The sequence below is a fragment of the Phyllostomus discolor genome, chromosome 11 (genome assembly GCF_004126475.2).
Source record: "Phyllostomus discolor isolate MPI-MPIP mPhyDis1 chromosome 11, mPhyDis1.pri.v3, whole genome shotgun sequence".
Lineage (NCBI taxonomy): Eukaryota > Metazoa > Chordata > Mammalia > Chiroptera > Phyllostomidae > Phyllostomus > Phyllostomus discolor.
Genome location: NC_040913.2, coordinates 61854513 through 61998691, shown reverse-complemented (window position 1 = coordinate 61998691; position 144179 = coordinate 61854513). Strand labels below are relative to the sequence as shown.

Here is a 144179-nt window from a genome sequence, read left to right as displayed (position 1 = left end):
ATGTCTACAACTTGCATTTGAAAAATCAATTATAAACTGCAAAAAAAGACCTAAGAAGTTGAATAAATAAAATGTAATGATTTGCTTCCTCCTGGGGATAATGTGAGGCAGAATGAGAAAACACGCATGAAGTGCTCCCTGAAAATGTCTTATGAATGCATGATATTAACAGCCATCATTTTCCTACATTTCCTGCCTCATTAATTTCTATCTAGATTTCAAAAGATTTATAAATCATTTCTAATTTGAAAAAATACATGAAATAATTATTTTACAATAGACTAGATATAAATTCATAAAGAAAAAATAAATTCAAAAAGAAAAACTTTCTGGTATGTAAAATGATTTTTAAAATTGGTATCTTGTTGAAATCTTTCTAGAAATGTTATATCAAAATGCACCAGAGGAGGGCAGTGAAACTTCATATTTTAACATTTTGCTATTTCTTAGATTGGACAGGAATAGTCCTTTTGATTTTTCATTGCAAATCAAGGCATAATTATAAGCTAATGTCCTATTCTGCCACCAGCCTCAAAGGTCATTGGAGTATGTTCTATAAATGAAAAGAAATTGTTAGTTCTAATTACATGTAAAATTAGTATTGTATGCTCTGAAAGTGCTTGTTTCTTCTCCGTTTTACTCTTCATCTTTAAAGTAATGAGATATTGTAGGAGAGACAAAGAGTAGCTACTGATATCCTTCATGGATTAAACTCTACTCATTGTAGCTTAATTTAAATATCTGATTTATTAGCCTCATAATTTAAATTACTTTGAATTAAATTACTGTGTTTTGTGTACCTTCTGAATTTCTCACCAAAGACACTTACATGTACTTTAATAAAGTAAAACAACAAAACAACTTTAGGATTATTTTTTTAAACCAAATACTTTTCTTATAGTTTTATATATCTAAGAAAGCTAAAAATAGGCTGGGATGAGAGTTAAAGGCAGAAAACTGTACTTGAACAATTAAAATTTAAAAATAAAGTTAATGAGTTTTTTAAAAAAAGCTAAACATAGTGGATTTGGTGCAGGTTCTTACCAGCTGAGTGGGTACATGTGATCACATGTGTATTTTAACGATGCCTTTCTGAGTCTTGGAAATGGACTGCAGGTGATTTGAACATAAGATGTATAAAGAGAAGGAGCACTAGAGGTAGAAGAAATTACATTCTTACAGATCCCGAGGAGCAGTGGAGCCCAACACAAAATTCTTGAGGACAATGACTTTGGGGAACTCTTACTAATGTTGTTCTGTATAGTTATATAAAATGCTTACAGCTGATAAAGTACCCTTTCCTTATTTATCAAATGAAAGAAAAATATTACCCACATTACAAGAATAGTTTCTAAATTACATAAGATTTTAACCCTTTAATTCAAGTCAAACTTAGCATAACCAAAAACAATGGATGGAAACTGCAATTAGATAGATTTCAGATCAAGTCAGATAGAACCACTGACTGGAATAACAGTTTCTATGAGGAATGCAATTCATGGGAGCTTCCCACAGGGAACAGACAATTAGTGATTAAAAACTGATGTAGTAATGACGTTTCATCAAGTGGTCTTTAAAATGAGTTTGCAAATCCAGAAGGACATAGAGTTAATGCTTTTGAGCAACACGGTATATACATTGCTGCCTCTGTGGACTCCTAGTGCCTTCATTATGCCCCAGATTCTAATTTGGTTCCATACTAGAGCTAATGTTTGAAGGGATAATCAATGGGCTTCTGCCTTTCCTTTCAAACCTTAACTGTCCCATAGTTCTGAGCACTCTGCTCATTTCTAAATTTCAGAAATAAGTACAAGCTATAACAAAGGAAAGTGTAGACTAATTACTCTTTGTTTCATTTTCTCAGGTGACTTCAGGGCAGTCAGTGTCACAGAAGTTGAATAAAAATGCTAAACAGAAAATTTAAGTTTCCCTGTATAGCACTCCATCTACATGTCCAACCAATTTTCTTTCTTTCTTTCTTTTTTTACAAGAACCATTTAAGTAGTAATTCCCTTTTTTTTAATAGCAGCAAATGTTTATTTACTGGCATTTTTTAAATTGCATTTTTTCCATTACCATTTAGTCCCCTTATACCTCCCCACCCCACCCTCCAATTACCACACATGAATCTTTTTTCCTTAATCCCCTATACTCTCACCATTTTTAGCTGTCAGCCTGCTCTCTATCTATAAGTCTGTCTCTATTTTGCTTGTTAGTTCAGTTTGTTCATTACATTCCACATATGGGTGAAATCATATGGTATTTTTCTTTCTCTGATTGGCTTATTTCACTTAGCACAATGTTCTCCAGGTCCATTCATACTGTCACAAAGGGTAAAATTTTATCTTTTTTATGGCCAAGTAGTATTCCATTGTGTAAATGCCCCATAGTTGTTTCATCTAGTCATCCACTGATGAACACTTGGGCTGCTTCCATATGTTGGCAATTGTACATAATAATGCAATGAACATAGAGGTGCTTATGTTCTTTTGAATTAGTGTTTTGGTTTTTCTTGGATATATTCCCAGAAGTGGGCCCACTGGGACAAAAGGCAGGTCCATTTTTAATTTTTTGAGGTATCTCCATACTGCTTTCCACAGTGACTTCACCAGTCTGCATTCCCACTGACAGAGCAAAAAGGTTACCATTTCTCCACATCCTTGCCAGAACTTGTTGTTTGTTGATTTATTGATGATGGCCATTCTGACTGGTGTGAGATGATATCTTATTATATTTTAACTTGCATTTCTCTGATGATTAATGATGTTGAACATCTTTTCATATGTCAATTGGCCATCTGGGGCATGTCCCCTTTGGAGAAGTATCTATTCCAGTCCTTTGCTCCCTTTTTAATTGGGTTGTTTTTGTTGGTGTTGAGTTTTGTAAGTTTTTTACAAATTTTGGATATTAACCCCTTACAGATATATTGGTGAATATTTTCCCCTTTTTCTGTGGATTGTCTTTTTATTTTGTTGATGTTTTCTTTCACTGTGCAAAACCCATTTTCAAATATCCTACAGTTTCCCTATATAGTTTCCCTTTCCCTGAAATGTGCACATCTACTTTTTCATGACATACAAGTTCTTCAATGTGAGCAAGAAATGCCAGATTTGTCTACTGCCACTGTGTCTTGTTTTGGGCACAGGAGTGGGACCTCTCTTCTGCTCCATTTGATTCTGTACTCAGGGTTGGTTTCTAAAGTTACTTCTTGTAGTCCATCAGTGCCTATTGGGTTTCCTACCTCAAAATCCTACTGTCTTTGAGGGCCTTTAATAGCTTTATTTAAGTCTGTGTGTCCATCATTTTGAGTCACAGGCCATACTGAAATTGCTCTCCAAATGGCCTTTAGACATCCTCCTAGCAGATATTTGGCAGCCACTACATATTAAGCATCTGGTATGCACCAGGTCTCTAGGTAAACAAAGCTTTAAATCAGTTATTTCATTTAATAGTCATGACAACTCTCTGAAATTAAGTTTGATAATTAATTAGTGATAAATAGGGGGAAGCCTAACCAATAAAGCTGACCTGGGAACACAGCTTGCCACATCCCACACCATTTTGGTTAAACTGCTCGTGGAAAACAGATATTGTCCATATCAGCCAAAATGTTTAGTAGCTAGTAGATCAGCCTACATTTATTTTGCTTAATTTACTAAAACTGGTAAAGGAAACCTAAAAAGTTATCAAAAACCGAACTTGACTCAAACCAATATTGCAATTGATTCCAGTCTCCCAATTTAGTTCAAAATGTAGAGACAAATTTTTTTCTCACTACTCTTACTACTGTTGTTCTGTATAGTTATATAAAATGCCCTTTTCTTATTTATAAAATTTAATAAAAATATTGCCTACATTATAAGAATAGTTTCTAAATTATATAAGATTATCATAGCACTAGCACATAACAAATGTTCAGTAAATGTTATTTTTAGGATTTTCAATTCACCAAAATGTAATTGCAAAGAACAGGCAAGTGTGTCTCTCTTGTTCATTCTTGTGTCTTTGGATCCTAAACAGTTCCTGTAATAGCATATTTGAGGGAGGACCCAAAAACACAGAGTTTATTTGTAAAAATCGTGTATTTATTCTTACATGTTTAAACTTCAGTCATCTTCAAAGTACTCTCCATTTGATGCAATACACATATCGAGACATTTTTTCTACCGCTCAAAACAATTTTTCAACTCATAGATTTTGATGCCTTTTAGTGCTTCTGAGATTTTTTGTTTTACCTTTTCCACATCAGCAAAACGTTTCTCTTTGAGGACCTTTTTTCATCTAGGGAAATAAAATAGTTGCTCTGGGCAAGATCAGATGAATAAAGAGGGAGGGTGGGTCATGGGAGTCATGCCATTTTTGGTCAAAAACTGCTGAACACTCAGTGCAGTGTGGACATCTCCCACCATGAAACAGGCACAAATGTTGAAAGTCTTCAAAAAAAATTAACTGGAGCCAAAAGCAGCCTCTCACAATAATGCCACCTGGTGCACTGATACAGATAGGTTTCTAGAACACTCACCCAGGGGAAGGGGAGCCTGTATTATTCGAGGCCCACCCTCCGGAAGATAATTCCATTTGGGGGGCATTCATATACTCCATAAATAGCTCTTGAATGATATCTGGTATAATGAGAGTATGGGCTATGGCATCACACTGTTCCAATAGACCTGAGATAGTATTTAGTCTCCCTTTACCTTTGTTGCTTCATTTGCAAATGAAGACAATTACAGTACTAGTCTGATAGAGTTATTGTGAAGAGTCAGTGGGTGCTTATAAAATGTTTAGAAAAGCCCATGGCATATAGTAAGTTGTAAATAATTATTAATTGCAAGTATTATCTCTGTACTGTGACAAAATAAAAATTTTGGGATACAATATTTCTATACGTTCAGATTTACCTTGTTATCACTGTAGGAACTGTTACAAATGAGAAAATCAAGTCTCAAAGAGCTATGTCAGTTTTCCCAGGTAAACATAAAGCTCTGTAAATAACAATACTAGCTTTCAAAACAAGGTGTGTCTGATACTACTGATCACATTCTTTAGCACTGGGCCACATTATGCTTGGTCCTACTTAGGCTGTTTAAAAATAAATATAATTCTCTTACAAAATTGGTTTATGATTTAAATGGTAGTCAGCATGAATTACTGTGAAAATATGCAACATACATACATTTACACTAACCTATTTTAACAGGAAGGCCAAGCAACCAACCTGCTGGTTTGAGGCATACTTAGACCAGTCACATATTTGAGCAGACATCAAGATCTATTTGGAAATGTAAGTGGTAGGCAGCATAGAAAGAAGATGAAACCAAGCTAGAACCCCACTGTGTGTTTAACATGAGAAATATTTCAAGGAGAAAGGGCAACTTTGAAATTTAGAGAAAGAGAGGGAGAGGAAGAGGCACAGGGAGAGGGAGAGGGTGGGGTACAGGGAGAGAAATTGGTATCTAGGGCTCTAACTGAAGCAGTGTGGAAATTCAATAACTTCATAAGGGGTTGTTCTAGTCAGGCTAGGTCAACATGGTCATTTTTTTCCTAGTATGTCATCCAGTCCTATGTTTTAGATCATACCTTTTCTTTATTATAGCAGTTGCCCTGCTGTATTCTCCTGAGTGTAGATAAAATGTCATTAACTATCTCTCTCCAATCCATGTTCCTGCAGTTTGGGTATACAGTAGCTTGACTGGAAGCCTACCCTTCTGGCCTGACTAAGAATTTAAGATTTGAGCAATTTTCATAGTATTAAGAGGTATAACAAGAGGTCCTTGACATGACTTTTCCTGTTTTCACTGTACTGTGTATCTTTGAGGGCTTCCTATCTCTTTTACAGCAAGGATGCAGGATGCAAGAGCATGTTGATTCACTTAGGGGAATGATGGTTAACCTGATATTTTAAAAGACCATCTATCTAAGGTCTTTTAAAATCCACAATGAGTAAAATAATTGTTTAAACTATTAACATGAGCTATTTTTCCTCTTGAATATCAGGGGTCAATGTTGGTGGTGGCAAAGCAAGTAGATAATGGTTACCTAGGCCCAACCTCCAAAGCATTCCACTGTATCATATAGTGAATTGATTTTTCTTGTACCTGGGGTTGTGCATGTATGGGTATGAAAGAGTCATCTGTGCATGTATGGGTATGAAAGAATGGAAGTTCATAGTATGGCCACAACAACATATTGTTGCTAGAATTGCCTGGTTAATGCTTAATTTTGTAAAGAGCAAAAAGAAAGAAGGTTTTCTTATTAACCAAGAGTAAGCAAATTCATATATACTTTGAAGTATTAATAGTTACTGATATTAAGGAACATTTATTGCTTGACAACTATGCAATATATTTTTTCTGATCTTTTAAATACAATATTAACCAGCATTTAGAATTTAGTTCCAAATGAAGATTTAAAAGGACAGTTTCTCAGAGAACATATTGGATGTTTTTTGTCTACCACTGACTCATTATGTACATTTTGGAAATTCCCCCACCATTTCCACCTCCACCTCAACATATAAGAATTCCAGGTTCTTTAATTCTTAAATGAGAGTTAAATTTTACAACATAAGAAAGTGAATGTAAAATCTTTTATTTATAAAAGTTAAATGGGAGTGTATATGGTCTTACTGGGAATGCTTACAGTCTTGTCAATAAAATTTGAAATGTCATTTTGTTTATCCCCCTGAACACTTCTAAATTTTCTAGTTAATTGCTTAATGTACTATTAAAATCTATAGTTATTTCACAAAGGCTTTCTCTAAACAGAATGACTGCATTGAATTGTTTTAGTTCTTACAAGCCTTTTCTGTCTCACATATTCCTTTGTCAAACTTTCATCCACAGTGTAGTGGAGTTAAGGCTTTCGGTAACTAACATTTATTTATGTTCTTTGCCAGACACTCTGTTGAGTATTTGTGTTTGCTAATTCTCATAGAGTCCCATGAAGGAGGAACTATTGTTATCTCCACTATAAAGGTTTGACACAAAGATATGAAACAGCTGATAAAATGGCAGGTGTGAGAATTTCAGCCCAGAGCCTTCACCTCTGAAGTTTCACTAAGTGTTTTACCTGTGTACTAGTAATGCATAAATATATTTCTTGCTGTATAGAAAAAACTAGATTACATATAAACCAAGAAAAATATAATATAGTTAGTCTCAAAATACTATTAGCTACTAAGTGTTATGAGAGGCAAGAAGGGAGGGTTTCATTTACATTAAGTACCTATTGTATGTCATTCATCATCTGGGCACTTTTAACATATTATCTCATTTAAAATTGAAAATTTCAGGCAACTATTATCTCATCTAGAAATGCAGTAGAACAATCAGCTTCAGGAGCAGTGGCAGGGGATGGCCAGGAAATAGATTTCTGGTCAGTGAAATATGAGCTTAATTGATACTTAGCACTTCAGGCCTAGCCCTCACAAGCTTTGGTCTGCTCTTTCTCCCCTCTCTCCGCTGCCAGTTGGAAGCAGAGTACCTATATGGTGAACTCTAAGCCACAGGCCGTGTGGAGCCACCATACAGACCAAGCCCCTCGTCTCTGCTCAATGGCAGGGGGAAAAAATAAGCCAGCATCGTGCTAAACCCCTGAGGGTAGCAAATTGTTACAACAATGAGTTTACCCTAAGTACACTGGGTGTGGGCTTGGCTTTAGAGAGGAAGGCAGTATGTGTTTCAAACACGACTGAGGTGTTTACTCTTTGGCATGAACTGACACTTGTGAAACATTATGAGGTGAAATCATGAAAGTTCTGATGTTCTTCCAATTTAAGTAGCAATACTAGTTTATGCTACTTGGGGACTACTTGCCAATTCTTGTTGAAATTCTTATTGTGCCAATTTCTAACTGGCCCAATAAAAACCTATGAATAGACCATTTAGAGCCATGAGTAGTCCTGTAGAACACCAGCTGTCACATTTAGTGTATATGGAATAATTGCCTGAGAAAATTCAGATTTTAATTCACAAGGTTTGAAAATTGATATTTTCTTTCTTTTTTATTTTAAATTGCCCCCCCCCCCCTTATCCTTCTCCCTGCTCCGCTCCCTCTGGTTACTGTCAGATTGTTCTTAATCTCAATGTCTCTGGTTATATTTTGCTTGCTTGTTTGTTTTGTTGATTAGGCTCCACTTATGGGTAAGATCATATGGTATTTGTCTTTCACTGGCTGGCTTATTTCACTTAGCATAAAGCTCTCTAGTTCCACCCATGCTGTCACAAAGGGTAGGAGCTCCTTCTTTCTTCCTGCTGCATAGTATTCCATTGTGTAAATTTACTATGGTTTTTCACTCCACTCATTTACTAATGGGTACTTAGTTTGTCTCCAGCACTTGGCTATTGTAAATTGTGCTGTTATGAGCATTAGGGTGCATAAGTTATTTTGTATTGGTGTTTCAGGATTCTTAGGATATAACCCCTGTAGTGGAATTGCTGGGTCAAAAGGCAGTTCCATTTTCATTTTTTGGAGGAAATTCCAGTGTTTTCCACAATGGCTGCACGTGCCTGCATTCCCACCAATAGTGCACTAGGGTTCTCTGTTCTCCAAAACCTTGTTTTGATGATTCTGGCTTTGTAAAAAGAGTTTGGGAGTCTTCCCTCTTCTTGAATATTTTGGAATGGTCTCAGAAGGATAGGATTTAGTTCTTCCTTAAATATTTTATAAAATTCTCCTGTGAAACCATCCAATCCAGGGCTTTTGTGTGCCAGGAGTTTTTTGTTTACTGCTGTGATTTCATCAGCTGTTATTGGTCTGTTCAGACTTTCTCCTTCTTCATTCAATTCTGGGAGGTTATATTTTTCTAGAAATGTATCCATTTCACCATGGCTTTCAAATTTCCTGGCATATAGTTGTTCATAATAATTTCTTACAATCTTTTGTTAATCTGTGGTATTAGTTGTAATCTCTTCAGATTCAGATTCTCTTTCATTTCAGATTTTATTTATTTGTGTAATCTTTCTTTTTTTCTTGATGAGTCTGTTTAAATGCTTGTTAGTTTTGTTTATCTTTTGAAAGAACCATGTCCTGGATTCATTGATCCTTTGGATTGGTCTTTTAATCTCTATGTTGTTTAATTCTGCTCTGACCTTTGTTATTTCCTTCCTTCTCCTCTCTCTGGGCTTTGTTTGTTGTTGTTCCTCCAGTTCTTGAAGATGTAGGGATAGGCTGTTCATGTGAAATGTTTCTATCTCTTTTAAGTAGGCCTGTATCACTATGAACTTCCCTCTCAGGACTGTCTTTGCTGTGTTCCATAAGTTTTGGACTATTGTGTGTTCATTTCATTTGTTTCCAGAAACTTTTTGATATCTTCCTTGATCTCATTATTAACTTATTCATTGTTTAATGCTATTTAACCTCCATGAGTTTGAATGTTTTTGAGTTTTTTTCCTTGAGGTCCATTTCTAGTTTCAGGACCTTGTGGTCTGATAAAATGCTTGATATGATTTTAAGTTTCTTGAATTTGTTGAGGTTTGTTTTGTGTCCTGTTATGTGCTCTGTATTTGAAAATGTTCTATGAGCATTTGAAAAGAACATGTATTTTTATTCTTTGGGGTGAAAGGTTGTGTGTATGTATTTGTTAAGTCCATTTGATCTAGGGTGTTGTTCAATGCCTCAATATCCTTGTTTATATTTTGTTTGGAATATCAACCTATTTTTGACAGTGGGGTGTTAAAATTTCCTAGTATAAGTGTGTTGCTGTCTATATCTTTCTTGAAGTCCTCCAAGATTTCCTTATGTATTTGGGTGCTCCTCTGTTGGGTACATATATGTTTATAATGTTTGCATCTTCTTGATGGATTCTTCCCCTGAGTATTACGGACACTTCCCTTGATGGGCACTTCCCTGGAAAAGTGTCTTTTGGTGTCCCTTTATCTATTGTTGTTGTTGTTGTTGTTGTATTTTTTTGCTTTGAAGTCTATTTTCTCCAATATAAATATTGCTAACCTGAGCTTTATTTTTCCTGTCCATTTGCTTGTAATATTTTTCTCCAACTCTTCTCTTTCAGTCTGTGTAGGTCTTTTGTTCTGAGGTGGGCCTCTTGTAAGCAACATATGTGTGGGTCATGTTTTCTTATCCATTTAGCTATCCATGCAGATCTTTTAAGCTATTTTTTACTCTTTTTTTATGCAGCTGCTCTACCTGGGCATTTCTTTCTGCCTTGTCTTCCAGCTCACTAATTTGGTCATTTGATTCACCCACACTGCTTGTAATTCCTTCTAGTATGTTTTCTTTTTTATTTCAGAAATTGTATTCATCATTTCCTCCTGGTTCTTGTTTGTAGTTTCTATTTCCCTTTTCATACTGTTGTAATTCACTCAGTTCCTTGTAATTCTCTGCGAGTTCCTGGAGCATCCTCATAACCATTCTTTGAATTCTATACCTGATAGTTTGCCTGCCTGCATTTCATTTAGCTCTTTTTGTGGGGAGTCTTTCATTTCTTTCAATTGCAGGTTCTTTCATTTCTCCTCATTTTAGGTGAGTCTTTTTGTTTGTTTCTGTGATTCCAGATGCTCTGCTTTGCTAGCTGTCTTTGTAGGATGAACTTCTGTGGTAGGAGTTCTGTGGGACTCAGGCCAGTGGTCTCTTTGATCTCCTTGTCTAGATGCTCTAGGGTTGCCCTTTCTCCCATTTGTGTGGGCTCTCTTGTTGTACTTGGTTTTTACCTGTTGGTAGCTCCTTTGTTGGTGGGTTCTTTCCTCCAGTGGGATTACTGGTATTCACAACTCCCACCTTATGATTTACATGATCAGGGACAGAGTGAAGACCAAATGGATTTAGACAGCAGGAAAGTATTTTATGGGATTTAAAGTACCAATGAGTATAAGTAGAAAACAGATAGGAGAACCTTTGGAGAAGTACAGCAATAACCATGATATTTTACCCAACTAGCAACTTTTTATAAAGATGAAAACGAGATAAAACTCTTATTAGAGGGGAAAAAGAATGTGAACTGAGTCCAGAAAGCAGAGCACTTATGTGAAGTTAAATGGTGAGATATAGTGAGAATAAGGGATAGAAATGTGGTGTAGTGTGCAAGAGAATAAAGTTAACCACAACCGTAATAAAGCTCTGGAAGATAGTGAAGTGGACCAAGACCAGGGAAAGGTGCTGTGTGGGAATTGAAACAATAATATAACAAGAATTATATGATCTGAATAAAAAGTATAAAAAGTAAAAGACCAAGAGTAGTGTGTTATTGGACTATAAGTGAAATGAAGGAAGAGAAATTAAAATGCAATATGAAAGGGAGAACAAAGAAAACCAGTCAAACAATGAAATCAAACAAAACTAATTAAATGGAAGAGAAATAAAAAATAAAAAATAAAAATTAAATTAAAAAATAAAATGAAAGTTCCGTAGGATAACAAAGGGAATTTTGTCTCAGTTGTTGGTGTTAGCCTTCTGATCCCTCTCCCTAGATCTATTTTTGGTTCTTTCACAGTTCCAGGTCTTATTATCTTTCACTTGGAAGAAAAAAAAAGGCTCCTGCTGACTTTAAACTCACCAAGTGGATTCCACTGATCTTTCTGGATACCACAAGCAGAGGGGGACTGGGTTCCATTTTTTTCCCTTTCCTGTGGTTCTGCTTGGAGGCTTGGTCTGGGCTACAATATTCACAAGTGTATGGCCTCCAGCCCAAGCCCTCAGGAGTGCTGCATGGCACCCACTCTCCATATATGCCTAGCTGGCATCCTTAATCCACCTTGGAGTGCCACCCTTTGATTGTAGGTGCACATAGCAGTAGCAACTTACATCCCTCCTTCCTCTTTGCTGGCATGGGTGCTGCACATGTGCAAGGTTCCTTCAGGGCAGTTTAGTTCCCCTATTAAATTAAGTATTTCTGGGGACTGCTACCCCTCTGAGCCCCTGCTGCCCTACTTTGATCAGTCTGTGAGGTGCCCTGATATGAAGCAAATTACACCTCTCTTCCTCCCTCTTCCCTTGTCCAGTGGCTGAGAGCCTTTTTAAACATATGTGTGTGTGTGTGTGTGTGTGTGTAATTGATTATGCTATTATAGTTGTCCCATTGTCCCCGCTTTATTCCCCTCTGCCTGCATATCCCCTCCCACCTACATCCTCCCCACACAAATGTCCATGTTTATGGGTTGAGCATACAAGTTCTTTGGTTTCTGCATTTCCTATGCTATTATTAACCTCCCCTTGTCTATTTTTTACCTACTATTTATGCTACTTATTCCCTGTACCTTTATCCCCATTCCCCCTCACCCTTCCCCACTGATAACCCTCCAGGTGATCTCCATTTCTGTGATTCTATTCCTGTTCTAGTTACTTGCTTAGTTCACTTTTGGTTGTAGTATTTTTAGGTTCGGTTGTTGATAGTTGTGAGTTTGTTGTCATTTTTCTATTCATATTTTTTATCTTCTTTTTCTTAGATAAGTTCCTTTAACATTTCATATAATAAGGGTTTGGTGATGATGAACTCCTTGAACTTGACCATATGTGGGAAGCACTTTATCTGTCCTTCCATTCTAAATGATAGCTTTCCTGGATAGAGTAATCTTGGATGTAGGTCCTTGCCTTTCATGATTTCAAATACTTCTTTCCAGACCCTTCTTGCCTGTAAGGCTTCTTTTGAAAAATCAGCTTATAGTCTTATGGGAACTCCTTTGTAGGTAACTGTCACCTTTTCTCTTGCTGCTTTTAAGATTCCTTCTCTTTAATCTTGGGCAATATAATTATTATGTGCCTTGGTGTGTGCTTGCTTGGGTCAAACTTCTTTGGGACTCTCTGAGCTTGTTGGACTTCCTGAAAGTCTGTTTTCTTTGCCAGACTGGGAAAGTTGCCCTTCATTATGTTTTCAAATAATTTTTCAATTCCTTGCTCTTCCTTTTATCCTGCTGGCACCCCCATGATTTGAATGTTGGCACGTTTAAGGTGGTCCCAGAGTTTCCTAAGCCTCTCCTTATTTCTTTTTTTTTTTTTTTTTGAATTCTTGTTTCTTCATTCTGTTTTGGTTGAATGTTTATCTCTTCCTTCTGCTCCAAATCATTGATTTGAATCCTGATTTCCTTCCCTTCACTGTTGGTTCCCTTTATTTCACTTTCCATAGCCTTCACTTTTTCCTTTATTTTTGACAATACTCAACCAGTTCTGTGAGCATCCTGATTACCAGTGTTTAGAACTGTGCATCTGATAGGTTGGCTATGTCTTTTTTGCTTAGTTGTATCTTTCTCTGGAGCTTTGATCTCTTCTTTCATTTAGTACCAGGGGCACCAAATGCATTTTACCTGGGGCCACAACAGCCTCACAGTTGCCTTCAAAGGGCTGAATGTAATTTTAGAACTGTATAAATGTAACTACTCCTTAACTGTTAAGGAGTTGAAATTACATTCCGCTCTTTGAAGGCAACTGTGGGGCTGATGTGGCTCCCAGTAAAAATGAGTTTGACATCCCTGATTTAGGCCTTTTTTTTTGTCTCAGTGGGCCTGTTATGTAATAAGCAGCAGAGCCTTAGGTATTCACCAGGGCAGGTCAACCCACTGGGCTGTTCTGTGGTGCTGTACATGGGGGACACATCCAAGAGGGAACAGTGAGGCTGTTCAGCTCTCTGCCGACTTCCGGTTGTCTCCACAGCTACCCACAAGCAAATCGGGACCTTCTGGTGCTGATTCCTGGGTAGGTTTCTGTATGTTCTAGGACCCTGTGGGTCTCTCCAAATGAACTCTCCTGTGAGGTGTTTCTCCTGCTGTCTCAACCCCCAAAGGATTTTTGAGTTAGAGGTTTTAAGGCTTTATTTCCCTGCACTGGAACCTTGGGATGCATGGACTTTCTTACTCCCCAGTTGTTCCTCCTGGTTTACCTGCACACAAATGTGGGACCACCCCCTTGGCCAGATGCCACCTCACCCAGTCTGCCAGCCACTGCCTTGCCACATGTCCTCTCCACCCCAGCTGCCTGTCTCCACCCTGACCTACTGGTCTGGATGAATATTTCTTCTTTAACTCCTTGGTGTTCAGACCTCCATACGGTTCAATTCTCTGGCAGTTCTGGTTGTTTTTTGTTTTTAAATGTGTTGTCATCCTTCTTTTGGTTGTGTGCAAAGGCACAGTGTATCCACCTACATCTCCATCTTGGCCAGACTGAGAGACTTTTTTGAGTGAATTCCCCTTGGTTGTGGCTGGCCCTTCTTAACAAGTACCTAGCTATTCACACAGTCCAACTCTCTGACCAGTCTGAGACTATCTGGGTCAGTGTCAGTCTCGGCCCATCTTCTTTCCCATCTCCAGGTGTCACCCAGCTCCCCAATTTCTCTCATACTGTCCTAGTCAGTGACCACAGTCCCAGCCAGGGAACACCACCTTTGCTTGTCTCCCACTGTGTCTTTATACACCAGAGGCTTCAAGCATCCAGGTCTCCCCCAGGGCAGGACTGGCTTTCCTGCTCTGGGTGGGGAGGGAGCTACAAAGTTATAATTGCTGATCCCGCTGTCCTCCAAAGTTCCTGCAGCATCTCAGGTCACTGGCTTCAGGCCAGAGACCTTTCCATCAGTCTACAATCTCTTTACTTTCTGTTCTTAAATGTCCTCTGCAATCTTTGGCTTCCAAACTTCATATAAGTTAGGATTCCATTGGCTGTTCACCCTATTCTTCAGAAGATCTGCTAGATGTCCCATTTAGGTGCACAAACATGTGGGTTCAGCTCCCACCTATCGTGCCACCAATTTCAAAGTCCCAACATTTTTGCCTTCTAATAAGCATCCAATTGACTCTGACACAGACAGTTGAAGGTGGACCCCATTTTGAGAAAAGCTACCCAAGTTTGAATCCACTGAAGAAGCCCAGACTTTTGAGACTAAATATGAAATATAAATTGTTTCCACTCAACATACTCTATAATATACTAAACAGAATCTGTGGAAATGTCATAATACAGTGCTAAAAGGATTTTACCTCAGTGGGATGTTGCAAACTCATGCCTCACTCACCTTTGTTTACCCAGCAGAGTTTCTCTGTTTGCCTTCTGGCAGTATGGCTGCCCAAGTAAACAGAAAGTTCAGCACATAGAACTCGATACTTCTCCAGTCCATATATCCCTCATTATCTATTGTATGGATCAATCAGATATAATTTAAATGATGCTGCGCATATAGTGCATATTAGAATTTATTTCTGAAATCAAGATTCCTTATGAAAGGCCAAAGTCATTTTTTTCTTTATTTTTTAAATTTGAGTTAGACTTTATTATTTATGCTATTATGGTTGTCCCAATTTCCCACCATTCTCCCCTCTACCCAATCTCCCAACTCCTTCAGGCAATTCCCACACTGTTGTCCATGTCCATGGGTCATGCATATATATGTTCTTTGACATATATATGTTCTACTACATTTCCTATGCTTTACATTCTCATGATCATTCTGTAACAACCAATTGGTACTCCTAATCCCTTTACCTTTAATAAGTATGAATTACTTTTGGAAGTTTGTCACTGCAAACTGGCACCAGGAAACTTGAAATATTAATTTACGTATGTGCTTCTTGATCCTTTATAAACTTATTCAAAATAAGATGATGATGGTATTTTCTTCCTGACAAGCTCACCATTGTGCATTCCTCTCTCTCTCTCCCTTGTAAGGTGACAGGATGGAGCAGGTTCCATTACATTCCATCTCAGCTTAATCCCTTGCTGTTACAAGAAGTGGAAAATGCAATTAAATGCACTTCTGAAACCTTTCCCCAGAGTGCTGTTTACAATATTGCCTGCATTAAACAGGCTGAGCACAAGGGATGCGGCCACTCTGCTTTGCATCTGGTGGCTTTAACGAAGCTAGGGAACCCGTTTGTAAATTAAAAGCGTTCAATCAGCAGCTCTAAAAATAAATCCCAGTTTGTTATAAAAGAATATCATTTAAGTAAACACTCCTTGTGAGTTTTATTTGGTACAAGCTTTCAGAGTAAGAGGGCTAGCAGGGATTCCATGGGACTGAAGTTAAGCTCCATTTTGTTCAAAAAATGTCGATGGAATTTCAGCATTAACAGACCTTAAAATTGGATTCTAAGCCAAGCAGGACTTTTTCTTTCTAACTCAAATGCTAACCTCTTACTTAGATAATTATGAAAGGTGCCTATTTGTTTAACTGAAAGATACATTTTTGTCTGATCATATGTCTTATTTGCTTCTCTCATAAGAATGACTGTTAAGTAACAAGTGATCAGGAATCACAGTAAGATGAAACTTGTTCTTGGATCCACCTAGAACTTGGTGGGTGGCTGTAATTGGCATCTAGCTTTTCCTAGTGATGCCATTTGCCTATCTAAATAGATGTCATTGGCTTGAAGAGGTCAGCACATTTTCCTACACATTAAGCAAACATTTCTTCAGCACATTTCTTCAAATGATGGTCAATCTCCATATATCCATGCTACCACTTCTTCTGAATATACCCCCCCCCTTAAAAAAGCTGTTTTCCATTTTCATGAATCAATTCTCATATTCTAGGAATCCACCATTGATGGACATAGTCTGTTCTGAGGGTCGCTGAATTAAATAGTTTCTAACCTTGGATGATCTTTTACTGCCTTCTTCCCATGCCCTTTATTCTCCTTCTTTCTTTCAGTTTCACTGTTAATCATGTCTGCCTTTGAATGCAGAATAATGAAGAGCTGCTCACCCTAATTTAAGCAGTTTTAAAGGACTGACCTTTCACTTCCATCTGTATCTGTTGCTTTCTCTCCAATTTTCCTCTGCCTCCCTGGCCTCCACGCCATTGCTCTTCTGTGAGTGCATTAAGTAAACATAAAATGAATTGTGATTCTCTTCAGTAGCAGCAACAATGTGTTGAAAGGTTGATATAAGTCAAATACCATGATAAGTGCTCAGGATCAAAAGTGGCATCATGAAAGGACGTCAGTTCCTGTCTTCCTCAGATTCTCTTATCTGTGGGCATTATCAGCTCTAAAAAATAGATTTAGCCCCCACTGATTCACAAGCTGCAACTGACCAAGGCAACCTGTGTGTCAGTCTTCTCAGATCCAGAAGTCCATATGGCTTGCAGTTTCACAAGGATTAGAAACCCATTCACTCACAAAATGGTTCCACATCTGTACTGCACTGGAGCAGTCTTTGTAAATAGACTTTGTTTCAGTTCAGCCTTATTTTTCTTTGTTGAGATTCAGGTCTTATATGACCCAATCTCATGGAGCTAGTGGTCTACTATCATACCTATGATAGCTCTATTTTCTATTCTTGAACTTGAACTACTTCCTGAAGTAAGGTGTCCTGTGTCCCACCAAACCTCTATATTCTGCACCAGCTATGGGTGTGATCTCAACCCAAATTAAAGCCAAGTGTGTCCAAGCACTTGCCAACAGGAAACTAGAGTGAAACTTCTGGTCATCCTCCTCAAGGGCATGTTAGCTTGGCTCTTCCCCATCCTCAGTTCTTTTAGGCCTGGTTTCTTTCTCCATATCCCACCAATGCTTGGTGGTCCTAGGTTCTGACATGTCCCACAACTCAAACTACCTCAATCCTAACAATTGAGCTCCTACCTAGAAAATAAACAGGCTTATAAATCACTAGAAAGGCATATAGCATATTTGGCAAAATATAAATAACAATAAGAATCATATATTTATAGTATTGCTACAAACAATAAATCTCACAAGAGAGGGGTAGAGAACATGAGAAAGTACAAAAAAAACTCATAAAAGATTCATAGAAGAAAAGATTTTGAGATGGTTTACTAAAAATACAAAATAGAGAAAGGAGGTAGTATTCAGGAACAAAGACTAAAATTGAAATGCAGATATGGAAAGTAGAAATAATTTTTGGAACTAAAGTTCATCTAAGACTATAATGGGGGATCTTTAAGAGACTTTACTGAGGTCAGACAGCAGTGTATAAAGGGCTAAATGGTAAAATAAAAGAAAAGTTTGTATAACAGCCAAATACACTTGGATTATAATCCCAACTTTGCTGTGAGACCAAGAGATACAATTTTAGATGTTATTTATCCTTTTAATGATATTATTTAATTCATCTGTTAGTTGTTAAGTCATGTGGACTGGTGACCAGTGAAGTTTTTTGTGGTAAGACATTATGTAATAAGGTGAATATGTGTGGACTCTTAAAACTTCTAAAGAAACTGGAGTTAGGAAATTAAAAAGGGTATCATATGGATGAGCAAGAGAGAAATAGTATTAGTGGGGAAATTAGTTGAAAGATCTTTTATATATGACTGTGGACTAGTGAAATGATTGTGAGAAAAGAATAATAGAATTTGAAGTCTTTAAAAAGAAATAAATTTACAGAATGTTCTTGTGATTAGAAATAGAGAAAGGTGAAAGAATCATGATGACATAGAATTTTATAACTGAATTATAGCTAGAACATTAGCACCATCACTCAAAATAAAGAAATCTGAGATGAGGAGTAAGATCTGAGATTGGCAAACTTTTTATGTAAATGACCATATAATAAATATTTTTGTGCCATACTGTCTCTGTCAGAACTACTTAATTCTGCTGTTATAGACTGAATAAAAGTAACCATAAACAATATGGAAACAATAGTCATGGTTGAGTTCCACTAAAACTTCACTTACAAAGATGCAGGCAGCTTGCCAGATTGGTCCATGGACAAGAGTTTGCTGACGCCCTAAGCTAGATGAGTTAACATTTGTGAAGTTGATTTTTGCCTATGGTGTCTATCAATTAACACAAGTGTGTGAATCATTTTAAACATAAATAACAGAGAATGGTTGAGGTCTTCAGAAAAATGAAGAGTGTGTGCTATACATAATGAAACAAATTCAAAATATTTTAAAAATTTAATCAGTTCATTAAAATAAACAGCATACATGAGAAGAGGGCATCCAGGTAGAGATATTCTGAAGTAAATTATCACAAACTCATGTTATGGAGTTTTCTGTACAAATTTGGTGACTGAATCTTTGAGGTTGAACTGTTAAGGGAGAAACCAAAAGGAAAAAGAACAAATATCAGTGTTAAGTCCTGGAACGTGCCCACTTTATAAATAGAAAAATGTGGGGGGTCACAATAGGGGTGACTCAAGAACAAGAATATAATAAAGGAGGAAAATGTTTTCTTAGTTGCTAAAGACAGAGGAGTTGGAAGAAGGAGCAGTAAGGTCAATAGGATGCCATGTCGCTCAGCTATGACAGAGAACAAAAGCTGATTAGGAGACCAATTGGTTTGGAGTTGGAGGGGTTGTTGATGTCCTTGGAAAAGGCTGTTTCAAGGAGGAAATGTGAGTAGAAATTTTAGGATTATATTGTACACTTAAGAAATGTGGGTGAAGAAATGGTAGCAGCACAATACTGTAAACATAAGGTTGGATGTAGCATCTCTTTATTCTGATAATTCCTAACAGCTTAGGTAATCTTTTTATAGTTATTTAATCTCTTTGAGATTCACTTTCTTCACTTGCAAAGTGAGGAAATGAATATCCATCTTAGGGTTGGAATATTAATGGAAATGAGACTGATTTGCCTATATAGTGGTTTGGTACTTGGAATGCATCAGCCTCTTAAACATTCATCTTATGTTTCCTTCACCTCCCAAACCTCTTGGGATATAGATTTCAGTTTTACAAATTATGATGGTAAACACTTTGTTATATCCTGACATAGATCAACAAGTTCTTGTCTGTGTAAAAAATTAAAGGGTCAAGCTGAAGCCATGAAATGATCCATTACCTGATGTAAGGGAATATACCAGCAAACCAGAGTTTACTTACACAAATATTGTGTAATATTGTTTTTTTTCACTCTAGGTGTTATTATGCTAAAGAGAAAGAATGTAGAAAAATTTTGAAATGTTAAATAATTGCATTACTATTGTATGAAGAAAAAGCATTTTTACTTCAAAATCAATAATAGATTTTTTAAAAAAGGATTCTACCCTATGATTAAATCAATAGGAACAGAAGACAATTGCGAACATTTTTTTTCTAATTGTGTAGCACTTAAATTAAAATTTCCATCTTGCAAAATTAATAGTAAAAATTATTTTAATTGTTTTAATATCCTTTTATCATATACACAAAATTTTTAAAGTTTTTTATAAAAATATTTTAGATCCTACATTTTATATAAATTATAATGAAATGAATGAATTTTGTAGTCTCAGTAGAGTTTTAATATTATTAGCCTAATTCAAACAGCACATAACAGCAATTTTGCTTAATACTTTACTAAATATCAACCCCTAAACTTTTAAGATAAACATTATAATATCTATATTTTATATGAGGAGATTGCTTTTATAAAGGTTTATTATGTAACACAAAGTTCTCAACTTTTTTCAACACGCTGTCTTCTGTTTCTCTTTGCTTAGGGAAAGTATCCACTTCTTCAGAAAGCCCTATCAAGGTTTTCAAACTACTGGTTTGCATCTCCTGCTCACTTGAGGCAGATCTAGATCCAAGAATAATTTTCTGTGATCCCTAAAATGAAAGGCTATGATGGTTAGAAAATATGAATAAACCAAGTGAATTAGGGGCAATGGCTAGAATGAGGCCCCAAAATGGTGACCAGCAGTCCAAAGAACAAATTCCAAGTTATGGCACAAAATCAATTTTGGTTGTATTTCACCCTATATGTGAGGAAAAGTGATGTGGCAGATGGGTACCATAGGAGGAACTTAACCATAAGACTCTCTAGGAGACTTAGTACCTTTCCAATGGGAATTAGAGGGAGTTAGTGAGGACGACTCTTCTGAGAAAGCTTCTGTAAAGAGAAGTACATAATGGAAGTAGGGTCCTTATTTGGAGAGGGGTGGAAGGGCTTAATGCACTCTTTTCACTCACTGACATGATAATTTTCATATACTCTGTAGTACACAGGTGGCAAACACAAGGCCTGTGGGCTGAATCCTGACCTCCACCTTATTTTGCCTGGCCCCTTGTTTCTACCTGGAGGCAGCAACCGAGCTCTTTACCCCTAGTTTAAGGAGTAGTTACATGTATATAGTCCTAAAATTACATTCGGCCCTTTAAAGGCAACTGTGAGGCCAGTGTGCCCCAGGTAAAAATGAGTTGACACCCCTGCTGTAATAGATGAATGCTAGGCATGGGAGAGGACAACAAGGAACAAGACACAATCATTCTTCTCCAAGATATTTTTCTCAGACACATGATGTGGTTTGAAGCAGTGAGTGGTTGGGAAGGTGGGCAACAATCCAATCCTGAAGAAAAGGGCTTGGCCAGCTAAACCCAAGTCAGCTGGAATCCAGGGCAGAATTTCATTCTCATGGTACAAGACAGGAAACCAAGACAAACATTCAGACCCAGACTAAACAAACACAGTGGAGTAGAGGGGCAAGATTATAACTTGATAACAGAGTGTGCAGGGGCTCTGCACAGGTTCCAAGAAGGGCAGTCAGAAGGAGAGACTGACTTTAGTCCCCACCCCCTGAGTAGTGGATCTGCAGGCTGAAGAGCATCTGTAACTGGGTGGGACTTAGCGAGCATGAACTGAATTTTAGAGGACAATCATCATATATGGGGTCTCTGAAACAGTCAGTCTTAGTATGTATTTTCAAAAATTAGCTTTATTTCTAAAACTTTCACATTTCCTCTGTCCAAAAAGTAAATTACTATTAATGTTACAAAAGAAGTCCAAGTTAATTATGTCTTTCAACAAAGTAAAAATAATGATTATGTTTTTACTATAGTCACTTCACAGAATAGACATCCTTGGTATTATCCTCTCAGATGTAAAAGAGGAACTAAACTTTAACTGGAGTTTGTAAACTTAAAGTTAGAATTTGACAATGTCTATATGATAATGAAATATATAATCAATCAAGTGCATCAAATGTCCTGGAGATTTAAAGTAAAATCTTTCAAGCTATTATATTTACTGATATGTGAAAAAGCAGTTCATAAATTAAAATTTTTAGGTTGAGCATCAGAATTATACCTTTTTTCTAATTTTCATGCTTTTATAGTATAAATTACTAAAGAAATCCATATTTTTAAGCGACTATATAAAGGTCATTACTTATAGGTGTTATTAGCAAAGGTTATAGCTTTAGTTCTCTTGAACCCTAAGTATCCGAAATTCTGCTGGAAATGTTAGCAGTTGCTATAAAATTACTCGTTTTTTGTAACTTTGAACAAACAATATATTTATCTATTGGATATATTAGGCTTTGTGTTGTGCCCTACCAAAAAAAGCCACCAGGATGGCCATAGGCTATCCTGAAAGACTAATATGGAAGGCATTTATAGTCAGGAAAATATCTATTCTGCCATCATTACTGAAATGTTTGGAATACTTAGGTGGGTAAAGGGCAGGATGTTTTTGAAGTACACATTGAATCCTCAGTGAATCAGGATTGGGTGTTCATTTCTTAAACAAATATTATTGATACCTGCTCCTTGCCATGTATAGTGTAGGCTGGGGATAGGGAGAAGCCCAACTCAAAGGCTCTAACCTCAAGAAACTCCCTTTTTGACCTGGTCAGTGCAGTTCAGTTGGTTGGAGCATGTACTGTGCACCATATGTTTGCGGGTTTGATTCCCAGTCAGGGCACATACCTGGGTTGCATGTTCAATCCTCAGTTCAGGCATTGGTGATTCCTCTCTCTCTCTCCCTCTCCTCCTTCTTCTCTTTCTAAAAAGTAATGACAAATGCCCTTGGAAGAGGAGAGGGAAGGAAGGCAGGAAGGCAGGAAGGCAGGAAGGAAGAGAGGAAGGAAGAGAGGAAGGAAGGAAAAGAAAGAAACAGGTTCTTTCTTCAAGTGTCTGAAATGAGCACTCTCCCTGATCCACATCTATAGCTATATTAGGTGTCCAGTAGCAACCAAATAGCTAGCAAATTAAAGAGTGTTAAAACCCAGCAACACTGTTAGAAATTAATGCTAATAATACTAGCTCCTTCATTTAAAATATTTTTGCAATCATTACGTTCAACTTCATTCATTCATTCATTCATTCACTCCTCATCATCAAACTGCCTTGTGTGAGACATTCTGCTAGGTGCTATGATCACAAAGATTAATTTGAGAAATGTCTGCCTTTGATGAATGAGATATGTAAACAAACATTACTGAATGTACTAAGATACATATATATCACTACAGGAGTTCACAAGAAGGAGTGTTCAAATTTGTTTATAGAATGGAGAAAAGGCTTCTAAAAAGAGGAAGTGTTTTTTAATGGAATTGAGCAGAAGTTTATTGGGCAATGAAGAACTTGAGGAAGTTCTCTCAGGTAAAGAGGCAGCTAGGATAAAGGCATTAATGTTTTGCAAATAGCAAGTAATGTGGCTGAGCAAAGAAATTTTGGCAACAGCCTGTACATGGCCCATGATAGTAAGGAAGAGATATGGGATGAATGGCACACAAAGACAGCCCAGTGTTGGTAGTAAAGGGCTGTCTTTGTGGATTTTGTGGTATTTAATTGGGACAACTGTAATAGAACGATAAAAAAGATTAAATGAGAAATAGCATGTTTCATTTGATAGGACCCTCCAATTTTTTACATGTAATTACTGGAAATCCTATCTCAGTGTTTTCTTACATTTATTCTCATATAATTTCAAGTGTGGATGAAATTACCATGTATATAACCTTAGAAGATAATTATTTATTACCATATTATAATCTGCATACAGTGGTTATTAGCAGTCACTCTTCTCAGCCATAAAAGATAATTAATAAGGTGAAGGATTTAGATGTATAGTGAGCGAAATCTTTTTCAGGGTTTTATTTAAATGATTAAAAATACAACATAAATCATATTTTAGTGAGGATGAACTGTGTGGTGGCAAATATCAGTGTCATACACCATAAAGAAGATTTTGTCAGACATCATGTTTCATTGACTGACACAAAACTATAAACTTCTCAGACACGGTCTCAGCCTGGCTACATAAATTTGGTGTCAATTTTACTGCCACCTGGTTAATGAATTAAATGTATTACAATAAAAAGAAAAATAATCTGTGAAATAAATATTAATACACATGCTTTTGGCCATATAGAAAATAGGGTGGAATTAATGATAACCAGATATTGAGCCCAAATGGGAAAAATAGAGCAAAAGTCTACAAAAGTAATCTAATGGATGATTTCTACTTTCTTTGGTTCAAATATAGTTTTCCTGGGAATCTATGTTAGATAAGTCACTAGGACCTTCTCTGAGACAAGATAGATAGATAGATGATAGATTTTTTAAAAATTTTTTGAGTATGGTGAACCCAAGCTAATACTTTGTTGTGTTATGAAAACACAAAGAAGAGAAGAAAAGGGTCAACAGAGCCCTCCATTCTGAAATGCATCAGGTTGACACTAAGTGACACTCCCTAATGTCAATCAATGCCCCCAGCCAGTTTCAATCAGCAAGCATTTATTTGTGTTCAGATCTGTGTGCCATGCATTGTGCAGGTCAAGTGACTCATCACCAATTGTCTCATTGTATTTTTGTTCAGGAATTCAACATCATTTCTCCTTTTCCCCCAACCTATTCTATACAGAATTACTGATATTAAGAAGGGGACCAATATGGTAGACTCTAGGAGAAAGAGATATGACCTGGGAGAGCCCCAGCCCAGCCAGATTTATGAGTTAACAGGGGATTAGATAAGTATTTCATACTTATCTATAAGATCAGGTAAAGTTCCAGGAATGTGAGAGAAAAAGAAAACATGAGAGACATTTGGGTCAACAGTAGTGCTTTAAACAAGTATTACAGCCAGAACTTCCTAATGATTGGTACAATATGAAATTGAAAATGATATTTTATATAAATCAGATTTTGATGTAAGGAAAACAGAAATATATGTAACCTAGGTAAGTGCATTTGATAGAGGCTAAGGCCTGATTTTCTCTAACTCTGAGTCTATTCTAGCATTGAGTGAATCAGTTCTCAGTTTATTTAACTGTTGCAGAAGAAATGAGATTAGCTCATCAGATTCTGGCCTAGTATTCTTTTATATAAAGGTAGGGAAAATTATGCCTACTAAGAATTCCATTTCAGTTCAATTATTCTCAGCTATAAAGAGCAACTGAAGTGGGAACAATAGAAAGGCATCAGGAGAACTTTAAGAATAAAAAAAAAGGAATTGGTTGTGCTCAGGTGGGTGCACTGAAGTGTTCAGCACTAAGTAGAAAATGCTTTTGCAGTGTAAATGTTTTTTAATAGCAAACAAACCAATGACACTTCCTTATTTTCTTGTATTTCAATCTGTATATCATTTATTTTCTTAACGTTTTTCCCCACTACAAAAAATAGAGTTAAAAGTTTTATTTTGTGAAGATTTATATGTCAGAACAAGACCCAGAAACAACTTTATTTTTTCTCAAACAGCAGTATTTCAGATAACAAATTATCATTGAGAAAAGGCTTACAGCCTAGCAACGGGCTGGCTACCGCCCATCCTCCCACAATACACATAAAGTAGAAGGATCTGTTATTAATGAAACTCTGATCATTGTAGAAACAAAAGAAAACATTTTTAACAATTACCAAAAATTTAATTAAATGACGATAAATATAAAGGACCAGTTAACTTCCTCACATTAAAAAAAACACATTATTTATATATTTAAACCACTTTTCCAGCATAAATTTTGTTTGCCGTAGAAACTAGACCATGCTGAAACAGGTATCAAGACTTTGTATTCAGAACATTCCCAGCTATTTGCTATTTATTATGGAGGTCTCCATATTTTACAACCATTCTGCCTGAGACATTAGACTCTGCATAAATATTTGTAATTCATTTTCTTCCTGTCTTACTGTACGAAGATCAAAAGGTTTCATGATTTATGTTAACTTGGCAAAGAACTAGTCAAATGTGTACCTGCAAGGATGAGCAATAAAGATTTCTTATCTCATTTACTGCACGCTCAGAGCAGTAGAATTCTAAAAGCTCATAATACATACCAAAATGTATATTCTGAGCAAGATTTATTATTAGTGAACATTATTCTGTCTTTGGTCACGTTACAATTTATTTTTTAATAACAAAGCTATAGCCAAAGAATAAAACACACGCTGTTTATTCAAAGAGCCACACCATTATCCCTTATCTATATCTATATTTGTACCTATCATGAATACAGGGCAGATCTCCTTCATGATCGTAATATATGCACTAATTACTGTGAGGCATCTGCTCTCAAGATCAGTCTTCTCTAATTGGAAAGTTATTTTCCCCCTAAATTTGTAGCAACAAAGGAGTAAATTTTATCCTCAATTCTGTTGTGCTTTAAGTGCATTTTATACTCTGCTTTCCTGGAATGGAGCTTTTGTTCTTTTTTATCATCTACACACAGGCACCAAGGGGTCTTTTTGCTGAAGTAGGTTACTAGGCACTGAGGTTTTCATTGTGATAACCTAACCATTCAAGGCTTTGCCCTTTAGATAGCCCCTTCAGACTGTTTAATGAAGTGAAGAGCTGGAAAAGGACTTTGTTCTTTCAATGCCTTTTCCACTGTTTGAAACCACATTGTTTTATAGCACGCTGATAGAACATTTTTATACAATTCACCTACACTAATTGCATTTTAAGAAATTCACATAATGCTTGAGAGAACAAGACCATCAGAGATATAAGGAGAAATATTTCAATCATTGAATTTCAAAAGCAGGACATATGATTCAATATTGCAAAGCCACCTGTCCAATTTCCAAAAGTACCAGATTTTAATATTCACATGAAAAAAAATGCCATGATAGATTTAATAGAAATTCTTCACTTTCAAACAAAGAATGTAGAGAAGAAAATAGTGATCCGATTATGGGTAAAGGATTCTCTTTCAGACACGTAAGCTGAAATTCTAGTTTAGCTGGGTGGTTTTGCAGTCCTGAAGGGTGTATCGGAAAACACAGTGATCCCTGGTGCAGAAAAACTCTAAGTACAAAGTGCTGTTATTATCTTGATGGTTTGAGAGACTCTTAACTACAATAATTTAAAAGAACACTTTCACAACCAAAATATTATAAAATTAATCTTTTAGAGAACTGAATGGCAGTTATACAGTGTTTGAAATGAAGAACAATTTAAGGGAGCTATCAGAAGCTCTACATTTTCACCAGAATGAGGTTGAGGTAAGTTGTGTGTCTAAGGTGAAAACAGAATACTCAATTCCACCATCCTTAAAGCATCCTTTCTGTTTCCCAGGAAGCAGGCAATTCAAAGAATAGAGCCTGTGATTTGCCCTCACCAGGAGCAATAGGACTTCTTTCCATATCAACATGTGCATATCTTACTGCATATGCCATGGGCCTTAACAGAGCAGGTACAGGATAACTACTTTTAGAAGAGAACCAACCCTGTTTAGGAACTGCAGAATTTTTTTAAGAATTAGTTACCAGTAGCAATTAACATATTGAGTAATATACAATTTTACTGCCTGATATGACCAAATTGACAAAGAGGAATAGGAACATTTTATTCATCTTAAGAAGACCTGGATTCATATCATAAGTTTTCCAATACTTAGTTGTGTGCTTTAAGTTAAATTATTGAACATTATTAGGCTGTTTTTCAGCTGTCATATGGAAGATATTGGGCGAGACGATCACTGAAATCAATTCTGAAAACTACAATGTTTAAAAGTTAATATATCTAAGATTTAGCTCCATATGTCTATTATTTCTGGCATACTTTTTAATTTATAAAATCCTATGGATAAGATGCCCACAACAATGGAAATGTGGAAATAATAGGAAGAGTTATTCATATATTTTGGAGAATTCATGACTATGTTAGTATTTTTAAATTCCAACATAAAAATAAAAACATTGGCCCTGGCTGGCATAGCTCAGTGGATTGAGCGCGGGCTGGGAACCAAAGTGTCCCAGGTTCGATTCCCAGCCAGGGTACATTCCTGGGTTGCAGGCCATAACCCCTAGCAACTGCACATTGATGTTTCTCTCTCTCTATCTTCCTCCCTTCCCTCTCTAAAAATAAATAAATAAAATCTTTTAAAAAATAAATAAAAACATTGGCTATATAGACTACACCACAAAAATGTAAATTACTGATGGGCACTTAGGCTGCTTCCAACACTTGGCCATTGTAAACTATGCTTCTATGAACGCTGGGGTGCACAGGTTCTTTTGAATTGATATTTCAGGCTTCTTAAGGTATAATTCCATCAGTAAATGAGTGGATCAAAAAATGTGGTACATTTTTACACAGTGGAATACTACATAGCAGAAAGAAGGATCTCCTACCCTTAATGACAGCTTGGATGAAAGTGGAGAGCATTATGCTAAGTGAAATAAACCAGATGATGAAAGACAAATACCATATAATCTCACCTATGAATGGAACCTAATCAACAAAACAAACAAGCAAACAAGATATAACCAGAGACAATGAAATGAAGAACAAACTGACAGTAACCAGGGAGGGGAGGGGGGAATAATAGAGGAAAGAAGGGGAGGGGTCATCAAGGAACATGTATAAAGGACCCATGGACAAAGTCAAAGGGGGTAGGATGGAGGGTGGGAGGTGGAGGTTGGTGGGCATGAGAATATGGTGGGAAGAAAATGGAGACAACTGTACTTGAACAACAATAAAAAATGTAAATTAAAAAATAAGATGAATATGCCTCTAGTGGTGTCCAGACAATAAGATACATAGTGCCAGGCATTCACCTTGGGCTGGTATGCAATAATAAACTTAACCTAACCTCCATGCATAGTCCAGTTGGAAAGGCATGCACATAAACTTAGTGTGATCAATAATAGGACAGAGATTTCCTCCTAAATATGTCTGTTGAGCTGAAAGGCCATACTATGTGTGGCACAGACACAATGTTTCAAGCTTTAGTAACAGCTTTCTGTTCAAAAACTTAACTTTTTATGTGTTTCGTTGGTTCTCACTTTTAGGCCTGTATCTGGAACATCCTTCCTTGGCCTCAAGGTTTCTCTGCCCACACTCATCTAGCTTAAATCCACACATCCTTCAGGGTGGTTCACAGGTGACTCCCCATTGCAACTGGCCATGGCTTCATCCTGGCACACTCCATTGCCATCACTCCTAAAGTGTAGTTCATTGGGCAGTAAAGTTAAATGGAAATCGTCAGAATGCAAATTATCTGGCCCCACCCCAGACCTACTGAGTCAGCAGCTCTGGCAGTGGAATCCAGCTATTTGGTCAACAGGTAAATCAGGTTCTGTTAACTCTGAAGAACCACTTCTCCATTATCTGTACCTGTAGACTGTAAGCTCTATATGTGCAGAGACCACACCTCAAATCACTTTCCTTTTCTCAGTATCTGGAGCATATTGGTTGGTCAATAAATAATTTTGAATGACTCTGGTTATATTTTGCTTCATTGTTTGTTTTGTTGATTAGGTTCCACTTATAGGTGAAATCATATGGTATTTGTCTTTCACTGCCTGGTCTATTTCACTTAGCAAAATGCTCTCCAGATCCATCCATGTTATTGCAAAGGGTAGGAGGTCCTTCTTTACTTCCGCTGCACAGTATTCCATCATATAATGAAATAAAATGGTGGTCATGAGGACAAGAAAAAAAAAGAAGTACAAATAGGTGGTTACGGAATAGGCAGGGGGATGTTAAGGGCAAGTATGAGAAATGGAGAAGCCAAAAAATTTAAATGCATGACCCATGGACATGAACTAAAGAGGGGATAACTGGAGGGAATGGGTGCTGGGTGGAGGGGGGCAAATGGGGAAAATTGGGACAAATGTAATAGCATAATGAATACAATATATTTAAAAAATTTTTGAATGAATAAAAATTAAAATGTTTCCTAAAATATATTTCTCCTTTCCCTAATCCCTTTTATACCATTCATTTAAAACACTATAAAATATTATATATAAAGGTTGGTTATAAAGTTTAAATAAGAAATCCATCTTGCTATATTGACAGATCAATTTTCCTTAAAGCCCTTATCATGTATTTCCTTTCATAATAATTCCCAAAGGATTCTAGTGACTGATGTAGTTATATCAGTGGTTCGCTCACATTAAAGATGCTTTTGTCCCCCAAGGGATATGTGGTAATGCCTGCACATATTTTTGGTTTTGATGGCTTGGGCAGGGGGTGCTCTGGCATCTGGTGAACAGACACAAGGGATACTGCTAAATATTCTATTGTATTGACCAAATTTTTTTTTCTTGAAAGGTGGCTCTAGTAGTGCTTAGTTGTCTTTAACTTAATTTGAAACAATTTTGTTGGATTGTATTGTGACAGCTGTCATATCAGCATGTATTTAAAAAACTTGTCAAATTGATGAACTTTTGTGTAGTCATTTTAATATTAAAGATGAAAGAAAATACACATTTTCAGCATATTATACTTTGCTATTTCAAGAATGGTAAAACACAACTGAAATGCATAGAAAGATTTGTGCAGTGTATGTGAAGTTGCTGTGACTGACTGAATGTGTCAAAAGTGGTTTGCAAAGTTTTGTGGTGGAGATTTATTGCTAGATGATGCTCCATGATCAGGTAGACCAGTTGAAGTTGGTAACAATCAAATCGAGATATTAATTGAAAAGGATCAACGTTATGCCACATGGGAGTTAGCCAATGTACTCAAAATATCCAAGTCGATAAAGTTATTGTTGAAAATGAAAAACGTGTCTTTTATTTTACAGAAAAAGATATATGGATTTTTGGCTAACCTAATACAATGTCCAGGACAGCCTCCCACTATAAAGAATTATCTGGCCCAAAATGTCAATAGTGCTGAGGTTGAGAAATCCCGGTGTATGTGATTCTAAAATCCTCTGGCATTCAAAGCCCCTCATATTTAACTTCCACACACCACCAGTTTTTCAAAAATTGTCATAATTTCCCCATTACACATTATCTCTTGCCAATGTAATTTTAATAATTTTTAGGACCTGAACTAAACATTATAGCAATTTACTAGACATAATATCTTCTCCTAATATTCCCTTAGACTTAGGTCCAGGCTATTGCTCAAGGTTTTTATAATGACAGAACATCTGAAACGGCAATGCTGGACTTCCAGATCCAGCAGACTTACCTGTAAGGAGTGATGTTTGTATTCTTTATAGTGAAGATGATAATGAAAGTTCAACTGTCCCCAAGGTTAGGATATCAAAGATTCTCTTTTCTTCCCAGGGTGATCTATTGTGGAGAGGTAAATGAGAATATGGATAATTCTTCCCTTTAAATCTCAGTTGTCCCGATTGCAAAGTGAGAGGCTTGGACAATATTAAGAGTGTCTTATATTTGGAAAATATTTCCAGAAGTGCCTTTTACACACATGGCTGACACCATAAATTAACAGGTCACCTTCTACCACTTAGTCTATAGAGAGCTTCAAACTTTTCTTAACACAACATAAAGCATCAACTATTAGGTCAGTAGCTATTATTAATCATTTAGAAATGGCCTGGAAATTGAAACCCATTTGTTATTCCCCAAGAAAATCTTGAAAGTCCTTACTAGTCCTTTAATGCCTCTGAGTCCTTAAATATTCTTTGATCTATATGTTTACATTAAACCAACAAACTACCTAATTCAGAGAGTGTTAACTCCAAAAGAAGCATCAGGAGCACCCAGATGGTACGTTATAAACAGTAGCTTCCTGGAATGGAACAAAACAGCTATTCCTGCCATTGCAGTGCAGGCAACATATTCAGTCATTAATTCTGTAGTCTGCAGGAGTCAAACCATTCAGAGTTATCTCTCACCATGACCTGTGTAAGACATACAACACCAGAGTGCCTTATGGTAGCTGTGATGTCAAAGACGACTTCAGGACACTTATTCAAAGGGTGCATGACTGAGGAGCAAGCCATGTCTTACACTTCCTGGGATCATTGTCCCAGATGCACAATTTCCTCAGCTTTTCATGGAATAGGGCTGCAAAAAAAGACTTATCTGTTTTTGCAATGACAAAAGTTTCTAGAAGATGTGGCAAAACCACAAGTCCTACTCAAAGAAGCATTGTCACACAAATGACATTCAAATCCCAGGTACGTATGCACATTCAAGTTTATTGTTAATCCTGGGTTCCAAAAATTAAATGGTGCAGATATATCACTAGGTGTTGGTAATAGTGGCTTCAGGACAAAAATTTAAGTACATAGTTAAGACAAAGAGGACAGTTATTGGCTGTCTACTAAGTTAAGATTTTACTAGTTGTAAAGTATTTAGTGGGATTGCCATGTGAAAAGGTTTGGTTCTCAGATTACAAGTCTGGAAGGTTGATTTTTACCATATACTTAGAAATTTAGAGGTTTGGAAGGTTAACTTACACTTACAACTAACAATAGATCAATGTATAAACCAGCATTTCATATTACAATATTAAAGCAGAGAGGCACTTTCTGCAGAGATCAAAATACCTGAATGTACTGGGCAGAATTTACAGTTTAACTGTACAGTTTTCAGGGAACCCAAGGATTGGTAGGAATCAGAGCAAGATTTCAATAATCTTAAAATAATTTTCCCAGATAATATAAAAACCTAGTGAGCTCTCCAGGTTTTGAAATTGAGCACACTGCTCCGGTAATTGGATTTCTCTCCTTGAATGCGTACTATAATTTTGTATTTTCTGAATTCTGTTTTTCTGATCTCTCTAAATTTACACCTTTTGGTTGACACTGACCCTTTTTCATATAGTCAATACTCTAATTATATCAGAAAACCCCACTATTAATCATTATAGTATTAGATTTCCATTTCCTGCTTTTCTGAGTTTCACTGAAACTTGATGTCTTCTATCCATCACTGTAAGTTAACATTCAGTAGACTATTTAATACGGATATAATTTATGTGTAAATCTAGGGTCATATTGCTACAAATCAATATTCATTGAACTTAAATATGATGCCATTATTTCTGCTGATTTGTGCTCTGTATAACATCTAGCTTAGTACTAAGCTCTAGGTAACAATAGACAATTGTTAACACATTCAAATAAAAAGTGAATACTGAAGACAAAAACTCATTCTTGGTGTACCCAATGCTAAATGTCAGGTTCACTAATTTTTTCTCATAGAATTACTAGTTTGACTAATTTCCCTAAATTACAGAGACATACATTATTCCTCAAAAATTACTATTTTTGCTTACAAATTAAATAACTATTTAAAATCTTTCTTTAGGAAATTGATTTTTTTGAGTTATCGAGCATTTCCCCTCATACTTGGTGATACGCATGGAGTATAAATGAGAACTTGGAGTATTTCTGAGAACTTGGGGTCAGTCACTGACAGTCATACAGTATCGTTTTACATTTCACTCTTTGAATCCAGCTCTTATTTTCCTCTTGAAAACATTTTTTTCTTCTCCACAACCATATGCTTTAAAAGAAGTCTTCTAAATCAGTAATTTTTCAACTTTTTCACCTCATGATACACAAACTAATTACTAAAATTCTGCAGCACACCAAAAAAACACATTTTTCCTGATCTAACAAAAATAGGTGCAATTTTGATTCATTCACACTGATAGCTATTGTTGTGTTGGTTGTTGTCATTTTTTTATTTGATAACCTAAGGGAAAAGAGGTCAGCATTGTTTACTAAATAGTTGGGTATTGCATGTTTTAAAAATTCTTGCAGTACACCTGTTGAAAAGCACTATTTTTAAAGATATAATCACACAAAGCTAATCCAAAGGAACCACCACCACCAAGTCATTATCTGGTGCCCTCAGCGTTTAGCAACATGTTCAAAGTCAAGTCTCAGAAGGAAAAACAGCAGTTCAAGAATGGTGGTAGGGATTGGGAAACAGGTGCACACAGTTGTTTTCTTTCTGGTTCATAGCTGTTGCCATTAAGCAACTATTTGGGGCTATTTTAATGTTGTTGTTTTTTTCAATTTTATTAGAAATCTCCCACATGTTCCTAAATGAGCTGCCTTTTGGGTGAACAAACACTCTGTAGCATCCAAAGTGCAGCAGGCTAGGTCTATGGTGAAGTTACCACAGCAAAATCATTCTGAGAAGTCCAACACACTCTGCTTACCCTCTCCATATAAAGGTCCATTTCAGGGAAAACCAGAATTTTAAGAAAATTATTTTATTGTTGTTCGATTACAGTTGTCTTCATTCCCCCTCACCACACCCAAACCCACCTCCCTTCCTTGCTTTCACCCTCCCCATTGGTTTTGTCTATGTGTCTTTTAGAGTGGTTCCTGAAAACCCATCCCCACATTATTCCCTCCCTGCTCCCCTGTTTATTGTTACATTGTTCCTAATTTCCATGTCTCTGGTTATATTTTGCTTGCTTTTTTCTTTTGTTGATTATGTTCCATTTAAAGCTGTGAACATATGCTATTTGACCCTCACCACCTGGCTTATTTCACTTAGCATAATGCTCTCCAGTTCCATCCATGCTGTTGCAAAGGGTAGGAGCTCCTTCTTTCTCTCTGCTGTGTAGTATTCCATTGTGTAAATGTACCATAGTCTTTTCATCCACTCATTTACTGATGGGCACTTAGGTTGCTTCCAGCACTTGGCTATGTGAGTTGTGCTGCTATGAATATTGGGGTGCATAAGTTTTTTTGGATTGGTGCTTCAGGGCTCTTAGGGTATAATTCCAGCAGTGGAATTGCTGGGTCAAAAGTTAGTTCCATTTTTAGTTTTATGAGAAAATTCTATGCTGGGAAAACCAGAATTTTGTCTGCTTGCAAAACCTAAGTTATAGTATTGAGGAAAATTGAAGGAGTGCTGATGATTTAGCACAAACCTTTGTTTGAAAGACACACAAACCATAAATCTATTGAAAGTGAATGAATTATATCATTGTCACCAACTAGTGACTGTTACATTGAAAATAGCAGTGGAATAAATAATACATTTCTTAAAAGTGTCTTAATCTTTTGGTTTCAAATCAGGCAAGAGTAGCTAGAATGACCTATTCCAGTTCTGTGATTTCCTGAAAGTTAATACTGGTGGTGATAACTTTAGATAAATAAAACCTTAATTAGTTCTGAGAACTTGGACATTATTTTTTCCTAAGAATAATTCATCCACCACAGCAAATTATATGATTTAGCATCTTCTCCTATCAGGATTTCATCTTCCTTCCTTGACAGCATACTAAGCTTTATACTTAAATATTTTTTGTAATTCTAAAGAATGTAATGGATGTCTTAAAATCTAACCAAAATGGGTAAAAAAATGTATTTGTACTATTTGAATATAAATTATCTGTGAGAAAGACAATATACTGAATATCTGGAAACATTGTTTATAAGCAAAATAAAAGTGACACATTTGATACTAGACACTTAAAATTGCTTCTTTTGATATTCATTCATGAAATTGATTATAACTATATCTTACTTTCATGTTTTTTTAGAAGAAAATAAGTATTTAAGAAATTTGAGTGACATCAGGGCTGACTGGGATACCATGCCAAAAATTTTTGAACAAATAGCCAACAGCAGAGTACTGAGAAATGCAATATTACTTCATCAGTGCAGAAATAAAAATATGTGTCCAATTTTTCATGTTGTTTAACCATACTTTCCTGAGCTCAGTGAATCTAAAATATATAGTTTGACGAAAGTAATTAAACTGTGGACATTTTTGAGTTATCTTGATATTTGAAATGAGAGCTTGTCTACCTTAGCATTTCTCATCCATCAAACTTATTTTTTTAACTTTAAGTGACCTTAAAATTACTTAGACACAGTAACCTTGAAGGCCGGTTCTGAAACTCTGATAAGTAGCCCTTCTGTGAGATTTCCTTAGCAGGTAAAATAAGATTGCAGGTTCATTCATTTTCACTGGAAACTAAGGACATTGAAATAGATCTGGGCTTTGCACAAAAGCAGCTTGTCCTCAAAGGCAGTTCTCCTGTGGGTCATATAGATATATCCAAGCAATTCCCTCACTACTGGTTCCAGAAACAATTCAGGAAACAGGGAGCAAAAGCTACATTGTCCTTGAAATAAAATACATGATCTTACCTCAGGCGGATCTTGATTAGAAGTGTTGTGTCAGGTACTCTCTTGGTATGTCCATGGTGTATTTATAATGTCCTATCTTCTTCCAAGTTGCCATTCTAAAAAGATATTCCAATAGCAGTAACACTACTCAAATTATTTTGATTGCCAAATTATTGAAATAATGTCAAATGTGTGCAAAATACAATGCTAGATCATACAAGGATACATAACATGCTTATAATGGCACAGATACAGATCTTAACTTCCAAATAAAAGCTAGCTTGTATATTAAATAACAGAATTTACTTTCTTCTGCAACAGTAGTTCTCAAATTGTGGTCTTCAGATTATCAGCAGCAGCAGCAGCAAAACCTGGGAACTTGTTAGAAACTCCTATGGTAGGTCCCAGCAATCTGCATTTTAATAACCCAGCAGGAGACTTTGATGCACACCAAATTTTGAGAACCACAGTTCTATTTTTTTAATGGTTACAAAAACCTTATATTTATTTCTCATTGAACCAAAATGGGAAACATAATCCTCTTTCTGAGCTAGATAAAAATGAGAATTATTTAAGATTTTTTGCCTTTTTGTTTTTGTTTTTAAATATATTTCATTGATTATGCTATTACATTTGTCCCATTCCCCCTCCTTTATTCCCCTCCACCCTGTACACCCTCTCCCACCCACATCGTCCCACCCCCTTAGTTCATGTCCATGAGTCATGCATATAAGTTCTTTGGCTTCTATATTTCCTACACCATCCTTAACCTCCCCCTGTCTATTTTCTAAGTAAAATTTATGCTATTTATTCCCTGTACCTTTTCCCCCACCCCCCTTCCTTGCTGATAACCCTCCATGTGTCCTCATTTCTGTGATTCTCTTTCTGTTCTCGTTGTTTGCTTAGTTGTTTTTTGTTTTTTGTTTTTAGGTTTGGTTGTTGATAGTTGTGAGTTTGTTGTCATTTTACTGTTTATAGTTTTGATCTTCTTTTTCTTAGATAAGTCTCTTTAACATTTCATGTAATAGGGTTTGGTGATGATGAACTCCTTGAACTTGACCTTATCTGGGAAGCACTTTATCTGCCCTTTCATTCTAAATGATGGCTTTGCTGGCTAGAGTAATCTTGGATGTAGGTCTTTGGATTTCATGACTTCAAATATTTCTTTCCAGCCCCTTCCTGCCTGTAAGATTTCTTTTGAGAAATCAGCTGATAGTACTATGGGAACTTTTTTATAGGTAACTGTCTCCTTTTCTCTTGCTGCTTTTGAGGTTCTCTCCTTATCTTTAATCTTGGGTAATGTAATTATGATGTGCCTTGGTGTGTGCTTCTTTGGGTCCAACTTCTTTGAGAGTCTCTGAACTTCCTGGATGTCTAGTTCCTTTGCTAGATTGGGGAAGTTCTGCTTCATTGTTTTCAAATAAGTTTTTAATGGCTTGCCCTTTGGCACCCCTATGATTAGGATGTTGGAACATTTAAAGTTGTCTCAGAGGTTCCTAAGTGCCTCCTCATTTTTTTTAAATTCTTTTCTTCATTCTGTTCTGGTTGAATGTTTATTTCTTCCTTCTGCTCCAAACCATTGATCTGAGTCCCAGTTTCCTTCCCATCACTGTTAGTTCCCAGTACATTTTCCTTTATTTCACTTTGCATACCCTTCACTTTTTCCTCTAATTTGTGACCATACCCCACTATATCTGTAAGCATCCTGATTACCAGTGTTTTGAACTGTGCATCTGATAGGTTGGCTATCTCTTCATGCTTATTTGCATTTTTTCTTGCAGCTTTGATCTGTTCTTTCATTTGGGCCATTTTTTTCCCAGTGCACTTGTTACATAGTAAGGGGCAGAGTCTTAGGCATTCACCAGGGTAGGCAACCCACATCACTGCCTCATGGCACTGTATGTGGGGGAGGGATCCGAGAGAGAACAATGCTGCTTGCTCATCTCTCTGTCAGCTATCAGTCACTTTTGCTGCTACCCACAAGCAAATCAGGCCCTTCTGGTGCTGATTCCCAGGTGAGTGGTCTTGTGTACATTCTAGGATCTTGTGGGTCTCTCCAACAAACTCTCCTGTGAGGCTGGGAATTTTTCCTGCCATCTCAACTACCACAGGTTTTCTCAGTCAGAGGTTTTGAGGCTTTATTTCTCTGAACTGGAAACCTGGGTGGTAAGGTCTGTCTCACTACCCTCCTGTTCCTCTAGGTTTATCTGTACTCAGATGTGGGACTGCCCAGGCTGCCAGCCGCCACCATTCACTCCACCAGCCACTGCTTTGACTACCCTGGTCTTCTAGCAGCCGTCTTGCCTCAAGTCCTCTTCAACCCAGTGACTGTCTCTGCCTCTCCTTCTGGTCTGGATGAATGTTTCTTCTTTAACTCCTTGGTTCTCAGACTTCCACACAGTTTGATTTTCTGGTAGTTCTGGTTGTTTTTTGTTTTTAACTTTGTTGTTGTCCTTCTTTTGGTTGTGTGAGGAGGCACAGTAGATATACCTATGCCTCCATCTTGGCCAGAAGTCTAGAACTACTGTTCTATAGAAGTGTTTCTCATAGTTTGGCTGCAGAGCAACTACTCTTAAAATAATACTAAGATGTTACATGCCTTTTATACTATGTTAACATTTGTCCTCTTGATATAAAAGCAAAAAACGGTTGACACTGCCAATCAAGGCAGTGGCATCAAACTATGTTTGTTAGAATCAACATAGTGATAACCAGCGCAGGCATGCAATTTAAAAAAAAAGGTAATTTATTTAAATATGTCCTTGATTACGCAGTAAAATTTTTTAAATTAAAACTTGACCCTTAAGTAGGTACTTTTTATTCTGTGTAATGAAATGAGAAGCATGCATGGAATACTTTCACTGCAAATCAAAATAGCATGATTTCTGAAGGAAAAGTGCTAATGATAGTGAGTTGCAAGCTGAAATATAATAGCTTTTTAAAAATGAAACAACATTTTTACTTGAAAGTACAACTGACAGACAACCTATGGTCATTTAGCTGTGGGTTCATCTCTCTTGCTCTCTCTCTCTCTCTCTCTCTCACACACACACACACACACACACACACACACATACACATTTGACAGGATATGCCCTGGCTCGGGTGGTTAGGGCATTGTCCAGATACATCAAGGTTGCAGGGTCATTTCCCAGTCAGGGCACACACAAGAACGAACCAATGAATGCATAATTAAATGGAACAATAAGTTGCTCTCACTTTGTCTCCCCCTACCCCTCTCTCTAAAATCAATAAATAGGTGTCTTTTAAATTGATAGTATTTATTGCCAAATGTTGAGTTTAGAGCAAAAATTAGAAATTTGGACACTTGGTATTTGCCATAATAATAACAAATGTGACTTTTAAAATAATACATATGAATATGTATTAACTACATAATTTATCAAATTATGTACCAGTAAAATATCAAACGAAAGTGCAAGCTAGACCAATGATTTTTAAAGTAATAGCTCATGGAGAGTGCAATGATATGATTTTAAGTACCATGCTTCACCCAACCTTTCCAAAACAACTTTTGTTGAATTTTGCTGAAGTGCCAGAATTGTCTGAAAATGCTATTATAGTACTCTTCTTTTCTCATACGTGTGAGAAATATGTATATGTGCGAGGCCAGATTTTCTGCCCTATGCTTATGCCAAAACAATAGATCACAATAGCATGAATACAAAAGCAGATATGGGAACCCAGCTGTCTTTCATTAAGTCAGACATTAAAGAGATTTGCAAAACGTCTTTAATGTCACGCTTCTCACATTTTTATGTGTTAGGAAGATGGTTGTTTTTATCTGTATATGTTGTTTATCTTAACATATAATGGTTCCATTATTGTTACTCTTTAAAGAATTAATGTGATTACATTAATAATTTTCCCTTTTAAGGTCTAGTATAATAAATATCCATAGTTATAACCCACATAAACAAATATTCTTTGGTCCCTAGTAAATTTCATCTTCTTCCTTAAAATGCTTCCCTGTCAGAGTGATACCATTGATGATATTGGTCTAATCACACTTCTTAGTTTGCCATCTAGAAAAGTCTCTGATGATTCTCAAGGCCCAGACACCAGGTCATTGTCTCTGGAAAGACTACCTTCTCTTGATTCACCTACCCAGACTGTTCAGATTCTTCTTAAGGCTTCTGCCACAATAAAACAGACATTTATCTGTTTAGGCCATTGTTAATAAATCTAACTGGCTTTGATATTAAAGCCATTCTTTACTAATAGTGAGTCTGTTTTTCTTCCATAAAAGAGGTACAGTATCTGTGGCACAGAGTGGGCAGCTGTACATGATGTAATCAGGATACATCTTTCCTCTTTCTTCTCCCAATAACTCAGTTTTCATATTCAGGATCACAAGGAAACCTTTGAAACTTCCAGGCATCACATAAATATCTCAGGAAGCAGAATGGAGGAGGTAATGGATGTTGTTCTACAAGCTTTACCCTCTTCTTAGGAAAGGGATCCTTCTGCATGGACTTCTGCTTGCCTTTTGCTGGCCAGAACTGGGCCATTTGACTACCCCTGGCTGTGAGGAAGGCTCAAATATTAAGAATTTTACAATCCCAGATATTACAGGAGAGAAAAGTAAAAGGAAAAGAGTTGAAATGGTTTTCAGAAGGCAAATTCATAGTCTGACACATGCATCTATTAGCATACCAAGCATTTTCTCTTACACTTCTTCCACATTGCCCATGCTGCTCTCCATAACAAACAGCTATATAACTTTTCATTTTTATCCCTGTGCCTAGTCTAGTGCCTGGCTACATTATCTTAGGGAGCCCTCCACAAATACCCTATTTTAAAATTATAACAGTATTATTAACACCTTTGTCCCTTTCTACATTCTTTCTTGCTTATTATTTTTTCAATAGTTAACATCTAACATACTCTAAATATGCATCTACATATACAAAGAGAAGAGAGATTTCATTCTCTGCCTACACCCACTATAATATCTGCTCAATGATATAGGATTTTTTCTTTTTAATTTACTGCCATATCCTCAGCACCTACTACAATGTACAACATGCAGTGTGAGCTCCATAAATAAATGAATAAATGGCTATGATTAATGTTTGTGGAAGGCAGGAAACAAATGAAGGGAAGAGAGGCAAGGAAGAAGGTAGTTTCATAGAAACCTGTCACTTTTTTCCAACCCAATATTTTGTAAACAATTATTGACAGAAAACAATTTTATAGGAGATAGGAAGTGTGAATCTACCTTTAACTTATCTTCAACTTGTGAATCACATAATATTTATTTGTATTGCTGCCTTTTGGCATGCAACATTCCACTAACTTTCAAAGGTTTTACAACTAAATGAGGTTATATGACTCACTGTTTGCTCTTCAGAATAAATATTATAGAAGCTCAAGATGTCATCATTATTATTATTATTTTATTTTGCTTACATTGAATCATGTTATGCAGACAACTGACACTTTGTAATGACTCATCACAAAGCAATGTCATCTTTTAAAAGGTAAACAACATGTTTTCTCAAAAATGCACATTTCTGTAAAAAACATTCATAATATGAATATTATATTTCTTTCTTTGGAAAATACCTTTTAAGTTTTTGATAAGTGACAGAGATCTCACACAAGCTTGAATTGTTATATATCATAGAAGAAAACCTGAGAATATGATAGCTGTTCTCACAATGAAGAGTAATTATATAACACTTCATGTTTACAACAGAGAATTGCTGTTTTGTCATTTAGATGCACAACACTGGTGTTGTGCACACTGCAATGTATCAGAAAAGACTTACTAATCATTTCTTAAATAATACTCATTGTGACTGAAAAATAGGCTGTAGGGTGTTGCTATTGAAAACAATCACAGAATTGATAGTTTCAATTCTACATTCTCTTAAATCAATGAAATACATAAGACTGCTCAATAGTTAAAGTGGACCTTATGCAAAAAACTACAAATGCCAAGTAAATGTTCTTTAATTAATCATTATAACCAGGTGGCAGGCAGATAATCTTATTTTACTATTCAAGATGGGGAAAAAAAAAGACAAAGACCTTCAAATATGGAACCAATAATAGACAAGTAATGGTGTCACCTGGTGCTTGCATGTCAACTTTCATTCTGAAGTCCCTTTACACAGTTTAATTAGAACAGTTCTGCCTTTTCAAATCATTACTATCAATATTTGTCTTTACAAACTTCCAAAGTAGTAATCATCCCATCCCTCTCAAGATTTGTCTCCGAAATACTCAAAAAAATTTTGGAATCAGACTAGGAAACAGAAGCTAACTTGCCTTTAGTTTTATGATTCTGTGAAATCTTACAAATAAAATTCCACACTAATAGTTTATATCACATTTAAGAAAATAGAATATTAATTTATCTTTTCCCCCATTTCTATTATCATTTGGTAAAATGTGAGGCAATAGGTAGTCACAGTGATTTCTCTAGGACATTGGGATTTAATTATATGTATTGTATCAATTGACAAACAAATGGTGGAGTCAGGTGACAACACTTATGTGAGAAGTTAAGTCTTTTAAGACAGTTTCCAAGACTGACTTTGGAATAAATATTTATGAATAAATCAGTATCAATAATATTTTTGAAGAGAAGAAGTTCATTTTTTATAGGAGTAAAAGCTGGGAAAGAGATTGGGCCAAAAAAATGACTTATTTGAATGGTTGCCCAAGTTTCTACATCAAAGTCAACAGGAGGATTTTGTTACAACACCAGAAAGGCAACAGCCTCACATGAGATGGCTGCTGTAATCACGTGAGATGGTAAGGGCAGCAAGAAACTACTTGTTTCCATGCATAATTTATTTAACTCATAGGCTGACACAGACCTATGGAAGCCCTAATGATCTGCTCTTCAAAATAGAGGGATGAAAGAGAGACGTGCTAGTGCCAAGGTTTCCTTTAAGGCTTTGAAAGCTGGAATGAGGCAATCTCCTGTGGAGACCCTCTGATCTCTTATATCCTGGAACATGTGTGGGTCCTGGTTTTCAACCATGCCTGGCTTTCACTGAATGTTGAACTCAGGCCAGTGTGGCTGTTGGGTGTCCAAATGGTGTGAGCAGGTTACATATTCCTTGATTTCATCTGTAACACAGGGACAAGAGGGCTGGGTCCCACAGGCACTAGGACCTCTTGTTCTACCTGAATCCTAGTGCAAACAGAAGAGGGAAGATGCCTCAGTGTGGACCCTGGTGACTTCTACTGTTCATTGTTAAATGGGTAAAGAAAGCTTTATGAATGTTTCACAATAATACCTGCACTCCAAGAGAGAGGGCCTGTAACTATAGTCTAATGTATCATCTCAGCTGGCATCTCATTTCCAGCACTGCTAAGTATTTCTTGCATATGAATGAGAATAGGGGCATATGCTATTAAAAGTCAGCTTCCCTTAATTAGAAATTTTTATACTCAAGTCTCCCAGTTTATGAACTCTTGTGATGGATGTAAGTTCCTTTAGATAATTGCTTGGAATGAGTGAATACCCCAATATTTATTTAGCAAGGATGTTGATGGATTATGAATGGAAGCAGATAGTTCCATTGGACAAGCACTGTAATTAATAAAGCCAGCTCCCCACAGCTTCTTGTATGCAAGAGCAGTACCAGGGATTTGTGGCAATGTAACTGATGCACAGAACAGATGTAACTGGTATTCCTAGAAAAAGAACAAGGCATGGGAGCAACTCTGGAGCAACCATTTTATTCTCTGAAAGCCTGTTCTCCCCTTCCCATCATGAAGACCTGGATCATAGCAATACATTTACACAAGACAGCCTTTCCTCCAAGATTTGATAGTTTAATCTCTAACATTCATTACAATGGTTTAACAGACTATCTCTCCTGGGAATTCTCTTGGGAGGTTCATATTCTTAAATTACAAACAAAATCAGTCTATAGCTAGTATGCATTTTGTGCATACCAATTGATAAAATATGCAAACATCTCCCTACTTGTTGGTAAATAGCAACTATTCATAAACCCTAGGCCCTACCATTAGATCATGGAACCTCATCACTATCCAGTAACTGAAAGTTAATGTCTGGGCCCACGGAGAGTCTTTAGGTCCAACTCCAGATATCAGACTGGCCTGTGTTCTTATTAGAAATTTCTTGTGCCTTACTGGTTATTAAATATTTGATATCTGACTCCTAGGTGCCCATTCTACACCCAAAACTTAAATGCTTAAATTTTACCCATGATAATATAGACTGTAATGCTATTTATGGGCTGCAGAAATGTTGTGGCACCTTCTCATCTCCATGTAAGCATCCATCTCCCTGGGCAGTTCTGAGAGGGAGAGTTGAAGGCAGGGCACCATTGTGGCCTTGAACTATATTTAGTTTTGGTGCAGCAGGAATATGAACCAATATTAAGTCCCTCAATAGGTTCAGTTTTTTTTATAAGTCATACTAAGCATAACCATGTTGCTAGGTGCTTTGATAAGTACATGCTTTATGTCACCTAATCCTCAAAACACTCACATAAGTTAAGGCATTACAGTGTCCATTTCACAGATGAGTATAATAATTTTACCTCTTAAATATAACATAGGATGTCAGCCTCTTCTAAGATGGCCCCAAGCTTCTCACCCCTTTGTGTACATACCATATGCATTCTGATTCCTTTGAACATAGGCAAGATCTGTGAATATGATGGAATATCACTCTAATGTTATTAGAGGACATTTTATTGTAAAAGTGAAGATATTTGCAGATGTCATTAAGGTCTCTAATATGTTGATTTTAAATTAATTGAAAGAAAGGTGATTGTGAATGTGGCTGACTTAATCAGGTAAGCACTTTAAATGACACTCTAGAGGTGAGAGACTGAATACATTACACAGTCTCAAAGCAGCAGCCAACAGTCTTCTACTGGTCTTGAATAAGGAAGCTGCCATAATGTGGTGAGGGCCACGTGGTAGAGAATGGCAGGCAGCCCCTAGGAGCTGAGGAACACAGTCCTATAACCACAGAGAACCAAATTCTGCCAACCAGTGAAATTGAGCAAGGACCTGAAGCCTCAGATGACATCACAGGCTAATGATCCATACTTCACAGAAAATATGTGTTAAGTGATAAATTGTGGTCATTTGTTATACCCCAGTAGGTGGGTAATTAGACTTCTGGACATCTCAGAGATTTCCACATGAAGATAACGTATACAAGATGGTGCCCTCAAAAACTGGAATTTATTTATAAAAAATGTGCATTTATTTTTACATGTTTAAACTTCAGTCATCTTCACAATACTCTTGATTTGATGCAACACACCTATGGAGACATGTTTTCCACTGCTCAAAAGAGTTTTTGAATTTAATTTTGATGGCTTTCAGTGCTTCTGCCATTTTTGTTTCACCTCTTCCACATTGGCAAAACGTTCCTCTTTGGGGGATTTTTCATCTGGAGAAACAAAAAAAGTCACTCAGGGTGAGATGGGGTGAATAAGGAAGGTTGGGTTACAGGGGTCCTACCATTTTTGGTCAAAAACTGCTGAACACTCAGTGCAGTGTGGGCAGGTACACTCATAAATCACCCATCATGGAATGGGCAAATGTGTTGAAAGGGTCTTCAAAAAAAATTCCCTGAAGCTAAACCCAGCCTCTCACAACAATGCTGGCTGGTACACTGATACAGGTGGGTCCCTAGAACACTCACCTAGTGGGGGCAGCCTGCACTACAAGGGGCCTGGCCACCAAAAAACAATTCTGTTTTTGGGGGGGCCCCACTGTACATACTAAACATCAGTTTATAGCAAATACCTGAGGTAATCATTAACCCACCTAATGGTAGAAAATATATATTAACCCAGTATTCAATACATTTCAGATGTTGGCTAGTTAATAGACTAATGAATACCAGCATTTAACTTAAATGTCAATCAACAGAAGCTCAGACTTAACTCCTATCTGGCAAATATTTGATGTCTACTACATGTAAATCGCCGATATCCTCAACCCCAACTCACAGTGCTTGCCCTACATTCATTGTATTCTCCATCCCACAGAGTCTTCTCATTCTCAGCAGGTGAACTTTCCTCCCACTAACAGGAATATAGAGTCCACCTGGAATTCACCCTCTGTTTCCATTCTTTCTATTAAAATTTTTAAAAAATCAGAATGAAACCCTTTATCTTTCTTTCTGGTCAGGAAAGAAAGTACCCATTCTCTTCTATTCATTTTTCCAATAAATATCTGTTCATTTTTTTCACTGTCCTGGGCACTGTAAATACAAATCACCTCTGCACCAAGCGAACTGACAGCACTTTGGAAAAGACAAATTGGAAAAAAAAGATACAATGCAGAGATATAAGCCCTGTGATGGATTTAAATGCACAATACAATGGAAGCATTTCTTTCTTACACATAAAATATAATTTTAAATTAAGTGACCTAAATCCTTTCATCTCTTGTGTCTTCTGAGCCACTCCATCAGTTATGTCCATTTTCTCCTTTATTCATTTTATTTTATGATTTTACTTCATTATTCCTTCATTAAAAACTCAATAGATACTTATGATTTTTAGAATGTGTAAATAACAAAAATATCCCAACTTCATAGGTTAACCCATGTGTTTTACATTTTGGTGTATATCCTACCAGTCTGCCTCTAGGGAGTAGATAAATATTTTTAATTGAATCATACAACACACACAGTCTTAAAGCCATTTTCTTTTGCCTAATACCATTTCTTTTATGTATTACATAAACTTCCCTCACACATTGTACATGCATGTTAAATTATTTAATCTTATTATTATATAATTATTTTTTCAGATTTTGCTAATGAAAACAGCAGTGATACATATCTATTCTTGCATGCAAATCTTCACATCTCTGATTATTTCCTTTGGAACTTCTGGATTCATATGTACAGTTATAATTATAACACAAATGGCTAAATATTCATGCACAATTTCTTACCATTTTTTTCTCTCACAAGCAGTTTTAAGGCTCTTCTCTTTGAATTGAAGGGAACTATTCAGCTTATTAAGTACTAGGGAAGGGGTGAGAGTATTATAAAGATACCCAGGAAAGGAAACAAAGCCTAGAGAAAACAAAATCATTAGAGAACAGAAAGACAAAGAACATAAAGAGACCATTTTCAATGACCCTAAAAATTGAAATCAGAAGTTTGTATGTGTTCCTGGATTTTCATCATACTTCTCCACCAAGGCAATGATTCTATTATTCTCTGCATGCTCTTTTTAAAGAAAAGGGTGTCTGCAGTGTAAGAAAAAGAGGCTGTGTGTGAAATGAAGTGGAAGATGGCCACGTGGCAGATCCTAGCTGATAGGACTATGGATGAAAATGAGAAAACCAAGATTTTATTACCTATTCACTTGTTCCCTGTATGCCTCCACCCTAGAATATTGGCTTTGTGAGGGCAAAAGAGCATTCCCCAGTCTGGTGTCATGTAATGTTCTATAAATATTTGTTGACTTGCTGACTGAATGAACGATGTTGGACACGGCAGGATTTCAAGAGTTCTCTTTCAATGTTTTAAAGATGAGATGCCTATTAGAAATTCAATTGATTTCCTTTGCTATGCAAAAACATTTTAGTTTGATATAGTCTAATTTGTTTATTTTTCTTTTGTTTCCTTCCCTTGCCTGAGGAGATATATCAGCAAAAATATTGCTGCAATCAGTGTCTGAGATTTTACTACCTATGTTTTCTTCTAAAATTTTTATGATTTTCAGTCTAACATTTAAGTCTTTAATCCATTTGAGTTTATTTTTTTGTGTGTGGTGTAAGAAGGTGGTCTAGTTTCATTTTTCTGCATGTACCTGTCCAATTTTTCCAACACCATTAATTGAATAAATTAACTTTAGCCCATTGTAAGTGCTTCCTCTGTCAAATATTAATTGATTAGAGAGGTGTGGGTTTATTTCTGGGCTCTCTATTCTGTTCCATTGATTTATGAGTCTGTTTTTATGCCAGTACCATGCTGTTTTGATTATTATGGCCTTATAGTATAGTTTCATATTAGGTAGAAGGATTCCTTCAACTTTGTTCTCCTTTCTCAGGATTGCTGTTGCTATGCCAGGCTTTCCATATTGTGGTTCCATTCAAATTTTTGAAATATATGTTCTAGTTCTGAAAAATATGGTATTGGGGTGTTCATAGGAATTATATTAAATTTTTAGATTGCTTTGGGTAGCATGGACATTTTAATAAAATAAAGACAATCTAAGGGAAGGAATAACATATTCACAGATACACCTAAGTGGTTAATATCCAAAATGTATAAAGAACTTATAAAACTCAATAGCATAAAAAAACAAACAATCCAATTAAAACGCAGGCAAAGGACGTGAACAGATACTTCTTCAAAGAGGACATAGAGATGGCCAATACATGAAAGGGTGTTCAAGGCCATTAATTATCAGAGAAATGCAAACTAAAACCACAATGAGATATCACCTCACACCTGTCAGAATGGCTATCATCAATAAACCAACAAATAGCAAGTGCTGGTGAGGATGTGGAGAATGGGGAGCCCTTTTGCACATGGGAGTGTAGGTTGGTGTACCCAGTATGGAAAGTAGTATGAGTTACCTCAAAAAATTAAAAATGGATCTGCCTTTTGACTCAGCACCTTCTCTTCTGGGAATATATCCAAAGAAACCCAAAATACCAATTTGAAAGAATGTAAGCACCCCTATGTTCATTGCAGCATTATTTACAATCACCAATATATGGAAGCAGCCCAAGTGTTCATCAGTGGATGAATGAATAAAACAACTACAGATGTTTGCACAATGGAATACTACTCAAGTGTAAAAAAGAAGAAAAACTTTACCCTTTGTAACTGTATGAATGGACCTGGAGAACATTAAGTGAAATAAGCCACTCAGAGAAAGACAAATACCATATGATTTCACTCACACGTGGAATCTACTGAACAAACTGAACTAACAAGTAAAATAGAGACAGACTCACAGATAGAGGGATGACAGTTATGGGAAGATTAGGGTGTGGAGGGATTGAGCAAAAAGGACAAAGGACTCATGGACATGGACCACAGTATGGTGATTGAAAGAGCAGGTATAAGGGGGTGGATAAATGGTTATGAAAAAATTCAATAAAAAATTTAATGGAGATAATAAGATCTAAAATGTACTGAGTATAGCAGGTCATTGAATACTATCTTTTCATTCAATATAATTTTACTATAATTTAGATGAGATACCTTAGGAATTTAACTTTTGTTTATATCAATTAGTCTATAGTAACATTGGTTTTATTATATGTCATTTAACTTAAGGTCACAGAACCTATCAATGACATTAAGTGAGGAATTATTTTATTTACTATGGAGCAAGTATGTTTTAAGCATTTTATATATATTAACTAATTTAATCTCCCTACCACATCAGAGATAGATATTATTATAATCCCAATTAACAAGTAGGAAGCTGAGAGTCACTTCTGCAGTAGCAAATAGCATTGTGGCGGGGAGTTCAGATAATCCTAGTTGTTCTCTGATGCTGTCAGTTCTTGGATGACTGTGCAGCCAGCTGGGTATACAAGCCTAGAACTCAGGATTAAGATTGGACCTGGAGATGTTAACATAGAAGTCATCAACACAGGGATGCTGGTCAAACCAAGGGGTCCAATTTGTCAGCCAGTGTAGAAAAGGAGCCCCCAACTCCACCATTTTCATTAGGGAAATACCTTACACACATCTCACTTAATTCTCAAGCAATCTGATGCGATAGTGGCTTTATCCATGCTCTATCCATGAAAAAAAAAAAACAACTGAGGTTCAGAAAGCTTAAATAACCTGACCAAAGCCAGATGATTAGAGAATTCAAACCTTGGGCTGTCTTATGCCTAGCAGATCTGAACAAAACCAAAATGGTTTATTATTCAGTGGAAGTTAGAGACATGAGAAAAATATTTTCCCCTAAGAATCCTAGCCTGCACTGAGAATGTGAGTGTCCCAGATTTTCTTGCCCTAAAAATAACAGGGTATCAGTCCCCCAGGAAAGAACTGAGAAATCATTAAATTCCCTAAGACCTTCCTGAATTGTTGGGGTTTACTGTGGTGTCTCGTGAGCTGACCCAGGGCCACCATAGTGGGGTTCTTCCTCCCCATGAAAATCACCTGCGTCTTTGGTGGCTGCCTCCTTTCTGTGGCTGGACTTTAGAAATAGGCTGGAGGTTCAGTCTTCTACTGCTAAATTGACTACACTGTCCCCTATGCTCTACTCTGTATTTTGGTGTGCAACCAACTCCTTATGGGTGGTGGGGATTGTGGCAGTGCACATGCCATCATTTAGTTCTGGTTCATTTTGTCCATAGGGCCCAAGGCAGTGCTTCTCTGTGCTACAGTATCTGTCAGAGATCTAACATGCACCTATCTTTTCTCTTTATGCCTTCTCTAAAATGCTTTTCTCACCCTAAGACCATCCATTAGAAATAGGCTGGAGGTTCACCCAAGGACATCAGTGTAGATCCAAAAGTCCTAGGTAGGAAGTCAGTCTGATGACACATAGTTTCTCAAAATCATATCTCTACTTCTTTTCATCATTCTAACCATAATTCATAGCCCTTGCAACCCTCTCATCAACCCCTTCTCCACTTTGGCAAGTAGCTTCCCATAAGCCAAGTAGTTTCTGGATAGGTTGTGGCCCTTCATACTTAAATGGATGTGTCTGAATCCACATTATCGACAGAGCTTAGACTCCCATTCAAAGACTTCTATAATCGATACTTGAGGGGGCAAAAAGCAAAAAGATAAATGGTTTCAGTAAACTATTTTTGAGTAGAAAGTGACTGTTTATGTTACTTTTTATTTTCTTATTCCCATATGTAAGTGGTATTTGTAGTTTAAGAAGATATATCGGAAAGTGTGCTGCTATGAGAGGGGGCACAAAAAAATAAAGAATAAGAACAAATTTCCAAGGCTGTGGCCATTAAAATCTCTCCAACTTTTCAGAGACTGGTAAATTAGGGTATAGAGGGTCCAACTGACCAATTGAGCATTTCAAAATCTCTAGTGATTAAGTAGTTAGAAAGACATACTCAACATTATAATTGGCTTCTTTAGTTGCATTTATAAACATATGAATTTCCAATGATACTAAAGAAGCATTCGCTACATTCACTAAAAGTTAGAATAGTTTTTTTAAGTAAAAACTAAAACAAACATAAAACTCTCTCCTGACTTCCCTTGTGGCAGGGATCCTTATGCCCTTGGAGAATCCAAACCAATGGTACACACTCTTAGCAAGTCCAAACCAAATAAATAACAAAGCATTTTCACACTGGAAAGAATTGAAACCAAGGGCATTTATCTGTTCAACATTGTCTGGGTAAATCCAGAGTGTACTTTGTACATCATATATACCACTCATTTTATAAATCTCCCCCCCAAGAAATGCATAACAAACCTTTTCTTTCTTCACGTCTCCTTCCTTGAAAATTACCATGTAAGAATTTCTGCTGGAGAATGCAATCCTTTCCCCTTGAGGAAAACATTATCTCTCTTTCCCACCCCCAGAACACCTCACTCCCTACTCTCATTAAAATAGATATCCTTAAAGTCTACAATAAGAAGTGAGATCCATAATTACATGTCTTTAAAATAATAGCTTGATAAAAATGACAGATTTGGCCACTCCATTCTGTTGTTTTGTCTACATGACACCCAACAGCCCTGATGGCTAATATTTTCCTTGAATTAATTGGTCATACCTGTTACAAAATGTCAGGATTGCTCTGGTTTTGCAATACACCATCCTATGTAGCCTTGAGGGGAAAGGAGAGGTGAGCAGCTGGTCTTCATTTAAAGTTATCACCTTAAGGACTGTGATGTTCCTCAGTTCCTTAGTGCTTCTGTTCAGTGATGTTAAAGTGCAGGAAATTATTTTCATAGAGAATGAGATAAACCTAAAGACAACAGGCCCTTCTTCCTGACTTTTACCTTCCAAATTCTCCCAAAACCCCAAATCCACTTAATATCCAGCTCCTACAGAAGAATCCACCCTCAACATATCTGCATTTCTTTATTCCTTCACATTTCTTCTTCTGTTTTTAAAACTGCTTCTTGTGCCAACACTCAGTGCTGCTTTGTGTTAACAGTTTTATGTATATTATTTTTCTCAATAATATTCTTGATAGTAGAAATCATGATTTATATTTAACTGGACTCACTGTCCTTCCTGCCTATCTTGTCTTACTCCATTCATCCCCCCCAAAATAGTAAGTATTCAATAAATAATTGCATTAAATTATGGCTCTTTAAATCAATAACTTGCAGTTTGTCCTTTGTCATGTAATCACTAAAGTATATGTGTCTTTTAATAAAATGTAACTTCAGTTTCTACAATTACTAAAATTTGTCTAACTGATGGATTCTCCTTTTCAAGATTCTATCTCTAAACTTTTTCTGGAATTACAACAAAGAGTGAACTCAACAATTTTCAAGGTTCAGTGCACTACATTTATTTTCCTTAACTTTTTATGCATTGCAACCTCACATGATTCTGCTCTTCTTGAAATATATACATTCTACATGGGTTACATTTTAAACCTTAGATAAAAAGTGTTTTAGAAAACTCTTTTTATGTTAACTACATCTGTACCTCATACTTTGGGTTCTATGGAAAAACAACATTTATTAAAACATTTCATTAACTTTTCATCTCATTTACATTTTATGTGTATGTACTATTAAGGTAATTATCCTTAAAATTTTCAGAATTCTTTATTGATGAGTCTTCATTATGCCCATTTGCAAGAAGTCTCAGTTATCATAAGTATCTTTGGTCTGGTTAATGGCTTTTTCACTGGGTTCAGCCCTTAGTCCTAGCTAAAAATCCTACCATATCTCTTTTTAACATCAGTTGACTTACAATTGGTTCAGTTTAATTTCTAAACACAAGTTCAGTTATTAAATCACTTTGAAAAATGGACTAGCTTTCTAATAGTGATACTTGACCCAGGATCTTTATATTCCCTAGAAGTTGTAAACAGAATTCTGTATAAGTGGATATGTTATTTTTTCCTAGTTGAGAGACCATAGCTTTATCAGATACCCAAAAAGGTATTTGACTCCAAAAATATGATGAATAATATTCTACAAATAGATTCTGAACCAAGAAAAGAAGTAGGGAAAGCTCCAAGATTATTGAAATATTTACTGATATTTTCACCTTCTGTGTTGATAGATGAGTCCCACATTAGGTGATAATATATAATTATGTAATTAAGTGAACACATATATGGTTATTTCAGAGGATTTAGGGAGACAATTGACTTTTATCCCTCATGGTTTATGTTATTTTGGGGTGTAGGGAAATAGAAAGAAAGAAGGCTGGACTTAAATATGGACAGTTATCAAAATAAGAAATCTGGACCAGGTCCAATAAGTTTACATTCTAACATTAGGATGGTCTTAGGACTATAGCTTCATTCTATAACACTGTAAATTTCTCAGACATCACATACTCATGTGCAAAGTCCAAAAAATAAAGATGTAAATTATCTTCTTTTTATCTGCCTTTCCCACCCCCACGTGAAGTATGATTAAGAGTTGATTCTCAAAGAAGACATCATACAGACAAAAACAAACAAAAAGTATTGAAAGCCCTTAAGGAAGAAAGCAAAGAGAAACACAAAATTATCCTCCTTAAAATCTTTTAACCTCACTGGGACTCAGACCCACATTTTATACTAGAAAAAGGGATTAAGTTAAATGTTCTCTATGGTCCCTTTCAACTCTAAAATCCTTGGATTTCTAAGATCTTGTGGTTTCATTATTTTTATTTCCAGTTTCAACAAGCAATTTCACCCTCAGCCTGCTGAAAAATTCCAAGCCTGCATTCCCTTGCCATAGCACCATGAGTCCTGTGTACTCTGAAGCCAGCCTCCTGAGGGACACCTAACCCTTTGCTAGCTCAGGCTCACCAGTGGGTAAGTTTTATGAACAGGATTTGCAAACAAACATGCACACACACACAAAGAAGCTTCCTTGTGACATGGCTAAGTGACTGCAGGTGTGTGTCTACCCCCACCTTTCAGTCTAGGTAGTTAAAACCAGCAAGAGTGGAGTACGGGGTTTAACACAGTGACTAGAAAATGAAAGGCATGCACAAGTGCCCATCTTGGGAATAACATGATTCTGAAGCCGCCGAGAATTGTCTAGCAACCTGACATGACAAGACACGTAAGTGCAGCCTGGAGATCCATGCTTGCCAATTAAGTTGGCAATTACTAAAGTTGTTTTCTCCTGTCTGGATATGAAGTGATCACAAGAGACACATACAGGGTGAAAGTGGAAAAGCTTGCTCAAAAACACAGGTTTTAATTTGGAGAAATCAGACAAGCATTTTAGAAAGTATACTTTTGCCCTATAATGATGCAAAAATAAATGAACATAAAGCAAATGCACCCCCCCATTACTGTAGCTTCCCTTGGAATTCAAAAAATACTTATGCTTGTATTTAAAAGATAGTTCAAGCCCTACTGGGGTTTTTAGTGTTGCTAGAGAAATAGGGGTCGATAAATGGTTAGCCTCAAGAAAAAAACTAAGTGCCTGGATTCCATTTTTCTCAGTCTTAGTTACAATGTTATAGGAAAGAAGACAAATATTTATGGGAGAAACATTAGTTTTCTCATGTAATAAGAAACTAGAAAGTGGTGGATGGGAAAGTATAAGGGGTTTAGACTTCCCAGGAGAAATAAACTAATTTGCAACAATAAAAGGCAATGCATTGCTCTCCCTCTGCCTAAACTAGTTTAAAACTCGCCAAGTCATTTAACTTCCTCCTGGCTCTGCTCTCTTGCACATAAAATGAGAGTAATAATGTTGGCCACTCTTTAATCTTCTACAACGGTGTTATAAAAAATATAAATTACTCAACAACTACAAAGGTATTTAAGATTCACAAGTGACTATCCCCTTTGGGTTATTAATGAGAATGACTACCACCCCAGGAAGAGTACTAATAAGGAATCATAGTCTAGTGCAGTGTCTCCTGAAATTGGACCCCTTGAATGGATGTCTGGGCTAACTAAACTTTTTATCCACCCAAAAAAAGGAGAATATTATCCCATAATCTGCCCACTCATCTTCAACCTCAATTTACTAGACATAGTTAGAGTCTTTTGGTACATGTATGTATGATTGGAAGATGTACAATAAAGAAGTATTTGGGTATGATTATATCTGTGATTCTATTATATATCTTCAGAGATGATATTTCTACATTTGTAATTTAAATTTTCACTGATGATAATGAATTCGTTTCAATTCTCTTGTAAACTTACAATTAATTGTTACTGCCTCCTAGAACACCATGCTGAGAAAGATTCTGAGTCTACATGGCTTCTGAAAGAATCCCCATTTTATTCTTCTGAGCCAAGCTAATTCTGAGGGAGATTTTCAAAATGAGTCAATTCAGTGAATTAATTATAAGAGGTGAAGATCAATAAAAGAAATAACCATATGAAGAAACATTTCACAGATCCTACAGTTAGGGAGTTGTATCAACTTTAAATACTAAAGTATAAGACTAGAAGAGAACCTTAAAACCAGCAAGAAACAAGGAGACAGTTACCTTCAAAGGAGTTCTCATAGACTATTAGCTGATTTCTCAAAAGAAACATTACAAGTAAGAAGGGGCTGGAAAGAAGTATTTGAAGTCATGAAAGGCAAGGACCTACATCCAAGATTTCTCTATCCAGGAAAGCTATCATTTAGAATGGAAGGGCAGATAAAGTGCTTCCCAGATAAGGTCAAGTCCAAGGAGTTCATCATCACCAAGCCATTATTATATGAAATGTTAAAGGGACTTATCTAAAAAAAGAAGATTAAAACTATGTATAGTAAAATGACAATGTACTCACAACTATCAACAACTGACCTAAAAAAAAACCACTAAGCAAACAACTAGAATAGAAACAGAATCACAGAAATGGAGATCACATGGAGGGTTATCAGTGTGGAGGGTGCAGGGGGAGAATGGGGGAAGATGTAAAGGGGGTAAGGATAATTGGTAGGTACAAAATAAACAGGGGAGGTTAAGTATAGTATAGAAAATGGAGAAGCTGAAGAACTTATATGCACAGCCCATGGACATGAACTAAGGGGAGGGGGATGCTTGAGGGAGGGAATGAAAGGCAGAGAGGGATAAAGGGGAGAAAAAAATGGGACAACTGTAATAACATAATCAATAAAATATACTTGTAGGGGAAATCATATGGCATTTGTCTTTCACCATCTGGATTATTTCACTTAGCACAATGCTCTCCAGTTCCATCCATGCTGTTGCAAAGGGTAGGAGCTCCTTCCTTCTTTCTGCTGCATAGTATTCCATTGTGTAAATATATCATAGTTTTTTATCCACTCATTTACTGGTAGGGAATTTAGGTTGCTTCCAACACTATTCAACAAAACAAACAAGAAAGCAAACTATAACCAGAGACATTGAAATAAAGAACAAACTGACAGTAACCAGAGGGGAGAAAGGGATAATTGGGAAAAATAGGGAAAGATCCATCAAGGAACATGTATAAAGGACACATGGACAAAGCCAAAGGGGAGTAGATTTGAGGATGGGAGTCAGGGATGGGTGGGGTGGGAAGCCTGGGTGGGGTGAAAATGGAGACAAGTATAGTGGAACAACAATAAAAAATGTAAAAAATAATTATATATTTATGTATGTATATATATATTATGTGTATATACATACACACACACATGCACTTAAAAAAAGACTAAAAAAGTCTTAAATATAAAGCTTGTTAAAAGTTCAATTTAGCTATTATTGTAAAGCTTCTCCTTACTATCAAGAATGACTCATCATTCTTTTTGAAGGCCTTGAGCCTACTGGTCCTCAATAATATTAACTGACCATTTTGACTTTTCTTTAACATATCCTTCAGATTCTCATTAACATTTACAACCATGAAATAAATTTAATTCGTTTTTTCCCACAAGAAAGAGTGTATAATTTGAAGGTTTGTTTTGCTACTAAAATAATTATCTGCCAATTACCATTGTGGGGTGGGAGTGGGTTGGGGGAGAAAAGGAAAGACAAACGATGAATTCCATTTAGGAGTTAATTATCTCACCAGAAGTCACCGTCCATTGGCATGCAATGCCCCTGTCAACATGAATTTGTATACCAGAAAATGATATGCCCTTTTCCATTTCACAGCACCAGAAAACAACATACCAAAGAATGGACTCTTTTTAAAAATCACTTTACTTAAATAAAATATTTATAGTAGAAATCTGAAGTCTTCGATTTTCCCAGATAAATGTCAAAATTATTATTCATTTCATATCTTTTTTCAGTGTGTAATTTTTTAAAAAGTAGAAACTATAGACAATTATTATTGAACATAATTTTCATATAAAAATTTCATTTCTCTGCTCTATGGCATTTTATTAAGTAGTCATTTAAGGCACATGGGTGAGGCATTGGAGGTCTTTCCTTCTCCAGCCCTGACCCACCAACTCAGCTATCTTTAAGGACCAAGTCTGGTTCAACTTTATTGAAATACAATTGATATTCTATCATTGTGCATATGTAAAGTATAAAGACTAATAAACTTTAACTTGTGTATACAGTCATAAAACTACCACTACAATAATCAGCATATTCATAACCTCCAAAATTTCCTCATGCCCTTTTGTAATTCTCACTCCTGCCTCTTCTTGTGATGGTTAATTTTATGTGTCAACTTGTTTTTGCCATGATGCCCAAATATCTGGTCAAACATTATTCTGGGTATTTCTGTGAAGATTTTTTTGTATGAATAATATTTAAATTGGTAGACATTAAGTAGAACAGACTGCTCACTGTAATGTGGATGAGCCTCATCCAGTCGGTTGAAGGCCTTAAAAGTTTAAGATCCTTCAAGAAAGAAAGAATTCTGCCAGCAGATGGCTTTTCCCTCCAAAGTTTAGGCTTATATAATCATGTGAGACAATTTCTTAAAATAAATCTATCTCTCTCTTCAACCCTACACACTCTGTTGGTATGTTTCTCTAGAAAACCATGAGTACTATATATCCCAAATCCTCGCCAGACCCAACCCACAATTCACCCTAAGCCCCAGGTAAACACAGATCTGTTTTCTGTAACTATATATTAGTTCAGATTTTTAAGAAATTCACACAAATGAATTAATATACTATGTACTCCTTTATTGTCTGACTTCTTTCATTCATTGTAATTCGTCTGAGATTTATTAATATCATTGCATGTGTCCATAACTGGTCTTTTTATTGTTGAATTACATATATATATATATATATATATATATATATGAATTTATAGTAGCTTCCAGTTTTTGGCTATTATAAACAAATATCCTGTGAATATTTGCATATGAAAATATGCTTTCATTTCTCTTGGTTAAATGCCTAGGAGTGGAATGGCTGTGGGGCTATATGGTAAGTATATGTTGCTAATACAGCGCTGTTCTCCATTATATAATAGAGAGGTCAAAGCCCAATTTATCACTAACCTATAAATTCTAGTTATGAAATGTGATTTATTTTATCCTTAGAGTTCAGCTCAATTTTTTGAATGGCTGTTTATGGGTGTATGTTTGGTAGTATAAAAGAATTAAACCTAAACTTTAAAGTCCTAAAAAATAAAGTCATTTTAGTTAAAAACAGGATTGATTTACATTCTTTACATTTAACTATAGTCAATGAAAAATAGAATTCAAATTCAATAAAGAATAGAATTCTAAGCTTTCTGTAGGAGTTAAATTTTTAACTCTATGCCTCATTTTAAAAAATAAATGTGCTTATTTCTCCCCATTATAAAGTAGTCTGTAGTTCAACATGAGACTTAGTTTAGAGGAAAGTGCCAAGCTCTTACCACTGAAATACAGTTACATGGTATGCAGCAAATTACCTGGAAACTGACAATTAGGTAGACTTGCTGACTAACTAAATTATACCCAACATTTTTCCTTTCTCTCTTTCTTAGATTCAGATTTTTGTTTGCTTCTATCTGTATCAGGGGAGTTTGTCACCAGGCAATGTTTTCACCATCAGTAAGTTTATTGTTCAGAATCTTTCTTGTTGACAAATGTAGTGACTCAGATGGAAAAACATATTAAATTCTGGGACACTAAGGGAAACATTATTTGAAGTGGTATTATCATTGCTTTATAAGTGAATTCTTGGCTTATCTCTAGCATCAGAAAGATAATTTTAAGATAAATAAAGTCAATTAGTTATTGAGCCCTAAGGCACCATCAGATAAGAATAGTAATAAATCAGGCTGATAGTCTTAAAACTGCCTGATTTTTCTTACTTACCAGATGAGATCAGAACCTAGCCATCACTGCAGAAAAGCCAAATTTAATTAGCTTATCCAACAGTGTCATTTAGTAAATCAAAAGCCTTTGAAAGGTCAATGAATCTTGCCCTTATCATCTCATTATCTTCTATCACTAACGAGGTATCATTAAGCAACCCCACAGCAACAGTTATTTTAGTGTCATGCAATAGCTTGCTATAGTTAGTGACACTTTGCTACTTCAAAAATGACAGTGTAAGGAGAAGTCTCTCTCTCATTTCTGATTCTGTTTTAACACTTTAACTTCTTCTTGACTGTAATGGAAATAGTGTTTTTCCTTCCTTAAATAATAAATTTTAATAAGTAAAGATGCCATAAAATTTATCAATGTTGATACCCACTACAAACATAGTAACTTAAGAAAAATTTACTACTGATTATTTCATACAGTTAGTAATTATTGAGCTATTACTATCTGCTCAGGAGATAGTAAGGCTGTGAGGCACCCATAACTTCCACATCCCTTCTTAAGGGATTCATTCTCTATTTGATATCTACTTTGGCAACAGGAATGAGTTACATTAAAATGATGCACTGAACACATAGTATTTGAGTGTCTTCGCTGTATGCTTAGGATTTATAGGCTTTATGAGACTGCTGATAAATAGAACATTATTGGGCCATAGAAGTAAGGACTGGCCTTTTACAGAGGTAAAATTCTTTACAAGGGACAAGACATACACCATTGGGAACTTTGACAGTAGCCTCAGAAGTGTTGGGTTACAGCTGACTAAGTAAACTGTTAGTGAGATGAGAATTCAGAGGACAGAGTCTGCTGGGGCCAGAGACAGAGTGGGTTGATGGAGAAGTTGGTCCTTGAATGGGTGCAAGTTTGTTAGAAGGAGAGGAAACTTCAGAGGAAGTTAGTGCATGAGCAAAGGCACAGATGCAGGAATAGGTACATGGGCTTTTAGAGAATGCATGATAAACCAACATTGTTATAAGTAAGCAGAGGTGGTTCTTAAACATTTTTTGACTGCAGATGCCTTTAAGCCTATAATGATATGATGGTGATAATAGTAACCATAACAACAATACCAACAGTAATATAAACTATAACACACACATAATTTCAATGTGCCATGAATTGTTTTTTTCATATAAGTGCTTTTTACTAATTCAATCTTCACAATCCCATAAGGCCTTAGGGTCAAAATCTCCATTTATCAGATAACAAAACTGATGTGTAAATGGTTTATACGTCACTGAGTAAGAATGGGTGACCTGGAACTTGGCTGAACAACATCCTCTCTTTCCAAGTGATATACCCTTTTCTAGAAAAAGATGCATTCTGTATTTCCCACACAATTTCAGGGAGGGTTCATGGACTTTGTGGACTCTCACAATTTCAGGTTCAACAGTTTGATCTATGGAGTAACTGGTAAAAGTGTTGGATTCACTTTGGTAAATAAGCTCATAACTAAAATAAGGTGCTTTTTGTGGGAAAAAAGGAACACTAAATCTATCTAAGCTGGGAATGTTATAGAAAAATAGTTAAAGAAGCATGAAGAGAAAGTAAGGATTGTTTATTGGTTATTGTACGTGAGATCCTGTAGCAGGCACTTTCACATAGTATTATGTCATTCCCAATAACATCCCAATGCTTCCCAATAGCATTGTTTTTCTTATGTAACCCCATCTACACATATACTTTTTTTTATTTTACAGGTAAGGAATCCAGTCTTCTGGGAGTATAATTTTGCCAAGATGAGCCCAGTAGGCAGTTTGTGTCCACCCAACTCCTCCAAAGGAACATTGCATCTGTCCTTTACCGGCACTGATACACCCTTCTCCTACTTTCTGTGAACTGCCCACAAATCGCTCATATCAGCAACCTTCAGAGACTAGTTTGGTCACCTTGTTCACTGCTAAGAGAACCAGAAATCCCTTCATCTACCATCACCACCACCACCACTGCCACGACCCCCAGCTCAAGGCCAATGACTAGTGTGGAAGTAAAACACCCAGTACATACACTCCCAAAGGTTTTTATAAAACCAGCCTAAAAATGAGATCTTTTGAGTATACCTTAATATCATGAATGTAGGCAATTCTGAAGGAAATATGATAGGCAACTAACAGACCCTGTTAATGATAGGAAGTATGATGCACAATTAGCAGCCCTGATAGCTGGCTTTGTGTGATGTAGATTTTAGAAGGTGTATGTCACCTCATCCTGTCCCTGTGTTAAGTAGGATAGGATAGACAGCAAACCAAGGCAGGGAGGAAGAAGGAGACATATTTCACCCATTGACCCAAACAATTGATTGTAGAACAAACAATCACCTCTATTTTGGGCCACCTTGCTCTAACTACACTTGCTTTTGCTCTCCCATTAGAACTTAGCACTAATAAACTTTGCACGCTAATGGGTTTGTTGATCTGTAATCCTTTATTGCATTGGCAAGAAAAACTGAGTTTCTGGGAGATTCTCCCATAACACTACATCCGTGGATAAAGGCCTCCATACTACACACCTTTGGACACACAGTAATGTCTTATGGAAGCTATGACATGCCATAATGTCAGTGATCAATGAACTGTGGGTCACTGTATGTATAAGGAGTGTGGCCAAATAGTGGTAAAAACATGAAGAAACAGAAGACATATGGTGCAATTCTAGAGGTATATTCCCATGACCATGGTCCTGTGTATTTAATTTTTCTTTAAGAAAAATATACTTAAATAAAATTGAGTTAAAATTATGCAAGACACATGGTTTGATTAAAGAAAGCATGTTGATCACCATAATTTAATATGTAGCAGGTTTTTTCATCAATAAATCATGGATATGAGTTTATTCTCAATATTTTTTTTCTCTAGAGCACACACTGAGACAAAGATGTTCACATTTTTGAAGTGATATTTTTCTTTCCCTTAGGAAAACTTCTATTCAACATGATTTTTAAAAAATACTATTTGTCTTGGTGAAAGTTATTTCTTTAGTATTAGACAAGAACAAAATAAATATGACTTTACTTTTTAGTAGTACTTTTCATATTTTTAAGTCAAAATATATTATAGCCATTTTAATTATGTATTCTACTTTTTCATTAGGAGCATACAATTGAATTTTAAAATACATTTTATATTTGTGAAACAGGAATTTCCTAGAAAAAGAATTTAGTGTGACAGAAAAAACATAGAGAACAGAGAATCCAGAGTCTGGATGGAGTGTTCAGATGAGAAATAACCCTCTGGATAAAGCTGTTTCCTTTCCTATTGAATGGAGTTGTTCTTTCCAATCACAGGGTGTTCTGCAGTCAGAACCCAGTCAGAAATACCATGACTTCAGCCAAAATAGATGGGAATTTTTACACAACTAATCAGATGAAGAATTGGGGAAGGGAAAGAGGATAATGGTGAAAAGAAGGGGAAGAGATTCATTGAAGTATATGTATGAATGACCTATGGACATGGACAATAGTGTGGGGATTGACTGTGCAAGGAGAGGTGGGCTGGGTGGAAGGGGACAAAGGGGGAAAAATTGGGATAACTGTAATAGAATAACAATAAAAAATTAAATAAAAGAACCCCAGTGAAGAAAATAACAATATTTTTGTGACATATATAGCAGCAAGAAGAGGGGGAAGCTGTAAGAAAACATATGTGCCTTTTAGAACATCCTTTTTTTAAAAAAAATCAATGAGACTTGCACTAAAACATTCACAAAGCAGCTACTTATAATTTCTTTGTGATGTATTAAACATTACTAGTTTCATCTTTCAATTTTCTGTAGTTTGTTTGACCAAAATCTCTGGAAATGTACTTGCGTAAAATTCCATCAAATGCCCGAATGTCAGTGTGAAAGAATGTTTGGAGATACAGAAAATCAGGGCATATGGGATTGGATGACAATTTCTTAAGGGAACCCTAAAAATGGGAGGTTTCTAGCCAAAATGTTTAATTACCACCTAATTGAGACAGGCCAAGCCATCTGTTGACTGGAATCTTGTCCTCACCTTTGGGGAGTGCCTGGTGATTGGTTGGCCATGTGTGAGAGAGCCATTTCTCTCTGACATCTGTCATCTGTCAACCCCCAACTGTAATAATGAGCAAAGTTGCTATCTGCTGTCAATGGGCCATATGGACTGGTGAGTAAACAAACAGACTGCAAACATATCACACACATTCGGGGTGTTTAAACAGACAACCCAGAATGCCACTCAGTAGTCACTTTAACCTGGATTCCAGCTCTGGAGTATGTTCTGTAGGAGAGGGTGAAGGTAGAGGGGTCAAGGCATCCATTAGACACCATCTTGTCTGAAATCTTTACTGGAAACTTGAATGGAATAAATAAGTAAATAAGCTCATAAACAAGTCAATCAATCAATTATTCAATGCATATTTATGAAGATATAACAATAGTAAACCTATACACACAGATCTGCCCCAAGAGTACTGTCAGTAGGAAAAAATCTCTTTATTGGTGAGTTTGAAAACTAAGGCAAAAAACGGCTATTAACAAGGCTATAATATTGTCTCTGTTTTGTCAAGCCTCGTGTAGACAGACAAATTACCAAAGGAGAACATTTTGGTCTAAATATATATAAAGTGCTCTTAAACACTGGTAAGAAAGACAGTTGATCTCAGGGAGGAAGATGGCAGTATGGTAGGGGGGAGCGGATTCCCCTTCCCCCTACGCTGGGGAGAGAAACTGGCCGATCTGCGGAGGAACTGAGCAAGGGGCCAACAATATTGCAACATTTATGAAAATAGGACATCAAAAATTATAGCGGACATTGAAAAACCAGAGGGTAAGGAGAGTGCTTCAGGATAATAAGGGCCCAGGGATCAGCATGGGGACCAGGGAGGTTGGAGCCCCCAGGCCCAGCACTCCTGGGTCTGCCTCAGGGCCCTTGGGAGAGAGCGGAGTCAACTGCTCCCTCCCTGGCCAAACAAGGATTGAGCAGCATCCAGGAAGGTCTCGTTGCTTGAAGGCACAGAGGACTGAGACACAATCACACAGAGGCTGCGAGCACCCATGCATAGTCCTGGGAAGAGTGAGTGCCCCAGCCTGTGTGACCAAGGGTAACGTGGCCATGTGCCCTCACCCCCAACCCAGAGATAGTGTGGCTTTGAGAAAGACCCAGACCCCACAGCCCTGAACAAGGAAAGGGAATGAATGCTCGAGGGACTCTGGAGCCCACAGCGGTGAACTCGGGAAAGTGCAAGCCTCCTCGGGATTCCCAGATCTCACACAGTGAACCTGGAAAAGATGCGGGTGCTTAGAGGGATCCTGGAGCCCACGGCAGTGAACTTGGGGTAAGTGCGTGCCCCCTTGCGATCCCTGGAACTTACACCCTGAATCCAGAAAAGATGCGGGTGCTCTGTGGGATCCCGGAGGCTGGAAGCCCATGGCAGTGAGCTCCAGAGAACATGCTTGGGAGCACCCAGACCCACGCCCAGGGCCCTGTGGAGAGGCATCAGACCAGCTTTGGGGAGAGCGCGCAGCTAGCCCTGGGGATAGTATGAAAGAGACTAAGTCCTGACTGGGAAGGGTGAAAACCATTCCAATCGCCCCTCAGCCTGCTGAAGCCAACAAGACCAGAAAAAAGTGGTTTGGCCAGTTAGAAACCAAGAAGAGGTTTTTTGTTGTTGTTGTTTCATTTTATCTTTTTTAAGTAACTTTTTATTTTTTAATTCTCTTTATTTTATATCTCTCAATTTCTTATGGTTCTCTTCCTTTCATCCTAGTGTTATTTCTTCCTTTCCAAATTTATCTCTCCTTCATTCCATCTTCTGCTTTTTTTCCCTTTTTTTTGTACCTGCAAGTTACTGCAAATTTCCATTATCTTTTTCTTATTATTCTTACATTTTTTATTTTAATAGTATTTTGGTGTTCCTCTTCTTTCTACATAGTCTTCTTTGTTTGGTTGGTTATACTGTATCATTTGATAGGTTTCCCCTGTTATCTCATTCATAGTGTATTGCTAATTGACTATCTTTCATTTGTGTTCCATTAGTACATTACTCAAGCTTCTGTACTCCCTATTCTTGTTATCTAGATCTCATAGATTCTGCCATATGATTGTTGCTCTAATATTACTGTAAATAAGACCTATTTCATACAATTGTAAATACTACACAACACCCCTCCCAGATCTCAGCCCACTTCTCAGTTTCCTGAACTCTATTATTGTAGTGGTTAACTCTATTCTCTTATACACTACTCCTATTTACTATTCTTTACTCCCACCTTACCTCAGAATCTGATCTCCCACAGCCTTACTGCTTTCTACATCCAACTCACAATCCTTTCCTCCCCAATAACAGTCTTATCTTCTTTCCATCCTTTCCAAAACATGGCTAGTGGGGTGGAAGATAACAGTTTACACTATATGTAGCAAAAGGATCTCCTATCTCTTCTTTACTGGCTGCTACTGTAAATATCATAAAATACTCTCTTGCTGTCTTAAACCATTTTGCCTTACTCCTCCAACTGATCACAAAAAAAGTAGGGGAAAGCTGTGAACACCAGGATACCCAAAGGAGACTGCACCACTGAATCTCACAGGTATTTTACTACAGAAGATCACACCATAAACCGAGGAAACCAGAAAAGATCAATTTAAGAAACAGAGGCTAACAAAAAGAGTCTCACAAACAATGAGAAGACAAAGAAACAATCCCCAAATGAAGGGAAAGGAAGATGCCTCAGAAAGAATGCTAAATGAAATAGAGGCAACTCAACTATCAGACACTGAGTTCAAAGCCATGGTTATGAGGAAGCTCAATGAGCTCACAATGAATTACCAGAAACTACAGGGAAGCTACAATGAATTCACTGCAAATTATATCAACATGAAAAAGGAAATAGAAATTATCAACAAGGACCAAGAGGAAATGAAGAGTACAATTTCTTAACTGAAGAACACAGTAGAAGGAATGAAAAGCAGGATTGATGAAGCAGAAGACTGGATCAGACTTCCAGCAAGATGGAGGAATAGGTGGACACACCGTACTTCCACGCACAACCAAGATTAGAACAACAATTTAGAGCCAGAATAACACCCAGAACTGACAGAGGATTTATCTGAAAGGAAGTTAGACAGCCAAGAAGTTGAGGTAGACCCATACATCCAGACCGGTGGGAGGGCCCGAGAGGACAAGCCAGCGGCACCGGTCTGTGGTGCACAGAGGTCAGGGAAAACTTGGTGCGAACTTGGCACGTGAGCCACCCAGGGTGTGCAAGAATGCTGTGGTGGACCCTGAGGTGGCGATTGTGGGCCAGGGCAGAGCTCACAGCCCAGGATCCCAGAGAAGGGACTGAGATCCCAGGAGAACGGAACTACCGCCATTATTCCCTCCTATCCCTGCTACTGCCCCTGCCCCCACATATAGTCACAATATAGCCATTGGGGTGCCCAGCCCTGGTGAACACCTAAGGCTCCGCCCCTCACCATAACAAGAGCAACCAGACTGAAAAAAAAAAAGAAAAAAAAAAGGAGAGACAGGGAGAGATATGTTTCCAACAGAAGAACAGATCAGTCCCCCAGGACTCATCCTTTTGAGTGACCAAGAAATAGCCAATCTATCAGATGCACAGTTCAAAACACTGGTGATCAGAAAGCTCACGGAATTGGTTGATTTTGGGTGCAAATTAAATGAAAAGATGCAGGTTACCATAAAAGAGATGCAGGAAGATACACGGAGGAGAGCCAATAGTGAAGGGAAGGAAACTGGGTCTCAAAGCAATACAGTGGACCTATCTTCCTTCCTTCAGAGGAAGATAGAATCAACCAAGCAGGAAAGCATGAGGAAATAAGAATTCAAAAAATGAGGAGGAGCTTAAGAGCATCCAGGACATCTTTAAACGTTCCAACATCTGAATTATAGGGGTACCAGAAGGGGAAGGGGAACAGCAACAGATTGAGCATGTATTTGAACAAATAATAAAGGAGAACTTCCCCAATCTGGCAAAGGAAATAGTCTTCCAAGAAATCCAGGAAGCTCAGAGAGCCCCAAAGAAGTTGGACCCAAGAAAAAACACACTAAGGCACATCGTAATTACATTAGCCAAGGTAAAAATGAAGGAGAGAATCCTAGAAGCAGCAAGAGATAAGGGGACAGTAACCTACGAAGGAGTTCCCATAAGACTGTCAGCTGATTTCTCAAAAGAGACCTTACAGGAAAGAAGGGGGTGGAAAGAAATATTCCAAGTCATGAAAGACAAGGACCTATATCCCAGATTGCTCTACCCAGCAAAGCTCTCATTTAGAATGGAAGGGCAGATAAAGTGCTTCTCAGATAAGGTCAAGTTAAAGGAGTTCATCATCACCAAGCCCATATTTTATGAAATGTTAAAGGGACTTATCTGAGAAAAGAAGATAAAGAAAAAACATGTATAGTAAAAGGACAGCAAACTCACAATTATTAACAACCACACCTAAAGCAAAACCAAAAGAGACTAAGCAAACAACTAGAACAGGAACAGAACCACAGAAATGGAGGTTACATGGAGGGTTAGCAACAGGGTAGTGGGAGGAGGAGAGAGGGGGAAAAGGTACAGAGAATAAGTAGCATAGAATGTAGGTTGGAAATAGATAGGGAGAGGGCAAGAATAGTACGGGAAATGTAGAAGCTAAAGAACTCATGACACATGGACATGAACTAAAGGGGGGGAAATGTGGGTGGGAGAGGGTGTACAGGGTGGAGAGGAGTGAAGGGGGGAAATGGGACAACTGTAATAGCATAATCAATAAAATATATTTAAAAAAGGTAAATAAAATCTTTAAAAAAGTTAAAAAAAAGATTGGATCAGCAAATTGGAGGATAAAGCAGAAAAAAACATCCAAAAAGAGCAAGACAAGGAAAAGAGGATCAGAAACAATGAAGAGGGATTAAGAGAAATGCAAGACAATAAGAAGCACAATAATATCTGTATAATAGGGATACCAGAAGGAGAAGAAGAAGAGCAAGGGATAGAAAACCTATTTGAAAATGAAAACTAATGATGGAAAACTTCCCCAATTTGATAAGAGAAAGTCACACAAATCCAGGAAACACAGAGAGTCCCAATCAAGAATAACCCAAAGAGGCCTACATCATACACACCATAATTAAAATGGCAAACTTCCAAGACAAAGAGAGAATCTTAAAGGCATCAAGGGAGAAACAGGAACTAACATACAAGGGAGTCGTGAAAAGGCTAGCAGCTGACTCCTCAATGGAAACACTCTAAGCCAGAAGACAATGGGGAGAAATATTCCAAGTAATGAGAACCACAGGTTTGCAACCAACTTTACTTTACCTAGCAAGGCTCTCAATCAAGATAGAAGGCCAAATAAGGAGCTTCCCAGACAAAAGAAGTCTAAAAGAATACACCTCTACCAAACCAGCTCTGCAAGAGATGCTAAAGGGATTGCTTTAAGGAAAGGAAGGAAAAGAGAGAGATAGAGAGGGACACAGGTATGAAAATGGCAATGAATAAGTACCTATCAGTAATAACCTTAAATGTAAATGGATTAAGTATTCCAATGAAAAGACATAGGATATCTGAGTGGATAAGAAAGCATGACTCACACATATGCCACCTACAAGAGACCCACCTCAGGATAAAAGACCTATACAGACTAAAAGTGAAGGGCTGGAAACAAATTTTCCAAGCAAATGGACAGGAAAAAAAAGCCAGGGTAGCAATACCCATATCAGACAAAATAGTCTTCCAAAAATGGGCCATAAACAGAGACCCAGAAGGTTGCTTCATAAATACTCAAGGGAAGAATCCACCAAGAAGACATAAACATTGTAAATACATATGCACCCAACATAGGAGTACCCAAATACATAAAGAAAATCTTAGAGGACTTCAAGAAAGATATTGACAACAACACAATTATAGTAGGGGATTTTAACACCCCACTGTCAAAAGTGGACAGATCTTCCAAACAAAAGATCAACAAAGATATTGAGGCATTGAAGAATGTCCTAGATGAAATGGACTTAACTGATATATATAGAGCCCTTGATCCCGAAGAAGCTAAATACACATTTTTTTCAAATGTGCATGGAACATTTTCAAAGATAGACCACATGAAAGGACACAAAACCAGCCTCAACAATTTCAAGAAAATTGAAATCATACCAAGCATTTTCTCCAACCACAAGGGACTGAAACAAGAAGTCAACCTCAAGGAAAAAAACCCAAAACACTGAAAATCATGGAGATTAAATAACATGCTATTAAACAATGAATGGGTCAAGAATGAAATTAGAGGAGGAATCAAAAGGTTTCTGGAAACAAATGGAAATGAACTCACAACAATCCAAAGATTATGGGACACAACAAAGGCAGTCCTGAGAGAGAAGTTCATAGCGATACAGGCATACCTAAAAAAGATAGAAATATTTCAAACAAACCACCTAACCCTACATCTACAAGAATTCGACGAACAACAACAAAGACAGCCCAGAGCAAGTAGAAGGAAGGAAATAACCAAGACCAGAGCAGAATTAAATGACATAGAGACTGAAAGCACAATCCTAAGGATCAATGAATCCAGGAGGTGGTTCTTTGAAAAGATAAACAAAATTGACAAGCTTTTAAGGAGGCTCATCAAGAAAAAAAGAGACAAGACCCAAATAAGCACAATCAGAAATGAAAGAGGTGAGATTACAACTGATACCACAGAAATACAAAGGATTGTAACAAATTACTACAAAGAACTATATGCCAAGAAATTTGAAAACCTAGGTGAAATGGACAAATTTCTAGAAAAATATAATCTTCCAAACTCAATGAAAAAGAAGCAGAAAGCCTGAACAGACCAATAACAGCAAAAGAAATTAAGTAGTAATCAAAAAACTCCCAACACACAAAAGCTCTGGACCAGGTGGTTTCACAGGAGAACCCTACAAAGCATTTATGGAAGAGCTAACCTCTATCCTTCACAGACTATTCCAAAAAATCCAAAAAGATGGAAGACTTTCAAACTCTTTTTATGAGACCAAAATCATCCTAATCTCAAAACCAGATAAAGACACAACAAAGCAATGAAACTTCAGGCTATTATCACTGATGAACATAGATGCTAAAATCCTCACCAAAATGCTGGCAAACTGCATCCAAGAATACATTAAAAAGATCATACACTATGACCAAGTGGGATTCATTCCAGGGATGCAAAGATGGTTCAATATTCACAAATCAGTAAATGTAGTACATCACATAAACAAAAGCAAAGACAAAAATCACAAGATCATATAGATCATGATGATGTTTTCTAAATCATCAATAGATGTAGAAAAAGCACTTGATAAGGTACAACACCCACTTATGATAAAAACACTCAGCAAAGTGGGAATAGAGGGAGCATTCCTCAACATAATAAAGGCCATATAGGAGAGACCTACAGCCAACATCATACTCAATGGGCAAAACTTAAAGTCTTTTGCACTAAGATCAGGAACAAGACAAGGCTGTCCACTTTCACCACTTCTATTCAATATAGTATTGAAAGTTTTAGCCACAGTGATTAGACAAGAAAAAGAAATAAAAGACACATATATTGGAAAGGAGGAAACAAAACTGTCACTGTTTGCAGATGACATGATAGTGTGCATAGAAAATCCTATAGACTGAGTCAAAAAACTGCTTGACCTAATAAATGAATTTGTCAAAACAGTGGGATACAAAGTCCATATCCATAAATCAAAGGCATTTCTGTACACCAACAATGAAACAGCAGAGATCAAGGAAAAATACCATTTGAAATAGCAAAAAGAAAAATAAAATACCTAGGAATAACCTAACCAAAGAGGCAAAAGACCTGTATGCAGAAAACTACATAACACTGAGGAAAGAAATCAAGGAAGACACAAACAAATGGAAACATATACTGTGTTCATGGATTGTAAGAATAAACATCATCAAAATGTCCATACTACCCAAAGCAATTTACAGATTCAGTGCAATACCTATTAAAGTACCAATGGCATATTTCACAAACATACAACAGACACTTCAAAAATGTATATGGAACCATAAATGACCCCAAATAGCTGCTGCAATTTGAGAAAGAAGAGTAAAGTAGGAGGGATCACAATACCTGATACCAAACTGTATTACAAGGCCACTATAATCAAAACAGCTTGGTACTGGCATAAAAACAGGCACATGGACCAATGGAACAGAACAGAGAGCCCAAGTCTCTATGGTCAATTAATATTTGACAAAGGGGGAAGCAACATAAAATGGAGTAAAATTAGCCTCTTCAACAAATGGTGTTGGGAGAAATGAACAGTTATGTGCAAAAAAATGAAACTTGATCACCAACTTACACCATACACAAAAATAAATTCAAGGTGGATAAAAGACTTAAATATAAACTGCGACACCATTAAAGTCCTAGAGGAGAATGTAGGTAGGAAAATCTAAGATATTTCATGCAGAAACATTTTTACTGGCATGTCTCCTAGAGCAAGGGACATAAAGGAAAGAATAAACAAATGGGATCACATAAAAATAAAAAACTTCTGCATGGCTAAAGAAAACAGTATTAAAATAGAAAGAGAATCAACTGTATGGGAAAACACATTTGCCATTGATACCTCAGACAATGGTTTAATATCCAAAATATATAAAGAACTTACACAGCTCTACTCTAAGAAAACAAGCAGCCCAATTAAAAAATGGGCAAAGGACTTGAACAGACACTTCTCCAAGCAGGACATACAGAGGATCCAGAGACATATGAAAAGATGTTCAATATTGCTAGCTATCAGAGGGATGCAAATTAAAACCACAATGAGATACTACTTCACAGCAGTCAGAATGGCCATCATAAACAAAGCAGCAAATAACAAGTGTTGGAGTGGTTGTGGAGAAAAGGGGACCCTGGTGCCCTATTGGTGGGATTGCAGACTGGTACAACCACTATGGAAAACAGGATGGAACTTCCTCAGAAAACTAAAAACGGATTTACCTTTTGCCCCAGCAATTCCACTGCTGGGACTATATCCTAAGAACCCCAAAACACCAATCCAAAAGAACCTATGCACCCCAATGTTCATAGCAGCACAATTTACAATAGCTAAGTGTTGGAAGCAACCTAGATGCCCATCAGTAAATGAATGGATCAAAAAACTGTGGTACATTTACATAATGGAATTCTATGCAGCAGAAAGAAAGAAGGAGCTCCTATCCTTTGGAGCAGCATGGATGGAACTAGAAGGCATTATGCTAAGTGAAATAAGCCAGGCAGTGAAAGACAAATACCATATGATCTCACCTTTAACAGAAACCTAAACAACAAGACAAAGAAACAAGCAAAATATAGTCAAAGACATTGAAATAGAGGACAGGCTGACAATGACCAGAGGTGAGAGAAGAGGGAATTTCAGGGAAGAATGGGAAGGGTTTACAGAAACAAATATAAAGGACACATGGACAAAAACTAGGGGGAGGGGGTGGAAATAGGATGGAGGTGGGGAGGGATGGGTGGGTGGGCTGGAATGGAAGTAAAGGACAGAAAACTGTACTTGAGAAATGATTAAAATAAAAATAATTATTGAACTATAAAAAAAGAATGACAATGATCTTAATGTCACATTCATATATTAGACTTTCCCATCAGCCTTGTACAGATGTTCTAAGTTACTCCAAGATTTATTCAAGAGAGCCTGTTATAGTGAGTTACCTTTCTTATAGACTTTAAACTATGAAATTCATTAATAGTATCTAAATAAAATTGAGAGCTGACATTGAACCCAAGACAATAATAATTTCTAAAATTAGAGTCTAAAGCAAGTGTGGGAGCATTTTTTTTATATATTATGACTCAACTTGCAATCCCCAATTTTTCAACTCCATTTCAATCAGTGGTTCTTAATCCTGTCTATGCAATAGATTGATTAAATAAATATTGTAGGAAACTGCATTCTGATATACATTTATATTTTAAATGCTACCTATTATTCAAATATAAAGTTGAGGAGCAGTCATTTCAGTTCCACTGAATTTTGAGCCAACCTAATGAAGCCTGGAAGGCACTTTGAGACCCAGACTTATCCCAAGCTGACTGAGTGCTGAAACCAATTGGCTTTGTCACACACTCAGTAGCCAGAGTGCCAGGAGTCAATCAGGAATCCTGGCACTCAGTGAGCTTCAGCTTTTACCCAGCAATTCCTGCACACATTCCTTGCATACAAGTTGTTTCCTACATGAGTGTTCTGTCAGCCTTCTGGTTCTATCTAGGACAAAAGCTCATTTCTGCACTCCTACCTATCTTCAAATGCCTTTGTTGTACAAAATGAGTGCTCTGGTTTCATAGTAATATCACCTGTGCAGATTTGACCCTCCTTGTAGAAAATATGAGCTAAGAATTAAGGTAAGAATTATTATCATCAGGCCCTAGTCAAGTGGCTTAGTTGTTTAGAGAGCATTGTCCCAATACACCAAGGCTGTGGGATTGATTCCCAGTCAGGGCACCTACAAGAATCAACCAGTGAATGCATAAATAAGTAGAGCAACAAGTCAATGTCTCTTTCTTTATCTCTTTCTCAAATCAATAAATAAAAAAAGAAAAGAAAAGAGTTATAATCATTTTGAAGACAAGAAAAATAGAGCTGAAGATGTCAAGTAATTTGGTTGTGTACTTGCAGTGCTGGAATTTATCCTGGGTTTCTTTGACTCCAAAGCTTACCTTTGTCCAGTTTAGCCACTAACATTTATCTATAGCTCCCTTCCTTCAATTTGGATCTAACTTCTCTAAAGAGGGTCCAGTTCTACACTACTCGCTCCACCCACCTCCAGCCATTTTCCTTTCCCCACTTCTGCCCACAGGATTACATTTCTAGATACCATCCCATCACTAGCAGAGTTAGAACCAAATCCATACACCATCTTCCCATTTACCACGGACCAATATAGGTTCTTTTGTTGTGTTTACATCTTGAATTTTCTTTTTCATAATTGTAAGACTATTTCTCTGTAGGTTGATCTATGTTAAATGCCTTATGTTTGATGTATAAAATTAAAAGAGCCTAGTAAATGCTTTGCCTACTCCTTTACCTATGGTGCAATATTTTTTATTATCAAATTTTGATGAATTTCATAAAACTTTTGAAATTTATTTTTCTTCAAATAAAAAGAAAAATAATTTTGTATTAAACATTAATATTAATGAGATTTACTCAGAATTAATGAAACTCCAAATTTAAAGTAAATGGGGTATTTGAGTATTTTATTTAAAAAGTGAAAGAATAAAAAAAGTGAAAGACTAAAAAGCACAATAGACTGAAAAACCACTTCATCTCTCTTTAGTTTTGAACACTTTCTGGAATTGGGTTACAATACTATAAATGAAAGAATTAAATATATTTAGTTGGTACTTTTAATATATTAATTTATTTTAAATGATACATTGTGTTTTTGTTTTAAAAATAATACATGCTTGCACTATAAAATTTGGAAAAGTAGATAAAAGAATAATCATAGAAAACAACTGTTAATATTTTAATTAAAATATATTTGGTAACTTATGACTCAACAATTCCATTTCTAGGTATTTATTTGGAGAAATTCAAAACACTAATTTGAAAAGATATATGCACCCCTATGTTCATTGCAGCATTATTTAGAATAGCCAAGATATTATAGCAACCTAAGTGTCTATCAACAGATAACTGGGTAAAGAAGATGTCGCGCACACACACACACACACACACACACACAGGAATATTATTTGGTCATAAAAAAGGAATGAAATCTGACAATTTGCAGCAACATGGAAGGACCTAGAGAATATTATCCTGAGTAAAATAAGTCAGACAAAGGAAGATAAATACCATATGATTTCACTCATATGTGGAATCTAGATAACAACATAAATAAACAAATAAAGCAGAAACAAATTCATAGATGCAGAAAATAAACTGATGGTTGCCAGATGGGAGGGGTTTTAAGGAACTGGGTGAAAAAAGTGAAAGAATTACTGTATTTTTCAGACTATAAGATGCACCCCCCCCCAAATTTGGGAGGAATAATGGTTGTTAATGCTGCTGTTAAGTTCTGTTTACATTTACATTGGTGAAATATTATGTTTTTTGTGTTATTAAATATTTTACCACATTTTTTGCTTCAAAAATTTTTTCCCTATTTTCCTCCACTAAAACCTAGGTGCATCTTATGGTCTGAAAAATACAGTATGTAGTACAAATTGGCAGTTACAAAATAATCATGGACATGTGAAATCTAGCATAGGGAATATAGTCAACAATATTATAATAAATATGTGTGGTGTCAGGTGGGCACTAGATGTATTAGGGGAACAATTTGTAAATTACATAAATGCCTAAACACTATGATGTACATCTGAAACTAATGTAAATAATATTAAATGTCAATTCTAATTAAAAATGTTTTAATAAAAATAATAAGAAGGAATTTAAATAATCCATTAAAGAGTATTATATTTGGCTTTACTCAAATTTATTCCAAAAAACTAAACTGTAGAACTTGCTGAACTTAAAAATTTTCTTTTGATGATATGTACAAATTCTTAGATTCCTATAAAGTTTAGATTTTTCCAAAAACTTTAGAAAGTCGGTCTTTATATAAAAAGTGATAAATCATTCTCTAAAAAGAAAATCATGGTAAAGTAATTAAGTCTTGTGGCTACCATAAATCCTCATTGATTATACCTGAATTGAGAATATCCGTCAGCCTTCCCTTTTCTTATGAATTACTTTAATAATGTTTGTTTAATTTTGTTATTTAAAAAGTCACTGATCTTTCAACTTTATCAATTACTAATAAATGATGTCAATATTTCATTTGGGGACCACGGTTTATTTTCATCTTGCTTTCTTTTAATCTCACTTTGTAATTGCCTTTTTTGTCCTTGAAGAAAAAATAACCACTTTCATTTAGTATGGCACTGTCTACTTTCTTCACGAAGGCCATTTCACGTAGCCCTCAGACTTGGTGTTCTAGTTTGGAAAGACTGTTTCTTTGCCAGCAATAAAGGAATTGCTCTAAGATTTAGTTTTTCTTTCTAGTTATCAATTAGTCCCACTTTTCTTGAAAGTCATGTCATTTTCTTCTTCAGATTTCTTTTTGAATTTTTCATTGAATTTATTTATTTTTACTGCTAATGTGATTTCCTTCACATCATTGTTGCTCCAGTGACATCAAACATTCAATTTTGCTAATTCAAAGTCTAGTGATTGTTTAACATGTGGTTTTAATTTATTTATATTTTAAAGAAAAGACAAGTTAGAATCTTTTTCTCTCTATTGGGTTCTGAAATGCCTACCAGTCTATATCTGTATGTGAGTTGCTTTTTTTTTTACCTTTCAGAAATTTCTCAAAGTTTCGGTTTGCTAATAATCCCTTTCTTTTTCATTGTCAATTCCACTTTTGTTATTATTAATATTAAGGAATGTGTCTGTGCTCCATCTAGAAATAACATTTCATATTTGCTCTCTCATTTGTCACTGACTGCTCTAAGAAACCAAAATATTGATAAGACAACCCTTGTTATCCACAAGGATATAAAATATGCAAACAAGGCATTTAGGACACTTATTTTCAAGTTCCTTGTATTACAATTCTTACATGACAGAATGTCCAAAGAGAAAAAAACCTTCCAAATGAATAATCAAGAAAGACTGCATAAAGAAAAAGACAGCATTTGAGTAGAAGGGTAGAAATTGAAGTGGTACCTTGGTACTTGTCATTAATTCATTCTGGAATTTCATGATGGGTGCTGAAACCACCAAGTACCAAATGAATTTTTCAAGCAATGAGTGATGAAGCATTTTCTCTTCCAGGGCTCTGTTGTGACTCATACGAGTTCTAGAAAGAGTGTTGAGTCCTGAGCAAGTACCAAGTACTGAAACTTTTTTTCTTGTCAAAATGCAACAAGTAGAGAGTTTGATGAGTTCTGAAGCCAACAAGTACCAAGGTATGACTGTAGTAGAAAAGAATCCAGTCTGGATTGATGTGAAGGAAGAGATTGGTGTTGAGGAGTAAGTAGATGAGGGCCACCTCAGTTCATATGCTTGGAGCAGAGATTGGACTAATTCAGTAGAATGGAAACACTTGTGTAAGGAATTGGTGGAACATATATATTGGGAGGGGAGTCTCAGTTACTCACTAAATGTTTGAACACCCATGATGAAGTAGTTAACAAGCAGGCACAAAGGAATCAGGTTGGATGTGCTCTCTGAGCACCAAGCCTCTGGGGTATTCAGTGAATTGAAATTTAATATATGTGTACAAGTTTATAAGGTGACACATCTTTGTATGCATACATGTATAAAATGTGTTAACTGTATATAATATATAATGTTAAGCTTATATATTTATATTTATCTACATATAAAATATGATATGGGACATAAAAGAGTGATTTTTTTCTGGAAGTTGATCAGATGTTGGGGATAGGTTTTAGAATCTCATTCTTCACTATTAAGCTATAAAAAAGTTGGACCTAAATCAGCAGGAAATGCGTATCATTGAATCCTTTGATCCTGGAAAAATGATATAAAACATGTTGTATAAACCTAAAACTTATGGTAGTTTATGAGATATGACAAAGAAAAAAAAACCTCACCAAGTTAATGAAGATGAAAAATCTAAGAGTAAATAAAGAAGACAGGAAGCAATAAATGCAAAAGTTAGATTAGAAGGACAGACAGATATTGGCAGTAAGGTAGCAAGGAGTCAGGCAAGAGGACACAGAAAGTTTGTATGATTAAAAAATAGAGATTTTTAATCTTAGAAACTGGAAGATAATGATGGTACTTTAAGAAAAAACTCAAAACACATCATAAGAGGGAGGAAAGCACAAAGGTTTTGCACATGGCAGATCCAAATCAAGTCATGTTTCTGCCTCGAACTGTTATGGAAACTTTGGTGAGTCTCTACAGTTCTCTAGGTCTCATTTTCTTCATCTATAAAATGGGTTTGCAGTCTGAAAATATATTTTAAAATTTTCAGATTAGAATTATGTCAATATAATTTCTAATTAGTTAATATATCACTTTTTGTGTCATTTCTTTTTCTTATATATTCACAGGCAACATATAAGTTCTACCATATGTGAGGAATGATGCTAATGTCCTACCTGCACATCTTACCTTCGGAAATGTTATTTTTTAAATGTCTCTTCAAATTCCAGAGCACGGGATCAAGTAGAAGAATTTTAATGTGTATTTCAATTTTATATATAAATCATCCTGTCATTTTTAGCACTGCAGCTGAGTTTCTTCATATAAGCTGGAGAAGATCATGAATAAATTTGCAGCATGCTGCACAGGGAATTATGTGTACATGAAATAATTCTTATTGGCAATTGCTTTTACAATTCACTGCACAGAAAATTTAACATGAGGGCACAGAATCCCATTTCTCACACTGGAGAGAAAACTGAGAACTGCAAATACAGATGTTGAAAAATAGTAACTATCCTAATGAATTTATGTGCTCTGCAATACTGCTCAGTTAACCTAAGTCAATACTGGGAGTATATATCACTGTTTACCATGACCTTCAAGTGACATCCCTTGGCTCTTACATAAAATCATGATCCTTCAGTCTGGTAATTAAGGTCTGCCACACTCTGACTCTAATTCATTCCAGAACATTATTCCTAATTTGGAATGTTCTTATGCAGGAATAATGAACATGTTATGCTTGTGTTGACTCCGTCCTATGCCCATAGAAGGTACCATCACTTGATTGCGGCATTTTTTTATGCTGAGTAGTAACACATCTTCTCAAATCTCCTCAAGGTCATGTTCCAGGCAGCAGCTAGCAAGCAATCAGAGTGGGCATATAAGTTTAAATATGAGATCTATCCAGAAGGTATCCAGCCATGTAATATGAAAAATACAGACATTTATTGAAGAAGGTACAAGTACAAAAATAATTATACACAGGACAATGAAATCTCACTCCCCTTCAAAGTTGGCACCTTGGTACGTCACACACTTCACCCAATCGCCATCAGCTACCACATCATGTTTTCCTGAATCTCATTGACGGTCTGAAATCTTTTTTCTTTCAAAGGTGATTTTAGTTTTGGGAGAAGCCAGAAGTCACAGGGTACCAAATCTAGATTGTAGGGGGGCTGAATCACCTGGGTGATTTGATGCTTTGCCAAAAAACTGCACAAGATGTGATGTATGAGCAGGCACATTGTCGTGATAAAGCTGCCTATCACCAGTTTCCCATAGCTGTAGCCCTCTGAATCATTCAAATAGTTTCTGTAGGGGAATATTCAAGCTTAACACAAAATTTGATGTAGGTTCATTGCTCTATTTGCTCAGTCATTTTGAATGTGTTGGCCACACAGTACACATGCTCACTCAACAGCATCTACCTTCCATACTGACTAGTGTACAGTGAATTGGTCCTTGTTCATGCATGTGCATTAAAGTCCACCCCCCTTGGCTGTATGGCATATGGATGTCATACAAACTATTGTCATTATATTAACAATGGTTGGACTTTTTCCGGACAGGTTGAATATATCTGCTATTTAGAATGTTTTCTTTTTCCCGTTATTTTCCTATCCTTATGGCCAGAACCACTTAACTTCCATCACTAGTTCAGCTCTAACCCAAGTTCTGAGGTGACCTTTTGCAGTAAATATAAAAGTTTAAAGAACCTCAGGTTAGTAATTTAGAGGTTCAAAAACAAGTGAGCTTTTTATTGGTGCCATTCTGACCTTATATTTTAGCTCCATTCACTGGGCTTTGACCTGCTTCTTGGGATCCTTTTTATGTGGTGTCAGATCTAAGTTTATAACTTGGTTACCTGCTGAAGATATATCATTTCTCTGGGATATAGGTGTTCCCTTCTCTTAGCAGTCTCTCTGGGTGGTCAGAGTCCTTCCCTTGATGCCAGTTGCTTGCATAGCTGCCTATTTCCCAGAAACTTAAATAGTGTCCTAGCTCTATGCTTCTACTGGGACACACTTGGCTGACCTCAAACCTGGGCATTATCTCCTGCAAGATTTCCTGACATTTCACTTGCTGATTTGTCCTTGGTGAAAATAAAATAATACTTGATACTTGTATTTCTCATTTGACAAAAATCTATTCTCCCATCAATTTTATCATACTGTAATTCACTGAGCCCAGCTTTTATTACAATTCTACAAGAAGCTTAGCTTTAGTCAGATTGATCTTTGAGTGTTTGATGGTTTTTTCTTCCTCTGCAGATTTTGTCAGAACATTGTCCCAACTCTGAATATCCTCCCAAGTCCTCCACAAATATTTGCCTACCTTATTCAGACCAAAGCTACTTTAAACCATTTTAAGTTTATTGAAATTTTCTTCTTTGAGCCAAAACCACAATGATTTTTATAGCTTAATAATACTTGATTTTACAAAATCAGAAGTTCCTAGGTTTTGAAGAGATACTGAAGGCCAAGTATTTAAAATACCAACCTGCCATGGTATATGAGCTTCCTCCACAAATCCACACCAAGTGCAAACCGAGGCCATCTTGGACCATACTGGTGACAAGGAACTCACCACCTCCTCCATCCTTGTTATACAGGTATCAAATAATCTCCTTCTCAGTTATTTTAAGTTTACTCTCATAGTCCTAACTTTACTCAAGGTGAAAACAATAACTCAACCACAAAATAGTAGTCCCTTAAGTATTTAAGACAACTCTATGTTCTTCAGCCAATGTATGTTTAATTATCTATTCCTAGTTATAATTCTTTCTGGAAAAGCCCCTGTTCCTGGCCAGTTCTTCATGCTCAGATAGCTTCCTTTTATAATGTCTCCCTTCTCACCAGCATATTCCCTCAATGCTTTTCCATGCCAACAGGTGTCTAACAACTACTTGCTGTCCTGTCCTTGATAATTTCACCCAGCGTGCTCTTACCTACTGGACCTGCTGTTCTAAAGTAATGTCTTCCTCTCAAGAAAACTGACCCAATGGGGGATATTAATAATTAGTGTACCTGACATTTTGGTCACAAGTGATTAACTCTCCTGCTAGAATCAGTGTCTTGCAAAGCACTGGTAGCCATGCTTAATGAAGAATAGTCCCAACTCCCTGCTATCTTCCCAGGTCCCACAGGACATTCATGTGGCAAAGAACACATTGTTGATAGTTATTTGTTCTTGAAAGCAAACTGTTCACTTGTGAATGAAGAACTACTTTTTGTACAATTTTAATGTAAATTGTATTTTCCAACAGTACAACTACATGTAAATTGAGGAAAGATATTATTTTCCTCCTGTGATTTCCCAAAGATTAGCTGCAATTTTAGAAAACCCCATGATATTGTCCTTGATAGTAACATCACCATTACGTCACATCTCAGTCAGTCTGCATTTATATCCACCATATTCATGGAGAATCTACACAAAGGGGTGAGAGTCTGACTATTTTATTTTTTAGAATAGTATTTCTGAGTCAAGCTTCTACACTCTGAAATGTGTATTATTTTATTTTAAATTACCTTACTTTTGTTTCTATTTGTATTATAATAAAGGTATTTTTAAAAATTAAGTTGTATCTAATTTTAGGTTATATGACCTATGTTTCACTTCAAGTTAATAAATGGAGTGCTACAAAACTATTTATGGTTTTAAAATGGTGCCATTAGGTTAGAGAGCACTAAGAGACACTGCTCCTCACATTTTAATATCCCTAGCTGGACTGATTACATTAGAAGCCAAGAGAAGAGCAAAATATTACATTAATCCAATTGAAGATTCCAATACCTGAGACTGTTCATGTCTGTTTTTTATTTTACTAATAGTAATCTCAATTTTGGGCTTCTATGATGTCCAGGCATCAAACTGCAGTTTATGCATTACCTCATTTAAGCTCTTCCATAAACCCAATGGTATGCAACATGACTTCCCTTTTACAGAAGAGTTCTGTGAATCTGTGCAGTGTACAAGGAGAAAGACCCCAATTTAGAATTATCTTCTGGAGGGAAGGCCCCTTTTCAGTACAGGCTTCTCCCCTACCAGGTGAGTGTTCTAGGAACCCATCTGTATCAGTGTACAAGCTGGTGTTGTTGTTGAGAGGCTCTGTTTGGCTTCAGTGAATTTTTTTAAAGGCTCTTTCAATGCATTTGCTCATTCTATGATGGGCGATTTATGAACACATGTGTCTACATTGTGCTGAGTACTCAGCACTTTTTGACCAAAAACTGCAAGACCCCATGCCCTACCCTCCCTATTAACCTGATCTCATCCTGAAAAACTTTTTTTTTGTTTCCCCAGATGAAAAAAGTCCTCAAAAGGAAATGTTTTGTTGATGAGAAGCACTTTAAAAAGAATCAAAATTGATTAGTTCAAAAACTGTTTTAGCAGTGGAAAAAATGTTGCAATAGGTGTAGTGCATCAAATGGAGAGTACTTTGAAGGTGACTGACGGTTAAACATGTAAAAGTAAGTACGTAATTTTTATAGATAACTTTCATTTTTAAGTGGTCGCCCCTCATATGGTGGAGTCAGGATTGAGGACAAGTTTATCTGGCTCAGAGCCCCTTTCTACCACATGACCTCCTCCCTTTTCATGGCATAGCATCTCAGTCAAAATAGATGTCTGGCTGGCAAAAATTCTTGCTAAGGCACACAGAGAAGTAGCATGCTTTATGCATTCTGAGAAATACTGGGGAGAATGTGTTGCAGTACTATAACAATCAACTCTGAGAAAATCCTCTGCTTAGTGATGACATGGTTAATTGACTACCTGAACCTCAAGTGACATTTCCCCACCTCTCCCTTTAGTCACATGACTGAAGTTAGTCCAGACCAGAGGAGAGATCTGTGGAAAGTCACATGGGAGCCAAGAGTCGCACCTCCTTTATTTGGGAGGAAATAAAGGAGTTAAATTCTTCTCTCAAAAATAACAACTGCTTATTATTTGAGGAAGACAGTGAGAATCAAATTATTATAATAAGTGGTTCAGAGAACTCCAAACATCTCATTAGAATCACAGAAATTTTTCCATTTAAAAACTCTGTTTAGTCCTTATGTGTATATTTTAGAATAGTGAATGGATTCACACCTAAAAGCTTTACTATATTTTCATGTCATTAGTGTTGAGATGTGGGGAAATTAGTCTAGAAACCTTCAACTCATCCAATATCAGTATGAAGTGACACAATTAAATAAACAAAACACAAAGTTGTAATCTGTATCTTTGCCAACACAGAGCATGGGTTTCATTCAGCCACAAATTCCTGCTCTGCTGTGTTAATGGAATGTTATCTCAAGTTTGTGCCAAATTTATCTTCTTTGGAACTTTTTAACATTTCAACTCCCATTTTTGGCTCTTGGTTTTAAAATGAGAATATTTTTGGCCACCAATGATATAAAATCTATGCTCGTATTTGATTCATAAACTTTTCTTGGCATAGCAGTGTACTGAATATTCAGATGACTAACTAGTTTGAAAGACTATTTATATGAGCATTATATCCTTTATACAAATTTGTTTTTAATTCAACACTGGCTAATGGGCCATAAAAATAAAGGGTGAGCCAACAACAAAAAGAATATGGTTTATTGCCAGAAAGAATGCCTTGGGACTGTGGTTGCTTGATAAGTTAATAATAGCAAAACATTAACTTTCCCCAAGGCCTTTGTCATCTGTGAAAGTGAGATAGTGTGATACTGTTTTAAAAAGTGCACTTAAAATATGTAATCTAGAAGAGAGAAAACATAAAATGCAAGGAAATTGTGTGATATCCTGCCTGAACAATGAAGCTGAAAATTCAGGTGTGCTGCTAACATACTGAAGACTTTTTTCTCACCAGCAGCCTGGTATGAGTTTCTCTCCATTTCCATCTGATAGAAAATACTGGCTGCAGATGAATTTTTGCTCAGATATATTGGCAATAAAATATAAGAAAAGGCAATAAAATCTGTTCCATATTTTAAGAACACTATAACAACACTTTTAATCAAACTAGTTTAACTTTCTATTTTTAGAAAACAGACCATATCCCCCAAAGATTATGATCACAACGGGAACATTGCAAAATGTGCTCTGCTTGGTGCTACTGAACTTACCCCCAGTTACAGATAGAGCAAAATAATTGGTGCAATGAGAGCTTCTTCTCTTCCTTTGAAACAGGTAAAGCTGGCCCTGGCTGGTGTAGCTCAGTGGATTGAGCGCGGGCTGCGAACTAAAGTGTCAGAGGTTCAATTCCCAGTCAGGCCACGTACCTGGAGTGCAGGCCACAGCCCCCAGTAACCACACATTGATGTTTCTCTCTCTCTCTTTCTCCCTTCCTTCCCTCTCAAAAAAAAAAAAAAAAAAAAAGCAAAAAACAAAACAAAACAAAAAAACAGGTAAAGCTGAAAAATGTGTCCCCTGATTGGGGCTAAAGGATTTTCCCTAAAATTTTGTTCTTAGAAGCAGGAAATTTTAGATTACTGAGTGAAGAGACACAATAAAAAACAAACTACTTTTTAAAATGCCTGTCAATATTATTTAAGCAGCATTTGACTGAGACTAGAGGAAAAGAATGTTGTGGCAACAAGTGGAAATTTGGGGTGAAAGCATTCTCAGAATCCAGAGATTTGAAAATGAATTATTAGATGCAGCATTCAACACAAAGCTACAAAACTAGGTAAAAAGTGAATGCATGCAATTTGATTATGGATGGAAATTATTTTGAAAGAGAAAAATATTCTTTTGAAATTAAAATTGTACCTTAAAAAAGGTCTTTGAATGTAAAGCTTCCCTTGATATATTTGCATTTCACAAAGATTACTTTTGTATGTAAGATAGTAGAAATGGGCCATGACTGTAAGATATTGGGAGATATTGGGTTGGCCCCCCAAAAAAAAACCCATTTAGTTTTTCCATAAAATAAAATACACATTATTTTCATTTTTGCCAATAATTTTATTGATTTGGATACTCTGAGTATGTCAGCTATCTCCCACATTGTATAATGTTGATTGTTCTCAGTTAATGTCTCAATTTGATCACTATCAACTTCAGAAGGTCTGCCTGACCTTGGAGCATCATCCAGCGAGAAATCTCCAGCATGAAACTTTGCAAACCATTTTTTACATATTTGATCAGTCTCAGCACTTTCTCCATACACTGCACAAATCTTTTCTTGCATTTCAGTTGTGTTTTTACCTTTCTTGAAATAATAAAGCATAACACGCTGAATATGTTGGGTGTTTTCTTTCATCTTCAATATTAAAATGGTCACACAAAAATTCACCTATTTTGGTAAGATTTTTTAAAATTCATGCTGATATGACAGCTGTCATAATACAATCTAGCAGAATTGTTTTGAATGAAGTTAAAGATAACTAAATGCTACTAGAGCCACCTGAGAGAAAGAACAAACAGAATTTTTGGCCAACCCAATAGCTCCACTGCTTTGTAACAATGTTCCTATCATATAAATGTAGACACTGAAAGATGAAAAAAATTTACTTTTTATTTTTTTAAGATTTTATTTATTTGCTTTTAGAGAGGGGAATGGAGGGAGTAAGGGAGGGAGAGAAACATCAATGTGTGTTTGCCTTTTGTGGGACCCCACCAGGGGCCCAGCTTGCATCCCAGGCATGTGACCTGATTGAGAATCAAACCAGCGATCCTTTGGTTCTCAGGCTGGCACTCAATCCATTGAGCCACACCAGCCAGGGTGAAAAAAATTCACTTTTAAAATAAATTCTTTAAGGAGGAAGAAGATGGCAGTGAGGTAGGAGGGAGCAGATTCCACTTCTCCCTACACACAGGAGAAAGAACGGAGCAAACAGCCAACAGTACCACAGCATATATGAAAATAGGAGACCAAAAATTGTAGTGGACACTGAAAAACCAGATGGTAAGGAGAGTGCTTCAGGACAATAGGGTCCCAGTAGTCAGCCCAGGAACCAGGGCAGCTGCAGTCCCAGGCACGGGGTCTGCCACAGGGTCCTTGGGAGAGAGCTGGGTCCACTGCTCCCTCCACTGCCAAACAAGGTTTAAGCAGCACTGGGAGAGACTTGGTTGCTTGAAGTTGCAGAGAGGAGAATAAGGACTAAGCAGCAACTACACTGGGGCTGTGAGCACCCACAGAGTCTGCAGACACCGGTGGGGGAGAATTGGCCCTGAACCCGATAGTCCTGGGTCTGGCTGGAGAATTGGCTGTGAGAGAAGCCAGGCAGTTGTACAGAGTGGCAGGCTTGAGTAGGAGGAATTTCTCAAAAAGAAAAAGTGAAAAGAGAGACACTGGGGAATTCTCCTGCAGCAATCGCTCCAACCTACTCTCCACCCAGTCTGGCAGTGATCCTGAGGTTGCACAGAAAGTTGTGCAGAAGGCCCTGCACACCCCCATAGCACTGGTCAGGGTGCTCACCCAAACACGTGGGACTGACGCAGCCTGGACAAGTGCCTGCGCACCCGCACCCCAGCCCACAGTGGTAACCCTGGGGAAAGTGCTGATCCCACACCCAAGGCTCAGGGGAGAGGCACCAGGCTAGCTCTGGAGAGAGTGTGCACAAAGCTGAGTGCAGATCTAGAAGGCAGAAAAGCCATACCAATTGCCCCTCAACCTGCTGAAGTCAACAAGACCAGAAAAACTGATTTGGCCAGTTTGAAACTAACAAGAGGCTTTTTTTAAAAGAAATTTTTAAATTTTTATTATTTGTTTATCTTTCAATTCCTTTTTCCTCTATTTCCTTCTTTCTTGTTTTATTCCTTCTTCTTTGCTTTCCAATTTTATCTTCTTCCTCCCCTGTTCTGCCTTTTTTTAATACCCACAAGTGAGACAAAAAAACCCTGGAACTGTGAAAAGACCAGAGTTGGAACCAAAAAGGGGGCATCCCAACAGCTGACACAGTGTGACAAATTTGAATTTGCTATTACAGAGAATCTGCAAGTTATTGCATATTTGTATTATTATTTTTTCATTATTCTTACATCTTTTATTTTAATAGCATTTTTGTATTCCTCTTCTTTCTGTATAGTCTTTGCTTGGCTGGTCATATTGTATCATTTGACAGGTTTCCCCTGTTCTCTCTTTCACAGTGTATTGCTAACTTACTGTCCTTCACTTCACTTGTGTTCCATTAGCACACTATTCAAGGTCCTATACTCCCTATTCATGTTATTCAGATCACATAGATTCTGTCATATGATTGTTGCTATAATATTATTGTAATTAATAGTTGTTCCATACAATTGTAAATACTTCACAACACCCCTCCCAGATCTGGGCCCACTTCATGTTTTCCTGAACTCTATTACTGTAGTGGTTAACTCCATTTTCTCACACACTACACCTATTTACTATCCTTTACTCTCACCTTACCTCAGAATCTGACTTCCGACAACCTCACTGCTTTCTAGATCCAACTCACAATCCTTCCCGACCCAACAAGAGACTTATCTCTCCACTCTTTCTAAAAAGTGGCTAGTTGGGTGGATGATTACAGTTAGCACTATACATAACCAAAAGATCTCCTATATCTTTTCTACTGGCTGCTACTATAAATATCATAGAATACTCTCCTGCTCTCTTAAACAATTTTGCCTTCCCCCTCCAAATGATCACAAAAAAAGAGTAGGTGGAAGCTGTGAATACCAGGATACCCACTGGAAGAGAAAATCCAACAACATAGGGATGACTAACAGATAACAACAGAAGAAGGTGAAGGAGGGAGTGGAAACCTCAATCCAGGACCTATCTGGAAATACAACTAAATAGTGGATAAACCACCCACAACAAACAACTCAACACAAACAAGAGAGAATTCTCAAAATGTTGTACACACAGAAGAGCCAGCTTCAACAAAAAACTTCCCACACCTGCACAACAGAATACAACAGGGGGTGGACAGAGTGACCCTAAGTTAACCAGATGCTGGGAAGGACCTAACAACAATCAAAATATAAAGACAAACACAGAGAAACCTAAATGACAGCCCGAGACCAGTGAGTTAGAGAGAGCAAGGAGACGGCATCACTGAATCTCAAAGGTATTCTACCATAGAAGTTCACACCATAAACCCAGGGAGTCAGAACAGATCAATTTAAGAAGCTGAGGCTAAAAAGAAGAGTCTCACAAACAATGGGAAGACAAAGAAACAATCCCCAAATGAAGGGAAAGGAGGAAGCCTCAGAAAGAATGCTACATGAAATAGAAGCAACTCAACTATCAGACACTGAGTTCAAAGCCATGGTTATGAGGAAGCTCAATGAGCTCACAATGAATTACCAGAAACTACAGGGAAGCTACAATGAATTCACTGCAAACTATATCAACATGAAAAAGGAAATAGAAACTATCAACAAGGGCCAAGAGGAAATGAATAATAAAATTTCTGAACTGAAGAACACAGTAGAAGGAATGAAAAGCAGGACTGATGAAACAAAAGATTGGATCATCGAATTGGAAGACAAAGTAGGGAAAAATACCCAAAAAGAGCAAGACAGGGAAAAGAGGCTTATAAAGAATGAAGAAGGGTTAAGGGAGATGAAGGACAACATAAAACATAATAATATTCATATAATAGGGATATCAGAAGTAGAAGAAGAACAGCAAAGGATAGAATACCTACTTGAAAAAGTAATGATGGAAAAGTTTCCTAATTTGATGAGAGAAAATGTCATACAAATCCAGGAAACACAGAGAGTCCCAATCAAGAGGACCCAAAGAGGCCCATTACAAGACACAGCATAATTAAAATGGCAAAATTCCAAGAAAAAGAGAGAATCTTAAAGGCATCAAGGGAGAAACAGGAACTAACATACAAGGGAGTCTTGATAAGGCTAGCAGCTGACTTCTCAATGGAAACACTCTAAGACATAAGAGAATGGGAAGAAATATTCCAAGTAATGACAACCACAGGTCAGCAACCAACTTTACTTTACACAGCAAGGCTCTCAATCAAGATAGAAGGCCAAATAAGGAGCTTCCCAGACAAAAGAAGTCTAAAAGAATACACCTCCACCAAACCAGCTCTGCAAGAGATGCTAAAGGGACTGCTTTAAGGAAAGGAAGGAAAAGAGAGAGATAGAGGGGGACACAGGTATGAATATGGCAATTAATAAGCACCTATCAGTAATAACCTTAAAAGTAAATGGATTAAATATTCCAATGAAAAGACATAGGATACCTGAGTGGATAAGAAAGCATGATCCACACATATGTCACCTACAAGAGACCCACCTTGGGATAAAAGACATACACAGACTAAAAGTGAAGGGCTGGAAACAAATTTCCCAAGCAAATGGACAGGGAAAAAAAGCCAGGGTAGCAATACTCATATCAGACAAAATAGTCTTCCAAAAATGGGCCATAAATAGAGACCCAGAAGGTTGCTTCATAAATACTCAAGGGAAGAATCCACCAAGAAGACATAAACATTGTAAATACATATGCACCCAACATAGGAGTACCCATTAAATAAAGAAAATCTTAGAGGACTTCAAGAAAGATATTGACAACAACACAATTATAGTAGGGGATTTTAACACCCCACTGTCAAAAGTGGACAGATCTTCCAAACAAAAGATCAACAAAGATATTGAGGCATTGAAGAATGTCCTAGATGAAATGGACTTAACTGATATATATAGAGCCCTTCATCCCAAAGAAGCTAAATACACATTTTTTTCAAATGTGCATGGAACATTTTCAAAGATAGACCACATGAAAGGACACAAAACCAGCCTCAACAATTTCAAGAAAATTGAAATCATACCAAGCATTTTCTCCAACCACAAGGGACTGAACCTACAAACCAAGCTTAAGGAAAACAACCCAAAACACTTAAAATCATGGAAATTGAATAGCATGCTATTAAACAATGAATGAGTCAAGAATGAAATTAGGGAAGAAATCAAAAGGTTTCTGGAAACAAATGGAAATGAACTCACAACAATCCAAAATTTATGGGACACAACAAAGGCAGTCCTGAGAGAGAAGTTCATAGCGATACAGGCATACCTAAAAAAGATAGAAATATTTCAAACAAACCACCTAACCCTACATCTACAAGAATTCGATGAACAACAACAAAGACAGCCCAGAGCAAGTAGAAGGAAGGAAATAACCAAAACCAGAGCAGAATTAAATGACATAGAGACTGAAAGCACAATCCTAAGGATCAATGAATCCACGAGGTGGTTCTTTGAAAAGATAAACAAAATTGACAAGCTTTTAAGGAGGCTCATCAAGAAAAAAAGAGAGAGGACCCAAATAAACACATTCAGAAATGAAAGAGGTGAGATTACAACTGACACCACAGAAATACAAAGGATTCTAAAAAATAACTATGTAGAAATGCATGTCAAGAAATTTGAAAACCTAGGTGAAATCAACAAATTTCTAGAAAAATATAATCTATCAAAAATCAATGAAGAAGAAGCAAACAGCCTGAACAGAACAATACCAACTTATGAAATTGAAGCAGTAATCAAAGCAGTAACAAAAAACTCCCGACACACAAAAGCCTTGGACCAGATGGTTTCACAGGAGAATTCTACAAAGCACCGAAGGAAGAGCTAACCCCTATACTTCACAGACTATTCCAAGAAATCCAAAATGATGGAAGACTCCCAAACTCTTTTTATGAAGCCAGCATCATCCTAATCCCAAAACCAGATAAAACACAACAAAGAAAGAAAATTTCAGGCCAATATCACTGATGAACATAGATGCTAAAATCCTTAACAAAATATTGGCAAACCACATCCAACAATACATTAAAAAGATCATACACCATGACCAAGTGGGATTCATTCCAGGGATGCAAGGATGGTTCAATATTCACAAATCAGTAAATGTAATACATCACATGAACAAAAGCAAACACAAAAATCACATGATCATATTATTAGATGGAGAAAAAGCATTTGATAAGGTATAACATCCATTTATGATAAAAAATACTCAGCAACGTGGGAATAGAAGCAGCATTCCTCAGCATAATAAAGGCCATATAGGAGAGACCTACAGCCAACATCATACTCAATGAGCAAAAACTAATTTTTTTTCCACTAAGATCAGGAACAAGACAAGGTTGTCCACTTTCACCACTTCTATTCAATATAGTATTGGAGGTTTTAGCCACAGCCATTAGACAAGAAAAGGAAATAAAAGGCATCCAAAACATAAAGGAGGAAACAAAACTGTCACTGTTTGCAGATGACATGATAGTGTACATAGAAAATCCTATGGACTCCACTGAAAAACTTGCTCAACCTAATAAGTGTATTTGGCAAAACAGCAGGATACAAAGTCAATATCCAGAAATCAAAGGCATTTTTGTACACCAATGAAACAGCAGAAGCAGAAATCAAGAAAAAAAATCCCATTTGAGATAGCAAAAGGAAAAATAAAATACCTAGGAATAAACCTAACCAAGGAGGTAAAAGACCTGTATGCAGAAAACTACATAACACTGAGGAAAGAAATCAAGGAAGACACAAATAAAGGGATACATATACCATGTTCATGGATTGGAAGAATTAATGTCATCAAAAGGTCCATACTACCCAAAGCAATTTACAGATTCAGCGCAATACCTATTAAAGTACCAATGGCATATTTGACAGACAGAACAAAGACTTCAAAAATGTATATGGAGCCATAAATGACCCAGAATAGCTGCTGCAATTTTGAGAAAGAAGAGTAAAGTAGGAGGGATCACAATACCTGATACCAAACTGTACTACAAGGCCACTATAATCAAAACAGCCTGGTACTGGCATAAATATAGGCACATAGACCAGTGGAACAGAACAGAGAGCCCCAAAATAAACCCTAGTCTCTACAGTCAATTAATATTTTACATGGGGCAGTGACATAAAATGGAATAAAAATAGCTTCTTCAACAAATTGTGTTGGGAGGACTGGACAGCTATGTGCAAAAAAAAAAAAATGAAAACCTAGGTGAAATGGACAAGCACCAACTTATACCATACACTACCATACACAAAAATAAATCCAAGGTGGATAAAAGATTTAAATATAATCCATGGCACCACTAAAGTCCTACAGGAAAACATAGGCAGGATAATCTGAGATATGTCATGGAGCAACATTTTTACTGATATGTCCCTAGAGCAAGGTACATGAAGGAAAGAATAAACAAATGGGATCACATCAAAATAAAAAAACTTCTGCATGGCTAAAGAAAACAGTATTGAAATAAAAAGAGAACCAACTGTATGGGAAAACATATTTACCAATGACACCACAGACAAGGGTTTTATCTCCAAAATATATAAAGAACTTGCATGACTTCACTCTAAGACAAGCAACCCAATTAAAAAATGGGCAAAGGACTTGAACAGACACTTCTCCAAGGAGGACATACAGAGGATCCAGAGACACATGAAAAGATTCTCAGTATCACTAGCTATCAGAGAGATGCAAATGAAATACCACTCATTTCAAATGAAATACCACAATGAAATACCACTTTACAGCAGTCAGAATGGCCATGATAAATAAAGCAACAAACAACAAGTGTTGGAGAGGTTGTGGAGAAAAGGGGACCCTAGTGCACTGTTGGTGGGATTGCAGACTGGTACAACCACTATGGAAAACAGTATGGAACTTTCTCAGAAAACTAAAAATGGATCTACCTTTTCCCCAGCAATTCCACTGCTGCGACTGTATCCTAAGAACCCGAAACACCAATCCAAAAGAACCTATGCACCCCAATGTTCATAGCAGCACAATTTACAAAAGTTTACAATAGTCAAGTGTTGGAAGCAACCTAGGTGTCCATCAGCAACTGAATGGATCAAAAAACTATGGTACATTTACACAATGGAATTGTATGCAGCAGAAAGAGGGAGCTCCTACCCTTTGGAACAGCATGGATGGAAGTGGAAAACATTATGCTAAGTGAAATAAGCCAGGCGGTAAAAGGCAAATGCCATATGATCTCACTTTTAACAGAAACCTAAACAGCAAAATGAAAAAACAAGTAAAATATAACCAAAAACACTGAAATAGAGAACAGGCTGACAGTGACCAGAGGGGAGAAGGGAGGGAATTTTAGGGGGAACGGGAAGGGTTTACAGGAACAAGTGTAAAGGACATGTGGACAAAAAGCAGGCTGGGGGCGAGGTGGAAATGGGAGGGAGGTGGGGAGGCCTGGTGGGGTGGGCTGGGATGGGAATAAAAGACAGAGTACTGTACTTGAACAACAATTAAAATAAAAAATAAATAAATTCTTCAAACCAACTAAAGATTTTTGAGATGGATATTTTCAGTTCAAACTAATAATGAGTTGTTATTAATATGACTATTATCTGTCATAAAGCATAAACTCTTGAACAATTTTTATGCGATGATCCCAAGTATCAACCTTTCACAGCTCAGATACTTGACTGTGAGGAGGATAACCTACATGAGGGTTGGGGAGGTGCCAGCCCCATTCAGGAAGTTGGACCTAAACAAGGTAAAGAGGTTCCCTGGTAGGAAGGAAGACCAGTACCGGGAGCCTGAGCCCATGTGGAGTCAGGATAGCATTCACCTGAGGAAATAATCAAGTCCAGGGTGAGTGTTAAAGGTCAGGCAATGTGAGGGAGGCTTCCTTGTGTTGTTTGGTCCAGAAGCAGCTGTCACAGCCTGAGTGGGGAAGGCATAATAGTACTGTGACCATCGGTATTTACAGAGATATTGATAAAGGAAAGACAGCAAAGAGAACTTGACATTGAGTTTAATAAACTGGGGAGCATAGGCCTGTTTGCTTGCTTAGCCAGAATGCTGCAGCTCCAGAGAATTACAGTATTTCTTCAAGGGGATTGACACTCATCCTTTCCACCCTCCAGTACTGTATTCTTGGGGGGCACAAGGGGAGGTGCTGGACCATAGTGGCCGATTGGTCTAACTAAGGTATGTGGACCCATCCAAAGCCTGCAAAAATGGGGAGTGTTGACTGGTTCTTTGGTGAAAGCCCTTGGTCCATTCCAAATCCAAGCTCTTGGTTACAATCCCAGGGGAACAGAGAGGTTCTCACTCACACATGCAGTACTCCCACAATGCATGCCATGCCTTAGCGGCCATGCAGCCTATGCTCTCCAGCAGGGAGACTGGGTACTGAAGCACAGCAATGGACTGTAGCTGGAAACATATGCTAAACTAGCCGGATGCTGGACTGGACTGGGCTTTAATATAGAGCATAGACTCTGGGCAGTGATTCTCACCCTGGCTTCACTGAAGACAAGCTTGGCAAGAAGGACATGGCAAGAAGGACAGAGATGGGACATGGAAAAGTTAGGAGGGGAAACCCTGTAATTGTACATCAGTAAACTATGCCACAGAGCCGCATCCTCCTGCGTGGGAACTATTTTCCTTTTGACACTGCAAGAGCCCCACTTCCACCTGTAACAGAAGTAATACAAGACTGGATAAAAAAAGGGAAATTGATGACATAAGTAAATAATTTAAAGATTTCATTATGAAGGTTCCTCAGTGTTGGAAGAATTATAAATATGAAAAAAAAAGGAAAACTAAAAAGAATCAGTGAAGTTGCATCAGAAATGAGATATCAGAATGAATGTATCATTTTCAATATAAAGAAAATGGTAGAAGATAATTTAGATGCAAATGTATTTACATTTTATATTTCTCTTCTCCAAATAGTGAGAAAATTATCTCATATCTTCCTTAATTTATTTACTGACTTCTGACCAGTAGGAAGGGCCTAAGATTAGTGACACCACAAAAACAGCCAGCACAATTTGCACATAGATCTTTACTCTAGGAGGAGCCAGGGCTTCTGGAAGAAAAGGTTGATTCTGAAACCAGGGCCAAGAGATTACACAATGAGAACCTTGAACAGCTTGTGCCAGAAAGTAAAGAAACACTCTAAAAAATTGTAGGAACATGTCTGAAAGACACAGAAGTTATCTTAAAGAAGCTTCCACTGGCCATATCCAGGATAATTTGGGCATTAAAATAATGATAATAACTGATATATATATATATATATATATATATATATGAATATACATATTCAGAATGCTATTATGTATATATAATACATTGACAGTTTAATGAGAAGTGAGATTTTTATATAGTCTTACCCACCCCCAGTGGCTATCAAATATGAAGGAAAATTTAGAGTAGGTTTTCAGAGCAGAGAGGCCTCACAGACCCTACCTTAATCAAATATTCAACTTAACTTAATCAATAATGCTACAAATTGAAGTTATGTTCCAGCAGGAAGTATGTGATATGAAGAACATAGCATGGCTTCTGAGCTAATCTTACCTCAATTCAATCATGAGGGAACGTCATATGAACCTGAGGAATGTCAGGGAACATCAGGGAACATCAGACCAGACTGAGGAATGTTCTACATAATATATGGTGTGTGATCTTCAAAAGTTTCAAGATCTTAAAAGTTAAGGAAGGACTGGGGAATACTTCCATAGTCAATGAGCTAAATGATCATAAGAACTGAAACTCATGTGTAATTCTGAAATGAAACATTTTGCAAAATAAGAATGTTTTGGGAACAATTGGAAGGAATTTGAATGGGGTCTGAAGACTGAATGGTAATGCAGCATAATAGTATTTTCCTCATTTTGATGACTTCATTGTCATTATATAGAAGAGTATCTTTGTTTATAGGAAACACACACTAAAGGATTAGGGAGTAATGGGCATCTTATTGACAACATATTCTCAAATGGTTCAGGAGATAAAATGTTTCTATGCACCGTATTTGCAACTTTCTAAATAAAAAGATTGCTTCAAGATTAAAAACAAAAATTAAAGAAAAAATGATAGAAGAGACATTCAGTTGTATGGTGTTTTCTCTTTCAGTTCAGCTCAAAGCCTGACAATCTGGAGAATTCGATTTGAGGAGGGGAAGAGGAAACCCAAACACTTCACAGCTTGTAATTTCATGGCCTTTAAAATAAGATTGTATCGTTCTTAAAAAGTATGTTTTGTAATCACCCTTACCCAATGATTTTCAACCTTTGTCTTCTCATGGCACACGTAAACTAATTACTAAAATTCTGCTGCACACACACAAAATATAATCTTCGCCAATCTTATAAAAATAGGTATAATTTTGATACGTTCACACTGGACAGCAATCATTGTATTGGCTGTTGTCATTTTTTATTTGACAATCTAAGGGAAAAGAGGCCAGTGCCCTTGGTATGGCATGTTTTAAAAATTTTCGTGGCTCACCAGTTGAAAATTGCTGCCCTTACTTAATTGTAAGGAACATGTTTGTGCTCTTACAATTATACTGGCCAAAATTTCAGAATCAACTTGAATCACTTTATTTTTTTCAGGATTTCCAATGGGAATTAAGATTACTATATGAAATGAACAATTTAAGAAATCAGTTACTACATTTAGATTTTTTCCTAGGAGTGTTGTCATAAAGTGAGCAGTCTTTTTTATGCCTGAAACTCCACTTTTAGGGGGGAAAAGTTCTTTGGACCAAAGCATTCAGTCTCCAGTATCCATCCTTTTTGATAGGCACTGTTTATTTTCCATTGCCCCACTATCCCAACATCATTCTTCACTCCCTCCTTCCCTATTCTATATCTCGGGAGACTGACCTCTAAACACCCTGGACTCAATAGTCCTCTGGCTTCTTGTAGGTTGGATCTAACCAGAGCATCCTTTATAATGTTAGTTCTTGCAGTGGCTGATCTATTTGTTACCATTTCTATTAAGACACCCTTTCTCCAGGATCCAGAAGAACAGTTTCATACCTTTACCAGAGTGGTAACACCTTCCCACGAGAGTCAGCTCCTTGTAACTTCACCCTTCTTCACTGGCTCTCTTAACCATGCCTCCACTTCTGCAAAGAGCTCCTTTACTAAATTCACTGCAATGAAATCCTTTGAGTGAGCCACCTGTCCCTTTCAGAGCCCTGAAAAAGTCACTATGTGCAAAATAATACTTCAATTATTTTTTCTTAGGATACTGGTTAACAAAATGCGAAGTATGGAAATCAGGAACTGAGAGAATGGGAAAAGGGGAAAGGTTTTCAAGAACATCTGTAAAGGACACATGGACAAAACTTAAGGGGGGTAGGATCAAGGGCTGGAAGTGGGGATGGCTGGGGTGGGGAGAGTGATGGGGGGAATGGAGACAATTGTACTTGAACAATAAAAAAAGTTTTTTTAAAAAAGAAGGAACATTTTCTATATTAGGTGTGATAGGGAGCATGGAGTACAGTCCAGGTGGTTGAGTGCAATACAAGGTCAAGGTGAATTGTCTTTTTGAGGTAGAAGAAGAGAAGGTGAGGGAAAAGCTATATAAAAGCTGAAAAGGAATGTCAGTTTGGCTGTTCCTACAGCATAGGTAGAAATGAGCATGGGAGGCTAGCCAGTAGTTTCGTTTCAGCATCAGCTCGGGTAGTAAACATATTTCATTAACATATGTGTCCACTCACCATATATTGAAACCAGAGAGTTGAAACATCTCTAAGAATGTGTTTGCTGAAAACTGTTCACATTGTGTTGAAAATGCCCTCCAGTTGAGGCAAATCAAGTTAGAGTATGGAACGTAACCTCTGGCCTCCCTCAAAAGTTTTCATAGCCCTCCTCTTTGCAAAAATAAAAGTATTATAGACCAAGAATGGAAAGTTGAAATAGTTTTGTTTCTAAGTTTATTTTAAATTTGTATGTGTAAATGCTAGCCTGTTTGAACTTCCTAGGGATGGATTTGCTGCTTTCAATAATAGTTAACAGCCTGCACTAGTTTCTTTTTTTCTAGCACAGTACTACAAAATTTTTAAAGAAAAAAATGTGAGAGAAACATCATCTGTTGAAGCAACACCCTTTCTGAGTTAGAAATTAAGATGTGGGACAGAATTTTGAAGAGGGATTTCTTATAGAAATGAGCTGGAAAGTCAACCAGCTCCCAGGTATTTTTCTTAAAACATTCTTAGAAAATAGCCCTTAAACTGGGTTCAGGTAGGAAAAAATAGAGACATGCGAGCCAGTACTTATATTTTATAATTTCTATGATACTATGATATTTCAGAATTACTAACCTTCAGCACTAAGATGAATAAACTAAACCTCTTAAATAAATATAATTTTCTTTTTTTTTTTTTTTAAACGACCTTTTTTTTTTTTTTTTAAAGATTTTATTATTTATTTTTAGAGAGGGAAGGGAGGGAGACAGAGAGAGAGAGAGAGAGAGGGAGAGAGAGAAACATCAATGTGCAGTTGCTGGGGGTCATGGCCTGCAATCCAGGCATATACCCTGGCTGGGAATCGAACCTGGGACACTTTGGTTCCCAGCCCGCACTCAATCCACTGAGCTACGCCAGCCAGGGCTTAAATAAATATAATTTTCAAATAAACTTTATCCTGTGCATTATTTGTCTGGACTTAGTGTTTACAAGAATAAAGAAACAGGACTAATTTGATAAATAAAAATAATTTTTGATATAAAATTATTGGGTGACTTGGCTGTAGGCATGTTAGGCTCCTTCACCCTATCTTTTCAGAAGGAAGGAGCTTGATGCTTTTGTAGGTCAGGTGCTTTACCAAGAACCCGGTTTGCTGGTCAAGCAGGGACTGAAGAGTGTGGCAGGATCTGCCTGACACAACGAGGCCTCAGTTCTGAAGTCACCACATAGGAGAGGCTTGGTCATAGTTCACAACAAGGCCCTCAAATGCCCCTGCATCCATTTCCTCATCTGTAAAATGGATTTATAATGTTTCATATGGTTACTGTGAGTACTAAATCAGCAGTGTTTGTGGAGGCACTTTCTAAACCACAAAATGCTTTACTAATTATGTTGCTATTTTTATCATGACATTACATAATGCTCTCTGTATACCTGGTGAGAAAGCTGGGGCCTGGGGTTGGAAACTGACTTGTTAATGATCTCCTGGGAGGTGATTCCAGAATTGGTCTTCATTCCAGGATATGTACTTTCCATTCTGTTGATAGTTTATTTCAAAATCACATTCTTGTATTTCTGAGTAGAGTCAAATACTTTTCCTTTTATTTTTGATGACTATTAGCTGGCTCATTTCTCCTAAGCCTACAACCCATGTTGTGCTTCCCTTTTGCATCCTACAACATGTCTTCCACTAATAGTAAACCCTAAAAAAATTGCTAATCCTCAGAAGCCTATCGTCAGCCACTAAAAACCTAGCACCTTGGGTAGGTTTTGGCCTCGGTCATTGAAAATGGAACTGGCATTGACAGACAGACCCTGCTTCTGGACCTCAGCTCCTGGGCTATCTGGTGGAGCCAGGCCATTCCAGGACTGTCCCCCGATCGTGGAGCTCAGAGGGTGGTGGGCCCTGTGGTGGCCTCAAGGCAGCAGCTGGGACCTGAGGCAGTACTAGCCCTGAACCCCTCCCAGAACAAAGAGGGAAAACTCTATCATAGTCGTGGTGACTGGCCTTGATCTTGCCCATAAGGAATGGGGCTTTTAGGAAATGATGGGTGGCACTGTTCATGAAAGCCCTAAGGGGGGTTTACACCCTTGAACTTGCTGCTTATGCTGTGAATTTCCCAAGGAACTAGCCATAGAATGCACACTGGGGTCATTTTGCAGCCTCTTGATACACAGCTGTTTGTCCCTCTGGTGTCTCTGTACCCCTAAGCATAGTCAGCTTCCCTCCTTCCTGGTGCTCGAATGTTCCTGCATTGGAGTCACCTAATGCAGGACTTACCTCTGTGCCTTGTTGTACCCTAGGGCTGCTGCAGTACACTGTGCAGTTCAGCCACCCCGGGACCCCCCCCCCCCCCAAAAAAAAGGGCAGCTTGATGACTTTGGGTACAATGGGAAGAAACCAGAATAAATGTTGATATTCCTACAAAAGCTTTGCTGTAGCACAAGACAAAAACCTAGACAGCAGGACTGGGCAAAACTAGTTTACACAGTATCTCTAGAAAAACTTCACCCAAAGGCAGAGGTGCTTAGAGGTTTAGTGATACTAGTCATGGTTGTAATGGTCCTAGAGATGGTCTCTCATGTGCAGATCTTAATCTAGTCCACAAAGTGTCATAACATAAGAAAAAAATGTTATAAATACCTGAATAGTTATATAATAATGGAAGTATTTCAAATGTTTAGCAATCTTAAATATTACATGTCACCTAGCATAGTTAATTGGATATAATACACCAAACATGCCTTTATTCAGTGTCCTAGATAATACAAAATAAGTTATAAGCATCACAGTGTGCACAATATAGTATATTAAATATTGCTCATATGCGTTTGTCAATATAAAATAGATTTGCCTGTCTTTTATACCTTCATCTTAGTGATTAATAAGCATTGTGAGGAAAGCAGATCTAAGGACAAAAGCATGTTGAACTTTGGAACTTAATAGTGGCCTCAGATAATTAAATAGCAGATGGAATCCCAACATTGTGATTCTGGTAGTCTCAATATCTTCTGTCCCTTCAACATTTCAATATCACAGTCATGCAAATAAGAGAGTAACCATTAAGTGCATCATGCACATATGAAACTTGTGCCTAGTAATCTTAATGAAAAATTTTAAATTGCTCTGGCCTGGCATGACATATCTTTTCTAAACCTGCAATAATCACATTCTTTTTAAAATACTAACAGACAACCCACTGGAAATAATTAATTGTATATTTTGGCCAATAGTCTATAGTTTCTGAAAATTCCAGGAAATTTGCACTGCATCCTATTATCTAGTCAAATGGAACAAAAAAAAAAAAACCTCTTCATATAATCCATATATTTTTAAAAAAATATAAGGTTTTTCTGAGATTACAAAATGTTTTTAACATATTCAATATAATTCTCACATATATAAAGATTTAAATGTATTTAAATGGTAGGTTTGATTTTAATACTCTCTGCAGCTGACTTGAGTTTTATTATTCCTCCATCAGATTTGCCCTACCATTTACAGTTTGGGACTGTCCTGAGTTGAAGGCACTAAAGTCAAATGAAAGTTACACATTTTTGCCTTTGGCCAATATTACATCATATTTCCCAAAGGCTTATGCCTTTTTTGTTTTTGTAGACTAAAGAAAAAAAAACTCGGGCCCTGGCTGGAGTGGCTCAGTGGACTGAGCTCGGGCTGTGAACCAAAGTGTCGCAGGTTCGAATCCCAGTCAGGGTACATGCCTGGTTTGCAGGCCATGACCCCCAGCAACTGCACATTGATGTTTCTCTCTCTCTTTCTCTCTCCCTTCCCTCTCTAAAAATAAATAAATGAAATCTTTTAAAAAATGTTAAAAAACTATTTAAAAAAGAAAAGAAAAAAACCTCTATTTCTTTCCTATCATTTTTCATGAACTTCATTTGTCATAGATTTGAACTTTTCCTGACATTGTTCTTAGAGGTTCATTTTATGGTCTCCTCCTGTTTCCATTTAATTGTCCATGTATATGTCCCACTTACATAGGATAAACATGCTTTATGGGATTCATTAAAAGTTTAGTCATAGATGAGTAAAATCAAGAGAGCACAACAGAAGTGAAAATTGTTACTTATTGGCACATCTGAAGACCAACACACACAACTTTCCAGAACCCCATTTCCTGATGCATACCACCTTCTTCTTGAGGAGTCGGTCTTCAGGAAAGCTTTCCTGGGAAGTCCCTGGCAGGCCTCCACTCATTGGGGTATGGGAAGCCCCTAGAGTTCCATAAAATACCTCCCCAACATCACCCCTTTTAGCTGTTGGAATGTTTCAAAAACTTCCAGTGTTTCACAGAGGAAGTGATGTGAATTGGCCTTCATTCATTTGTTCATTCATTCAGCAAATGTTTATTGAGTGCTTACTATGTGCAGGGCATTGTTCTAGGTGCTTGAAAGATGTCAGGGAACAAACAACAAAAATCCCTGCCAAGTTGGGGGGTGTTGCAAGATGGCATCAGAGTAGGATATATAATGCACCTCCTCCCAGAACCAAAATGGAAATAAAACTAAAGAGAGGACTATACATCCAAAATAAACTGAAGACTACCCAAAAAAGGGACTTTTAACCAAGAATGGGAATTAAAAAAAACCCACAACAGGTAGGAAGGGTGAAGTCATTAAAGGGACTGGCCTTTTCACAAGAGAGGCGGGCTGAGGTGGCAGAGCAGATGTGGGAGTTTCTCCTTGAAAGGAGAGTGTCAGACCACAAAGAAGAATCCCAAGAACAGAGCACCACTGCCAGGATCAGCAGACCACATAGCATCCAGGGTAAAAGGCCATAGGGTTTGTTTCTCCTAGGAAGGGATGAGACCAGCTGGAAACAAAGCCACTGTTGTTTTGTTTTGTTTTGTTTTTCCTCTCTCTCTTTCTTTCTTAATTCTCAGAGGGGTCAAAGCACAGGTTTGTATTCACAATCATTCACCTTAGGCCCAAGTGAAGGAAGAGCAGTGAAGACTGAAGTTGCACAAGGAGAGTCTGGGGTGGGAGACAAGAGGGATAGATGTGGGGAAGCAGGCATGGGGTTTTACGTGCTGGGATATACCTAGATTCTGCAATAGCCATCTTTCTTGGGAAGACCAGAGCCCTTCCAGGGGAAAAGCAATTACCTTATCTCGTGCTTCCCCAACCTCTGGAATTCTGCTTGCCACACCCTGCATCTTTCTTTTCTTTTTTCTTTTCTTTTCTTCCTTTTTTCTTTTCTTCCTTTTTTCTTTTCTTTTCTTTCCTTTTCTCTTTTCTTTCTTTTCTTTTCTTCTCCTTCTCCTCCTCCTTTTTCTTCAGTTTAATTCTATGTTTTGTCTCTTTTTTTCTTTTTTCTCTTTTCTTCCATCGTACATCTTAAGACCTGCTGAGGAGATGGCAACAAACGTAGACTCAGGGGCTATCAGAGATGGGCTTCAGAATGAAGCCATACACTTTTCTGGGAAACAGACTAGCACTTTCCCCTTATGAAAGAGTCATAGAAACACTGTCCTAGTTTCCAGCAGACCCAAAATCCGGACTCTGGAGACTCCACTCCTTAGCCTACTAGGAGCCTCACCCTGCTGAATAGAGGCAAAATATCCCAGAGACCTGGAGGCAGGGGAACACACCTACCAAATTCCCTGAAGTCCGAAAGGCACCTGCCATGAGAGATCCAGAAGTCCCAGCCCTCCTCTCAACCAGACTCTGCCAGATGCTCTCTCAGAAACATTTAGGTCTTCGACTAGTCTAAAACTGACAGTAGGCTGGCAGGAAGAGACAGGCAGAGGAGGATTCTGTAGTGACTTGGGTTGCTTGTTGACATACCCCTGGACCTTGGGCTGATAAAACCCAGTTTGGCAGAGCAGCTTGACCCAAGCCAGGAACACCCAAGCCCAGAGGAATAAATCACAATCTGTGGATCACTTGCAGCTTCATACAGGCTGCCGAGAACTACATGTGGTCAGCACCTGGCATTGGCTTACAGCAGCCTCAAACATAAGAGCTATATCAAAAGGGAGAACCTAGTAGGAACCCTATTCTCCCAAGTCCACCAGAAGCCTTCTCAGAAATAGTTGGGTCTGTGAATACTCTAAAACTGACAGCAAGCCAGTAGGCAGGGACAGGCAGAGACAGAGGCAGATTCTGTGGTGACCTGGGACATTTGCTGACACATCCCTGGGCCCAGTACTGATAAAACATAGCTTTTCAGACTGGCTGGGCCCATCCTGGACACAGCCAGCCCAGAAGAATCAGCCACAAGTATTCATTGTTTGTACCTTCCACCAGGCTGCAAATGGTTAGAGCTGGATAACACCTGGCATTGCATTACACCAGCCTCAGACTACATTAGAGCCATATACAAAGGGAGAACCAGCAGGTAAGCACTAAACTCTGTTGGGAAGAATTCTTCTCTGTTCTTTTTCACTATTTCCATTATTTTACTTTTTCATAGCCTTTTATTATTTTTCTATTTTTTGCTATATTTTTTCTCTTGCATCTCTTATTTTATTCTTACCATCGATTACCCTATTGTTCCTTGCTTCTTTCCTTTCCTTGTTTTTGTTATTCTTTCTCTCCCTTTCCTGCTTTCTTCTTTCAATTCATTACTCATATTAGTTTTCTCCCCTTTATTCTCCAAAATCAATGCTGTCCTTTGATCTTTTCTTCTTTTTTTGTTTATTTTCCCCTTTCTGTCACACTCTATTTTTCTTTCCACTTTTATTTTTCTCTGATCTTTTGTCATTGAAATTGCTGTTGTTCTTAAGGAGCAGTTTTCTTGTTTTGTTTTCATTTTTTTGTGTTGTTTTGTTTTGTTCTGCCAACACCTGTACAACAGTATACAAGATGTGGTGGGGGTTGAACCTCTCAGTCAGTAGGTCAAAAGGAGACCCCAGCAATGAACAACAACATTCAGTACCCAAATACAACAGGAGAGTTCAGATAACCCACACAAAGGATATTCTTAAAGCATCCAGATCAGGAGATCAAGGAGTCTGCACCATTGGGTCCCACAGGACTCGTACCATATAAGGCTACCTCACACTACAGGGAGTCAAAGCAGATCTATCTAATACATAGAAACAAACAAACAGAGACAGCTAAAATGAGGAGACAAAGAAACAAGTTCCAAATGAAAGTAAAGGAAGAATCCCCAGAAAAAAAAGCTGTATGAAATTGATGCAAGCAAATTATCAAATATAGAATTCAAAGTAATAGTCATAAGGATGCTCAAGGAACTTAATGTGAACTACATCAGCATGAAAAAGGACATAGAAGCTATGCATAAAAACCAGCTGGAAATGAAGAGTGCAATATCTAAAATGAAGAATATACTAGAAGGATTTAAAAACAGACTAAATGAAGCTGAGGATTGAATCACTGATTTGGAAGACAAGGTAGAAAAAAATACCTAATCAGAGCAACAAAATGAAAAAAAGGCTTAAAAATAATGAGGATAGTCTAAGAGAACTTTGGAACAACATGAAATGCAATAATAGTCACATCATAGAGATACCAGAAGGAGAGGAAAGAGAAAGAGGGATAGAAAGCCTGTTTGATCAAGAAGAGAATCACACAGGTTCAGGAAACACAGAGTCCAAGTCAAGATGAACTAAAAGAGGCCTACACCAAGACAAATCACAATTAAAGTAGGAAAAATTAAAGACACATAAAGAATCTTAAAGGCAGCAAGCAAGAAATAATTAGTTATTTACATGGGAGCTCCAATAAAGCTGTCAGCTGATTTCTCTACAGAAACACTACAGGCCAGAAGGAATTGGTATGAAATATAAGTAATGAAAAGGTAGGGCCTGCAACCAAGACTAGCAAGAGTCTCATTTAAAATGGAAGGTGAAATAAACACCTTCTCAAACAAAATAAAAACAGAAAAAGGAGTAGATTTCCACCAAAGCAGCATAGAAAGATATGCTAAAGGGGTGGTTTTAAGAAGAAGAAAACAGAGAAAGGAACCCAGGTATTGATCCAAATGGGGAAAATGGCAATGAATAGGTACCTATCAAGAATAACCCTAAATGTAAATGTATTAAATGTTCTAAACAAAAGACATAGCGTAGCTGAATGGATAGGAAAATATGACCCACATAATGCTGTCTATAAGAGACATTCCCCCAAGAACAAAAGATTTACAGAGGCTGAAAGTGAAAAGATGGAAAAAATATTCCATGAAAATGGAGGTGAAAGGAAAGGTGGGGTAGCAATATGTCTCTCTGACAAAATAGGCTTCAAAACAAAGGCCATAATAAGAGACAAAAAAAGTCACTACGTAATATTTAAGGGGTCAGTCCAACAAGAGGATATAAACCAGTAAACATATATGCACCAAATATAGGAGCACCTAAATATATAAGGAAATTTTTGGAGGACCTTAAGAGACTGATCACAATGCAGTCATTATAGGGGATTTTAACACCCCACTGTCAAAATGGACAGATCTTCCCAACAAAAAACAACAAAGATATAATGGTAGTAAATGACACGCTAGGTCAAAAGGACTTAATTGATATTTATAGATCATTTCAACCCAAGAAGCAATATACACCTTCTTCTCAAATCCACACAGAACATTCTCAAAGAGAGATGAGATTATTTTGTGCCCCTCTCAAAGAAAGGGACACAAAATAATCCTTAACAAATTCAAGAAAATTGAAGTTGTACCAAGCATTTTTTGTATCACAATGGCTTAGAACTAGATATTAACCTCCAGAAAAAAAGCTCAAAAGCATTTAAAAATGGAGGCTACATGGCATGTTATTAAATAATGAATGGATGCCCTGGCTGGCACAGCTCAGTGGATTGAGCAAGGGCTGGGAACCAAAGTATCACAGGTTCTATTCCCAGTCAGGGCACATGCCTGGGTTGCAGGCCACAGCCCCCAGCAACCGCACATTGATGTTTATCTCTCTCTCTCTTTCTCCCTCCCTTCCCTCTCTAAAAATAAATAAATAAAATCTTAAAAAATAATGAATGGGTTAACAATGAGATCATGGAGGAAATAAAAAAGTACTTGTAAACAAATGAAAATGAACACACAACAACTCAAAATCTATGGGACATAGGAAAAGCAATACTGAGAGGAAGTTGATAGCATTACAGGCCTACATAAAGAATACAGAAAATTCTCAAATAAACAACCTAATCCTGCAACTAAAAGAACTAGAAAAAGAATAAAAAACAAAGCCCAGAGCAAGTAGAAGAAAGAAAATAATCAAGACCAGACCAAAACTATATGGACCAATACTGTAAAAATTGCAAAATATTGATGAATTCAGGAGCTGGTTCTTTGAAGAGATAAACAAAATTGACAAATATTCTATATGACTCATGAAGAAAAAAGAATGAGGATACAAATAAATAAAATCAGAAACAAAAGTGGAGAAGTAATAACAGATACTGCACATATAAAAAGGATTGTAAAAAGTTACTATAAACAACTATATGCCAAGAAATTAGACAACCCGGGCAAATGAATACATTTCTAGAAACATGTAATTTTCCAAAACTGAATCAGGAAGAAGCAGAGAACTAGAATATACCAATAACAACTAGTGAAATTGAAGCAGTAATCAAAAAACTCCAGGCACACAAAAATCCTGGACCAGAAGGCTACATAGGTGATTTTTACCCATCGTTAAAAGAAGAATTAACACCGATACATCTTAAACTATTCCAAAAATATAAAAAAAGGAATACTTCCAAACTCTTTTTATGAGTCCAGTGTTATCCTAATCCCAAAAGCAGGTAAAGATACAACAGAGAAAAAAATACAGGCCAATATCTCTGATGAACATAGATGCTAAATTCCTGAACAAAATATTAGCAAACCAGGACCAGCAATACATTAAAAAATCATAGACCATGATGAAGTGCAATTTATTCCAGGGATGCAAGGATGGTATCAAATTTGCAAATCAATAAACATGGTACATCACAATCAAAATGAAAGACAAAAATCACATTATCATATCAATAAATGCAGAAAAGGCACTTGATAAAATATAGCACCCATTTAGGATAAAAACCCTCACCAACGTAGGAATAGAGGAAGAAAACCTCAACATAATAAAGGCCATATGTGAAAAACTTACTGCCAATGTCATACTCAATGGACAAAAACTAAAAGCCTTTCCATTAAGATCAGGAACAAGAACAGGGGTATCTGCTTTCACCACTCTTTTTCAACGTAGTGCTGGAAGTCCTAGCCATGGTGATCAGGCAAGAAGAAGAAATAAGAGGTATCCAAATTGGAAAAGAAGAAGTAAAGTTGTCATTATTTGCCAATAATATGATGTTGCACAGAGAAAACCCAATAGACTCCACCAAAAAGCTACTCAACCTAATAAATGAATTTGGCAAAGTAGCAGGATATAAAGTCAATATTCAGATCTCAATGGCATTGTTATATATCAATAATGAACTATCACAAAGAGAAATTAAGGAAATGATCCTGTTTGCTATTGCAACAACAACAAAAAAATAAAGTGCCGAAGAATATATTTAACCAAGGAGATAAAAGAGCTATACTTGGAAAATTTTAGGACACTAAGGAAGGAAATTGAGGAAGATACAAATAAGTGGAAGCATATATCTTGTTAATGGATTGGAAGTATTAATATCATTAAAATGGCCACAGTACCCAAAGCAACCTTTAGACTCAATGCAACTGCTATTAAGACACTGAAATAGAGGACAGGCTGACAGTGACCAGAGGGGAGAGCAGAGGGAATTTCAGAGGGGAATGGGAAAGGTTTACAGGAACAAATATAAAGGATACATGGACAAAAACTAGGGGGGAGGGGCTGGAAATGGGAAGGAGGTGGGGAGGGATGGGTGGGTGGGTTGAAATGGGAGTAAAGGACAGAAAAATGTACTTGAACAATGATTAAAATAAAATTTAAAAAGACATAATGGTACACTTCACAGATCTAGAACAAATATTTTAAAAATGTATATGGATTCAAAAAAGACCCCCATAGCCTCAGCATCTTGAGAAGAAGAACAGATTTGGAGGGATCAAATACCTGTTATTAAACTGTACTTCAAGGTACTGTAATCAAAACAGTCTAGTACTGGTGCAAGAACAGACACAGATCAATGGAACACAATAGAGATTCCAGAAATAAATCCATGCCTTTATGGTCAATTAATATTTGACAAAGGAGGAAAGAGTATATAATACAGTATGCACAGTCTCTTCAATAAATGGTGTTTGGAGTACTAGACTGGTGCATGCAGAAAAAAATAAAATAAAGCTAGACCGCCATCTTCATACACCAGAATAAGCTCAAAATGGATAAAAGACTTAAGTATAAATTGAGATACCATAGGAATACTAGTGAAGAACATAGATAGTAAAATTTCAGATATCTCATGTAGCAATATTTTTACAAATATATCTTCTAGGGTAAAGGAATAAAAAAATAAACAAATGGGACTACATCAAATTGAAAAATTCCTTCATGGCTAAAGAAACCATCATCAAAATGAAAAGGTATGGGAGAACATATTTGTCAACAATACATCAATCAAGGATTTAATCTCCAAAATATATAAATAATTTATACCACTCAACACCAAGAACAAATAACCCAGGTAACAAATGGGCAAAGGACCTGAGTAGACACTTCTCCAAGGAAGACATATGAAAAGATGCTCAACAACACTAGCCATCAGAGAGATGCAAAGTAAAACCACAATGAGATATGACCTCACACCTCTCAGACTGGCCATCATTAATAAATCAACAAACAATGAGTGCTGACAAGGATGTGAAGAAAAGGAAACCTCAGTGCCCTCTTGGTGGGAATGTAGACTAGTGCAACCACTGTGGAAAACAGTATGGAATTTCCTCAAAAAACTAAAAATGAAACTGTTTTTTGACCCAATGATTCCACTGTTGGGCGTATACCCTAAGAATCCTGGAACACCAAATGAAAAGAATTTATGCACCCCTATGTTCATAGCAGCAGTATTTATGATAGCCAAGACTTGGATACAGCCTACATGCCCATCAGTAGATGAGTGGATTGAAAAAAAAAAGACCTGTGGTACATACAAAATGGAATACTACATATCATAAAGAAAGAAGAAATTCCTACCTTTAGAGACAGCATAGATAGAACTGGAGATCATTATGCTAAGTGAAATAAGCCAATAGGTGAAATAAAAATACCACATGATCTCACTTAGAAAGGAATCCAATGAACAAAATAGGACCAGAGGCATAGAATCGTTGAACAGACTGACAGCTATAAGTGGAGGAGGAGGTGGGAACTGATAGCAAGAAGGTGAAGGAATTAGTAAAAGAACATATATGAAGGACAATTGTGAGGGGACTGATTATGGAAGTAGAGGGTGAACTGGGTGGAGAGGAGCAAAATGAGAAAAAGTGGACAACTGTAATGACATGAACAATACGATAAAATAATAAATAAATAAACTCTGCCCTCTTGCAGCTTGACATTACAGACATTGTCACTTATCTTGAAGGATGAAATCACAGAGAAAAGAAACTTCAGACAGAAGCAATAGAACATGCTAAAGGTGAGTCAGGGAACAGCTGGGTAGGTTGCAGGAAATAGCAGATTCTTCAAAAATGCTGGAACATAGTGACATGGTGGGAAGTACCTCAGAGTCTGCAGAGATGAGGACAGGTCCTGTCAAGAAGGCTCTGGTATGTCTGAGTCTGCCAGTGTTTCTACATATAATAATCAAATATTTGTTGAAATGAGGTAAAAAATCTATGATGTGCAGTTTAAATTGTATTTGGGGCAATGCAGTAGTAGTTTTTATAAAAATTAGGAGTATTGGGAAATTTGGTAGTTTTTTGGTAAGTAAGTAAATGAAGAGAAATGATAAGGATAAGAATCAGTGCCCCAACACTGCTCCAGAAATCCCCTGAAGGGACTCCAAGGGAACAATCACTCACTGGAACACATGAGAACACTGACCCAGCGCCCCCCAGCCCCGTTGTTGTGGAGTGGACAAGCCTTTGCATGGACAATGGAAATGAAAAGTGGGAGCACAATAAAAGATATTTGGGTAATAAAAATGAATTGGATGTGCTGAGTGCTTGGATTTCTTTGTTTATAACTAGTGATAGAAGTACTGAAAATTACTTATAGTTTTTCTTTAAATTTTATTTGAGTGACTGTAGTATCCATTCTTAGGTTAACATTAGCAAACCACAAGATACAGATAACAATTCTTTAAAAATTAAAAAAGCATTTTTCACTTGTTATTTACTGAAAGCCTAATAAACACAAAGTTTGTTGCTCTATCCATATATGTCACTAGAATCCATTGCACATTTCATTTCCTTCATGAAAATTCTTAATCTACCATGATATGCCCCTGGCTGCTCCCACTGTCCTTTCCACATCTAGACATCTGCTGCATTCAAACATGCTACTTAATACTTGACCATATATTGCTTTCTAATTATTTTGTTTCTTGCTATCGTAATGCACCTGACACTTATAATTTTGAAGAGGGAAAACTCCTCTCCAAAGTTTGGAGGTGTTTAAATATAAGAGGGGGTAATAGAATGAAATTAATGAAATAAATTTCATCATTTAAGTTTTACCAAAGTAAAGACTCTCTCCTAAGAAAAATCTTTAATGTTTCATATTTAGTATTTTCAGCCAAGTGATTTTTTGAAATGTCTGTATATAAAAATTGATGTGTTAGAAAAGATAGTAAATGTCTTGCCATCTTAGCATTAGAATGATTAAAAGTCATCATTCTGTTTTTTTGGGGGGGCATTTAATTTTTTCATTTCAAAAGTTTATTGCAAGTTCATAAGATTTCATGTTTCTCAGTTTCTATTTCCAATGTGTGGATGTTATTTCTATATTTGTAAAAAATGTGTCTGCATTTTGCACATTTCTAAGATGATCTGCAGGTGTGAAGTTTCTGTTCAGATTTTTAAGTAACTTGTTTTTTAATCTTATCTTTACATTAAAAATTCTAATGTACTGGGAACTGATATATTATTCAAAAGCCATGTTTGATTTTTAATGGCTCATTTTTATGAAAAGTAAATTAAAATTGTTTATAAAAAAGCCTTGCAAATAAAAATTCATTGCTGTTCTTTATCTCATGTTTTGGGACCTTTAACAAGATGAAGAGACTATAAACCAGGTGTCACAATAAATTTGGTTAGAAAGAAAAGAGGACTGTTTATTTTCCAGCCACTACTGAGAGTTCTTGGAAGAATAATCTTGGAGCAGGCAGAGGTAATATTTGCTCTAAACTGACTCTACACTTGAACTCTGTGCAGTGTTACTCCAGATTTAGGTTTCATTAATAGAGGTTGGACAAAAGATCATGTGACTGCAACATCCATCATGCCAGAGTCAGTGCAGCTGACCTCCTCTTAAGCAAGGTCTTCCTTCCTCACTACTCACTGCCTGTTCTCTCCCAAAACTGAGGTACAATGAACACACATAGATAAAAACAATTTGGTCAAGAATATTTAAGTAACTCTGCAACTCCATTAAACTAAGTTCAAGGCAGAGTTATACACAAATTTTGATTTCATGCCCAGAATCACTCAGTTAACTGCTTTATCAGTCCAGTGCAGTTGGACTGATAAAGCAGAGGCAGAAATCAAGACAGCAGGAAAGAAACTGGGAGTTAGATAATACAACTCAGTTTAGACACAGTCATGTTGACTTATGGTATTGACCTTTCTGATCTCTGCTTCCTTATCCTGAAAACTGGCCAGCCACTACTTTGAGGAAAGAAGTCAAGACCAAAAATCATTGGCAAATGTTCATGATCTATTTATAAGCAATGAAAAAGGACACTTCATGGACTTCATATTTAATGAGACTTCTTTGTGTTTTTGGCAATTCTTTTGTTTGATGGTGAACTCCTTGAGAACTTATCTCCTAAGGCTCAGTTTGTAATCATCCATAAAACCAGAATTTTTGCTTCACGTGTAAAATAGTAAAATCATAGAACCTCACAAGGATGCCAAAACTGTCAATCACCACTATATTCTTGAAATTTTACTACATTCCTGTCTAATGATAATTGTGCTGGTTAATTTTACATGTCAACTTGGCAAGGCTGAGATACAAGGTTTTTGGTTAAACATTAGTCTGTTACTGTTACTATGAACATGTTATTGTAAAGGCATTTTTTATTCTTTTAAATTTATTTATTTTTAGATAGAGGGAAAGGGAGGGAAAAGGAGGGGGAGAGAAACATTTATATGAGAGTGAAACATCAATTGGATTGCCTTGTGCACACATGCCAACCTGGGACAGAACCCACAACCCAGGCATGTGCCCTGACTGGTAATTCAACATTCAGCCCCTTGCTTTGCAGGACAATGTCCAACCAAGTGGGTCATGCCACTAACGGTATTTTTTAGATGAGATTAACATTTAAATCAGTGGACTTTTGAGTAAAGCAGATTACTCTCTGTAATGTAATCAGTTGAAGGTCTGAAAAGACAGATCCCTAAGGATGAGGGAATTCTACCTCCAGTTTTCATCAGATTCTAACTGCAACATCAGCTCTTTTCTGGGTCTCCAGTCTTTCTACTCCATAGATTTTGGTTTTGCCAGCCCCCATAATTGCATAAGTCAATTCCTTAAAATCGCATGTCAGTCACTTAAATTTTCCCCTTCTCTCACTCTCTAGATATGTATATGTAAATCTCTATACCTATGCAGATCTATGTCTCTATGTCTACATCTCTATCTCTATACATATTCATGTCTATGTATACATAGATGAGAGGTTATTAAGAGAGAGCATATATAAAGGGATGGGAAAAAGTAGGTTTACAGTTGCATTATGACATTCTTCAAGTTAATAAAGCTATTATAGTTATCATAACCTGCATGTCTTTCCCATTCAAACAACTGTAAACATATTTTGCCCACCCCGGTATATATGCTCTCTAATTATTGGCTCTGTTTCTCTGGAAAACCCTGCCTAATATAACTATCTGACTATTTCTCAAATATTTTCAAGTGATCAGGGGTGTTTTGACATTGGCCTCTACAACAGTACAATTTTAGGATGGATTCCTACCTCAAAAACTTATTGTGATTTTGAGCAAGTTACTTAGACCTTTCTGAGCCTATATCCATACCTATGAAACAAGTATAATAGCAACTACCTAGATAACATGTGTTGAAAATTCTAGATGATATGTACAGAATACCTACAACATAGCTAGATCTAAGTAAGTGGTTGTCACAATTTTTTTTGATAAACTAAATGTGAATAATGTAACTATTAGCAGTACCAGTAGCTAATAGTACAGCTATTCTCAACTTCTCAAACAAACTCATCTTTCTCGGCTAGAAATTGACTGTGTACTCCATATTTTAGGATTACCTTTTGTTGCAATGTTGTCATGCAGGTTACAAAGAGATTTCTCTAAAATTGAGTTATTTTTGTTTTCTCTGAAGCAGTAATGGGAGACTGCTCAGCAACATTTGTTGATGGTTAGTTGGAGCAATAGCCAGTTAGTACAACCACAACTGCTTGACCAAGAAATTGAGAGATAATGGTGTGAAATGCTAGTAAGCCAATGGAACTTGACTTAAAAACTAATAATGGAGGAATTCAAAGGAGAGTCTTTCTAAAGATAGGTTCATCACCATTAATCAATTCTTAAATGATTCAGATTTTATTTCTTTTCTTTTTTTTATTTTTTATTTTAATCATTGTTCAAATACAGTTTTCTCCTTTTTACTCCCAATCCATTCCCCCCTCCCACCCCTCCCCACTTCCCTCCCATTACCCCTTAGTTTATGACCTTAGTTTATGACCATGTTTCCTTTAAGTTTGTTCCTGTGAACCCTTCCCACTGTCCCCTTAAATTACCTATACTCTCTTCTGTGGGCACTGTCAGCCTGGCCTCTATTTCAATGTCTTTGGTTATATTTTGCTTGTTTCTTTGTTTTCTTATTTAGGTTCCTGTTAAAGGTGAGATCATGTGGTATTTGTCTTTCACTGCCTGGCTTCTTTCGCTTAGCATAATGTTTTCCAGCTGCATCCACACTATTGCAAAGGGTAGGAGCTCCTTCTTTCTTTCTGCTGCATAGAATTCCATTGTGTAAATGTACCATAGTTTTTTGATCCATTCATTTACTGATGGGCATCTTGGTTGCTTCCAGCATCTAGCCATTGTAAATTGTGCTGCTATGAACATTGGGATGCATAGGTTCTTTTGAATTGGTGTTTTAGTGTTCTTAGGATAGAGTCCCAGCAGTGGAATTGCAGGATCAAAAGGCAGATCCATTTTTAGTTTTCTGAGGAAGTTCCATACTGCTTTCCATAGTGGTTGTACCAGTCTGCAGTCCCACCAGCAGTGCACTAGGATCCCCTTTTCTCCACAACCTCTCCAACACTTGTTGTTTGTTGCTTTGTTTATGATGGCCATTCTGTCTGGTGTGAAGTGGTCTCATTGTGGTTTCAGTTTGCATCTCTCTGATAGCTAGCAATATTGAACATTGTTTCATGTGTCTTTGGATTTTCTGTATGTCCTCCTTGGAGAAGTGTCTGTTCAAGTCCTTTGCCCACTTTTTAATTGGATTCTTTGTCTTCTTAGGGTGCAGTCTTGTAAGTTCTTTATATATTTTGGAGATGAAACCCTTGTCTGAGGTATCATTGGCAAATATGTTTTCCCATACAGTTTGTTCTCTTTTAATTTTGATACTGTTTTCTTTAGCTGTGCAGAAGCTTTTAATTTTGATGAGGTCCAATTTGCTTATTCTTTCCTTTATGTCCCTTGCTGTAGGGGACAAGTCAGTAAAAAAGTTTCTTCGTGAAATATCTGAGATTTTCCTACCTACGTTCTCCTCTAGGATTTTAATGGTGTCAAGTTTTATATTTAAGTCTTTTACCCACCTTGAATTTATTTTTGTGTATGGTGTAAGTTGGTGCTCAAGTTTCATTTTTTTTGCACGTGGCTGTCCAGTTCTCCCAACACCATTTGTTGAAGAGGCTATTTTTACTCCATATTATGTTGCTCCCTCCTTTGTCAAATATTAATTGACCATAGAGACTTGGGCTTATTTCTGGGCTCTCTGTTCTGTTCCATTGGTCTATGTGCCTGTTTTTATGCCAGTACCAGGCTGTTTTGATTAAGTGACCTTGTAGTATAGTTTAGTGTCAGGTATTGTGATCCCTCCTACTTTACTCTTCTTTCTCAAAATTGCAGCAGCTATTCGGGGTCGTTTATAGTTCCATATAAATTTCTGGAGTGTTTGTTCTCTGTCTGTGAAATATGCCATTGGTGCTTTAATAGGAATTGCATTGAATGTGTAAATTGCTTTGGGTAGTATGGACATTTTGATGATATTAATTCTTCCAATCCATGAACACGGTATATGTTTCCATTTGTTTGTGTCTTCCTTGATTTTTTTCTTCAGTGTTTTGTAGTTTTCTGAATACAGATCTTTTACCTCTTTGGTTAGGTTTATTCCTAGATATTTAATTTTTCTTTTTGCTATTTCAAATGGGATTTTTTCCTTGATCTCTGTTTCTGCTGTTTCATTGTTGGTGTACAGAAATGCCTTTGATTTCTGGATATTGACTTTGTATCCTGCTGTTTTGCCAAATTCATTTATTAGGTCAAGCAGTTTTTTGGTAGTCTATAGGATTTTCTATGTATACTATCATGTCATCTGCAAACAGTGACAGTTTTGTTTCCTCCTGTTTGATTTGGATGCCTTTTATTTCTTTTTCTTTTCTGAATGCTGTGGCTAAAACTTCCAGTACTATATTGAATAGAAGTGGTGAAAGTGGACAACCTTGTCTTGTTCCTGATCTTAGTGGAAAAGTTTTTAATTTTTGCCCCTTGAGTATGATGTTGGCTGTAGGTCTCTCATATATGGCCTTTATTATGTTGAGGAATGCTCCCTCTATTCCCACTTTGCCGAGTGTTTTTATCATGAATCGGGGCTGTACCTTGTCAAATTCTTTTTCTGTATCAATTGATATGATCATGTGGTTTTTGTCTTTGCTTTTGTTTATGTGATGTATTACATTTACTGACTTGCGAATATTGAACCATCCTTGCATCCCTGGAATGAATCCCACTTGGTCATGTTGTATATGATCTTTTTAATGTAGTGTTGGATGTGGTTTGCCAGTATTTTTTTGAGGGTTTTAGCGTCAATGTTCATCAGTGATATTGGCCTGAAGTTTTCTTTCTTTGTTGTGTCTTTATTTGGTTTTGGAATTAGGATGATGTTGGCCTCATAAAAAGAGTTTGGGAGACTCCCATCTTCTTGGATTTTTTGGAATAGTCTGTAAAGGAGAGGGGTTAGCTCTTCCTTAAATGCTTTGTAGAATTCTCCTGTGAAACCATCTGGTCCCAGGCTTTTGTGTGTTGGGAGTTTTTTGATTACTGCTTCAATTTCTTTTGTTGTTATTGGTCTGTTCAGGATTTCTGCTTCTTTTTCATTGAGATTTGGAAGATTATATTTTTCTAGAAAGTTGTCCATTTCACCTAGGTTTTCAAATTTCTTGGCATACAGCTCTTTGTAGTAATTTCTTACAATCCTTTGTATTTCTGTGGTATCTGTTGTAATCTCTCCTCTCATGTCTGATTGTGCTTATTTGGGTCTTCTCTCTTTTTTTCTTGATGAGTCTGCTTAAAGGCTTGTCAATTTTGTTTATCTTTTCATAGAGCCAGCTCTTGGATTCATTGATCCTTAGAATTGTGCTTTTAGCCTCTATGCCATTTAATTCTGCTCTGATATTGGTTATTTCCTTCCTTCTGCTTGCTCTCGGCTGCCTTTGTTTTTGTTCCTCGAGTTCTTGTAGATGTAGGGTTGGGTTGTTTGTTTGGAATGTTTCTAACCTTTTTAGGTGGGCCTATATTGCTATGATCTTCCCTCTCAGGAATGCCTTGGCTGTGTCCCATAAGTTTTGGGTTGTTGTGAGTTCGTTTTCATTTGTTTCCAGAAACCTTTTGATTTCTTCCCTAATATCGTTCTTGACCCATTCATTGTTTAATAGAATGCTATTTAATCTCCTTGGTTTTGAGTGTTTTTGGTTTTTTTCCTTGGGGTTGGTTTCTAGCTTCAGTCCCTTGTGGTCTGAGAAAATGCTTGGTATGATTTCAATTTTCTTGAATTTCTTGAGGCTTGTTTTGGTCCTATCATGTGGCCTATCTTTGAGAATGTTCCGTGTACATTTGAAAAGAATGTGTATTTAGCTTCTTTTGGATGGAGGGCTCTGTATATATCAGTAAAGTCCATTTCATCAAGGGTATTGTTCAATGCCACAATATCTTTGTTGATATTTTGTTTAGAAGATCTGTCCATTTTTGATAGTGGGGTGTTAAAATCTCCCGCTATAATTGTGTTGCTGTCCATATCTTTCTTGAAGTCCTCTAAGGTTTTCTTTATGTATTTGGGTGCTCCTATGTTGGGTGCATATATATATATACAGTATTTATGTCTTCTTGATGTATTCTTCCCTTGAGTATTATGAAGTGACCTTCTGGGTCTCTCTTTATGGACCTTTTTTGGAAGTCTATTTTCTCTGATATGAGTATTGCTACCCGGCTTTTTTTTCCTGTCCGTTTGCTTGGAAGATTTGTTTCCAGCCCTTCACTTCTAGCTTGTGTAGGTCTTTTATCCTGAGGTGGGTCTCCTGTAGACAGCATATATGTGGGTTATTTTTTCTTATCCATTCAGCTATTCTATGTCCTTTGATTGGAGCATTTAATCCATTTACGTTTAAGGTTATTATTGATAGGTACTCATTCATTTTCTTTTATGTACATGTGTTCCTCTCTCTCTCTCTCTCTCTCTCTCTTTTCCCTCCCTTCCTTAAAGCAGTCTTTTTAGAATCTCTTGCAGAGCTGGTTTAGTGGAGGTGTATTCTTTTAGACTTCTTTTGTCTGGGAAGCTTCTTATTTGGCCTTCTATCTTGATCAAGAGCCTTGCTGGATATAGTAGCCTTGTTGCAGACCTCTGGTTCTCATTACCTGGAGTATTTCTTGCCATTCTATTATAGCTTGAAGTGTTTCCATTGAGAAGGCAGCAGTTAGCCTTATTGGGGATCCCTTGTATGTTACTTCCTTTTTCTCCCTTGCTGCCTTTAAGATTCTCTCTTTGTCTTGAAATTTTGCCATTTTAATTATGATGTGTCTTACGGTGGGCCTCTTTGGGTTCCTCTTAATTGGGACTCTCTGTGTTTCCTGGATTTGTGTGACTTTTTCTCTCATCAAATTAGGGAAGTTCTCCTTCGTTACTTGTTCAACTAGGTTTTCCATCCCTTGCTCTTCTTCTTCTCCTTCTGGCATCCCTATTATACGGATATTATTACGTTTCATATTGTCTTGCATTTCTCTTAATCCCTCTTCATTCTTTCTGAGCCTCTTTTCCTTTTCTTGCTCTTTCTGGATGTTGTTTTCTACTTTGTCCTCCAGCTCGCTAATCCGATGTTCTGCTTCATCAATCCTGCTTTTCATTCCTCCGACTGTGTTCTTCAGTTCAGAAATTGTATTCTTCATTTCCTCTTGACCTTTGTTGAGAGTTTCTATTTCCTTTTTCATGTTTATGTAGTTTGCAGTGAGATTGATGTAGTTTCCCTCTAATTTCTGAAAGCTCATTGTGAGTTCATTGAACTTCCTGGTAATCATTGTTTTGAACTCACTGCCTGATAGTTGAGTTGCCTCTATTTCATTTAGCATTTTTCCTTAGGCTTCCTTGTTTCCCTTCAATTGGGGGTTGTTTCTTTGTTTTCTCATTGTTCGTGGGTTTCTTCTTTTTTCTTCTTTTTAATTTGATCTGTTCTGATTCCCTGTAATTATGGTGTGAACTTCTGTGGTAGAATATTTGTGAGATTCCGTGGTGCAATCTCCTTCATGTCGCCTGGTGTTCACAGCTTCCCCCTACTCTTTTTTTGTGATCAGTTGGAGGAGTAAGGCAAAATGGTTTAAAACAGCAAGACAGTATACTATGATATTTACATTAGCAGCCAGTAGAGAAGAGATGGGTTATCCTTTGGCTCCTTATAGTGTTAACCGTGATCCTTCACCCCACTATCCACGTTTTAGAAAGGGTGGAAAGAAGGTAAGACTCTTATTGGGGACAAGAGGATTGTTAGTTGGATCTAGAAATCTGTGAGGCTGTGGGAGGTCAGATTCTAAGGTAGGGTTAGACTAAAGATTAGTATATAGGAGTAGTGAGTAAAAGAATAGAGGCAACCCCCACAATAGTATAGTTCAGAAAATTGCAAAGTGGGCTGAGATCAGGTAGGGGCATTGAGAAGCATTTACAATTGTATAGACTAGGTCTTACTAGCAGTAATAGTAAAGTGACAGTCTTGTGGCAGAATCGATGAGGTCTAGATAACAAGAATAAAGAGTATAGAACCTTGAGAGGTGTATTAATGGAACACAGTTGAAGGATAGTAACCTATCAAAACCTTGTGACTGAGATACCACGGGGAACCTATCAAATGACAGTATACCCAGCCAAGCAAAGAAGATTATACAGAAAGAAAAAGAATACCAAAATATTATTAAAATAAAAAATGTCAGAAAAGTGAGAAAAAGATAATATAAATTTACAGTAACTTGCAAGATTAAAAAAAGGAAAGAAAAGCAGAAGATGTTGTGCAGGAGAGATAAATTTGGAGTGGAAAGAATAATATTAGGATGAATGGAAGAGAAACATAAGGGATTGTAAGATAAAAATAATAAGAATTGAAAAATAAAATGTCACATAAAACACAAGATAAAATCAGTCAACCAACAACAGCCACAAAAACAAAACCAAACCAAACCAAACAAAAACAAAACAAAACAAAAAAACCTCTTCTTGGTTTCTAACTGGCCAGACCAGTTTTTCTGATCTTGCTGGCTTCAGCTGGCTGAGGGATCTTTGAAATGCTTCCCTTTCTACCAGCCAGGTGTCAGCAAGTCTGTCAGGTGCCCTGGGAGCTCCTGAACACACTGGCTCTCTGGATCTCACTTCCACGTTTTTCTGGACTCCGGGGTTCTTCAGGGTTCTAGGTCTATGATCTCAGGAGACACCCGCGACGTTTTGGGATTCGCTGCGCCCTCCCTGGGAATCGTAAAAGGGTGCACCCCCCCCCAACTTTTGAGATTCGGGGTCTAGGATCACCCTAAGTGCCTCGCTGCAACCCTTCCGCGTTCACAGCTCACGAGAGTCAGTCTTCCTGATGGTGCGCAAGCCGAGCCCTTTCCAGCTCCATGTTCCCCGCTGAACCGCACTCCAACCGGGTGTTGGTGCCTTTCCCTGGTCCCCCAGCCAGGCTGGCTGGAAATTTCTGAGCCACTACTCTAGGAACACACCAAGTGCCACGTCCCTCCCGGGGTCACGGCGCGCGATTCAGGCCTCCCTATGGGGCGTGAGCTGAGCGCGGCCAGCTCTGTGCTCTCCACCGATCTGCACTTCCACTGGGCTAGGAGTGCGGGCACTCTTCCAGGCTGCCCCTGGTCCTGTCGGCTAGAGGCCCTCACTCCTCCCAGGCCTCTGGGCGGGTGTTCATAGTCCCTGGGTGATTTTTTCCCAGTCCAACTGGCCAATCTGTTCCTTCTAGCAACACGTTCTCCCCTGGAGTTGCTCACCCCTCACATTCAGTGGAGGGAGCAGCTACTCCCCGCTCCCGAGAGCCCTGAGGCAGACCCGGGAGCACCGGGCCTGGGGTCTGCACACCCCTAGACCCTGTGCTGATCCCTGGGCCCCTTTTGTCCTGAAGCAGTCTCCTTACTGTCTGGTTTTTCAGTGAGTGCAATAATTTTTGATGTCTTGCTTTCAAAAGTGATTCGGTAACCTAGCCCACTTGCTCTGTTTCTCCACCGATCCGTAAGTTTCCCCCCTCTTCACAGAAGCCGAGAAAAATGCTGCCTAGAGTAAAGCTGCCATCTTCCATCCCTAAATGAATCAGATTTTTTAAAAGTAACAATCACTAACCGTGGTGTCTATTGGTGGCATAATATTTTATATGTGAAGGCTCACATTTTTTCTAAACATCATAACTATTAAGTAGATGGCTGTTTTCTAAATGTAAGAATTAGGGATTTGAAAAGCATATCAGCATTCTGCCTGATATTTTTATACGGTGTAGTAAGTTATTTAAAATATTTTTTAAAAGAATGAAAAGGCCAACTTCCAGCCAAGAAGGAGGCATAGGTAGACACACTGTGCTTTCTCGCACAACCAAAAGATGGACAACAATAATTTAAAAACATAAATCGACCAGAACTGACAGAAAATTGAACTGTATGGAAGTCTGACAACCAAGGAGTTAAAGAAGACATATTCATCCAGACTGGTAGGAGGGGCAGAGACAAGCAGCCGGGTGCAGAAGATGCAAGGCAAGGCAGTGACTGGAGGACTGGGATGGACAAGGCAGCAGCGGGCAGACCAGGTGAGGCAGCAGATTTCAGACTGGGTGGTCCCACATCTGTGTGCAGATAAACCAAGAGAAACAACTGGGGAGCAGGATGGACTGCGCAACCCAGGGCCCCAGCACAGGGAAATAAAGCCTCAAACCACTGATTGAAAACACCTGTTAGGGTTGAGGCAGCAGGAGAAACTTTCTGCCTCATGGAAGAATTTGTTGGAGAGACCCACAGGGTCTTATAACGTACACAAACCCACCCACCTGGGAATCAGCACCAGAATGGCTAAATTTGCCTGTGGGAAGTGGGGGAAGTGGCTGAAAGGCTGAAAGAGCCGAGTAAGCAGCACTGTTCCCTCTCAGAACCCTTTCACACATTTCCCAGCATCACAACACAGCAATGTGGTTTACCCCACCCCACCCAGGTGAATATCTAAGGCTCCACCCCTCACTATGTAAACAAACAAACAAAAAAGGCCGAAACAGAAGAACAGATCAAAGCTCCAGAAAAAATGCAACTAAGCAATGAAGAGGTAGCCAACCTATCGGATTCACAGTTCAAAACAATGGTAATCAGGATGCTCACAGAATTGATTGAATTTGGTCACAAATAAGATGAAAAAATGAAGGCTATGTTAAGTGAAATAAAGGAAAATGTACAGGGAACCAATAGTGGAGGGAAGGAAACCGGGACTCAAATCAACAGTATGGATCAGAAGGAAGAAAGAAACATCCAACCAGAAAGGAATGAATAAACACAAATTCAACAAAATGAGGAGAGGCTTAGGAACCTCCAGGACATCTTTAAATGTTCCAACACCTGAATTATAGGGGTACCAGAAGGAGAAGAGGAAGAGCAACAAGTGGAAAAGTTATTTGAACAAATAATAAAGGAGAACTTCCCCAATCTGGCAAAGGAAATAGATTCCAGGAAGTCTAGGAAGCTCAGAGAGCCCCAAAGAAGTTGGACCCAAGGAAGAACACACCAAGGCACATCATAATTACATTACCCAAGATTAAAATTGAGAGGATCCTAGAAGCAGCAAGAGAAAAGAAGACAGTTACCTTTAAAGGAGTTACCATAAGACAATCAGCTGATTTCTCAAAAGAGACCTTACAGGCAAGAAGAGGCTGGAAAGAAGTATTTCAAGTCATGAAAGGCGAGGATCTACATCCAAGATTGCTCTATCCAGGAAAGCTATCATTTAGAATGGAAGGACAGATAAAGTGCTTCCCACGTATGGTCAAGTTAAAGGAGTTCATCATCACCAAGCCCTTATTATATGAAATGTTAAAAGGATTTATCTAAGAAAAAGAAGATAAAAAATATGAATAGTAAAATGACAGCAAACTCACAATTATTAACAACCACACCTAAAACAAAAACAAAAGCAAACTAAGCAAACAACTAGAACAGGAACAGAAATACATAAATGGAGATCACATGGAGGGTTATCAAGAGGGGAGCAGGAGGGGGAGAGAGGGAAAAAAGGTACAGAGAATATGTAGCATAGATGGTAGGTAGAAAATAGGAAGGGGGAGGATAAGAATAGTATAGGAAATTTAGAAGCCGAAGAACTTATATGTACAACCCATGGACATGAATTAAATGGATGGAATGTGGGTGGAAGAAGGTGGAGGGGAGTGAAGGGGGGGAAATGGGACAGCCCTAATAGCATAATCAATACAATATGTTTGAAAAATATACATATTTTAAAATAAAAACTTAAAATTTATTAAGAATTTTAATGTTTACATTTAATGTGATATTATGATGAGTTTAGTAATCCAGTGTTACCTCACTAAGTTTGTGCAGTAAAAACTTTTATAGCTTTTACCATTTTTTGTTTTTTTTGGTTCTGGGTCCCAAACTACATCAGACAGGACAACTGGACTTTTGCACTTATTAATCAGTGGATAAATTCATTGTTTTCAAGAATACACTCAAGAATAGCTTTCAAGGACTATTTTTTCACATCTTTTTAAAACACATTTCAAATTAATAATGTATTACATGCAGCATAAATGAGACCATGTGTTTAAGAATTAAGATAAACAGACATGACTTTAAAATGAGAAGGAGATACTGCCTTCTGGCCAAGATGGAGGTGTAGGTAGATCCACTTTGCCTCCTCACACAACCAAAAGAAGGACAACAAATTCAAAAACAAAAAATAACTAGAAATGCCAGAAAATCAAACTGTATATAAATTGGACAACCAAGGAGTTAAAGAAATAACATTCATCCAGACCAGTATGAGGGGCAGAAATCGGCAGCTGGGGTGGAGAGAACTCACAGTAAGGTGGTGGCTATAGGACTAAGGCAGGTGAGGCAGTGGCTTGAGGAGTGGGTGGTCCCACATTTACATGTGGATAAACCAGGAGGAACAACTGGGAAGCAAGACAGACCAAGTCACCCAGGACTCAAGCACAGGGAAATAAAGCCTCAAAACCTCTGATTGAAAATACCTGTGGGGGTTGAGGCAGCAGGCAAACTCCCAGCTTCACAGGAGAGTTCATTGGAGAGACCCATAGGGTTCTTGAACATACACAAACCCACCCACCTGGGAATCACACCAGAAAAGCCAAATTTGCTTGTGGGAAGTAGATGAAGTGACTGAAAGGTGGCCGAGAGCCCAGCAAGTGGCATTGTTCCCTCTCAGAACCCTCTCCCACATATGGCACCATAATGCAGACAGGTGGTTGCCCCACCCTGGTGAATACCTGAGACTCCATCCCTTATTACAAAATAGGCACACCAAAACAAAACAAAAAAATGACCCAAATGAAAGCATAGATCAAAGCTCCAGAAAAATACAATCAAGCCATGAAGAGATAGCCAACCTGTCAGATGCACAGTTCAAAACACTGGTAATCAGGATGCTCACAGAACTGATTGAGTATGGTCACAAAATAGAGGGAAAAGTGAAGCCTATGAAAAGTGAAATAAAGGAAAATGTACAGGGAACCAAGGGTGAAAGGAAGGAAACTGGGACTCAAATGAACAATTTGGAGCAGAAGGAAGAAATAAGCATTCAACCATAACAGAATGAATAAAAATGAATTAAAACAATGAGGAGAGGCTTAAGGACCTCCAGGACAACTTGAAACATTCTAACATTGGAATCATAGAGGTGCCAGAAGGAAGAGGAAGACCAAGAAATTGAAAACTTATTTGAAAACCTAATGAAGAACAACTTGCCTAATCTCAAAAAAGAAACATTTCCAGGAAGTCCAGGAAGGTCAGAGAGCCCCAAAGAACTTGGATCCAAGAAAGCACACACCAAGGCACATCATAATTACATTACCCAAGATTAAAGAGAAGGAGAGAATCTTAAAAGCAGCAAGAGAAAAAGAGACAGTTACCTACAAAGGAGTTCCCATAAGGCTATCAGCTGATTTCTCAAAAGAGACCTTACAGGCTAGAAGGGGCTGGAAAGAAGTATTTGAAGTCATGAAATGCAAGGACCTACCTTGAGCCTACATCCAAGATTACTCTACCCAGCAAAGCTTTCATTTAGAGTGGAAAGGCAGATACAGTGCTTCCCAGATAAGGTCAAGTGAAAGGAGTTCATCATCAACAAGCCCCTATTATATGAAATGTTAAAATAACTTATCTAACAAAAAGAAGATAAAAAATATGAACAGTAAATGACAACATACTCAGAACTATCAACAACTGAACCTAAAAGAAACAAAACCAAAACCAAAAATGAACAAAGCATGCAACTGGAACAGGAACAGATTCACAGAAATAGAGATGACATGGAGAGTTAGGGTTATCAGTGGGGAGGGAGAGGGCAGAAAATGGAGGAAAGGATACAGGGAATAAGAAGCATAAATGGGAAGTAGGAAATAGACAGGGAGTGATTAAGAATAGTATTGGAAATGGAGAAGCCAAAAAAGTTATACATATGACCCATGGACATGAATTAAGGGAGTGGGGGAATGATGGGGGCAGGGTGGGTACAGGGCATAGGGAAATAAAGGGGAAAAAATGTGACAACTGTAATAGTGTAATTAATTATACATAAAGAAATAAAAATAAAATGAGAGAGTCAAAAAGAATGAAACATCTTATCAAAGAATTATTTGGTTACACTGTGTGGACATAGCCAGAGAGTTATCTACCATGCTGTATTGAAAATTATTAGTGAGAACCTGTTAGATATCTGGCTCTCTGTCAGGTATCATTCCTCAAGCAGCAGAAGCTGGTCATGAGCATTTGGCTGATAGACTGTGGCAGTCTAAATAATCAAACAAGAATAGACATCACCAGAGACTCTCTGTCCATCTCCGTACAAACCTAGAATGTTGACTGCAGCACCACTGACAAGATGTTTGCTGAAATCAAGAAGTAAGCATAGGAGTATCAACCAGGACTTGTCTGAAATGCCTTGGAAACAATGCATGAGTGAGAGTATAATTTAGAGAATTTTAATAATATTTTACTTGGGGACAAAAGTAAGTGATAAAAGCTTATAGTTAGCTACTACATATATTTCTTAAGTCTATCACTTCTGGGGGGAAATTCTGAGAAGTTACATCTCTTTGCTTTGGTCTTCAAAAATAACTAGAAACTTCCATAAATGCCTTTTAACATCCATCACTGGCGGAGTTTATTCAATTTCCACACTTATCATTTTATCTCCTTCCTGTTTATTTTATCATTTAGCATTACTTTTTTAGGGACTTTTTTTTGATTTGTCAACAACATGGGATAAGTATTTTTTCTTTGTGACCCTGTGAGAAAGTTCATAAGTTCAGGATATAGGTATCTATCCACAAGAATAAAAACCTCATTCTCTAGATTGACCTTGAGCAATCAATTTAATAGTGTTTCTTTCCATAACCTTATGATTATTCAGGAACAGAATTATCTTTCTTTGCTTAAATGGGTAATGCATTTGACAATGTTGGCTTTGCTCTTCCTGTCATTTGAAGCCCATGTTATCTGCTTATTCGTGGGAGCTGCCTTAGCAGTTAGTTCTCATTTTAGGGAAAAAGAAAGAAATTGTGCAGTAATATTTCATTTTGTCATCACAGATAACAGATCATGAGTTCTTAAAGATGTTCATTTAAAAATAATTCTGAAGAAAGAAAGGCAAACTTGATGATTTTCAGAATTTCTAGTTCTTGCTTCTATATGAATTTAGAAAAAATATATTCTACCAAATAAATATTTTATATCAATATTGTAGACCATCTTCAGATTTTATTAAAATTCAAATATATAAGAAGTTTGACTCAAATTTTTAAAATTCACTTCTGTAACCTATGCTCTCTGTTTCATTATGCTCTCTACAAGGTACTAACTTTACATTTACTTTCCAGATTTGCTGTTTATTCTATAAACACTCTTGATTTGAAAGCCCCCTCCTCATATTTCTTGTGTTCCAGTTTCTAGTTGGAAAAGAGGATATACTAGTAGGAGTTTTAATGATATGAACACAGATCACTGTAGAATGCAGTATAGTAAGGTGTTTAAAAACAAGGATTTTGGATGATAATTAGAACTGTGTTTGTAACTAGAATCTGCTAAATATGAAGAATGGGGCCTGGATAAAATCATAACTTAGCCTCTCCAAAACTATTTACTTCTCTGTAAAATTAAAATAACAATCACATTGAGTTGTCATGAAAGCATATGAAATAGGAGAGGGTAATTAACACATATCCTAGATCTCAGGACTCAACTAACATTGATGACCTTTTATTATTGCATGAATAAGAGCTGGCAAACTTATTTTCATTAATTATAACTATTTTTAGCATAAAACTTTCTTTAAGCTAAAAAGAAAGCCGGAGTTCAGTCTCAGTTATGTTTCTTAGAATGTGGTGGAGTATCTGGTGGGCAGCTGGAAATGCGATTTTAGATCATTGGTGATTAATCTTACCTAGACATTGCTTTTAGAATAATCAGTCATTGTTTAGTAATTGAAACTATGCATATGGACGAAATCACTTAGTAAAATGCAGAGAGAGGAGAGGAGAGGAGAGGAGAGGGGAGGGGAGGGAAGGGGAGAAGGAGAAGGAGAGGAAACAAGAAAAGTCCATAGGAGACACATGTAGAAGATCAGAAAAAAGTATCTTTTCCCTTCAAACAAGAGAGATAGAACTATGGATTGGATATAGATACAACCAAAATTTATCTATGGAGTGGATAATGAATTGACACGTTTAATAAACTCTACTTTCCCTAATGTAGATTTTGAGATAAATAATTGGAAATCAGGAAATAGTAAAAGTTAAGACATTAAATGGACCAGATTCAGTGACACATATAACTCATACAAACATAGAAGTCAGAGTTAGAAAGAGACATGGGGCCAATCAGAAAGGATCTTAGCTGTTATAATAACATTTCTCTTTCCTCACTGAGGGAAATGACAAGGTTAGAAAGGAAGGTTCAGAATCTTAAATTGATTGTGGAGTGCAGGATAAACTATAGGGGGGGAAACTGAAGTCATGGAAACCAGTTGGCAAGCTATTACAATTGTGTGTTATGGGTGCTACTTGTTAGGTGGGGTAGATTCCAAATGGTTTGTCTGTTCTGGTCTTGCCTTGTTCACTCCATCACCTTGGACTCCATCAACTAACCCCTTCTAAATCTGGCTAGAAACTCTTCATCTTTGAAGTTTCAACTCAAGGATTACTTTTTCAGGGTAGCTCTCCTTGATAGCTGGCCTGACCTTAATGCCCCCCTCAATATTTCAAGAGCACATTATCAAGACATTCGTCACACAGGTTCATCTACTTGCCTTTCTTCCCAACTAACCTGCAGACTTCCTAAAGATGGAAACCATGCCTTCTTATTTCCTGGCATTTAGTGCATAACCTGAAACACTGTCAAAATTCAATGACACTGAATGAAGGAATGAATGAATGAATACAGGAGCTAACTAAATACTATTAATATAAATTTAAAAATCATAAATGAAACATGGACATAATATTTAATAGCAAATTTTATAAAAATGGGTCTTCTAATAAAAGGAAAGGTAATTTTCACGGTGAGGGAGAATAAATTCTTCTTCAGCCACTCTAGCCATGATTTGCATTCAAACAATAAGTGTGCTTCTCATAATTGCTTCCAAATTATTCTGCGAGGCACTTAACAGATGCGTTAAGCCTTTCCCTGTCAGTTGAGAGTCAAGGGGTGAGAAAGAAATGAAAATGCTTTACTTTTAATGTGTTCTTGAACAAGCTTTTCTGTTACATAAATGAATTAGTCTGACCTTCCCTGCAAGTAGCGATGTTTTACAGTACTTAAAACACACACATACACACACAGAAAGCATTGCTTTTTCTATGGTAAGGTTATGGATGTAGTCACATCACATCAATGACTTGACAAAATTGGTGTGCTAATAACTTGTCAGAGCTTAGATATAGTCTGCCAAAGACAATTAGGTATAAAAATCTTGTGCCTTTTCTCTAAGCCTAAAAAAAAAAAATCAGATCTCCTAACTCTGAAAGGGTGATCTATTTAGCATTCTTCTACATCAGTGTTTTCCAAACCTTTTTAACAAATCCATGTAATCATGACATAGTCACTATATACACATGTATACCCAAAGTTTCATGAATTTTCTTCCTTCACTTCTTCACTTCACTGTTCTATTCTATTCATTTTATAATGTCCACTCCAACCATAAGTTGATTTTTTAAACATTAATGATCTCAGTCACAGTTTGAAAAACATTTTTGATAATTACCCACTGCTATAAAATGGTAAAAGTACTAAAATTAAAATCTGCAGAGTAACTTCTGCTCTTTCATCATTATATGTTTTTAGTATTTCTCCCTAATTTAACCCAGATGACCAATTGAGTCAAATTTCAGACTTGTTTTATCTGTAGTTTTATCTGTCAACTTTTTGTTTTGTACGTTGAGAGGGCGGGTGATGGGTAGAAGAGAAGAACCACAGACCATGTGATCTTTGTGTTAGGATAAAAGGTAAATTTGGGGACATAAAAAAGGTAAATGAAACTTTAATATCATCTAGCTTAACATTCTTCAAACTTTACCATAATTTTTGACTCATTCATGCATCCACTCAGCAAATATTTGGTAGCAGTTACTATCTGTCAGATTCCATTCTAAGCAACTGGAGATTCAAAGATGAAACACTGATTTCTACCATAATCATTTTATAATCAAGGAAGGAGAGAAATGTGGGGGTAAATTATGAAGCAATTATTTTGAAAAATCAACCTATTTTCTAGGTCTCAGTTTCCTCATCTGAGTTAAATTGAGATCTCAGTTCAAATAACTATTATAAAAATGTTATAGTGACACTTAAAGTCTATTTAATAGGAAAAAAAGTTTCTAGGCGCAGACATTGCACTATTGGATAGAAAGTTGATTTGAACTTAAATTATTTCCTTTCCTGAACTAGTCAAGGTTTCCTCCAAACCATTCTCTCCATCTTCATTTCAGTCCCTCACTTCTTTACAGGGACCATTAGAGGTTGTTCATAGTAACTTTCTGTGTGCATTAGAATGTGATCCCTTATTAAATCCATTCCACTACTCCTAGTGCATATAGTGCTATACACTTGGACTAGGACTTATCCCATTTCTTCATTGTTACATAATAGTAATGAGTAAAAGGCTTAAGAAAGAAATGTAGATACCTTTAAGTGTAATTCAGTACATGTGCGCTTTCTTCCTGTGGATAGTTGGAGAAGAAGATAATTTTGTATCTGATATCATTTGCTAATAGTGATATAAAAATGCATATTGTAGGAAAGAAATCCAAAATCATGAATAGCCCTTAATTATTTTTATCAAAAATTGTATAAATAGACCTCTTGCTGAGGAAAGATTTACATTTTACCTTATAAGTCATTTTAATGACTCATGTTTGAACTGAAATGTGAGATATCTAGACTAGTGACTAAAAATACATAGAAAGTTCCTACCAGAATAAGAGAACTTAGCAGGGAAAAGAAGAAGAACAAATATAAAGCATGGTCTGATTTTGAAGTCAAAACCAGCCGAAACAACTATTTGAGATTCTCAATGATGATTGTCCACTTTGTGTTGCTTTGATATCTACCCCTTGGGCTCTTCTCTGAGGCTGTTGTGCCCAAAAAAACAGGCAGGTGTACTTGTTTGTACTGTTCTCAAACCCTGTGATCCTCAATAGGCCACACTACCATTCTCATCCCCAGGTTCCTCTTTCACTGAGTGTGAGATTTTTAAGCCTATATCACAAAATTATATCGATAATGACATGAGGTCATGGTGTGCAGTATGAACTTAAATAGTGGCTGCATTAAATTTAAATCTAAATTTGTTTTTTCTATTGTCTCTTCATTGAACATGTCAGCCAGTCCCAAGACTTCATGTATTATCTTTATATAAAATATTATCAAATCTTTTCTCTATAGCCCTAAATTTTCTTCTTACTTACCTGGCTTGCTGAATATTTCTCATGGATAGAATGCCCTCACTTCTAACTCAGCATGTTTAAATAATTATACTACCCCCAAACCAGCTTTATGTCCCATAGTCTCTTTTCCTCTAAATGATAAAATTATCCTGCTTAGTTATCTAAGGTAAAAATATTGGTGTCACCTTCAATTTCATCCTTCCATTCATTAATCCACACCTACTGCTTTTCTCCGGGAGGCTTAAAAAATTAACATTTATTTCTCAGAGTTCTGGAGGCCAGAAGTCCAAGTTCTAAGTGCTGGTAGATCCTGTGCCTGGAGAGACCCATGTCCTGATTTGCAAATGGAAAATGTTGATTGGAATGAGTAGTTCCATAGAAGGGAATTTTACAGTTAAAGCTCTTGGTTTTTTGTTTGTTTGTTTTGTTTTGTTTATATTATTACAGATGTCTCACTTTTACCCCTTCCTCCCCTTCCACTCAGCCAGCTCCCCACTTACATCATCAATCCCACACCATTGTCCATATCCATGGGTCCTTCATATATGTTCATGGACTAATCCCTTCACCTTATTTTAATTATTCCCCATTCCACACATGTCTTACAGAGGTCAGTCTATTCCATGATTCAATGTCTCTGGTTATATTTTGCTCATTAGTTTATTTTGTTCATTATATCACTCTTATCAGTGAGATCATATGATATTTCCCTTTCACTGACTGACTTATATCACTTAGCATAATACTCTCCAGTTCCATCCATGCTGTTGCAAAAGACAGAAATTCCTTTTGTCTGTGTGTTGCATAGTATTCCATTGTGTAAATGTGCCATGGTATTTTAATACATTTATCTACTGACTGGCACTTAGGCTGTTTCCAAATCTTGGCCATTATAAATAGTGCTTCTATGAACATAGGGGTGAATACATTCTTTTGAAATGGTGTTTCAATATTCTTAGGGTTTATTCCCTTCAGTGGAATAATAGGGTCAAAAGGCAGTTCCATTTTTAGTTGTTTTTTTTTTTCATTTTATTTTATATTTTTGTTGTTGTTCAAGTACAGTTGTCTTTGTTTTCCCAACATATCACCCTGCCTTGACAATTTCCACCTTCCACTCTGGATCCTAACCCCCTTTGGCTTTATCCATGGGTCCTTATACATATTTCTGGAAGACTATTCCCCTTCTTTCCCACATCATCCCCCTCCCCCCTACCCTCTGGTTACTGTCCATTTGTTCTTTATTTCCATGTCTCTGGTTATATTTTGATTGCTGGCTTGTTTTGTTGATTAGGTTCCACTTATAGGTGAGATCATATGGCATTTGTCTTTCACCACCTGGCTTATTTCATTTAGTATAATGCTCTCCAGATCCATCCATGTTTTGGGAAGGGTAAGAGCTCCTTTTTTCTTTCTGTTGCATAGTATTCCATTGTGTAAATGTATCACAACTTTTTGATCCACTCATTTACTGGTGGGCACTTAGGTTGATTCCAGCACTAGGCTATTGTAAATTCTGTTTTATGAACATTGAGGTGCATAGGTTCTTTTGAATTGGTGTTTCAGGATTCTTAGGGTATAATCACAGCAATGGAATTGCAGGGTCAAAAAGCAGTTCCATTTTTAGGTTTCTGAGGAAATCCCATACTGTTTTCTACAGTGGCTCCACCAGTCTGCATTCATACCAGTAATGCATTAGGTTTCCCTTTTCTCTACAACCTCACCAGCACTTGTTTGTTGATTTATTTATGATGGCCATTCTGACCAGTGTGAAGTGGTATCTTATTGTAGTTTTAATTTTCATCTCTCTGATGGCTAGTGATGCTGAGCATTGTTTTAAATGTCTCTGGGCCCTCTGTCCTTAGAGAAGTGTCTATTCAGGTCTTTGCCCATTTTTAATAGGGTTGTTTGTCTTCTTGGAATCAAGTTGTGTGAATTCTTTATATATTTTGGAGATCAAACTCATGTCTGAAGTATCATCAGCAAATGTATTTTCCCATATTGTTGGTTCCCTTTTCAAGTTGCTGATGTTTCCCTTAGCCATGTAGAAGTCTTCTATTTTGATGAAGTCCCCTTTGTTTATTTCTTCCTTTATGTTCCTTGCTTTAGGGGACGTATCAGTGAAAATTTTGCTATGTGGAATATCAGATTTTTCTGCCTATGTTCTCCTGTAGGACTTTTTTGTTGTCATTACTTACATTTAAATCTTTTATCCGTTTTTTAAATTTTGGTATATGGTGTAATTTGGTGGTCAAGTTTCATTTTTTTGCACGTAGCTTTTCAGATCTCCCAACACCATTTGTTGAAGAGGCTGTTTTTACTCCATTTTATGCTTCTGCCCACATTGTTGAATATTAATTGACCATAGAGACTTGGATTTATTTCTGGGCTCTCTATTCTGCTCCATTGATCCATAGATCGATTTAACAAAACATTTAAAGAAGAGCTAACCACTATACTTCTCAGACTATTCTTGAAAAATCCAAAAAGAGGGAAGACTCCAAAACTCTTTTTATGAAGACAGTATCATCATAATCCCTAAACACAACACAGAAAAAAAAAAACTACAGGCCAATATTGATGATGAACATAGACAATAAAGTCCTCAACAAAATATTGGCAAAATGTAGCCAAAATGTGTCTGTTCTTATGCCAGTACCAGAATGTTTTGATTACAGTGGTCCTGTAATATAGTTTGATATCAGGTATTGTTATCCCTCCTACTTTGTTCTACTTTCTCAAAATTGCTATGCCTATTCAGGGTCATTTATGGTTCCAAATAAACTTTTGAAATGTTTGTTCTATATCTGTGAAATATGTCATTATTATTTTAATAAGGATTGCATTAAATCTATAAATTGCTTTGGGTAGTATGGATATTTTGATGATGTTAATTCTTCCAATCCATAAGCATGCTACATACTTCCACTTGTTTGCGTCTTCCTTAATTTCTTTCTTCAGTGTTGTGTAGTTTTCCAAATACAGGTCTTTTACCTCCTTGGTAGCTTTATTCCTAGGTACTGTATTTTTCTTGTTGCTAGTCAATGGGATTTTTTTTCCTGATTTCTCTTTCTGATATTTTGTTGTTGGTGTACAAACATGCCTTCAATTTCTGAATGTTGATTTTGTATCCTACTGTTTGCCAAATTCCCTTATTAGGTTGAACAGGTTTTTTTTGGTGGAGTCTCTAGGATTTTCTATGTACACTATCATGTCATCTGCAAACAATGACAGTTTTGCTTCCTCCTTTCCAATTCAATGTATTTTATTTCTTTTTCTTGTCTGATCACTGTGACTAGGTCTTCTAATACTATGTTGAATAGGAATGGTGAAAGCAGACATTATTTTCTTGTTCTTGATCTTAGTAGGAAAGCTTTTAGTTTTTACTCATTGAGTATGATGTTGGCTATAGGTTTCTCATATATGGCCTTTATTATGTTGAGGTATTCTCCCTCTTCTCCCACTTTGTTGAGGGTTTATATCATAAATGGGTGTTGTACCTTATCAAATGCTTTTTCTGCATCTAATAATATGATCATGTGATTTTTGCCTTTCCTTTTTTATGTGATATATTATGTTTATTGATTTGCAAATATTGTACCATCCTTGCACCCCTGGGATGAATCCCACTTGGCCATGGTATATGATCTTTTTAATGTGTTGCTGCATATATTTTGCCAATATTTTGTTGAGGATTTTATCATCTATGTTCATCAGCAATATTGGCCTGTAGTTTTTTTCTGTGTTGTATTTAGGAATTATGATGATGCTGTCTTCATAAAAAGAGTTTCAGAGTCTTCCCTCTTTTTGGATTTTTTTTTAGAATAGTCTGAGAAGTATAGTGGTTAGCTCTTCTTTAAATGTTTTGTAAAATTCTTCTGTGAAACCATCCAGTCCAGGACTTTTGTGTGCTGGGAGTTTTTTATTACTGCTTAAATTTCACCAGTTGTTATCAGTCTGTTCAGGCTTTCTGCTTCTTCTTGACTCAGTTTTGGAAGATTATATTTTTCTAGAAATTTGCCCATTTGACCCAGATTTTCAAATTTCTTGGCATAGAGTTGGCTGTAGCAATTTCTTATGAGTTTTTGTATCTGTGTGGTATCAGTTGTACTCTCTCCTCTTTCACTTCTGATTTTATTTATTTGGGTCCAGTATTTTTTTCTTGATGAGTCTGGTTAAAGGCTTGTCAATGTTGTTTATCATTTTAAAGAACCAGCTCATGGATTTATTGATGCTTTGAGTTGTTCTTTCAGTCTCTATGTCATTTAATTTTGCTCTGATCTTGGTTATTTCCTTCCTTTTACTCACTCTGAGCTTTGTTTGTTGTTGTTTCTCTAGTTCTTTTAGGTGTAGTATGAGGTTGTTTTCTTTCTTTCTTTTTTTTTTTTGAAATTTTTGGATCCTCTTTAGGAGGCCTCTGGGGACTGATTTCACCATGTCCCATACATTTTGGAATGTTGTGTGTTCATTTTCATTTGTTTCTAAGTACTTTTTCATTTCTTCCTTTATCTCACTGTTAACTAATTTATTAGTTAATAGTGTTATTCACCCTCCATGTATTTGAATGTTTTGACTTTTTTTGAAATTGTTTTCTACTTTCAAGCTATTGTAGTCCTTGAAGATGCTTGATATGACTTCAATTTTCTTGAATTTGTTAAGTTTTATTTTTTGTCTTGTAATGTGGTATCTTTGAAAAAAATCCTTGTGCATTTGAGAGAAATGTAATTTTCTTCCTTTGGGTTGAAATATTCTGTAAATTTTCAATTAAGTCCATTTGATCTAGTGTGTAATTTAATGCCACTATATCTCTGTTCCTTTTTTTTTTTTTTTTTTGGTGGAGGGAGTCTGGCTGATCTGCCCATTGTTGACCATAGAAGGTTAAAATCCTCTACAATGAGTGTATTGCTGATTATCTCTTTCTTAAAGTCCTCTAAGATTTTCTTTATATATTTAGGTGCTTCAATGTTGGATGCATATATGTTTACTAGTGTTATGTCTTCTTGTTGGACTGCTCCCTTAAGTTTTATGTATTCACCTTCTTTGCCTCTTGTTATGGTCTTAGTTTTATGTCTATTTTGAAATACCTCAGCTTGTTTTCCATGTTCATTTGCATGGAATATGTTTTTCCATCTCTTCTCTTTCAGCCTGTATAAAATAGCCTGTTATGATATAGTCTCCTTTAAACAGCCTATATGTAGATTGTTTTTTTTGTCCATTCAGGTCCCTATGTCTTTTGTATGGAGCATTTAATACAGTTACATTTAGGATTAATATCACTAGGTACTTATCCTTTGCAATTTTTCCCCATGTACATCTCTCTCTCTCTCTCTCTCTCTCTCTCTCTGTTTCTTCTTCTTCTTCAAGTAGTCCCTTTAGCATCACTTCCAATGCTAGTTTTGTGGAACTGTACTGCATTAGTTAGTTAGTTTGTTTATCTGAACAACTCTTAATTTTGCTTTCCACTATAAATGAAAGCCTTTCTGCATAGAGTGGTCTTGTTTGCAGGTCTGCGCTTTTCATTTCTTGAAATGTTTCATGCCCATCCCTTCTGGCCTGTAGTATTTCTGTTGAGAAATCAGCTGATAGCCTTATCAGAGCTCCTTTGTAGGTAGCTAGTTGTTTCTCTCTTACTGCCTTTAAGATGGTATCTATCTTTAAATTTTGCAATTTTTATTGCAATGTGTGTTGGTGTGGGCTTCTTGACTGGGATATTCTGTTCTTCCTTAACCTGTGTGACTCTCTCCCTTACCAAATTTGGGAAGTTTTCTGTCATTATTTCTTTAAACAAGTGTTCTCCCTTGTTCCCTTTCTTCTCCTTCTGGTATCCTTATGATGCATATACTTTTACATTTCATGCAGCTGCAAAGCACCGTTTTGGAGTCTTTTTATTTGTTTGCTCTGACTGCATTTTTTTTCTACCTCATCTTCCAATTCACTTATTTGATCCTCTCCTTCATACTTATCCTGCTTTATTTTTATATGTATATTTATTTTTTTAGTTTTGAAGACTGGGAGAGACTTTATTTATTTTATGATTATATTTTATTGATTATGCTATTATAATTTTCCCGATTTTTCCCTTCCTGCCCCCCTCCACCCAGGATTTCCTATTCCCTGGGGCAATCCTCCCATTGTTGTTCATGCCCACTGGCCATACATGTAAGTTCTTTGACTATTCCATTTCCTTTACTGCACTTTACATCCTCATTGCTATTCTGTAAGTACCTATTTGTCCTTGTTAATCCTCTCAACTCTTCACTCATTCCCCCACATCCCTTCCCATCTGGCAACCATCAAAGTGCTCTCTCTATCCTTGATTCTGTCTCTACTCTTCTTGCTTACTTAGTTTTTTATATTCAAATTTTGGTAAATATGTATTTATTGCCATTTTATTGTTCATAGTTTTGATCTTCTTTTTATTAAATAAGTCCCTTTAACATTTCACATTATAATGGTTTGGTAATTATGAACTCCTTTAATTTTTTCTTGTCTGGGAAGCTCTTTATCTATCCTTCAATTTTAAATGATAGCTTTGCTGGATAGAACAATAATGGCTGTAGGTCCCTGCTTTTCATAACTTTGAATATTTCTTGCCAATTCTTTGTAGCCTGCAAAGTTTCATTTGAGAAATCAGCTGACAGTCTTATAGGAACTCCCCTGTAGGTAACTAACTTCTTTTCTCTTGCTGCTTTTAAGATTCTTTCTTTGTCTTTAATCTTTGACATTTTAATTATGATGTATCTTGGAGTGGGTCTCTTTGAATCTTTCTTGTTTGGTATTCTCTGTGATTCCTGGGCTTGCATGTCTATTTCCTTCACCAAATTAAGGAAGTCTTCTTTCGTTATTTTTTCAAATATTTGCAATTTCTTGCTCTTTTTCTCCTTTGGTACTCCTATGATGCAAATGTTGGATGTCCTGATACTGTCCCAGAAGCTCCTTATACTATCCTCATTTTATTGATTATTTTTATTTTTCTTGTTCTGATTGGTTCTTTTTTGCTTCCTTATGTTCCAAATCATTGATTTGATCCTCAGCTTCATCCACTGTACTATTGTTTGTCTGTAATTTTTTTTTTATTTTAATTACTATGTCTTGTGTTTCTGGCTGGATCATTATTTTGTCATCAAGGTCCTCACTAAAGTTCTTTGAGCATCTTTATAACCTGTGTTTTGAACACTGCATCTAATAGATTGCTTATCTTCATTTAGGTTAGTTATTTTTCTGGAGTTTTGATCTGTTCTTTCATTTGGGCCATGTTTCTTTATTTCCTTGTACTGGCATCCATTTATATTTGTTTCTGTATTTTAGGTAGGCTATGTTGACTCCATGTCTTGGCAATGTGGCTTAGTGTACTAGGTGTTCTGTAGGGTCCAGTGTCACAGCCTCCCTTATCACCCAATCTGGGTACTCAAGGTGAGCCCTTCGTGTGGGATGAGTATGTCCTCCTCTTGTAGTTGAGCCTTGGTTGTTGTTGGAAGATCAATGGGAGGCATTTTCCCAGGCCAGTAAGCAGCAAGGATTGTCTGTGACCACTTACCACCAACCACCTCCCTCAATGGGGGATCAGCTTTGCAAGAGCAGTGTGGTGGAGCTCTGATGTGGTCTGTTGCTATCCACTGGGTGCACTGGCCCTGGAATTTTCTGGGTAGTATATGCTAAGTTTGGCTTCCTCCATACTTTTCTGAGATCACCCTGCCTGAGCTATAAAGCCATCTGAGATGGCTGCTGCTTGTGCTGGGCTTGGAGTTTCTCAGGCAAAGTCAAGTTGTGAATATAGGCTGGCTACTGCTAATGCTGGACCTGGGGTTCACTGAGGCTTGCTGTTGTGTGTTTGATAGGATTTAAGACATTGTGCAGCATGAGCCAAGACCAGCCATTCACATGGAAAAACAGCTTGGGTGGGCCCATAAGTTCAGTGGGGCTGAGCTCTGGGGATTCCCAAGATGGGTCAAACAGTGTAAACCAGGTTTATTGAGTTTCAGATAAGCACCCGCTGGCCAGCTCTGTGGCTCTGTGGGTGGAAGGTTTAGAAAATGGACAATGGCCTCTACTCTCCTTGATGCCAGACACTTCAGTTTATCCCAGTATACCACTGGTGCCTTCCAAGCTACTACCCCAGTGCTGGAGCTCAGAGGGAGTGAGTCTGAGTAAGTGAGTCTGTGTGTGGGTTCTTTCCAAAGAACTGGTTAGGTCTCCAGCAGTTTCTTCCACTGCCTCAATCCCTGCTGGTTTTTGAAACCATAAGTTGTGGGAACTTATCTTCTGAACCCTGGTCTGGGGTCCTGGTGTGGGACTGGGACTCCTTACTCCTGAGTTATCCCTCCTGAGTTTTTATCCACTGCATATGGATGTGGGACCAGCTTGTTCCACATCTGTGCCCCTCCTATCAAGCTGGATGGATTTGGTATTTTTTTTAAGTCTATAGCTGTCAGACTTCCATTCAACTCAATTTCTAACAGTTCTGAGTGATGGTTGTTCCATATTTTAGTAGTAATTTTGATGTGATTGTGTGAAGAGGCAAGCCATGCATGTCTGCCTATGCCAGTTTCTTGACCAAAAGTCATTATCCTGCTTTTAATTCCTTCTAGTATGTTCTTCATTTCAGATGTTGCATTCTTCATTTCCAACTGGTTCTTATTTAGGGTTTCTATGTCCTTTTTCATGCTGATGTGGTTCCTACTAAGTTCCTTATAGTTATAAGTTCCTTGAGCATCCTTGAAACCATTACCTTGAACTCAATGTCTGATAAATTGTTTGCCTCAATTTCATTCAGCTCTTTTCTTAAGATTCCTCATTTTCTTTCATTTGGGGTTTGTTTATTTGTCTCTCTGTTTTACTGGTCTCTACGTATTTGTTTCTGTGTATTAGAATGATCTGCTTTTACTCTCTGCCTTTTAGAGTGACCGTATGTGTTAGGAGTCCTGTAGGACCCAGTTGTGCAGACTCCTTGATCTCCTGATGTGGGTGCTCTAGGAATGTCCTTTGTGTGAGTTATATGGATTTTCTTGTTGCTTTGGGGTCCTGATTGTTATTATTTCATTCATTGGTGGGAATTCCCCCGGCAGGCTGACTATGAGGCTCAACATCCATCACGTCTTGTACACTGTTGTATATGTGCTGACAAAACAAGGCAAAACAACACAAAAATAACACCTAAACAAGCAACCCCTTCCCTCAGCCACAGCAACAATATCAGTGACAAAAGAGCAAAGAGCAATAAAAGTGGAAGGAGAAATGGAATAGTAGAGAAAGGGGAAATGGTAAAAGATATGTGATTATGAGAATGGGAAAGAGAATACTAGTAATTAATTGAAGGAGGAAAATGGGGGAACGTAACACAGAAAAAGTAATATAAATTTAGAGAGGGGGGAAGAGAACAACAGAGTAATCAAATGTAAGAGTAAAATAGGAGATATGAAAGAAAAAATAAAGCACTGAAAATATAAGAAAAAGTAAAAAAAAAAAATAAAAAGCCTAAGAAAAAGAGAAAAATAGCAAAAATAATGGAAAAAGAACCAAGTGGATTTGTCCCAGCAGAGTTTGGTGTTTGCCTGCTGGCTTCTCCCTTTGGATGACACTCTGATGTCTAAGTCTGGTGTAAGCCAATGTCAGGTGCTGTGTACATCTGACCCTCGGCAGCCTTTTTGAAACTACAAATGATGCAGTTTGTGGCTGATTCCTCCAGGGTTGGCTGCTCCCTGGGTGGGCCCAGTTACTCTGCAAATCTGACTTTTATCAGCACTTGCTCCAGGGGTGTGTTAGTAAACATCAAAAGTTACCACAGGATACCCCTCTGCTTTGAGAGAGCTTCTAGTTGTGGGTTGGATCCCCAGTTAGGGTATGCATAGGAGGCAACTGATTAATGTTTCTCACACTGACACTTCCTCTCTCTTTCTATGAAATCACTAGAATATATTTTACATGCATCATCTTCTTTCCAGTCTCATATCATCCTGATGGGGTGGGGGAAGGGAAGGAAGAGTCCAACAGCAAAACTGTAACACAGACAATGGTAGTGCACATGTGCTGCATCCTATATTAATCTCAGCCTCATATTTCTGCTGCTGAGCTGCCACCATGGCCTCCTCAGCCAGTGCCATCCCAGCCACCTGTCTTCACCCCCAACACTCCTGGTTCCTTTGCCAATCCACAGCCTCCTCTGTCAGACTCTTTCCAACGCATGGTTCCAGCAATGCCAAGCAGCAGGGAGGCGACAGCCATCTCTCTGGCAAGTCCCTGGACCCCAGCTCTTGGTGGGGGCACATGGCTCATCCCAGTGCAAAGGGCTCAGTGTTAAGTCTGGGAGATGAAGCACAGCTGCTCTGATAGTGTCTTCCTGAGGAGGAATCTGTAAATATCACAAAATGTCACACATTCCAAACCTGTGCAGCCAGGAGTACAGGGACAGGTAGTAGGGGCAGTAGCTCCAACAGAAGAGCCCTGACTGTGTGCTCACAAGTGCCTGCATAGATGGACAGACACTTGCATAATAGCACACTTGCCTGCACACACACTCACTCACAAATGCTCTCATACACACTCAATTGGTTTTTCAAGTTGACTGCTCTGTAGTTGGCCTGAAAGATGGGCCCAGGGCTAGGAACAAGTGGACAGAGCTTCCACCTACTTGGCAACCATCTCAAAACACCTTATAACTGTTTACTTTCCACACTGTGTCAGGCGTGCATTAGCACTAAGGCATACAATGATCAACAATCCAGACTTTCAGACTCCTCAAACGACGTCTCCCCCACAAAGCCTTTATCAGCTTAACTTTCTTTTTACTTTCCACTGCCAGCACGTATTTTCACCCTCATGTGCAGTAGTAGTTAAATAAGCCTTTTCATACCTCAGTGCATCTAACTCACATCCTTATACAAGACTTTTGAATTTTTCCTCTTGCCTCTAGCAGTGAGCAGGAACTTCTTAACTCGGTATTGGGGCCTTTTATTCACTTGCTTTGGCTCAAATTTCTTTTTTTGACCACTACACATAGAGCAACTTCTTTTTCTCCACTCTTGAAAATCGCCCATCTTTAAGACAAGCTCTATTATCATTTCTGCCCTAAAGCCTAAGTGAATTAGGCTCCTAGTTATCACTTATGCTCAGCTATGTTTTGTTTCTATTATGGGGAAAAAAATCTTGGGATTTTCTTCTTTATCAATTAACACTTTTTAAAGTTCAAAGTCCATTTTTTTCTTAGTTTGAATGCAAATGTTTAAGTCAATAGTACAATGTTCCTAACTATTTATCTTTCTCTATATATAGACATATAAATTTATATATCTTACATACATTTACATATAAATATATATTATATCTATATTTTATATATGTATCAATTGATCAATAGATAGAATTCAGAGCATTATCTGCTTACATAAAAACACAATATAATTAGAAAATTTCACATCATGTGTTATGTTTGCTTATTAAAAATTACTTGCAAAATCTAAGTAAAAATGATTTGCTTCTATACCATTCAACAATATACCACCAAGATAGCTGAGAATGCAGATAACAGAACTCTAAAGAAATCTATAATTCTTGCATAAAGATGTTTTTGGGTCATTGTAGTAGTTAGCTCAGTTCTTAAATTCACTGAAATTTCACACTGACTATTTCTCTCTTCTATAGCTAGTTTGTGATTGATTTTTCTCAACACAAACAGCAGTAGATTAGGGAATTAATTAAGGGAAGCCTAAAATGTCTTCTCCTTCACTTCACTTCACTTACAATGCCTGCTGGGCAGGTGAAGGCAGAACTGATAAGAAGGTTATTTCTCTGTAGTGAGTGTAGAATAGAACAAATGTAATTAAAGGGACCTAGGGGGATTATATTGAGAAAAGGCTCAGTTATGATCTAACAACAAAATAGTATTCCAAGAAATCAATTGCAGTTAATCCTTCTAACTGGTAAAAAATATAGAGAACTATACTAAATATAGTAAAAAATGATAGCATAAAACTAATACATTTGGAGTTATAAATTTATAATTATACATAAGATGTTACCCTCTGGTGTTTTCATATATTTATCTCAAGTAGATTTCTTACTGAAAAAGTTTGCATTGCAAATATTTGTAAATTTAAATATGTTTTAAATACTCTAAATCATTGTTAGAGAACTGTTTTGCCAAGGAGAGATATTTTAAAATAAAACTTTTTTTAACATTTATATTGTGCACCTGAATATATGTGGTATATGTTTGTAGTCACTTGTTTGCTTAGAAAAAGAATGTTTGATTTTTAGAATATTAAAATGTTTAAAATTGTTTTTTAAATGTTGTTAATATATAAGTTCTAAAAATATTTCCCTGATCGTATTCTCCCCTTCTCTCCAGTAAACATGCTAACCATCTTTTCTGCCCATCTCAAGTTCTCCCTAAGTCAATGTGTTATAAACTCAATTGCTGGCTTATTTCCCATGTAAAATAATTTATGACTTAATTAATATGTTTCTATCATCACATACTTTATTTTAGTTATACAGATAATGTTGCCCAACTGTGAAGGTCAAGTTCATGTCTATGTTACCAATGAAAGTCTGAAATTCATGAAAGAAAGAGGGAGAAAGTTAAAGATAAAGGAAGGTTTCTCTTTCTTTCAGATTAAAACATCCTAAAATACTTCCTTACAGTGCTGCCTGACCATGATACATCAGCTAAAGTCTAGTTAAAAACACTCTTTAGAATATATCAAAACAAAGTTTTTAATATGTTTTTCAAGACCTTTTATGACCTGGCTTCTATTCTTTCTCACCAGCATCTTTCTGAAATATGCCTCTCCCACACCTGGCTTTCCACAGCACCGCAAATGCATCAGTGTCCTCTCTCCAGTTGTGTTCTTTGCAAGTACTTTTCATTTTCCCTCAAACAATATTCAGTATTTTTTTCATTTTTG

General features: G+C 37.0%; 2 long non-coding RNA genes across 2 annotated transcripts; one reads left to right on the top strand and one right to left on the bottom strand.

Annotated features, from left to right (window-relative positions):
- The first annotated feature begins 65659 nt into the window (after positions 1-65659).
- On the top strand, positions 65660-88226 carry LOC118497267. Its single transcript, XR_004899789.1, has 2 exons — positions 65660-65735; positions 88141-88226. It is a non-coding gene; the product is annotated as an uncharacterized LOC118497267 (long non-coding RNA).
- A 7957-nt stretch (positions 88227-96183) lies between these two features.
- On the bottom strand, positions 96184-108072 carry LOC118497266. Its single transcript, XR_004899788.1, has 3 exons — positions 108063-108072; positions 103082-103085; positions 96184-96295 (listed from the first exon to the last, which is right to left on the bottom strand). It is a non-coding gene; the product is annotated as an uncharacterized LOC118497266 (long non-coding RNA).
- Between the last annotated feature and the right edge of the window lie 36107 nt (positions 108073-144179).